The sequence below is a fragment of the Ceratotherium simum genome, chromosome 40 (assembly GCF_057802395.1).
Source record: "Ceratotherium simum simum isolate JZ-2026a chromosome 40, ASM5780239v1, whole genome shotgun sequence".
NCBI classification, from domain to species: domain Eukaryota; kingdom Metazoa; phylum Chordata; class Mammalia; order Perissodactyla; family Rhinocerotidae; genus Ceratotherium; species Ceratotherium simum.
In genome coordinates this window covers 9280566-9402347 of record NC_141939.1, presented here as the reverse complement: position 1 = coordinate 9402347, position 121782 = coordinate 9280566, and the positions used below count along the sequence as shown (strand labels likewise).

General features: G+C 40.3%; 1 protein-coding gene across 1 annotated transcript; it reads right to left on the bottom strand.

Annotated features, from left to right (window-relative positions):
• Positions 1 to 8260: 8260 nt before the first annotated feature.
• SLC9A2 (solute carrier family 9 member A2) lies at positions 8261 to 114794 on the bottom strand. The gene is made up of 12 exons (XM_004435871.2): positions 114509 to 114794; positions 75238 to 75701; positions 68730 to 68980; positions 49705 to 49922; positions 49017 to 49219; positions 38840 to 38929; positions 37842 to 37912; positions 31904 to 32065; positions 14125 to 14221; positions 11862 to 11993; positions 10540 to 10630; positions 8261 to 8935 (listed from the first exon to the last, which is right to left on the bottom strand). Exons 1-12 carry the CDS (start codon positions 114792 to 114794, stop codon positions 8565 to 8567), a joined length of 2436 nt encoding a protein of 811 aa, XP_004435928.2. The 3' UTR covers positions 8261 to 8564.
• Between the last annotated feature and the right edge of the window lie 6988 nt (positions 114795 to 121782).

The window sequence follows — 121782 nt, the reverse complement described above, 5'->3', positions numbered from 1 at the left end:
CTTAATAGTAAAAACAACAAGCCTTTGGCTTGTAAAACTATGCTAATACCAAATACAGACATAATCTGAAATTTATTCTCCACTGATGGCAAACAAATAGTTTCAAGATAACATCTCATCACAGTAGGATCTATTTCTAATCAGGTGCACAAATACTAACTTATTTTAAAAACCTTTTACTTTAGATCTCTTGTTTTATCCAAACAGTTCATCTAAACTGACCATTTTACAGATAGCTGACTATGAAAACAATAAAAACAAAATTTCTACTGTTTTCCTGATTCAGTACATTGTAAGAAATAGTGCTGATTCGTATTCTGCAAATGGATACTCTCAAACAGCTGTGGTCTTCCTGGAGGGAAAAGATAATTACAAACATTGAGGCTAGAGTGCTAATGACTAACTTATACGGCATGAAAGTAGTCTGTAAGGATCTTGTTAGAATAAAGAATCGTATTTTGATCATTCTTGATTTAAGCTGTACTACATCTCGAAAAATACAAATCCTTTTTCCAAAGCATACACTGTAAAGGGAAAACAGTAGTTAAAATACCTATTCATAGTGGCAATTCGCAACGTGGGACAGGAGATGACCTTTCTTCAGGCTTATCAAAGAATCTGTATTCCATTTTGAATAGCTGGGTCTCAGGACTGAGAATTATTCTTGTTTGTGGTAGCTTACCTACCTAAACCTAGCCTGAGTTTGCTTAATGAAGTTGAAACCATGTGAAATATCCCAAATGAACCTAATATAATAGCTGTGTTCTGCTGCTGACTGTGCGGCCTGGCCCTGTGGGTCTGTGTGCACACAGGTGGATGCGTACTCTGTGCGTGCCTTAGCCTGTTTTCTATGGGGTGAAGCACAGGCCTGGGCATCACGACGTCCTACTTCTGACATGCCAAGTGGTGATGTCCCTGTCAAGGACAAGCATTTTCTTCTGGTCACCTTCAAAGCACAGTCACTGTGCCATCTCTTTGGAATGAACAACACACTAAAATATGCCAAGTTGCAACAGCCATTCAAAATAACTTTCTAGCTAAAGGTAATGACTTAAACTAGATGCCCAACTTACTGTTGGCAATTTTCTGAGGTAATTACGGTAGCAAACATAGCAAACAGTTTTGATTGGGTGCCAAAAACTGTTGGTGGAAACCTAAAATTTGGCGGGTTGATACATAGCTCTGCATAATCTTTAAAAGTCATTTGGTAAGACAATGGCTGGCATTAACATAACTTTTTTGTTTGGATTGGCTTGAAAAGGCAGCATTTAATATTTCAGAGCATATGTTATTTCTGAGCCCTTTATAAGAGCCTATTTACATATAGAAAATTAATGGACCAATTACAATCTTTATTTCTCTAATCAGGCCTCTAACACAGTAACAGTGTTAGCCTAGTTTGAGCTATTAAATGTATTTGAAACTAATAGAATTGAAATTTTTAAAACTCTTAAATTCTTACCTTCCACGAATTTCAGCTATCATGATCTCATGAGAATGGTTTTGATATATAAATATAAAAATTGGAATTTCTCACAATGATGTCCTAAGGAGTTTCATGTGTTGTATTAATTTCCTCCATAATTGTTTAATCAAATATTTCCATGTGATTTTTTTTTAATTTTTTTTATTTATTTACTTTTCCCCCCAAAGCCCCAGTAGATAGTTGTACGTCATAGCTGCACATCCTTCTAGTTGCTGTATGTGGGACACGACCTCAGCATGGCCGGAGAAGTGGTGCGTTGATGCACGCCCGGGATCCGAACCTGGGCCGCCAGCAGCGGAGCGCGTGCACTTAACCGCTAAGCCACGGGGCCGGCCCATCCATGTGATTTAATATTTAAACTTTTGTACAACATTTCACTGAAACCAGAAAAAATTCTCCCTTGTCAGTGTACATATATAAGATTTCTGTTTGGCAAGCAGAGTTACCATAACTGGATGCAGAGAGCCCCATTTAAATTATTAGAAATTTAGTTACCACTTGTACTTATGACTCAACAGGACCCAATGAAATAAAAAGGAGAAAAATATTTGACTATTTAACTCAAAATATTCTGTTGTAGTGAAAATCAAAAAAATCACCACCAGTATGTCTGTCATTCTGTCTACTGGGCATCTCATGGAGGAACATTTCTATACCCTACAAGGATAACAGATCCCCATAAAACTTCTGTAACATACAGAAATGTCCAGAAGTTGGTTCTGAACCATTCAAAATCATATGCTATGTATACTGAAAATTTGATAATCTATTTAGATTAGGTATGTTAACTCTACACACAAAAACTCATTCCCTGACGATACAGGTAAGAGAACTGAGCCGCAATTTATCGAATATTCTTAGAGGTAATAACATTTTATTTGAAAAAATTAGAAAACAAAAGGGATTGAAAAACTATGTGCAAGCACAACATTAAAGAAGTTTTTCAAAAACTGCGTGGGTGTTTCATCTTCACATCTCTCTGGTGCCTCACCCCATCTGAGGGTGTCAGACACATGAGGAGTGAATGACATTGGAAAGAAGTCTAAAGGGAAGTGTTATTTCTCTTGGACAAAGAGCTATGGTCACTGCCAGGCAGCAGTTACCCAAACAGGGCTCTTGCTTGCCTTACAAGCAGGTTGAAGAAAGTGCCCGGGTTAAATGTGGAATATAAAGTACCCACAAGCTACATGTTTTGCTCTAAAAGTGAAAAAAAACTCCAGATCATCAGCCAGTTCCGAGTCATGAGCCTTTCTCGTTCAGGTTGATGAAGAGAATCAACAGACAGTACTCAGGTCTCAACAGATAATGCTAGCAGCTACTTCAACTGGACAAAGAAATCTCTTGGATCACTCTTTTAAAAATAAAGTTTTTTCTCCAAGATCAGGAACAAGACAAGTGTATCTACTCTCATCACTCCTAATCAACATAGGACTAAAGTTCTAGCTAGAGCAATCAGGCAAGAAAAAGAAATAAAAGGTATCCGAGTTGGAAAGGAACCAGTAAAATCATCTCTATCTGCAGATGACATGATTTTATATATAGACAATCCTAAAGACTCAACCAAAAAACTGTTAGATCTAATCAATGAATTCAGTCAAGTTGCAGGATACAAAATTAACATACAAAACTCAGTAGCATTTCTACATCATAACGACAAAATTTCTGAAAAAGAAAGAGATTCCATTTACAATAGCATCAAAAACAATGAAATGTTTAGAAATAAATTTAACTAAGGAGGTGAAAGATCTCTACGCTGAAAACTACAAGACATTGATGAAAGAAACAGAAGATGACACAATAAATGGAAAGGTATCCTGTGTTCATGGATTGTAAGAATTAATATTGTTAAAATGTCAATACTACCAAAAGCCATCTATAGATTCAATGCAATCCCTACCAAAACTCCAATGGCATTTTTTTACAGAAGTAAAAACAACCCTAAAATTTATATAGAACCATAAAAAAACCCCAAATAGCCTAAGAAATCCTGAGAAAGTAAAACAAAGCAGAAAGTATCACACTTCCTGATTTTAAGCTATACTATAAAGCTACAGTCATCAAAACAGTATGGTACTGGTATAAAAGCAGGCAAGTATACCAATAAAACAGCATTGAAAGCCCAGAGATAAATTCATGCATATATGGTCCACTAATATTTGACAAGGAAGCCAAGAATACACAATGGAGAAAAGATAGTCTCTTCAATAAATGGTGCTGGGATACTTGGATATTCACATGTAAAAGAATGACACTGGACCTATCCATATCTCACACCATTCACAAAAATTAACTTGAAATGGATTAAAAACTTAAACGTAACACCTGAAACCATTAAACTCCTAGAAGAAAACATAGGAACAAATCTCCTTGATATGAATCTTCATAATGATTTTTTGGATATGACACCTAAAGTACAAGCAACAAAATAAAAAATAAACAAGTTGGACTACATCAAACTAAAAAGCTCCTACACAGCAAAAGAAACCATCAATAAAGTGAAAAGACAACCTACAGAATGGGAAAAAATATTTGTAAAGCATATATCTCATAAGGGGTTAATATCCAAAACATATAAAGAACTCATACAACTCAATAGCAAAAATATATATATATATAACCCAATTAAAAAATGGGCAAAGGTCTTGATTAGCCATTTCTCCAAAGAAGATATACGAAAGGCCAACAGGTACATGAAAAGACACTCACCATCACTAGTCATTAGGGAAATGCAAATTAAAACCACAATGAGATATCACTTCACACCTATTAGGATGGCCATCATCAAAAAGACAAGAGATCACAAACGCCAGAGTGGATGTGGAGAAAAGGGAACCCTTGTGCACTCTTGGTGGGATTGTAAATTGGTAGAGCCATTCTGGAAAACAGTATGGAGAATCCTCAAAAAATGAAAAATAGAAGTACTTTATGATCCAGCAATCTTGCTTCTGGGAATATATCCAAAGGTAATGAAAACACTAACTCAAAAAGATATCTGCATCCACATGTTCATAGCAGCATTACATACAACAGCCAAGACATGGAAACCACCAAAGTGTCCACTGATGGATGAATGGACAAAAAAGTTGTAGTATATATAAATATATATACATATAGTGGGTATACACACACACAATGGAATACTATTCAGCCATAAAAAATGAGGAAATCCTACCATTTGCGACAACATGGACAGACTTTGAGGGCATTATGCTAAGCAAAATGTCAGACAGACAAAGACAAATACTGTATGATCTCACTTATATGTGGAATCTAAAACAAAAACAAAAACAAAATAAATGAGCTCATAAATAGAGAACAGATTGGTGGTTGCCAGAAGTTCCAGGAGTTGGGGGGAAAGAGAATTGGAGGAAGGTGGTCAAAAGACACAAACTTCCAGGGGCCAGCCCGGTGGCGCAAGCGGTTAGGTGCGCACGTTCCGCTGCGGCGGCCCGGGGTTCGCCGGTTCGGATCCCGGGTGCGCACCAACGCACCGCTTGTTAAGCCATGCTGTGGTGGCATCCCATATAGAGTGGAGGAAGATGGGCATGGATGTTAGCCCAGGGCCAGTCTTCCTCAGCAAAAAAGGGGAGGATTGGCATTGGATGTTAGCTCAGGGCTGGTCCTCCTCAGAAAAAAAAAAAAAAAAAAAAAAAGACACAAACTTCCAGTTATACAATAAATAAGTACTAGGGCTGTAATGTACAACATGATGACTGTAGCTAATCCTGCTGCACGATATACAGGAAAGTTGTTAAGAGAGTAAATCCTAAGTGTTCTCATCACAAGGAGAGTTTTTTTCCTTCATCTTTCTTCTCTTCTTACTGTATCTATACGAGAAGATGGGTGTTAGCTGAACCTATCATGGTAATCATTTCACAATATATGTAAATCATGCTGTACGCTTTAAATTTATACAATGATGCATGTCAATTATTTCCCAATAAAACTGGAAAAAAAGAATAAAGTCAAGCGTGAACTTTGAACCTACAAAATATTACAGTTCTCATAATTGTTTATGAAATGCCAGTTTTAACATAAACATGATTTGGGCAGTGCAACAAATGCAAATCATGCGGAGACATGTAACAAATAACTGTGCTTCTCTATGCTTTTTATATAAATAAATGTTACCCACCCCCCAGGGTAAAACAGTATACCCCCACTACAAAGGTTAGCAAAAGCAAAAGGAAATTACATCCCAGATATTTCTGGGGCATATGCACGAAACACGTTTTTAAAAAGTATCAGACTTTGGGGCCAATTTCCAGTCGTTTGCTGACTGACGTAAATGTTCCCAACAGTCAGCCCTCAGCTTTATTAAATATAAAGAAATAAGCCCTGACTTTGCACTTATAGGTAGTTCAAATCAAATTTGTTACAACAAACACCAAAGACCCATCAAAATTCTACAGTCACATTGGAACTTTCATTGGATCAAGTGTTGTTTGAACGAAGGGAGTCATTTACAAAGGGTTAGGGATATTTCTGTACCACAGAAATTTAGATTGTTATGATAGTAAAGGGTTTCAACTACACACTGTCTCCTCCTATAGTGTCTAGAATTTGATAATTTCATAAAAAAGAAGGAAGTCTAGAGAAAAAGCTAAATGAAGTCAAATTTATTTTTCACTGCTTTTGTCATTCAACAAAGAAAAAATTTAAACTGATAATAAAGATAAAATGACAGAAGTGCTCCTTTTTAGAAATTATACAATGTCATCCAAATTCTTTACCTAACTTTTAATTAGTGAAAGCTGAATTTGGTCTACCCGCTTACCAAGAAGAAGTGTTATAAATTTTTTCATAGTTTCTCCCTCAGTTCCAGAAAGTTAGGCTCATATTAATATAGGACAACAGGAAAAATTAGAAAATTTATTTATTTATTTTCTGGTGAGGAAGATTAGCCCTGAGCTAACATCCGATGCCAATCCTCCTCTTTTTGCTGAAGAAGACTGGCCCTGAGCTAGCATCCATGCCCCTCTTCCTCTACTTTATATGTAGGACGCCTGCCACAGCACAGCTTGATAAGTGGTGCATCAGTCCGCACCCGGGATCCAAACCTGCGAACCCTGGGCCACCAAAGCAGAGTGCGCGAGCTTAACCACTATGCCACCAGGCCGGCACCAGAAAATTTATTTTTAAGGTTATTTTCCATTTCAACCTTCCTTTTCAGATTTTGTAAACTTTAACTTCTGAAAATTTACTTTTGGCATTCTCAGAAATATACATCACATCTCTTGATGAATCATATTCCTACAACAAAATTCTAAATTAAAAGTCAGTTTTAGATTCTTTTCAATAGATTAAATATATATTTTTATATAAAATTAAGATTTTTGGCACAGAGTCTAAGCTTGTAGTTTTCAGATTGTGTCTACACTGCTTTCCACTGATCAACTTGGGCGAGTTTGGGAAAGAAATTGTGTGCTTTACGAACTTGTACCTTGTGTGTTTATCCACCCCTCTGTCCCACGCCCAAAAATCTAGCAGTATTCCATGATTTTAGAACTTGAGAAAAAAGGGTAGAAGATTTACTTCTCTGCATTGGTGGGGTAGAAGAAGGGGCTAGAGAGCCACTGACGAGGATCTCTAAGTCCTGTATCTTTTTATTTAATTTATTCACGTTTTTCCACCAATAATACTGTGGTCACTTGTGTCCTTTGCTGCATCTCCAGTATGAATCCAAGGGACTACATGAGTGGCTTCATTTCATATCTAAACTCAGAAATTTAGAATCTTGTTCCAGTCAAGTTTTAAAGAAGGGTTTTTCAGAAAAAATGACAGGCCAATGAAATCTATAGTTTAAGAGACAGAGATTCAAATATTAACGTTTATAATGATTATGTTCCATTTCTTGTTTTTCTGCTGTACTTTTAAAAAGTGCTCAGATGAGTAGAATCCTTTTGTGTAGGAAGAATCTGAGTTACTACTTTATTGAGGGGGGCGAGGTAAAAAATTACAGACTAGTGCAAAAAAATTAACCTCCCACATTTTCCAAAGTGCTTCCTGAATAAAATCCAAAATCTGAATCACCATCTGAATAAAATCACAATCTGAAATCTCACCAATTTGTTAAACATTGGAATACTGCTTACATAAACTTTCATCCTTGTCTTCTTAGAGCCTCTGACCTGGATTCAAAGTTCTAGAATGTTCTACAGAAAAATTCTAAAGCAGGTGGTCATAGATGAGCATGAAAGGGAATCTCCTGCAGCCTCCTCCCAGTATTGCACAACACAAGACCTGCCAACAAGCTGTAAGCAGGCGCCGCCCTTCCTCCCCACACACCACACCAAGCCCACATGGGTGGAACGTCACCAAAGCTGCCACCAAGTCTGTTATACATGGCAAGCTGGTTTCACCCACACTGCCTTTCTATTTGCCCCATTTAAACATGAAGGGGAGATGGAATCTATACATCACCCCCAAACACAGGGCAGAATGAGGATTAAATGACAAAGCATCTTGACTCCGCCTTTTTCATAGGAATCTGCACTCTGGGAGCCAGGCCAGCTCATCTCCTCCACGTTCTGATTGTGTCCCCAGTCTGAGTCGTCGGGTGTCTGCTCCGTGCTGTGCTCTTCGTCTACCAACCGGTCATCAGCTCAGGGAGGGAAACTCCTGAGCCGATGGCCCGCCATCCTCCATGAGCTGCCCTTTACGCCTTGGAAAGATGTTCTGAGCATTTTTAGTGCCCTTCACTTCAAGACTCATTTATAGTTTTTATATTACATATACATATTTTTTTCCATAAATAAAATTTGAAACATCTAAGTATATATTAAAATTTTCACCAAGAAGGGTGTGTTCAAAATTGCAAGTTCTGTCATTCAAGTTCAAGAAAGGCACACATTTTTTTTCTTTAGGCTTGCAAAGAATGCAATTGCTAGCAAGAAGTCATACAAGACGTTTTATGGGATTTTTTGTCCCTTGAATTTTCCTCTTCTTGGAACAAGCATTCGTCCCATTAATCAGTGGCATGACTCTACTACCCAAAGAGGGATGCACAGAGGGTTTTAAATGGATTCCGTCGCCGCGCGGGGTCGGTCCCCGTGCGCGTCTGCTTGGGCCGTTTCCATCAAGGCTTGTCGCCCCCGAACCGGGCTTTCCGGTTTCCCGGTTCCGACGCCCTGCGGACCAGCCTGGGTGGCGGCTTGGGACGGACGCCCGCAGTCGCTGTGTCCTGCGCCCCCGGGCCACCCTCGCCCTTGGAGAGCAGCGGCTGGCGCAGCACGGCGGGGGTCTGGGTGCCCCCGTCTTGGCGGCGGGGCGCCAGGGGCGCGCAGGGCTGCCCCCGGCCGGCGTCCTCGTCCACCTCGTTCTTCCACTCCATTTTGTAGGACGGCGGGGCTTTCTTGGAGAACTGTTCTGGCAAGAAGCGCCTCGCTCGGGGCTGCAGATTGAGGACGGTGGTCCCCGCGTCTGTGTCGGAGTCGCTGCTGTCGCCACCTGCCACAGAGCAGAAGGAGGACGAGATGGGCAAGCATTTTAGGGAGAAGGTTTTCCAAGCGACTCAGCAACACGTTAGTGGGTCCTGCAGCCGCTCTGCCCTCGGGATCCAGGGGTTGGGCCGGGAGGTCAGAGGGCTCACTCCTGCTCTAGCTGAGAGACCTGGGCATGTGCATAATCTCCGGGAGCATTCATGTCCACAGAGTGTATTCATGCTAATTTTGGGGGGTTTTTTGGTGAGGAAGATTCGCCCTGAGCTAACATCCATACCAATCTTCCTCTATTTTGTAGTGGGATGCCTCCACAGCATGGCTGATGAGTGGAGTAGGTCCGAGCCCGGGATCCGAACCCATGAACCCCTGGCCACCGAAGCAGAGCTGGTAGAACTTTAACCACCGACCATGGGGCCAGTGGTATTCATCCTAATTTTGAAGAGCTTACTATGTGCCAGGCACTGTCCTAAGCGCTTTAAATGCATTAACCTATTCAGTCCTCACAATCACTCATTTTACTGAGTGAGAAAGATGAAGTAACTGAGGGTCAAAATACATTGGAGAGTGGTGGCCCTGGACATCAAACAGACCATCTGGCAGCAGCAGCTATGTTCTCACCTGCCCCACAGGGAGGATGCTAGGAGGGCTAGCTCAGGGGCACACAGTAAGCAGACCAATAATTAGCTGCTATTATGAAGATTCTTGTCTTGATCTAGAATCTCATATACAGCCTTGTTTATTGCTTTTATATTTTCATAAAAGGGTAAAAACACCAATGTGCACTTTCCAAAAATGGAAGGAGGCATGATGAGAACTAGCTGATTGTCAAAATTCAGGTACTGGAGTACTGTGGGTAGGACAGCTGATGGGATGCTCGCCCAGGAGCTGAGATTCTTGGGAACTGAGAGCATTTTCGAAGGAGGAATGGGGGTAACATGGCCGCCTGTTGGAAATAGCGCTCCCTTTCCCTCCCTTCTCATTTCTCACGTCGCCCTCCATTACCACCAGCCATATCAGACTTTTCTCTTCTTGGTTAATTAAATAAACAAGTAAAAAAAAAGAGGAGGGGTTATTATTATTACATCCCACATTTTAATAACATGATATCCTAACACATTTCCTCTGGGGTTCACAGAAAATGGCTTGGAGCCTACATAAAAATACCATCAAATAAAGAGATATTATTCCTCGTGTCAAAGCTTGAATAATTACAGACAGAAGTAAAATATATGGTCGCCTTTATGAAAATATATTAGGAGTATTGTAAACATTTAAATTAGAAATATTGTAAGAATCACTGAATTAAATTTAAACCGTTGAAGATTTAAAACTTTCTATTTACCTGTTCACTAACCACATGGTGACAATATTTGCTTTTGCTATTTCAAATAGAATCATTATGGAAAATAACGGATTAAATTATTTATAATGTGCACAGAACTCCACTCAAAAATGGTGCAATGCTAATAAAAGGTCACCATATTATTATTTCAGATTTGGAAACTACTGAACTCATTGTCTTTAATGAAGAAGAAGAATGGGGAAATTTTTTTTATTTTATAAACCTTAGTAATAAGTTTAAAGTCTTTCTGCTCCAACTGTATTCATTACCTGCATTAGAAATATTCTTTTTCTTTTGTAGTTTTTCTGGAAGCTTTGTATTTTTTGGTAAGGATAAATATCGGGAGGTCGAAGTGGAAGCCTGTAAAAGAAATACAAAACCTTATTTAGACTATACGAATGTCATTTATTGTTTAATTTTATTGTTAATTTATTATTTAAAATTTTATGGCAAATCGTATTGTTAAAAATTAAAATTTTAGTTCTCAGTTCCAAAATTATTTTGTGAGGGGCTGTAGGGATGAGGAACAAAGTTGCGAGCAATAGCTATTTTATTTAAAATAACTAAATCTCTTCTAAAATATAATGACATCAGTCCTAAGGAAAATGGAAATAAAATGGGACCATTAGAAACAAGATGCGAAAACCACTAGGTTTTCTTCAAGAAAAGCTAAGGAAACACCTGTTTATAAGAGTATTACTAAAAAGACTCAGAGCCTGTATGTATGGGGAAGAAGATATATGAAAAATGTAGCATATTTAAGTTTTGTTTACTTTAATAAGTCTTGAAAATGATAAAACAAAAGGTATTACTATAGCTAACTTGCTGACATTTCTAACACCACAGTCTCTAGAAATTGACTTTTAATGGATGCTGCCACATTTTACACACACAAAAGACAACCTTGTTCATACATAACTATTTTGATCTCTGATGACCCAATACAGAATATTATTAAAAACGAGATGCAATGCCTGCCATGTTACAGCAATCAATCATGAAATCATTTTGAAATGGCTTTCCTTATCTATTGACAATACCCTGGACCGTGTGAAATGCTGAGCGAACTGTACTGGGAATACGACTCCGCAGCCACTGCGGCCCTCCAGCAGTTCTAGCACACGCACGCGGGCTTGCCCACCCTTGGGCTGTACCTCTCCCCGGGAAGCGCAAATGTTACTTCACAAATGAAGCTTGGCCCAGCCATTCTGTTTAAACTTGTGGCTTAACTGACCCTTCCCTGTGCCCAGGCTCCTTCCTTAGCTCTTGTTTATTGTATCCATAGCACTTGTTGCCTTCTAACAAATTTACTTATCCTGTCTATTGCTGATTACCTTCTCCTCACTAGAATATGAATTCTACAAGGGAAGGGATCTTTGTCAGTTTTGTTCACGAATGTATTCCAAGTCTCCTAGACCAGGGCCTGGAACACAGGTGTTCGAGAAACATCTGAAAAGCCTTTATAATAAACTGCATCCCAGAGTTCCTGTGAATCAACCCTCAGCCACCATTCTGTCAGCAGATCCTCTGCAACAGCTGCTGGCTCTGCTCTTGGAAGCTTCTCCATCCCAGAGGCACAAACTCCAGTTACCCTGTGCTCCCGTTTCAAGCTGCTGTCTTTCCTGATGCTCTCTCGCAAACTGTGCCTTCGGCGGATCAGAATCTCCTTGGCTTGTCTCTCACTCGTGTCTGCCGTCAGATTGTGTCTGTTGTATGACAGAGTCTGAAATGAAAACACAGCGACATTTTACGAAAAACTGATCACTGCTCCAGAAATTCCAAAATATACTATATTTCTTTGGATTTGCACCTCAGCTAGCCACTTAACGACTGATGCATAGAGCAAAGAAAAGTATGCAAGTTCACATTCTTTCAAATTTTGAAAGAATTTATCTTCTAATAAAAGTCAGTGAATAAGTTTTTTTTTCCATTGAAAAGTGTCATCTTTACAAATGAGAAAAATGGTTGAATTCATCAAGTACCTCTGTCTACCCTGAAGTACTTTATATGTATTTACCCATCATTAGCAGCTGGGGAAAAATAATGCAAGTCATCTTCGTACGTTCTCTGTTCAACAGTAATCACTGGTATAAAAACAAACCACTTTGAACCACTTGGTGGTGCCATGTCCCTTTGATTAACGTAAGAACATTTCTTCTTTTCAACTGGGTTGTCAAATTGAGAAAGCTGCTGCCACCACCGCAATTATCATGCCCTAATATTTGAAGCAGTAAAATTTATAAACTAAGGCTATAGATGGCATACATTTTTAGTTTTATAAGCTATATAGAAATCTATTTCCTAAAATAAATTATAATTAGTAACTAAGTTCACTATCTGATAGAATTAATGTCTACTTCTTAGAAATATCCAAGCGTCCAGAACTATCTTAGGCCTGGTAGAGATATACAAAAGTAATATAGAACAATACTCAATTCCTACCTTGAAAAATTTACTATCTTAGTTGGGCATCTAAAGCTAACAAAATAATACAGACACATGAAACTGAGTGCTAAAATTATGTGGTAGGGTGCGAGCTCTAAGTGCTATCTCATTTAAAGACAAGGCTGGGAATAATATGGAGGGTGTTGGGGAAACCTTAAAAATTGGAGAATACGGATCAGCTGACAGGAAGCAGTGGGACATTCCAAGCAGAGACAGAAGAGAGCAACAAGGAATGAAGACAGAACCCTCCACTGCTGGTTAGGGTGTGTGGGGGAGGGAGATGTGGAAATAAGGTCCGATAAAGTGGAACCTGGAAATTGAGATCTGAAGTTCTGAGGGAATAGTTTAGCCTGAAAGCCACGACTGTTGTTTTGTTTCAGTTTAAATAGGAGAATGCTGTTCTTCAAAGGTGCTTTAGGAAAAGGGGGGAGCAACGGTAACGTAGGATGGAATGGGCACAGCCTTCAGGGAGACCAGCTAAGAAGCTACAGAAACGACCCCAACACGTGTGAGGAGGACTCCTGACAAGTGGCGTGGCCTGTGCCCACTTCACCTCGCTGTGCCTCAGTTTCTTTTTTTTAAAGATTTTTTTTTTTTTATTTTTTATTTTTTCCCCCCAAAGCCCCAGTAGATAGTTGTATGTCATAGCTGCACATCCTTCTAGTTGCTGTATGTGGGACTCGGCCTCAGGATGGACGGAGAAGTGGTGTCTCCGTGCGCGCCCGGGATCCGAACCCGGGCCACCAGCATCGGAGCGCGCGCACTTAACCCCCAAGCCACGGGGCCGGCCCTGTGCCTCAGTTTCTTCATCTCTAAAATGGAGACAACAGTAATACTTACCACTTGTTAAGGATTACATGAGTTAATACACCCAATGTGCTGAAATGGGGCTTGGCAAAAAACAAAAAATAAAAAAAAACCACCCTCTAGGAGTTAAGCTATATTACTAGCAAATTATTAGAATGAGGTGTTAACAATGGAAATGCCGTGAAAGAAGTGACTCAGAAGATACATTAAAGGAAGAAACTACAGCGTTTTACGAATAACAAAGAAGCTTAAATACATTTTAAAAAGTCTTCTAAGCTATAAAGCTATTTCATTAAAAACATTTTTAAAAAGCAATCAATTACTTTCTTCACCATTAGTTAACACACATTTTTTTTAGTATGTGTAGTAGTGGAACTCCCAGGGAACTCCAGGCTTTAGCCCAGTGTCTGCGAGGAGACAGGGACCCTGACAAGACAGGACGCTGTGAAGTGGGGTCTGAGAGAGGAGAAGACGCTGGTGTGGGACCCGCAGAGGTTGGCATAATGGGTGGGCAATAGCCAGTATAAGTGGATAGCATAAAATCAGAAGACATATTTTTAGCCAAAGGCAAGTAAATATTTTGCTAAATAAATTATTCTCACTCGTTGACGGATTTGATAAAGATTTCTTGATAATATTTCTCGAATTTCATCCATTTCACCAGGTGTGAGCTTCCTTATTGTTTCTTCACGACAGTCACTGTGCAAGTTCAGAAAAAGAATATTTTACTATTCCACAAATATTGGAATCATTGGTTTTCTTTCTTAGAGATATAATATTATTTAAGAAGAAGAATCAGTTTAAAGAATAACACTTAGGAATTATTCATTATTTTAAAATAATTCAAAATTCTAAAACTTTTATTTCAGTGTCAAAATCATTCATGATAGGTTTAATCATGCACAAGTTTTCACAGTGTTTATGCAATTATTTTTTTAAAGAAGAAAACTATAGTGGCTCATAATGCTATCACTTTATCATTTCCAATATTCCATAAATAAAGTAATATGGGATTATTTTTTCCAACAGAAACTTAATTAGCTATATTTTGCTATTATGGCCTGGTCTTTTAAATATTTCATTAGAAATATTTGCAAAGACACCTTTTGTAGTATGTACAGTTGTCCCTCTGTATTCGCGGGGTATTGGTTCCAGGAACCCCGTGGATACCAAAATCCATGGATGCTCAGGTTCCTTCCAAAAAATGGCATAATATTTGCATATAACCTTCCCACATGCTACTGTATGCTTTAAATCATCTCTGGATTACTTATAATACCTAATATAATATAAATGGTGTGTAAATAGTTGTTATACTGTATTGTTTAGGGAATAATGACAAGAAAACAAAGGCTGGAAAGGCCATCGTAGGCCTTTCCATCGGAGGTTGGTTAAATCCGCAGATGTGGAGCCCACGGATACAGAGGGCCAACTGTATGTATGCACAGTTGGTTCTCATTATTCAGGGATTCTGTATTTGCAAATTCACCTACTTTCTAAAATTTATTTATAAACACATTATCAATACTCATGGCACTCCCCTGTCATTCACGGACATGTGAAAAGTGTAGAAAAATTGGAGTTGCACAACATGCAGGTTCCCAAATGAGGCTGAACATGGCAATGCTCTGCCTTCTTATTTTAGCTCTCCTACCGTAAAAACATGTGCTTTTCACATGTCTATTTAGCGAAATGTTTTTCACATTTTTGTGCTTTTTGTGGGTGATTTTGCTATTTTAAATGGTCCTCAAGCCTTTTTTTTAAAAACTTTCAACAATTTATTTAAACTAAGAAAAACCCTAACAAACAGCAGCAGTTCACTTATTTCTTCCAGTTCCTACCCCCCACCAATCTGGCAACCAGCAATCTGTTCTCTGTATCTATGAGCATGTGCTTTTGATTTTGGGCTGCCTTTATTTTTTATTTTTTATTTTTTTACATTCCACATATAAGAGAGAACACATGGTATTTGTCTTCCTCTGTCTGACCTATTTCACTTAGCATAATGCCCTCGAAGTCTATCCACGTTGTCGCAAATGGCAAGATTTCATTCTTTTTTACAGCTGAATAATATTCCATTGTATACACATACCATGTACATATCTATTTATCCATCAATGGACACTTAGGTTGTTTCCATGTCTTGGCTATTGTAAAGAATGCTGCAGTGAACACGGGGGAACATATATCTTTTCAAGTTAGTATTTTCATTTTCTTCTGATAAATACCCAGAAGTGGAATTGCTAAATCATATGGTAGTTCTACTTTTCATTTTTCGAGGAACTCCCATACTGTTTTCCATAGTGGATGCACCAATTTACATTCCCACCAGCGGTGCACAAGGGTTCCCTCTTCTCCACATCCTCGCCAACACCTATTATGTCTCCTGTTTTTGATAAAAGCCATTCTAACATGTATGAGGTGACATCTCACTGTGGTTTTGATTTGCATTTCCATGATGATTAATGATGTCGAGCATCTTTTCATGTGCCTGTTGCCCACCTGTATGTCTTCTTTGGAAAAACGTCTATTCAGATCTTCTGCTCATTGTTTAATTGGATTTTTTGTTTCTTTGCTATTGAGTTGTATGAGTGCTGTACGTATTTTTGATATTAGCCCCTTATCAGATAAATGATTTGCAAATATTTTACCCCATTCTGTATGCTGCCTTTTCATTTCTTTAATGGTTTTCTTTGCTGTGCAGAAGCTTCTTAGTTTGATGTAGGCCCACTTGTTTATTTCCGCTTTTGTGGCTTTTGCTTTTGGCGTCAGATTCAAAAAACAGTCACCAAGACCTAAGTCAAAGAGCTTACTGCCTATGTTTTCTTCTAGGAGTTTTATGGATTCAGGTCTTAAGTTCATTTTTAATTCATTTCCAGTTAATTTTTGTGTATGGTGTAAGACAGTGGTCAAATTTTATTCTTTTGCATGTGGCTGTCCAGTTTCCCAATGCCATTTATTGAAGAGACTGTCCTTTCCCCATTCTATATTCTTGGCTCCTTTGTTGTAAATTAATTGACCATATATGTGCAGGCTTACTTCCGAGTTCTCTATTCTTTTCCATTGACCTATGTGTCTGTTTTTATGCCAATACCATACTGATTTAATTACTATAGCTTTGTAATATAGTTTGAAATCAGGGAGTGTCATGCCTCCAGCTTTTTTCTTTCTCAAGACTGCTTTGGCTGTGTGCGTTTCTTTTTTTTTTTTTTTTTTTTTGTGGTTCCATACAAATTTTAGGATTATTTGTTCTATTTCTTTGAAAAATGCCATTGGAATTTTGATGGGGATTGCACTGAATCTGCAGATTGATTTGGGTAGAATGGACATTATAACAATATTGATTCTTCCAATCCATGAGCACAGAATATCTTTCCATTTATTTGCATCTTCTTCAATTTCTTTCATTAATGTCTTGTACTTTTCAATATACAGGTCTTTAATCTCCTTGATTTAACTTATTCCTAGGTATTTTATTCTTTTTAACGCAACTGTAAATGGGATTATTTTCTTTATTTCTCTTTCTGTTATTAGTGTATAGAAATGCAACAGATTGATTTTGTTATCATGCAACTTTACTGAATTTGCTTCTTAGTTCTAACAGTTTTTTGATGGATTTTTTGTGGTTTTCTCTACATAACATCATGTCATCAACAAATAGTGACAGTTTTAACTCTTCCTTTCCAATTTGAATGCCGTTTATTTCTTTTTCTTGACTATTTGCTCTGGCTAGAACTTCCAATACTATGTTTAATAAAAGCGGCAAGAGTAGGCCTCTTTGCCTTTTTCCTGATCTTAAAGGAAAGGCTTTCTGCTTTTCACCATTGAGTATGATATTAGCTGTGGGCTTGTCATATATGGCCTTTATTATGTTGAAGTACATTCCCTCTATTTCCATTTTTTGAGAGTTTTTATCATAAATGGATGTTGAATTTTGTCAAATGCTTTTTCTGCATCTATTGAGATGATCATATGATTTTTATCCTTCATTTGTTAATGTGGTGCATCACCTTGACTGATTTGCAGATGTTAAACCATCCTTGCATCCCTGGAATAAATTCTACTTGATTATGATGTATGACCCTTTTAATACATTGTTGAATTCAGTTTGCTAATATTTTCTTGAGGGATTTTGCATCTATATTTATCAAGGATATTGGCAGGTACAGGCATACCTCAGAGATATTGCAGGTTCAGTTCCAGACCACTGCAATAAAACCAATATCGCAATAAAGTGAGTCACAAAAATTTTTTGGTTTCCCAGTGCATATAAAAGTTATGTTTACACTATACCGTAGTCTAAGTGTGCAATAGCATTATGTCTAAAAAATACCTTAATTAAAAAATACTTTATTGCTAAAAAATGCTAACCATCATCTGAGCCTTCAGCAAGTCATAATCCTTTTGCTGGTAGGGGATCTTATAAAAATACAATATTTGCAAAAGAAAAGTATAATAAAACGAGGTATGCCTGTAATTTTCTTTTTTTGTGGTGTCCTTGTCTGGTTTTGGTATTGGAATAATGCTGGCTTCATAAAATGAGTTTGGAAGAGTTCCCTCCTCTTCTATTTTTTGAAAGAGTTTGAGAAGGACTGGTGTTAATTCTTCTTTGAGTGTGTAGTAGAATTCACCAATGAGATATCTGGTCCTGGACTTTTGTTTTTCGGGAGGTTTTTGATTACTGATGCAATCTCCTTACTAGTAATCGGGCTGTTAAGATTTTCTATTTCATCATGATCCAGTCTTAGCAGGTTGTATGTTTCTAGGAATTTATCCATTTCTTCTAGGTTGTCCAACTTGTTGGCGTATTATCATTCATAGCAGTCTCTTATAATCCTTTGTATTTCTGTGGTATCAGTTGTAAATCTCCTCTTTCATTTCTGATTTTACTTATTTGGGTCCTCTATTTTTTTTTTCTGGTGAGTCTAGCTAAAGGTTTGTCAATTTTGTTTATCCTTTCAAAGAACCAGCTCTTAGTTTCATTGACCTTTTCTATTGTCTTTTCAGGCTCTATTTCATTTACTTCTGCTCTAATCTTTGTTATTACCTTCCTTCTGCTAACTTCAGGATTCACTTGTTCTTCTTTTTCTAGTTCTCGGAGGTGTAAAGTTAGGTTGTTTATTTAAGACTTTTCTTGTTTCTTGAGTTAAGCATTTATCGCTATGAACTTCCCTCTTAGAACCACTTTTGCTGCATCCCACAAATTTTGGTATGTTATATTTCCATTTTTGTTTGTCTCAAAGTATTTTTTGATTTCTTCTTTAACCCATTGGTCGTTCAGTAGCATGTTGTTTAATCTCCACATATTTGTGAATTTTTCAGTTTTCTTCATGTAATTAATTTCTAGTTTCATACCACTGTGGTTGGAAAAGATGCTTGATATTTCAATCCTCTTAAATTTATTAAGACTTGTTTTGTGGCCTAATATGTGATCTATCCTAGGAAAATGTTCCATGTACACTTGAGAACAATGTGTATTCTGCTGTTTTGGATGGAATGTTCTGTATATATCTGTTAAGTCCATCTGGTCCAACATGTCATTTAAGGCCGATATTTCCTTATTTTTCTGTCTGGATGATCTATCCATTGATGTAAGTGGGCTATTAAAATCCCCTATCATCATTGTATTGCTGTCTATTTCTCCCTTTAGATCTTTAGGCTCCAAGCATAGTTCTAAAATGCTATCTAGTGTTCCTAAGTGCAAGAAGGCTGTGATGCGCCCTCTGGAGAAAATCTGTGTTAGGTAAGCTCTGTTCAAGCATGAGTTATGGTTTTGTTGGCCATGAGTTCAATGTTAACCAATCAACAGTATATATTAAATACAGTGTCTTTAAACAGAAACATATATACAACAAGATTATGTATTAATCAGCTAATGAAAACATGACCAGAGTCTCACAGGATTTCCTGTATTTCCCCTAGGAGCAATGAGTCAATAGTCACAAACAAATGTTTATGGCAACTTTAGAGAATATAACTACTGCCAAAAAACAATGAGAATCAACTGTATTTATATAGTTTTACTCTAACTCCTTCAAAAAGGCTTTTAGGGGGCCTACAAAAATATATAGCACAATAAAATAAATAGATAAGAAGATAAATTAGGAAAATAAATTAAAGCTAGGAATGTGAACATACATAAAGACAGGTCTTAGAGAAGATGGGTCATGGACACACAAATTAAAGAGCATAGTTCTCTTACATTTTTTTAAATGCAAGCTTGCTGTTACTGTAAACCAACTATAATAGTAATTACTTGGGTACAAAAACCTATGCACAGCAGGTAATGAAGACAGACAAAGGAATAGACACAGAAATTTAAGGCTTCAGCAGGACAGACTTCTCTAGATTTAGATGATTCATTTTTGCCTCAACCTCAATTGCTCAGGTTATTTTTAAAGAAGCATCTTTTTAGTTTGAGGCATTGTTGTTGAGACAGCTGTCCTGCCTTCTAGTTATGTTTTTTGATCAGCAAAGTTAATTCACTGAATTTTAGAGGTGGAAGGAACAAACAAGGTTAGTAAGTAACAATGTTTTTGGTATCTGATTTTCTTGTACAATATTCCCACCAGCTTTTTGCCAACATGTTTGCATAACACCAGTGATAAGTGCCCAAGTACTTCCCTTGTTTATACTTAACTCGTTTTTTTTTTATTAGAATATAATACAAAGAAAGAAAAAGTACATGAATCTTACATGTACGGCTCAATGAATTACACAAAGTGAATGTACTTATACAATCATTGCTCAACTCAAAAACAGAACATTAACTAGAACCCTAGAAACCACTTTATGGCTCCTCAACCAATCAATACTTCCTTCCCTCTTTCCCAAAGATAACCACTATCCTAACTTCTAATTTCATAGATTAGTTGGGCTTGAATTTGAATTCTATATAAATGGAGTCTTTCAAATACAAGATGTGGTCTTTTAAATTTAGCTTCTTTTGCTTAACATTATGTTGGAGATTCATCTGTGTTATTGCACATAGCTGTAGCTTATTTATTTTAATCATTGTATAATATTCCATTACACGAATATACGAAATTTATCCATTTTACTACTGATGGGCATTTGGCTTATTTTCAACCTTTGGATATTACAAACAATGCTTCTATGAATATTCTCATATATATATTTTGGAACTTGTATGATTATTTACCATTTGGATACCCTATTTTGTAAAATGCCTGAACAAGTGTCTCGTCCATTTTTCTTTAGGATTGTGTTTTTTTTTAGATCTTTGACAGTTTTATGTGAGGCAAGTATCTTCTCTTGCTTTATGGTTTGCCTTTTCATTCCTTTAATGAAATCGTCCCCGATCACAACATTAAGAAGACATTCTCCTATATAATCTTCACTATTGTTTCACCTCTCACATTCAGATCTACAATACCCCTTGACTTGATACAGTGTGAAATGGTGTTCAATTTCATTTTATTTCCTAATTACCAAATTGACCCGTAGCCATTTTTTTTAAAGGCGATCTTTTCTCCACTGCTTTGTGCTGTAACATTTGTCATTAATTAAGTGTCCATATACAGGTGGGTCGATTCCAAATTCCTATTTTGATCTGATTTATTTTCCCTTGCCGAATATCACAGTGTCTCAATCATGGTAGCTTTGTGGTAAGTCTTGTTACCTAATACCATAAATTCTCCAAATTTGTTCTTCAAAATTGTCTTGATTAATTTTGGGCCTTCACATTTCCATACAAATTTTAGGACCACATTGTCTAATCACACACGCACGCACTCTGGGATTCTGAATGGAACTGCTTTGAATCCACAGATCAACTTGAAGAGAATTGAAAATTTTCTAATATTGAAGCTTTCTCTTCTTTTATTAACATGATCTTTATCTGTTTTGGACTTTCTATGAGAGGTTTCACACATTTTCTCTAAATGTCATGTTGATGTTTGATGCTGATATATATGATGTTTCAGAATGTTATTCTAAATTATGCCTTTTTTAAAATGGCATCTTTTGTTTGTTGATACATATAAAACTACCACTGATTTTCTTTCATGCCATGTATTCAGAAACCAGGAAAGAGTAAAAACTAATAGTCAAAAGGATGCTCATTGATCTTGGGCAAAGAATAGATGAATACAGTGAGAACTTCAACAAAGAATTGGAAAATGTAAAAAAGCACAAATCAGAACTGAAGAATACAATACTGGAAATGAAAAATTCACTAGAGGGAATCAACAGGAGAGTAGATGATACAGAAGAACAGATCAGCGAGCTGGATGAAAGACTAGAGGACATCACCCAGGCTGAGCAGAAAAAAGAAAAAGGACAGTCGAAGGGACCTCTGGGACAACATCAGCCTCACTAACATTTGTATTATAAGTGTCCCAGAAGGAGAACAGCGAGACAAAGCGGCAGAGAATCTATTCAAAGAAATAATAGCCGAAAACTTTCCTAACCTAAGGAAGGAAACAGACATCCAGGTGCAGGAAGCACAGAGAGCAAAAAACAAGATGAACCCAAAGAGGCCCACACCAAGACACATCATAATTAAAATGTCCAGAATTAAAGATAAAGAGAGAATCCTAAAAACTGCAAGAGAAAGACAAGTTACATACAAAGGAAACCCCATAAGGCTATCAGCTGACTTCTCAGCAGAAACTTTACATGCTAGAAGGGAGTAGCATGATATATTTAAAGTGCTGAAAGGAAAAAACCTACAGCCAAGAATATTCTACCCGGAAAGGGTATCATTCAGAATGGAAGGAGAGATAAAGAGTTTCCCAGACAAGCAAAAATTAAGGGAGTTTATCACTAAGAAACCAGCCTTATAAGAAATGCTAAAGGGACTTATTTAAGTGGAAAAGGAAAGACCACAAATAGGAATACAAAAATTATCAAAAATACAATAATAAAATCACTGGTAAAGGCAAATATACAGTAAATGTAGCAGATCAACCACCTACGAAGCTAATATGAAGGTCGAAAGACGAAAGTACTAAAATTATCTATTTCAAAGATAAGAGGTTAACGGATACACACACACACACACAAAAGGCTAAATATGATATTAAAAACATAAAATGTTGGAGGATAGGAGTAAAAGAGTATAGCTTTTAGCAAGAGGTCAAAATTAAGAGACCATCAACTTAATATAGATTGCTATTTACATAGGTTATTATATATGAACCTCATGGTAACCACAAAACAGACACCTATAATAAATACACAAAAAATTAAGAGAAAGGAACCAAAACATACTAAAGAAAGCCATCACACTACAAGGGAAGAGAGCAAGAGAAGAAGAAAGGAACAGAGAAGAACTACTATAACACTCAGAAAAAAAAGTAACAAATTGGCAATAAGTACATACTTATCAATAGCTACTTTAAATGTCAATGGATTAAATGCTCCAATCAAAAGACACAGGGTGCCTGATTTGAGGAAAAAAACAAGACTCATATATACGCCACATAAGACACACACTTCAGACCTAAAGACACTCACAAACTGAAAGTGAAGGGATGGAAAAAGATACTCCATGCAAATGGAAATGAAAAGAAAGCTGGGGTAGCAATACTTATATCAGACAAAATAGATTTTAAAACAAAAACTGTAATGAGACAAAGAAGGACTCTACATAATGATAAAGGGAACAATCCAACAAGAGGATGTAACACTTGTAAATATCTATGCACCAAATATAGGAGCACCTAAATATATAAAGCAATTATCAACAGACGTAAAAGAAGAAATATACAGTAACACAATAATAGTAGGGGACTTTAACACTCCACTTACATCGATGAATAGGTGATCCAAACAGAAGATCAATAAGGAAACTGTGGCCTTATGGATACATTAGACCAGATGGATTTAATAGATATATACAGAACTTTCCAACCAAAAATCAGAGAATACACATTCTTTTCAAAGGCACATGGAACATTCTCCAGGACAGATCACATACTAGGCCACAAAACATGTCTCAATAAATTTAAGAATATTGAAATAACACCAAACATCTTTTCTGACCACAACGATATGAAACTAGAAATGAACCACATGAAGAAAACTGGAAAAACTACAAATACGTGGAGATTAAACAAAATACAACTGAACAACTACTGGGTCAATGAAGAAATCAAAGGAGAAATCAAAAAATACCTGGAGACAAATGAAAATGAAAATACAACATACCAACATTTATGGGATACAGTAAAAGTGGTTCTAAGAGGGAAGTTTCTAGAAATACAGACCTACCTCAACAAACAAGAAAAATCTCAAATAAACAGTCTAACAGTGCACCTAAAGGAACTGGAAAAAGAAGAACAAACAAAGCCCAAAATCAGTAGGAGGGAAATAATAAAAATCAGAGCAGAAATAAATGAAAGAGACTAAAAAAAAACAATAGAAAAAAATCAATGAAACTAAGAGCTGGTTCTTTGAAAAGATAAACAAAATTGGCAAACCCTTAGTTAGACTCACCAAGACAAAAAGAGAGAAGGCTCAAATAAACAAAATCAGAAACAAAAGAGGAGAAATTATAATGGACAGCTCAGAAATACAAAAGATTATAAGAGGCTACTACAAAAAGCTATACGCCAACCAATTGGGTAATCTAGAAGAAATGGATAAATTCTTAGAATCATACAATCTTCCAAAACTGAATCAAGAAGAAACAGAGAATTTGAATAGACCAATTACCAGTAAGGAGATTGAAACAGTAATCAAAAACCTCCCCAAAAATACAAGTCCAGGATCAGACGGCTTCCCTGCTGAATTTCACCAAACATTCAAAAAGGACTTAACACTATCCTTCTCAAACTCTTCCAAAAAATTGAGGAGGAGGGGAAGCTTCCTAACTCATTCTACAAAGCCAACATTACCCTGATACCAAAACCAGACAAGGACAACACAAAAAAAGAAAATTACAGGCCAACATCACTGATGAACATCAATGCAAAAATCCTCAACAAAATACTAGCAAATCAAATACAACAATACATTAAAAAGATCATACACCATGATCAAGTGAGATTTATTCCAGGGATGCAGGGATGGTTCAACAGCCACAAGTCAAACAATGTGATACACTACATTAACAAAATGAAAAATAAAAATCATATGATCATCTTAATAGATGCAGAGAAAGCATTTGACTAGATACAGCAACCATTTATGATAAAAACTCTGAATAAGATGGGTAGAGGAGGAGAGTACCTCAACATAATAAATGCCATATATGACAAACCCACAGCTAATATCATCCCCAATGGTGAAAAACTGAAAGCTATCCCTCTAAGAACAGGAACCGGACAAGGATGCCCACTGTCACCACTCCTATTTAACATAGTATTGGAAGACCTAGCCCGAGAAATCAGGCAAGAAAAAGAAATAAAAGAGATCCAAATCAGAGAGGAAGAAGTGAAACTGTCACTATTTGCAGCTGACACGATTTTATATATAGAAAACCCAGAGAATGCACCAATTTTTAGAAATAATAAATGAATATGGTAAAGTTGCAGGATACAAAATCAATATACAAAAACCCATTTCATTTCTATACACTAACAATGAAGTAGCAGAAAGAGAAATTAAGAATACAATCCCATTTACAATTGCAACAAAAAGAATAAAATACCTAGGAATAAATTTAACCAAAGAGGTGAAAGATCTGTACACTGAAAACTATAAACATTGTTGAAAGAAATTGAAGAAGACACAAAGAAATGGAAAGATACTCCATGCTCTTGGATTGGAAGAATTAACACAGTTAAAATGTCCATAGTTCGTAAAGCAATCTACAGATTCAACGCAATCCCTATAAAAGTTCCTATGACATTTTTCACAGAAACAGAACAAAGAATCGTAAAATATATATGGAACAACAAAAGACCCCAAAAGGCCAAAGGAATCCTGAGAAAAAAGAACAAAGTTGGAGGTATCACACTCCCTGATTTCAAAACATACTACAAAGCTATAGTATAATCAAAACAGCATGGTACTGGCACAAAAACAGACACACAGACCAATGGAACAGAATCAAGAGCCCCGAAATAAACCCACACATCTAGTCAGCTAATTTTTGGCATTGGATTCAAGAACATACAATGAAGAAAGGAAAATCTCTTCAATAAATGGTGCTGGGAAAACTGGACAGCCACTTGCAAAAGAATAAGAATAGTAAGTAGACCATTATCTACACAATACATAAAAATTAACTCAAAATGGATTAAAGACTTGAATGTAAGACCTGAAACCATAAAACTCTAAAAGAAAACATATGCAGTATGCTGTTTGACATTGGTCTTAGCAGCATATTTTCAAATACCATGTCTGACCAGGCAAAGGAAACAATAGAAAAAATAAACAAATGGGACTACATCAAACTAAAAACCTTCTGCACAGCAAAGAAAACCATCAACAAAATGAAAACACAACCTAACAATTGGGAGAAGATATTTGCAAACCATATATCTGATAAGGGGTTAATATCCAAAATATATAAAGAACTCATGCAATTAAACAACAAAAAAACAAAAAACCCAGTTAACAAATGGGCAAAAGACCTAAACAGACATTTCACCAAAGAAGATATACAGATGGCCAACAGGCACAAGAAAAGACATTCAACATCACTAATTATTAGGGAAATGCAAATCAAAACTACAATGAGATATCACCTCATGCCCATCAGAATGGCTATAATCAACAAGACAAGAAATAACAAGTGTTGGAGAGGATGTAGAGAAAAGTGAACTCTCATACGCTGCTGGTGGGAATTCAAACTGGTGCAGTCTCTATGGAAAACAGTATGGAGATTCCTCAAAAAATTAAGAATAGAACTACCATACAATGTAGCTATTCCACTGCTGAGTATTTATCCAAAGAACATGAAAACATGAATGCATAAAGATACATGCACCCCTAGGTTCGCTGCGGCATTATTCACAATAGCCAAGGCTTGTAAACAAATGATGTGCCTATCAAGGGATGAATGGATAAAGATGTGGTATATATACAAATGGAATACTATTCAGCTATAAAAAATGATGAAATCACGCCATTTGTGATTACATGGATGGATCTTGAGGGTATTACACTAAGTGAAATAAGTCAGTTGGAGAAAGTGAAATACTGTATGATCTTACTCATAAATAGACGACAACCAGCAACAACGTACAAAGACATAGATACAGAGATTAGATTGGTGGTTACTCCAGAGTGGAAGTGGGGAGGACGGAGGGTGAAAGGGGTGACTGGGCACATGTGTGTGGTGACGGATGGTAATTAGTCTTTGGGTGGTGAATAGGAGGAGGTCTACACAGAAATTGAAATATAATGATGTACACCTGAAATTTATGTAATGTTATAAACCAATATTACCTCAATAATAACAAAAAAGAAACCTAGATAAATTGACTTATTGTGTCTAGTTATTTATTTGTAGGTTCTTTGGATTTTCTGTAAAAACAATCAAGCTGTGTGTGAATAATGACAGCTTTACTTCTTTTCCTGCCCTTAATCTTTTTTATTTATTTTTCTGGCCTAGAATTGGTAAAATATTAATAGAAATAGTAATAATAGGAATCCTTGTTCCACATCTCAGGTTAAAGCTTTCAATATTTCAACATTAAAAATTGTATTTGCTACATATTTTTTTGTGTGAATAAATTTTATCAGCTTAAGGAAGGGTTTCTTCTATTAGTTTGTTTAGACATTTTTTTTAAAAAAATCAAGGATATTGAAGTTCATCAAATAATTTTTCTGCCTCTATTGCAGATAGATGATAACCTATGATTTTTCTTCTTTATTCTATTAAAGTGGTGAATACCTTTGATTTTTTACTGTTAAGCCATATTTGTATTCCTGTAATAAACCCAAAATTATTGTGATGTATATCCTTTTTAATCTGTCTCTGGATTTTGTTTGCTAATATTTTGTTTAGAATTTTTACAGAAATATTATGTCTATAATTTTTCTTTCTTATAAGTTTCTTCATCAGGTTTAGTATCAAAATTATGCTGGTTTCATAAGGCTATTCAGGAAGCTTTCCTTCTTTTCCTACTTTCTGAAAGAGTTTGTGTACGATTGGTATTATTTCTTCCTTAAATGTTTGGTAGAATTCACAAATGAAGACATATAGTCTTAGAGTTTCCTTTGTGGAAAGGTTTCAATTACAGATTTATTTACCTAACACTTAGAGGACTATTCAAGTTTCCTGTTCTATTTTAGGTTTAATTTGTCATTTCTTTTTCTAATTTCATAATATGGGTGTTTAGATTATTTGTTTTGATTCTTAATTTTCAGGTTGACTTTATTTCTAATTTTTGCATTAAAGGTTAAAAAAATTCCCTATTAACCATTGCTTTACATAAGTTTTGATATGTCATACTTTTCAAAATATTTTCTGATTTACATCATAATTTCTTATTTGATCCAATTTTTATTTAACTTATAAATATAGGGATATTCCACTTTTTATGTTGTTATATATTTTATTTTCTTTTTGATTCCCTTATGGTAAAGGAACATACTTTGTATGAAAATTTTTAAGACTTGATTGTTTATAATGTTGTCAAAATCTTTTACATGCTTAGTGAAATTTTGTCTGCTTATTTTATCAGTTACTGGGAGAAGAGTATTACAATTATCCACTCTAATGATGAGTTTGTGTATTTCTACTTGTGGTTCTGTCTAGTTTTGTGTTGTAATTTTGAGGCTATGTTATTATTTATTGGCATGCTAATTTAGACTTGTTATATCTTCTATTAGAATTGAACCTTGATCATTATGAAATATATATTTTTATCTTTAGCAGTGTTTTTGCATGTTTACATTTTATAATAAAAATATAATTACACAAATTTTCTTTTGTTTAGTGCTTTAATGGTATATCTTTTTTCCAACATTTTATTTTTAACCTTGCTATACGCTTATAGGTAAGTAGTGTCTCTTATAAGCAACATCTAGTGAGTTGTGTATTTTTATCCATTCTGATCAGCTCTCCCTTTTAGAGTAAGTTTATATTTAATGTAATTACCTTTGGGTTCAAGACTATATCATCTTACTATTTGCATTCTATTTGCATCCCATCTGTTCTATGATTATTTGTTTCTACTTTGTTGCCTTTTTAAAATTTATTTTATTTTGTTATTTCGTTTCACTGCACTGTTGGCTTGTTACATTCTTTTCCTATTTTTTAGTGGTTGCCTGGGATTACTACATTAATCACTGACTTACTAAAGTCCAAAATAAATTTTTATTTTTAGCACTTTCTGGACAACACAAGGAGCGTAGAACACAAATACACCATTCACCTTCCTCCCAATTTATAAGCTATTATTGTTGTTAATTTTAATTCTACACACACTTAAAACCCCACAGACATTATTATTATTTTATGCAATTAATACTCACATAGATTTTACAAACATTTGCCATTTCCATTGTTTTAATTCCTTCCTTCATCTCCAAGCTTCTCTATGAGATTCTTTTCCTTCTCTCTGAAACCCTTTATCATTCACTTTAGTATGATGGTTTTTATTTGTCTGAAAATATTTTTATTCTACTGCTTTTTTGAAGGATATTTTAGCAGGGTATGAAACTCTAGATTATCAGTTACTTTCTTTCAGAATTTTGAAGATACCAATGGTTTCCACGGCTTTTGCTGAATAATTTGTTGTCAGTTTTTTTCTCCTTTGAAGAAAATATGCACATTTTTTCCTCTATGTTTAAGATTTTTTCTTTGTGTTTTTGATTTTTAGCAGTTTTACTAGCATGTACCTACATTTGGTTTTCTTTTTATGTAATCTGCTTAAGCTTTGTCATAGTTCCTATCTTTCATCTGTTTGGGGAAATTCTCAGTCATTAGCTCTTATTGCTCATACTAATTTCTCTCTCATCTCCTTCTAGAACTTTTAACCACATCCCATATATTTCTTACTTTCTTTTCTATATTTTCCATTCTTTTTTTCACTGTGCTTCATTCTGTTATTCCTTCTGTCCCATCTTCCAATTAATCAATTCTCTCTTCAGCTGTGTCTAATCTGCTTTTACACCCATCAAATGAGATCCTAAATTTACTTTATTTTTAGCTCAAATATTCCACTTAAATCTTTTTTATTTATATAATCTCCATGACAATGCCAAAAGTATCAGTGCTATTTTCTTTCCTTACACATATCATTATTTTTATTTTAAAGTACCTGTCTGATAACTCAGTTATCTGAATCCTCTTGCTGCCAATTATCTGAATAAACAACTCTCTGTTTTTGTTTATACTTTAATCAATGTTTTTGGTCATATTTCCTTGTCTATTCATATTCTTGTTTATTTTGGATTGGTTGCTAGACATTATATAAGTAAAATCATGCAGGTAGTTTAAGGCTCTTTATAATCTTATTTTCCTCCAGAGAAGATTTATGTTTACTCCTCTCAAGCAGCTGGGATGGGGTAATATCACTTTCAGATAATTTAAACAATCATGGGTTGAGATAATTCTAGGCTGGATTTCTTTCCTTTGAGGATTAAGGCGTAGAATTTTGAAGTAACAACGTATAGCTGGGTACGAGAGCTCCTCCTTCTTAGTAGGTTTTTGAATTCCAATTTTATTCTTTAAGACCAATCAGTCAGTCAAAATCTCTTGTTTTAGCCCTTTAGACTCTCAGACACCTTCTCTGTAATCCAGGGAGCAAAATGGCACTAAGGGTCAGTTCCATTTTCTTGGACTTCCCACTTCTCTTGACTCTTGGCCAAGAAATTCCTCACCACATTGGCACTCCCTAACTTTCAAGCAGATTTTTAAAATATATTTTGTCCTTTTTTTCTAGTTGTTCTCAGAAGATTGTTTGGTCTGGAACACTCAGTCCATTACTGCCAGAAATACAATTCCTTATTACCTCTCTTTTTGATTCTACTTGCCTCTAAAGAAAACATTTCAGGAGAGGTGGAATGGTCAATATGGCACTCATTTATCCAACTATGCAGCTAGCCATTAATTTTTTTACCTACGTCCCTAACCCTAAACCTTTGCTTTTACTGTGCTTACTACCAGCTTCAAAATAAGCTGTAAACTAAGAGTAAAACTGAGATTTCCTTCTTCTGTGACCACAAAGACAATGGCCCTCCTTTAAGAAGTAGGATAACTGAATTAACCCTTGCTGCAGCTGCAAATAGAAGACTGCATAGGAAAGATCATAAATTGTAAAACTAGAGGGAGCCTTAACGATCAAGTCTAGCCCCATTTTCTACTTGAAAGAAATTCAATCTCACGAAAGTAGATGGACCAGCTTAAGGTCACACACCAAGTTATTTGCAGAGCTCAGACTATAAACCAGTCATTCTGCTCAGTCCACAATGTTTCCAATGCAATACAATGCCTTTACCTCTGAGCCATCCCGACGACTATTTCTTTTTATTCTGGTCTGTGTAAACTCCCATAATTTTTATAGGAGACTTAGAGTTCTAGTAAAAAATCATGGTTTATGTGGTTGAGTGTGATTTGGAGCTTCCTTTCTCACTTCAAGCCTCCCATAGACAACATTTTAATTAGGTGACATTTAGTTTAAATGAGCTTCAAGCTCATCAGTGAAAGAAGAAATCAGCGAAACCTGTAATTTCTGTCATTTTTGTGATAGAGAAAGAAAGATGCTTACATGATGAAATGACCCCATTTGTTAACTATTTACTGTTCTGCTATGGATTTGCTGTAAGATTTTGGGTAAGTCACTTCACCGTTCTGGGTCTCCATTTCCTCATTGTTAAAATTAGAGAGACAGGCAAGGTCAGTGGATCTCAATCCCAGTTGCATATTAGAAACATCTAAAGAAGTTATAAATATACCTATACTTGGGCCTTAGCACCAAAGATCCTGTTTTTCTTGGACTGGGTGGGGCCCAGGCATCTGTATTATTTAAATGTTCCCAAGGCGTTTCTGATGTGCAGCCTGGGTTGAGAACCATTGCAACAGATGATCACCAACGTTCTTTCCAAGCCTTAAACTATGATTCTGTGAATAATCTATCAGGAAATAGCTATATAGTTACATGCATATTTATAATAACAAATATAACACACCTTAAAATATTCCATTTCAAAATGCCTGCTTAAGATGCTTTAATTTACTTTAAAAAGCACTGAATTACCCAAAGCAAATATAATAAAGGCATAAGTATCCTAAACATGACAAAGTATTTTCTGACTAGTCAATTCTAAAATAGCATAATGTGATGTGACATGACATACAACATAATATACACATTTCTAGGCTTTCACCTTTTAACCAGAATCTCATTCTATTGTGAGGTCTTCAGGTATCCCTCTAGGACATAAGTCAAATTTGTTATTATTACTGGTTTCAAAAAACTATAAGGACGTAACTTTTATTTGCAAAACAGTACTTACTTTAGAGATGCGAAAGAAGGAACAGTACTTATCATCCCAGTCTCTGCCATCTCAATGGCATGTTTTATTTCAAGCTTTTTATATAAGGACACAATGCTTGACTTGGGTTGGTTTTCCCGAATCAAAAGCTTCCGCAGGTATTTGTCATCAAACTTCTTAAACCTGGAATTAAAGAAAATCAAAGCTTCAATTAATTAATACTACACTGACTAAGAAAAACTTATTTTTACCAATAAAATCATTTCCACTAGTCCCAGGGAAAAAATTTAGTAAGCAGTGTTTAGTTATGCCAATAATTTTATTTATATACATATATATATACACACACACACACACATATATATTTTTTAATATGTGCATACCTGAATATATGTGTATATAAAATAAGTGTGTGTCTATATAGGTACAATTTTGTATATAGCCATGACATACATACATCCAATATTCACTAATTATAGATTAAAATACATATATTTCTACATTTCCTATTTCTCTGCTTCCCCTTTCAGCAAAGTTACTCAGAAGTATTAATACTCCCTATCTGCAATTCCTCTCCTCTGATTCTCTCTTGAACATTCACAAACCAGGCCTTTGCCTCCAATACTCCACTGAGGCTACTCATATTGAGGTCATCAGTGACCCCCACAATACAAATCCAATGGCCAATTATTAGTCCTCACCTTTCCTGACCTCTCCTGCTTAAAGCATTGTCTTTCAGGACACCACAACCCCCTGGGTTCCCTCCTGCTTCTTTCTCAGCCTCTTTTGTTGAGTCTTTTTCTTCTTTCTGGCCTCTTAACGTAGGAGTGCCCCAGGGTTCAGTCCTTGGTCCTCTTCTCTACCTCCACTCACTCTCCTGGCGATCTTGCCAAGTCTCATGGATTTTAATGGCATCTCTAAGCCAATGACTCCCAAATTTGTATCTCCAGCTCCAAGCTCTTTCCTAAACCCCAGAAATGAATATTCAGCTTCTTACTCAATATCTCCACTTGGATATCTAATAGGCATCTCAAACTTGACATGCTCAACCTGAACTGATCTTCTCCCACAGTTTTCCCCATTTCAGTTAATTACAACTCCACCAGGTCAAAAACCCTAATTTCACCTTTGATTCTTGTCCTTCTCTCATATTACATGCTATGGCCTGAATTGTGTCCCCCTAAAAATTCATATGTTGAAGTACCTCAGAATGTGATCGTGTTTGGAGATAGGGTCTTTATTAAATTAAAATGAGGTCATTAGGCTGGGCCTGAATCCAATGTGACTGGTGTCTGTATAATAAGAGGAAATTTGGACACAGACATGTACAGAGGAAAGACACTGTGAACAGGCAGGAAGAAGAAGGCCATTGTAAGCCAAGGAGAGAGACCTGTAGCAGATCCTTCCCCCATAGCCCTCAGAAAGAACCAAATCTACTGACACTTTGATCTTGAGACTTCTAGCCCAGAACTGTAAGGAAATAAATTTCCATTGTTTAAGCCCCCCAGTCTGTGGTACTTTGTCACAGCAGCGCTAGCAGACTAATACTCCATATCTACTCCATCAGCAATTTCTGCTGGTTCCACCACCAAAATGCATAGAAAATCCAACTATTTTTCACCACTTCTACTGACATCACCCTGGTGCACCATCATCTCTCAATGGATTCTTTACAATGGGCACCTAATTGGTCTCCCTGCTTCCACCATTGCATTCCTACAGCCTATCTTCGATACAGAAGCCAGAGTGATCCTATTAAAATGTATTCAAACTATATAACTCCTCAGCATCTTACCTGAGTAAAAATACAACGACCTGGAGGCCCTACACAATTTGGAGCTGCACCTCTTGGTACTGTGCTCCTCTTATTCAGGTCCAGCCTCACTGGTGTCCTTCCTGTCTTGGAAATTTGCCACAATGCTCCACCTCTGGGCCTTTATATTTGCTAGTCCTTCTACTAGGAACACTCTTCCCCCACATACCTGCAGGGCTCATTTGCGGACCTCCTTTAAGTCTTTCCTTGAGAGTCATTTTCTCAAGAGAGCCTTTCCTATCCATCCTGTCAAAATTGCATACCACCCCCTGCAGCACTTCCTATTCTATTTCCCAGATATATTTTTCTCCATAGCAGTTTTTTTCCCTTGTAAAACCAGTGCCTAAACAGTGCCTGACACACTGTAAGCATATATGGTAGAATGGATCATTTGGTCCCAAGTCCTCCCTGTATCCACACCCTCTGCCATATTACTTGGCAATGTCCTTCCACCATGGCCTAGGTGACCTGGCTTGTCCTGTTTCCTGCCACTGGTCTCAATAATGTTACTTGCTTTGTTCAATGGGCTATTAGCAGACATGATGACGGGAGCAGAGGCTTAAAATGGGCTTGTTCATTGAAGCGTGCCTCTTGTGCTCTCACAATTACCATAAGAAAAATATGCATGGAGTGACTCATTAGTCCCAGGACAAAGGTGAATGTTACATGAAGCAGAGTTAAGTCACCCCAGTCACATCAGAGAAGGCCAGCCAAGATCAGCTGACAACTAGCCAACCCACTGACGCATGAGCAAGACCAGTCCAGATCAACCCACCCCAGCCCAGACCAGTCAACTCTCAGCCTCCTGACTCATGCAGTTTTATAATAAGTGACTGCTGTTTTGAGCAGCTAAGTATTGGGGTGGTTTGTTATGTAACATTATTGTGCCAATACATAAATGAAACAGCATGCAATAAATATTTGTTGAGAAAGGAGTAAGCGTATTACAGCGATTACCATAAACCCTGACACACCTGTGCTATGAAGAAAGTTAACCCACATTCTTGGTGCTACTCCTTTGTTCTAAATACTGGAGGGCTAGGAACAATTAAAGAGAGTCATCCTTAAAGTGCTTTGCTATACACTGGTCAGGACACTAAACACTGGGCCCACTTTTTTCTAAGTTTATTTTGAATTTCATGTTAGGCCCATTAAGCCAGGACTCCTGGCAGCAATACAACATCTTTTTAAACTTCTTTTATTATTATCATTGTTTTAGCTTTTCACTAATGATAAAAGGAAGAATAAACACTAAAGACAATGACATCTGATCTATTTAGCATAGGAATTGTGCACTCTCTTTCTTTGCTGTATTTCCACCCCTTTCATTTCTCTGCCAAGTTACACATAGGTGGTTCCTTTCTCCATCATTTTGCCAAGTTTGAGAAACTTCCCTATGCCATTACCCTCCCATTTCATTCTCAAAGGACCAAATGCCTCAAGAATTTTCTGGCAGGACCACCAAAAATTCACAGGATAAGGATTTCAGAGGAAAGGGAAAGAAACCCAACATACCTAAAACAATCATTTCTTTTTTATGTCATTTCTAGTAACATCAACAATTATGTACATACCAGAAATAGAATCTGAGCAGAACTAATTTTAAAAATGGCCTGTGTCAGCACCAAATCCCTCCATACCAGCTTCCCTGCCCTACCTGCCACATACAATGTACCTGACAATCCAGAAAATTATTTCAAATTTACCTGGAAAACACCAGGCATGGAAATATATAAGGGTTTATGAAATTATTAAATGAAGTATGTACACTGCAGAGAAAAATGGTGGATACGTAATATTACCTATCAAACATGGGCAAAGTCGGCCCTGCGACCTTTAGTATTTATAGTCCAAGTAGCCTAGCACCTGTAGATGTTTGCCTGGAACACGCTCACGTACCCCACAGATAGAGTGTCTCTGCCTGAGAGATAAGACATAGCCAGACTTTCCCTGACATTCCTTTGCCTGAATTCCAGACCAAATCCACATGATCACAGGGTGTATCTCTTCCTTCTTCTACCACTGCCCCAGGGCCTGCTGACCTGATTCCTACACCAACTCATCTCTATTTTGTTCCAGGAGGCAGACGAGTGGTATAAATCTTTAGTCCAACCCTCACTTTGGAAAAGGAACAAACCATTCTGGGTCACTACTCTCCCTGATCCCTTTAGGGAAGGCCTGACAGGATGCCAGAGAAAGGGAGGAAAGTGACTGAGTTGAAAGTAAGAAGGTTAGAGGGAAACAGGCACGCCTATGAAGACAACAGAGAACGAGAAGCAAGGAAGTCTGTAATCCTGGCCAGGCGCAGACAAGAATCCATCTTCGTCAGGAAGGTCCCAGGGATGTAAAGCCGAGTAGTGCAGAAAGTCACAAGGCAGACAGTTAGGGTCCTCTGGTCTACCTCCTGCCTCCAAAAATATGAACACTGCCCAAGATTAATGGTCATTTGTTTCATATTTTTACAATGGAGATTTTAGTTTGCTATATTTTATTACTTTGTGCCCCCGTGTGGCTAACTGGGCACTCTCTCCACACAAATAAAATATTTTTCTTTTAGTTATGAAGTAAGACTAGGTCCAAGTGGCCTTTCTATATTAGTAAACAGTGTGGTCAGGCTTGTAAATGTTGTTCTAGCACTAAAAGTCTCCAAAATTCATTTTATCACTCACCTACATCACACATACATACACACACACACACATACACACACCTGTTTGCTGTGTGACAGTTTTGTTGCCTTTATTATATCGCAAAATTGTAAGGGCCTGAGTCTCTGGCTCATCCTCCTTATGTAGTCCATGATCAGGTCAGAACACGTGAGCAGAGCAAGCACTCAAAGATGCCCTTATGTGAAATTACATAAAATGGTAGTTTGGTCAACTTCACGTAAATTAGCAGTTGGGAGGGGATCTGTTAGCAAGTTAGGAAAGAAAAGCAAGAGGACAGGAGGAATTCACCAAATCTAGCTTAGACCCTGTCCCTCTGTCTCTAGGGACCAGCTGAAATGCAGCCTCCTTCAAGTCTTTCCTAGCCAGTGATGTGCTGGTAAATGTTAACAAATTGCTTTATGGGGAAAGAAAAGGCCCTGATTTGTAGCATTTGTCAGTCCCATGGTACACTCCTGCCATGGCTCATTCAAGCTGCCACCGTGGATGGCACTGACCGTGAAGTCAGGAGGCACAGTCAGCTGCCACCAGCCAGTGTGGGCTGGCTCCTGCACCCACTGTGCCCAACCCCGCTGTCAGCATTAATCCTGACCTCTTGATCCCATAAGTCTGTTTTCAGTGTTATTAAAGCCTGCACCTAATTCTGCCTGGCTAGTCTACCTTTTCCACCTCAATGATAAGATCCTTGAAGAGCGGCACTGAATCTTATTTATCCAACACAGAGCCTTCAAAGGTAAAAAGAGAGATATAGATAGACACATTTCTATAAATGCACATAATCTTTCAGAGAAGTGTAGCTTTAAAACATTTGTTATTTCTGTTAGTCTTTTAACATCCTCAGGTGCTCTGAAGCTCTGTATTTGACAAAGCCCCTCAACACGTGTGGTGGAACAAATAGTAATGAAAACCCCAGTTTTCAAGCAAATAGACTGCATTCCTTAGCCTCCCCTGCAGTGAGAAATGCCCATGTGACTGAGGCCTGGCCACAGAAAGCCAGGCCATGCGATATAACCAGAAGAGTTGTGTGGAAGCTTCTCATAACTTTGGTTAGGAGGAAGCTAGTACATATTTTGTGTCTCTTCATTATCTTTTTTCCTAGATTGCAGCCTGGAATGTGCACCTGATGGCTAACGCTGGAGCAGCCATTTTGGTCCAAGAGGAAACTCTGGAAATGGAAATTCTTGGTGGAATCAACCAGACAGAAGGGTCCTGGGACCACGAGGAGTCTGTGGAGCATAGTTCATGGATTAAACCCACATTGCCTACCTCTGGCTATTTACAAAAGAGAGAAATATGTTTCCATCTTGTTAAAGTTACTATCGTTCCAGGTCTCTGTTACAGCTGAAATTTATCTTGAAGAACATACTATGGCATAACATAGGAAAGATTTGCAACTCTGAAAAATAACACAAGTCAATAAGTCCTGCTTCCAGAGTGATCCAGAGCCACTTCCTAATATAATGGCATAAGGCTTTCTTACTTGTCTCTCCAAAAGTTGTGACCCCAATGTCCACAAACATCTTCAATCCCAGTCTTCACATGATCAAAAAACTAAAACAGAAAAAGCAGGCTAATTGATTAATTTTTACCTGAAATCAGTAATTTCCACTCTATTTATATCACGCCTAAACTTCAAAGAGCTAGCCCTCGTGGTCTAGTGGTTAAGATTCAGTGCTCTCACCACTGTGGCCTGGGTTCGTTTCCCCATCAGGGAACCACACCAGCCATCTGTCAGTTGTCACACTGTGGCAGCTGCGTGTGGCTGTGATGCTGCAAGCTATGTCACTGGATTTCAAATACCAACAGAGTCACCCATGGTGGACAGGTTTCAGTGGAGCTTCCAGGCTAAGACAGCTTAGGAAGAAGGACCTGGCCACCCACTTCTGAAAACTTGGCCATGAAAACCCTGTGAACAGCGGTGGAGCACTGTCTGATATAGCGCCAGAAGGTGAGAGGATGGCACAAAAAAGGCTGAGCAGGGCTCCACTCTGCTGTACACAGGGTCGCTAGTGACTTGGTACTAACAACAAAAAGGCTTCACAGACCCTGATAGTTTTTGCTTTTTGGTTTTTTGTTTGTTTGTTTTCACTGAGAGCAAGAAAATAATTCACCTTCAAACAAATTGATGTGTGTCATATTGATATTATGCAATTCTTAGATTATTTTTCTCATCATAACAGTTTGCTCGTAATTTTGGAAAATACGAAATATGGTAATAATTGTCAAGTAGAAACATTTTCAGATTGAAAGAAGTTATAAGAGGGGATTCCTTGTCCCTCTACCCCTGCAGGAGTTCAGCAGGCTAACTCGGAGAAGCCATCGTGGGGCTATCTTCATCCCACACCCCCAGCTCACGCCTTTCTCAGCCTCCCTCTCTTTACCCTCTGCCATTTCCCCCTGCTTGGTGCCAAGCTGTCTGACTTATTCGAACAACTTTTTCTTTGATCATTTAAATTGTTGGACTACACCAACACCTACCCGACAATGGATTTCTTCACTGACAACTTGCTGTTTCCTGCTGGACCTCTTAACGTCAAGAAACTCCACCAGTGGTCGGATAGTTATCCCCTGCAGAGGGAAAAAAGTGAATTTTCTTATAAAACAAAATCAAAAATTCAAGAATAACTTTTATTCTCCTAAGCTTTGATAACCGAAAGATATCTTGTTCCCAGGATTTAATATAGTATGTCTAACATTTTGTTCATTTTTCCTTCCCCTTTAATAGCTGGCCTATTTCCAGAGGGTCACGTCCTAACACCTGCTGTTAGAAACAAATCATGGTCAACGTGCAAGAAAGTGAAAAGGAACTCTGAAAAACAGAAAAAGAAGAAATTCTAAAAAATAATAATTCTCTGATTCCAAGTCAGAGGAATCACCTACTTGTTGTATTATCCATAGGAAACTTTTTAATGATTCTTTCATTCATTAATTCATTGTAACAATTTTAATTAGCTTCTGGGGCAGACAAGTCAGCAGCTTGGGCAACAGGGACAGAAAGATGCAGAGCTAAGGACCCCGGCTCTGGGACTTGGCAGTCTGTGGAGGGAAGGATTTACCAAAAACAGTTACAAGTAGGTAAAGGAGGAATGAGAGAGAGACACAAGGAGTGGCTCAAGAAAGGCTTGGTAGAGAGGGAACACCAGGTCGGAGGCTTAAAAGATGCTGGAAGCATATCCTAGCAGACACCAAACACGGGCAAAGGATGAGAAAGGGCACAGAGTGGGTTTGAGCGTGTTCACCGTGAACTTGGGAAATGGAGACAACCATGAGCTTTTCAGGAAGCTAGGAAGAGAAAAACATTTCCTTAATATGATTAAAAAAAAAAATCTACCATAAATCTATAGTGAACATCTGACTTAAAAATAAAAGCTTAAAAGCATTTCCACTAGAACGAGGAACAACACCAGGATACTCCCCATCTGCTGTCTGACACAGCCCTGCATGTCCCAGTCAATTAAATAGGAAAAGACAAAGGTAGAAGCACAGATAGTGAAAACGAAATGACAAGATTTTTGTGGCTCATGGATGACCTATTTTTTTGTCCTAAAAAATCTACAATTCTTTTTCATTTAAAAATAACAAGGAAGTTTAGTAGAGTGATGACAAAATCAACATACACAAATCCATCCTATGTTCTAATTAAAAAAACAAAATCAACACCTACACAATAGCAATGAAAACTATATAGAGAATATATATGTAATACTAATATATACTAGCATATAATATATATATATTAGTATACTCTATAGATACTAAATATCTATATATACTTATATACTCTCTCTACATATGTTTGTAATATATAATCCTATCATGAAATGCACAAAACCTTTACAAAGAGAACTATAAAACTTAAAAGATATTAAAGAGATTTGAGATTTAAAAAGACACATAGAGTTCCTAAATGGGATTACTTAACAATATTATGAGGAAAATTTTATCTCCATGTATATGCAATGTAATTCCAATAATATGTTCCAAAGGGTTTTTAACAGAACTTGAGAGGTTAGATCTAAATTAGTCTGGAAGCGTAAATGTAACCAGAAAAATTTAGAAAGAAAAGACTGATGGGGAACTTACAGATGTCAAAACAAACTATCAGCTAATGTATTTTAAATTATATGATACTGGCACTAAAATGGGCGAGGTGAGGAGGGGGTGAACGTGGTCAAGGAAGATTCCCAAGTTTTTCCTTGGTTGGTAGATGGCTGCCACTACTTAGCATGAAGAACCCATGTATCAGAGGGGTTATTGGATTTGTGGGGGTGGGGGAGTGGATATGTTCAGAGATGTTCCCTGCTATGAATTTGATTTCTGTCTCACTTCTCTGCATGTCTTGAAGTTTCTATGAATGCTTCTGATAATATAAAGCAACTGTAACACACACACATACATAAATATTTTAAAGGATGTCATTCATTTTGTTCCATCAATCCAGCTTTGGGCATTTTTCAGCTTAACTTTAACTTTCTGAAGTACGAACTGATTTCACCAAATCTGGGGTAAGACATACCTTGTGTTCTATTTGCATTTCAGTATGCCCCTTTGAAATAACATAGGAGGTAATAACAGTTTTCCAGCCAACACATACTCTGTAATTTTTCACTTACGTAAGTGAAAACAGGTGTAAACATGTGGTTTACAGAGATGGGTGATTTCATTGAGTTCCAGATTTCATGAAGCCATTAGTTTAATAATAGCTCCAGGAAAAAAATCAACAAAATCATTAATATTTTTAATACTATACAATGTGTTCTAAGGACACTAACTGTTGTTTCACATGCCTTTTTTCTATCAGTATTCATTTAGTAAGTAATAATGAGAGCCTGGTATTTGTAAATATAGGACATAAAAATAAGGAAAGAACACAGGGCCTTCCCCAATCCCTATGTTGATCCTTCCACTAGACGGATAATGTGGAAGTGAACGCACTGTCACAAATAAAACTGATCCACTACAGGAAGCCAGTGTGGCCTGGTGCCCAATCAATGCAAGTTTGTAAAAGTACAACATATTTTAGTTTATAATTAACAGAACGTATTGATCATATGCAACAGAGCATTGACACTGTCTTTTAAAAATATGTATTTGTTTAAACAGCTCCTTTAACAGTCACCCCTTCCTCTGAAGCACTTGCAGTTGTCACGTCATGCTTAATAGGGCCTATCTGATAGGTTCTGCCTTCCTTCCCCTTCCTCCCTCTCCCCTTCCTTCCTCCATCCATCTATTCTGGGGGTAGAGTGCATGGCATCTGTGTACGTCATATCCAGTTCCCCAAGCTGGATGTTACATTCTAGGAGCTTGGATGTCTGGCTGTGAGAGAGAAAAAAACACCTTAGAGAAGCCACCTTATTTTACCACGTTGGAAAATTCCTACTTTAGGTCACCTGGTGAGCAACTTGATAAGGCTTAGAAAATAGCTTGTTACCATCCATGTAGGTTAAAAAAATAAAGAAACCCCTTAGTTTTCCATCAAACCACTGAAAAACGTATTTGCAAAGCATAAGTTAAATTTTCACCCATCCGTTCAGATTTGGCACAATAAACACAACACCTCCGAGCCAGGCCTGAGGGACTAAATTTTGCAAAAAAAAAAAAAGGAGGTGGGAGGAACTATCTTATATTTCTTTGCTGATTTAGCAGGCAATTTCCAGGTAAACTTGAAGAAAGTATTGCATTAAAAAATATCACTATCATTGCTATGCTATCCTCTATAAGTCTTTCTCATATTTCAAACCCGGTCACAGAGATCACGAACCCAGCCGTACACATGGTATTTGTTTGAGTGTGGGAGAGTGGGATGAGAATAATAAAAGTGTTCACGGGGGTGCTTGGGCCCCTCACGCCGCAGTCTCAGCGCCCTCTGTTTATCCTTCTTTCAGGACTTATCGTACTGCCCAGGCATCAGTTGTCATGTCTGTCTCTTCCCCTAAACCACGACTTTCCCTTCACTGTGTCATCAGTGTTTCTCTCTGCTGTACCAGCAGTGTTCAGACACGCTGCTGTGGTTCCCATCTGTGAAAAACAGAAACAAAAGCCCTTTTTTGGCACACATTCCCTCTGGCTGCCACCTCTTTCCTCTATCAGATCTCAACAGGGTTGCCTGGATCTCCTGTCTCCAATTTCTCTCTTATCCTTCGCCCGGGAATCCAAGCAATGGGGGTTTCGTCCTCACCATCCGCCCCAAGTGCTCTGGTGACACGGCCACTCATCATCAAGTGCTGCATCCAACAGTCCCTACTCTGTCCCCAGCTGACCTGACTTTGCAGATGCACCTGTCACAGTTCCTAGAACCCTGTCCTTCCTGAACACTTGCTTCATTTGACTTCTGAATAAGCCCCTCCTGACTTTTCCCCCACTTTACTAGTCACCTTTTTCAGTCTCCTAGGCTGGTTCCTCAACATTTTCTTGACTTCTAAATGTTAGCATGCCTTCTTTTCTATGTTCTTTCTGTACTCACTCCTTGAATAGTTTCTTCCAGAATCATGCTTTAAAAACCATCTATAGGGGCCAGCCGGTGGCACGGGGGTTAAGTTCGCATGCTCCACTTTGGCAGCCCAGGGTTCGCAGGTTCAGATCCCAGGCACAGACCTACATATGGCTCATCAAGCTGTGGCAGCATCCCATATACAAAATAGAGGAAGATTGGCAACAGATGTTAGCTCAGGGCCGATCTTCCTAACCGGAAAAAAAAAAAAAACTATATACTGTTATTAGTGCCGTCAAGTGGATTCTAACTCCTGGAGAGCCTGCATACAGCAGGGTCTTTTTGCACCATCCTCTCACCTTCCAGCCCTATATCAACAAGTTCCGCTGCTATCCACACAAAGTTTTCATGGCCAATTTTTTCGGAAGTGGGTGGCCAGGTCCTTCTTCCTAGTCTGTCTTAGTCTGGAAGCTCTGCTGAAACCTGTCCACCATGGGTGACCCCGCTGGCATTTGAAATCCTGATGGCACAGCTATCAGCATCACAGCAACACACAGCCACCACAGTGTGACAACTGACAGATGGGTGGTGTGGTTTCCTGACCAGGAAACGAACCTGGGCTGCAGCAGTGAGAGCGCTGAATCTTAACCACTAGACCACCAGGGCTGGCTTTTATATACTGATGAGTCTTAAATTTCTATTTCCCACTCTGGCTTCTCCCATAAATTCTAGACCCATGTATACAATTGCCTATTCAACACCTTCATTCGGATGTCCAATAGGCTAATGCTCATGTCCAAAACCAAACACCTAATTTCCCATCCTTTAAACCCAATACTCCGTTGGTATTAAATTAAATATCACCTTCTTGGGCCTGCCCGGAGGTGTAGTGGTTAAATTCGTGCGTTCTGCTTTGGCGGCCCAGGGTTCGCCAGTTCGGATCCTGGGCGCGGACCTACTCATGGCTCATCAAGCCATGCTGAGGCAGCGTCCCACATAGAAGAGCTAGAAGGGCCTATAACTAGGATATACAACTATGTACTGGGGATTTGGGCAGAAAAAAGAAAAAGAGGAGATTGGTAGCAGATGTTAGCTCAGGGCCAATCTTCCTCAAAAAAAAAAAATCACATTCTTTCACCTACTTGCTCAGTCAAAAACCCTTGGGACTAGCTTTTACTGTTCTTTCTCTCACATCCTAAATTATTCGCCTACACTTTTCCTTCTTAAAAACATCCTTGCTCATTTTATTGTAGGAACAGAATAAATTTTTCTAAATTGCATCTAATTCTACTTAGTAATGGTACATGTTAATTAAAAATAGAGATGTGTCATTATTACGTTATACATGCATATATATGTATATATACGTGTGTGTATATATATATATGTGACCATTTATTGAAGGCCCTCACAATGTCTATAAAATAGTCGGCAACATCATTTCAGTATGAGAGGCTAAGTCAGAAGAGGTGAATTTGATTGTTGGGAAAGGCCACCCCACCACGGGTCCTGAGTGTTCCCACACATTCTTGCAAGATGTGCCAATAACACAAGGCCCTGACTGCTTTTTACCCAGGCTGTTTCTCAAGGTTGTGTTTGCAGTGAGGAACCTTGAAAGAGGAGGTAATGTCACCCTCCAGACAAAGGGTGATGGATCCTCAAGCTCTGGGTCTGTCTCCTATAACGCAGCCCACTGCATGTGCACACATCCATCATGGGCCCAGTATGCCACGCCCATGGGACTAACACAAAACCACCATGAAGCACTATCTACTGCTTTTGCCATGAGTAATAAAGTCCTATGTCTCCGACCCAGGAGTCATGTGTCTTCTCCCAGCATCCATGAAAGTTTAACAGGCTAACTTGTTAACTTGCAAGTAGAGAAAATCCAAGACAGGTCACAGTCCTGGACGGTGAGTTACAGCAGACACAACACCAATGTGCCAGGGAGGCTAAGAGAGACTGCTGTCTCTTGAATTCCAGTCAGCCTTGCTACGTGAAGGACTTCTAGATGACCACTGAGTGGAATTCCAGAATTCCGAGGATCTGCTTTATGTGTATAGGGATAAATTAAATAACAACTAATGTATTCTAATCATTTTTCCTTTCAAAGAAAAGAAAAGTACATTGAGAGGCATTAGTTTTTCTTTCTTCTGGTACCATTTTACTTAATGTTATCATTAAAACACAGCAAATCATCAGGTTAAAACCTTGCATCAGGTTCTGTGTTTACATACATATTTCCTCCCTACTGCCTGGGAGGGAGGGACCGTTATCCAGATCTTACAGCTAAGTAAGTATCTCCTTCCAGGTTTCCTTCCCTGAGTTTTTAAATTATTGACGTATTCTGGAAAAAAGATCCTTTCTGAAGGGAGTGTGTGTGTTATCCACATGTGTGTGCATGTGTGTGTTCACAGTCTCTTAACAGCCAGTGGTGGGGAGGAGAATGGGAGGGAGAGAAATGGTCAGCGTCAAGGACCCAAGCAACATCCCTTAGTCTACGCTCTGTGCGCAGACAATAGCGAAGAGGAGAGGGCAGCAGGCGTGCAACTATGGCGATTCCTCTTCCCCACACATCACAGTGAGCTCTGCCAGGTTATCCTTAAACCTAATCAGAGGAGAAGACCATCCATGAGGTTTGCTTGCAGACTCCAAATATTGAGCCCCAAAAATCTCCATCACCAAAGAGTTAACTTGATACATTTACAAAACCAAATATAGACAATCCATCCTAAACTATTTTGCTTGTTGCCTCTGCTGTTTTTAATTTGTCACATTAAAAACTTTGTTAATCAGTGTTAAATATTGATATACATGGTGTCCATTCAAAGTGGGTGTGTAGGCTTTGAATGTGGGGAATCAAAAACTCACTTATATATTTGGGTTGAGCTATGATTCCAAAAATCCAAAATACTATGAGTGTAATGATATTATATAATCACCTATACACACACATTCAATGAACAATAGTATACATTTTTGTCATACTTTCTTTTTTCCTATGCTATGTTTGTTCTGATTGTAGAAATGTAATTTTATGTCTGTTGAATCTAAGAACTAAAAAATCTGAGCTTATATTTTGTACGCCCTCTCTTGAATTACATCTTTCTAGTAAGTCATTTTCATTGTACTTTACCAATGCACATGTACATGATGTTGGGGGGGCTCTGGTTTTGCACTGTAGATATTTGAGAAGCACTTGTGTAGACAGTAATGGCTAATACATTCATCTCCAAACGACCTAGTTCCCTGTTGCACTAGACTGACATGGTTCTATTTTCGTATGTGATACTCACATATGACACCTGAAGTTCTGAGAGCGCGCAGAGGAGTCCAGAGCATTGACTAAGCCTCAGTAAGGCTTGCTGTGGGTGGTAAGGACAGGGCAGCTGGCCTAGGAAGAGATGGTGAGTCACTCACCCCTGCCTGACTTTTCTCCTGGAGCACAGTGCCCCAGGATGCTCCTGAGAGATTAAAACGCTCAAGGCAAAATTGATTCACTCCACAATCCTGCTTCAGGCAAAGTGTGATAGTAGCAAACTGGATGTTTGTTACAAGGATCCTACAAACACCACAGAAGAAAGACGAAGCCAAGAACACTTGCTTCTCCTCACACCCAGGTGTCTCCCTGAGTATAACAAAGGGACTCAAAACAACATGGGATGGTTGAACCGAAACTAGTATATACAACCATAACTGAAACTGTTAAAACCATGACCTGGTAAATAAGGATTTTTGTTAAGTGAGGTCACTAGAGCTCAGTAGTTCTGAGCCTGCCTGTGGAGTCAGAGTCCCTGGCTCAACCTCAGCTTCCATCTGTTACCAACACGTGTCCTCGGTCAGTCTGCTTTCTCTCTTTGGGCCTCAGTTTCCTTAGCTGGGGGTAACACTGGTCTCTTTCCCAAAGGTTGGTTTTGAGGATGACAGGAGATTATGCATATAGGAAAGCCCTTGTCCGAGTGCCTGACACCAGGAAGCCACCACGGATGGGTACCGGCATTATAAAGGTGCTGATGACAAAGACGAGGACGCAAAGTGGTCATTTCTTAACTTAGAGAGGGTCTCCAAAGCATCCTTCTCCAGGATTGCTTGGACAAGACAACCCATTGTCCCCAGTGTTGGGGGTACGCATGAGTGAAGGATGAACTGCTTTTTGGAGAACCAACTAGAAAGAAGGAGAAGTACAGTGAGCTACAATAGAGTACTTACTATGCACCGGGCACTCCACTAGGCACTTAGAGCTAAGACCACACTGGTTTTGACTTCCTGCTCCACGTTTACTGGCTGTGTAAACTTGGGAAAAGCATTTAACCTCGGTTTTAGTGCCTCAGTTTCCTCATCTATAAAATGGGAACAACAGCAGTGACTTCTCCTAGAGTTTCAAGCCAGGGAATAGTTATCAGGATTAAATGAGTTAATGTGAAAGGTGCTGACACCCGGGTCAGGCACCAAGCAAGTGTTCTGGAACTAATTGTTAAACAAGAATTAAAAAAAGACAAAAACATCTCCTGCTTTTCCTCCTTTGTCACTCATCACTCCTGCTCAGCCTCCTTGGCTGCTCTCCTCTCCTCCCCAATGTCTGAAGGTTGGGCAGCTCCAAAGCCCACTTCCTGGTCCTCTTTTTTGGTTCCCTTGATGTACATTTCACTCCCTTGGTGATCACTTCCAGTTTCATGGCTTCAAATACCAGCTAACTGCTGAGGACTGAGCTCCTTCCTGAACTCCAGAATCACAGGACCCTGCCTACTCATCACCTCCACCTGGAGGTCTACAGCCACCCCCTAACCCAGCGTGCTCAAAACTGAGCCACCGATCTCCTGCTCCCATCTCCTCCACCCACAGCCTCCCCCTTCCCACCTGAGGGCATCCTTCCAGCTGCTCAGACCAAAAACCCTGGAGCCCTCCATGAGTCCTCCTTCCCTCACACCCCACGTCCAGGCCATCAGGGAATCCAGCAGCTTCCCCCTCGAAGCTCTCACCCTCCTCACCAACTGTATTGCCACCACCTGGTATCGCCTGATGACTGCACCAGCCCCCACACTGCTTTCCCACTTCTCCCCTTTCTTCCTAACAGACTCATCTCGCAGGGCCCAGGGTGATCCTTTTACAAAGTAAGATAAAACACATCACACTTCTGCACAAATCCTTCTGATGGCTTCCACCTCACTTGGAGAAGAGCCAAAGTCCTGACATGACCCTGCATGGCCTACATGATCCAGGACTCCAGAATCTCCCTCACCTCACTCACCCCACTTCCCCTCCAGCCACACCAGCCAGGAACACCCTGCCTTCACACCTCCGCCCTTTACTCCCATTTGCCTGGAATGGTCTTCAGCTTAGCTAATTCCTTCACCTCCCACAAGCCTTTGCTCGAACGTCATTTTTTTTCATTGTTGCTTTCCATGACGATTCTATTTAGAATTGTAAGGCCCTCTCCACTCCTCCATCCTCACGATGCCGGACGCCCTGTCCTTACTGTATAGCATCCTTCACCCCGAACATACGCTGCAATTTACTTACTTATTATGTTTTCTGTCTGGTGTCTGCCATCCCCCCGGGGATGTAAGCTTTGCAAGCACAGGGACATTTCTGTGTTTGGTTCACTCATGGATCCTCAGCTCCTGGAGCACTGCCTGGCGCACAGTAGGAGCCCAGTGCGTATTTACGAAATGAATATCTACAAGATATAATCTCCTAGGGGCTGGCTTATTAACTTAAAGAGATGGATTAACTTGAAAAGTCAGGATCCTGACACAAGCGCATGTTCTTCCCACCACTCTCTCTGCCTCCCAATATTAAACCTGGATTCACTCATCCCACCCTTCCAAGGGACACACTGCCAAGCACCCACTCACGTCAAATAGCTGTTGGAAGGTCATCGCACAACTAGCATTTTGCGAGCATAGTTACTAGGTCAGAGAGTAGGACAAATGACAGGGATTAGCAAGCGCAGTTCATAAGTTTCTGGTGGTAAGCTTAGATCACTTAGCTGAGTTTCCTTAAACAACAATCCTCTGTGTAGACCGAAGAACCAAATTGGACCCTCTTAGGCCCCCGAACAATCCAGTGACATGAGGAAATATCGTTTTCCCTAAAACATAACTACCAAAGCTTCAACATACCTTTGCGACATTGCATTCTGTAAAAGGACTCCATTGTGATAAAAAGAGCTTGTTTGCTCCTGGGAAAGAGAGATACTTTGCTGGGAGAAAGACCTCTACTCACCAGGATGAAGACAGTAAAGAAGATGACTACAATTGCAGCGGTAATGAACAGCTTTTTACGAGGAAACACAGCAGCAGGAAGGAGAAACACCAGCGCAAAGCAGATGGCACCCCGGAGCCCTCCATAGGCAATGATGAACTGATCCTTGAAGGTCAAGGGAATCGTCCGGAACCAGTTAATGACCTGAGTCAGGACAAAGACACCTGAGAAGAAAAACAAAACCAAAGAAAACAGACTGTGTGAGGCCAGAACAGGAAAATACGGAGACTCGTTTTCTGTTCCTCTGTGACAGGGCAAAGTATTTAAGAATAGGCCTCACGATCTTTTCCCTTTTCCTCTGCCTTACTAGTACTATCAGGCTCTTGCACCTTTGTTGTTCCAGGATAATGGGTGAAATTCTGGAATCAGAGAAGCCAAGAGAGGTTAATTTGACTTATAGCAAAGGCATGAATATATTCAGGGAAGGAAAGAATATACCAGGAAGGGGGGAGAGGAGGAGGAGGGGGAGAGAAGGAGAAAAAGGAGACAGAGAAGGAAAAAGACAAAGAAAACGAGGAGGAAGAGAAAGAAGGAGATGAGGAAGACACAAGATGAAGTAGCAGCAGCAAAGGGGACGGACAAGAAGAAGAAAGTCCCATCTTTCAGCGAGTGGTGCTGAATGCTCATTTGGGAAACAAGAGCTCATTACCCAGTGCTCGCCAGATCAGACAGAAGGCCAATGTGAAGCAGACGAAGGCCCAGTTCCACTCGTGGTTCTTCCCAACGGTGGACACGCCCATGAAGATGAAGATCAGGGTCTCGCTGACACTGCTCAGCATCTTCATGAAATACTTGATGGTCGTGTAGGATTTTTGAGATACATTTTCTTCCACATACTTATTCATAGTCATTGCACACGCAGTGATTCTGCAAGAAGAAAGGCAGCTTCTACTTAAACATGACAATGATCCTAATCAGAATATAAGAGTCAGCACTTAAGAGCTAAATTATAGCTCTACTCTCTGCCCATGACTACAACGTTATTGACTGATTTTTATAAGCGAATGAGATTTGCATCCTTGGAAACCTTACTATCTCCGGAGTTCTTCGTCAATACCCATGGCTCCAACTACTCGGCTCCACCCAGCTTTCTCGTACCCACAGCTCTCCTTAACCCAGAGCCACATTCTCAAAGGTCTATGGACATTGGTACCATCAGCTCTGCTGTCAGCATCACAAAGAAAACAAGTCCATAATAATTTCAAAACCCACTGTCTTCCTATGAAAACATGTTCATCTTCTCTATCCCTCTATTGCATAAAATCCTAAACTTCAAACTACGGTGGCATTCGACTCCTCTCTCCCGCCACATCTCCTCAGTGACACCCCATCACCATCTAATTGGTCACCAATTGTTTTTGATCCCTCACCTTGAATATCTTGGACCCACTCACTCTTTTTTATCCCAATGCCTTAGTTCCAGGTCTCATTTCTATTTATCTACTGTATCCACTTCTGGGAAATTCAAAATGTATTGATAGGCTCTGAGAACCCCTAAAGGAAAAAAACTCTCTCGCTCATTTTCCCCAGCATTTCCAACACCCCGGGACCCCAGAGCTCTTTATGTCCCTTCCCATATATCTATTTTAAGACAGCACTTGTGCACACTCTTGTGAAGGAAGGGCTCCAGGATCAAGTCCATACTCCTAAATTGGACACCTGAAGCTCTTCACACTCTTCCCTCAGCGGACAATCCAGCTTCCCATCCTACCCTCTCTTCACCCAGCATACACCATATGCCTCTACTGTCTGTAATTTCCCAAACACGCCCTGCTCTTTGCTGTCTTCCAGCCTCACTGTACACATACGCTCTTCTCTGCCTGGAATTCTACCCCTGACCAATTCAAATGCCACCCACAGAGGGAAATTTAGTACGAACTGCCTGACAGCTCATACTAGGTTCCACTAAAAGAGACATAGTTACTATAAAGTACCAAAAGGACTTCATCAGATGACACTGTAGAATGCAACGGAAAGACAGAATGCGAGAGAACCTCATGCCCTCCACTGAGTGACAACCATGCCATAAACCAACTGCTGCTCATCACCCATGACCTCTTCCACATGCTCGTCACTCTCAAACTACAGTGACTCTACACGCACTCCTCCTGCTCCCTCCAACCACTGCACATGGTCTTCCTTACCCTGAGATTCCTGACGTTTTATGAAAACCCCCTACTGTGAGCACAAGGATAGGTAGAAGAATGCAGCCTACAGGCTCCCTGAGTTAAGATCTAAACAGGCAAACATGAACACATTTCACTGTAAGGAACAGACTTGTTCCTTACACAGAAACATGTATATTTATTTTTGTGCCCCCTATTAAAACAAAACAAAAATCCCACCAAGCCAAGGACCATGCATTTAGCCACGATGTCACTGTCCCCAGAATGGGCGGGTTTTTCTTTCAGATTTATATGAGTGAGGAATGCATAATTCACGTGGTTCCCAAAACAAAGAGTGCCTTATTAAATGGGCTAACAAAATTTAGTAGCCACAAACACACAGCAAAGCCTTTGAATAGCTGAGGGCGTAGGTAACAATGGCCAACGTTTACAGCACCTCTACTCTGTGCACGTACTGTGCAAACGCTTTGCCTAGATTACATCAGTTCAGTCTCATAACAAGCTTCTGAGGCAACTTCCATTATCATTCCATTTTACAGATAAGAGAACAAAGGTAGACAGAGATCCACTTACTCAAGATTACACTGCTAATAAATGATGGTGCCAGGATTTTAACCCAGGCAATCTGGGTGCTAACTCAAAGCTAGCACTGTTAAGGACTTAACTGTTGCCCTTCCTAAACTCTCAGTGAACCCAATTATCTCTGATAGGAGAGAGGTCTTAACCCCTTGCCAAGCCCTTTCTCAGGCACAAGGCTGTTTGCATCAGTTTCCTATGGCTGCTGTAAGAAATGAGCAAAAACTTAGTGGCTTACATCAACACAAATTTATCATGTACTTCCAGAGATCAGAAATCCAAAATCACTTTCACTGTCTTCTTGATTTGGGGCTAAAATAAAGGTGTCAATAAGGCTGTACTCCTGGAGGCTCTAGGGGAGAATCTGTTCCTTGCCTTTTCTAGTTTCTGGAGGCTGCTTACATTCCTTGGCTCATGGTCGCATCATGCCAACCTCCGCCTCCCTGGTCACATCTCCTTCTCTGACTCTGATCCTCCTGCCTCGCTCTCCTAAGGATCCCTATGATTTCATCAAGCCCAGCTGGATAGCACTGTTACCTCCCCATCTCAAGACCCTAATTTAATCACATCATCAAAGTCCCTTTTACCACGTAAGGTAACACATTTGCAGGTTCTGGGGATTAGGATCTTTGGGGGCCGTTATTCAGCTAACCACACTGGTGCTGCCATTCACCTCCCTTGTGTGGTGGCCACAACCAAGTGCATGTCCCAAGATGAGCATGGCCAGAGCTGCTCACATGTGCTTGGTGACAGAAGCTAGTGGGAGCTCTGTTACAATGACCTGACATAAAACACTGGCATCTCCACCAGCAAGCACTAGAGACAGGGAAGAACAGAGTGGAGAGTGGCATCTCTGAGCGAGCCTACACAGGACATCTTGCCAGCACCCACCTGGAATAGAAACCACTTGTTAACTACATGTCTGAACATCTTCATGCTTCATATTTTGGTTTAATTTTTCTTTAACCAGACTTTAAAAAGTAAGATTTGCCCAATACAAAGTAATGAGGGCACAAGCCAGAAACTGATTAAGGATCTGAACCATATGTTTTATAAAGAAAAGACATATACACAGCAACACAAACTAATTAGCCTTTCCTAAATGTTGCCAAGTTGAAAGCTTGTAACAAAAACAATTTATAATAGCCATATTACTTTTTGAAATTCTCTAATCCTATGCAAAAGATGCTTCAAAATGTTTTTATTATAAAGCATTTAAGCTTTGACACAAATGTGGAGAAGAGTAAACACCACAGTACCCACTACCCAGCTTTCTCCAATCATTTTTATTTTTTAAAATAAAACATCAGGTATAGAGTTGAAATCCGTACATTTCTCATACAAATCTATTTCCTTCTTTCCCTCTTAGCTTTGGATTGTTTTATCATTCAAAGAAGTGATTTTTAAAAGGCTGGAGAATGTCATTTTCGTGAATGTGCTAAACATTTCCCTCTGAGATCACATTAGCATCAGCACCTGGTGAAACGCAAACCATATGGGCCAAAAGTCCTCAGTTCATCACATGAGCTATTGAACAAAATTTTCTATTCAGAAATGACTGAAAAATATAACTTTGGTGTAGGAATAAAAACTAAATGAATTTTACATGAATGTCCACAGGATCAATTTCCCATTGCTTTGTATCCGTAACATGACACCAGGAGCGATTCTCACCTCTGCCAGACACCTCACTGTAACGTAACACTGTTTCCTACCAGCATCCGTGAGAGCCTTGAGGGAAGAGCGCCCTTGGTGGGGCCTAGAGGCCCAGCGCCTGGTGGTGCCCTGTTCAGGAAGTGTGGGCACGTCCATGACACTGATGCACCCTACGGGCTGGGGACAAGTGTTCCAAACGTCCCATTCTGGTATGTCACTACAGCTTAATGCACATGGCCTCTCAGGCAAAGGCCAGGAGGTGTTTTCATTGCAAAGCGGTTTTTTGCTGGAGTGTAATCTGACCTGAAGTCAAACCACCTCACTTCAATAACATCACAAGTACACAAAACTACAAAAGAACTGGTCTCCCTAATTAGGGAGGTACACATAAATAGAGTCTCCCAGGAATCGGGAAGAATAAAACCTTCTCTGTTCCCTTCGTAGATCATCATCTACAGCTGGTAGTCTTAACTAGCAACGAAAGTTTGAGTCTCCTTCATTTTTCTAAAAGAAGCACAAGAAACTCACAGAGCTGGGGAATGGTGCAGGCTGGTGCTTGCCTGGCCTCAGCCTTACTGGGTTTGGAGTATGTGGCCAGGAATGTCCTGGGGTACAAGGTCACATCACAGCATATCACAGTGGCACTGCACGTTACAGAGAGGTGAGCCTTCTTCCTCCATCATCATGTGAACACACACGGATTTCATGCCTGAAGTCCACAGCCTCTCATCCTCATTCTGAACATCGGTGTGATAATAGCCAACCAAAACAATAACCTAAATAGACTCGTTACATTTTAGAAAATTCTAGTTGAATTTCTTAACTCTCAAGTTCCCTCCAACATAAAACTATAGGCCTTTAGAGTTCCCAATATGACCTTACTTTCATTAGCTCGGGTCATTGAATTATCTTTTTTCTCCCTTTCCATGCCTGTCTTTCTTTCCTAATCTTCATATTCAGTTAATATGATTGGGAACAATTTAATAGCAACCAACATTTTCCTAGCATCTACTCGGGATCAAGTTCCAGGCTAAGGTCTTGGAAGGTGGAAGCAAATAAGATGCAGTTTCTACTTTCAAGAGTTCACAGTCTAAAAGGAGAAAAAGTCATGAAGAGATAATTGTAACACAACTCGGCAAGTGCTAAAAATGGGAGGGGAACGATGTTTCAGGAGTGAAGGAAAGGAAATCGCTACTTCTGCCACAAAAGAGAGGCCAACTGAGCAAAGTCTTTATGGATAAGTGAAGAGCTCACCATGCAGGAAGAAGAAGAGGAAAGTAAGTCAAGGAAAAGAGGCCATGTGCAAAGGCATGAAAGAAATAAACAGGTTGGTACATTCAGGGAACTGCGGAATGATTCTGTTAGCTGGAGAGGAGGGGGTGATAATGTTGAGATGAGGATAAAAGAAGTTAGGGGCCAGATAATGACAAACAACACTTTATATTTTATGCTTAGGAGTTTAAACTTTATTCTATAGGCTGGAGGGAAAAATGAGAGATTATATCTGATCATATAATTAAGTCTATTTCCCCAACCCAACTGGAAGCTTCATGAGGAAAAAAAAAATGTGTCATCAATGCTTGCATAGAGTTTGGCACATCAGCAATGTGTTTTGAATCAATGACTATGTGGGTGAATTGTTAACAGGAATGGTGGTGTGGTATGGACAGATCTGTGTTTTAGAAAGAGAACGCTGAAGTTACATGTGGGGGATAGATGTGGAGGGACACGAACCTAGAGGTTGGAGTCAGTTTGTTTCCTGCAATGGTTTGTCATTTTGTTTTCAAAACCTGTTGCATCCCTTGACCCATGTAACATTCCAAAACATGCCCATGTCTCGACAGGTGTTAGTTTCCATTCCATGGGACCACATAGCGATAACATATGTATAGAATTCACTGGTGCATTCTGCCTTGTTATTATGTTGCCTCACATTATATTTTAACATAAATGTATAGTGATTATCACCAATTTAGAGATGGAGAAGCTAAAACACTATAATTAGTGGTTTTCACATTAACCAGCAATTCAAGTTTTCTCCTCCATTATATCATCCTAAATACAGCACGGAAAAAATTCAGGCCAGCTAATACTATCTCAACAGAATCTTCGAGGGGAAAAACAGACTTGCTATTTAGATGAGCTGTCATTTTACTATTTTCCCAATAGAAAATTCCAACAAATACTTTTTTCTAGAGTACTCTATGGCTAAGTTCTGGCAGTCAATGAAGCCCGCCTTCTAAAGAGGTTCATTTCCTTTCCACCAGAATGTATGCTGTGAGAGAGCAGGGGCTAGCATTCACCCACACTTAGCATGGCTCCCTGCACGCAGGGGTACCGAGCACGTGTTGAACTAATGCTGGCTGCGTCTAGATTAATGAAGACCCAGAGCCCTTCATCCAGATGATCGTGATCTCTAGAACCAAAGGGACCAGGCATCAGTGCAGAAGGCGGGTGGTGAAGGCGGATTTCTGGTGGTGAAGATAAAATATATATATCCCGTCTGTGTTTCCATACATATGGTGAAGCCATGCCTCTGTTAATTCAGTTTGTAAATATAAGTGCTTTTATATTTTTAAAGAGTGGTCAATTCTCTAATTTCTATTGCCACGTTAGGAGATTCTTTCTATAATCTGAACTGCTTAGAATTAACCTGATAGAAAGAATGTTGGAAAATTCTTTCACTTTCATTCCATATCTGCGTGTGATCTTAAAAAGTATGGATTCAACAGCCCAAATAATAGTTGTACATTCTCAATAAAGACTTTGCCAAATATGAAAGCATAATCCACTAATCAGTGCCAAGCATTAGCAATGATGAAGAACAATTAAAAAGCTTTCCCTGTGTTGATTAAAGCCAGCTCTCGTGGTGACTCAGGGTACACTGTATGTTCTCAGAATAAAGTACTCACTCATGTGAGGTAAATTAATTATTCCAGGGCAGGAATTTGCCCTATAATGGATTGCCTCCTCCCAGAAACCTGACAACCAAAAGAGTAAGTCTGACATATGAGAAAATGGAAACAAAATTGTTTTTCAAGGGGGATCCAAGCATAAAAACTGCACAACCTTTCTTAAAATATCAAAAATGAAATAAAGTAAATTCAAACTATTATAAATGCTTGATTATTCACGTGGGTCTTGCCCATTCATGGATTTTCCACATCTTTTGATTTTTTCTCCTTAGATGCTTTCAATTCAATTCAGCTAATGTTTATAGATCACTTACTGGCACCTAAAGCAGTTTTGTGGAGAGACCCCATAAAGGATCACAACTCATTGTCAAAAGCGTAATGAAATGCAAGGCATCAAGGGACCCACGGAGTCCACTGACTCTAGTTGGGGAGTGCTGACAAAGACCTGAGAGGCAGAAAGACTGGACCGAGATCTTGATGATAGAATTCAAGTTTTCCAGCTGGAGAACTCCTGTGCGTTGGGGGTGGGCTGCAGGCAGGACCTGGCTATGAGAAACAGCCAGGAGACAACCAATGAACACGCAGAGTATTTTCAGGACTCAACACGAGCACTGGGAATATCAGCAAGAGTCGCTGCATTCTGGAAGCTCTTACTGTTCCTAGCACGAATATCAGAGCAGTATTTCTAAGAGCATGGTTTGTGAACCACACAGTTATGAGAAATCCTTGGAAAAACACAAATGCCTGGGCCCCATCTCAGATCTGCGGAATCAGAATCTCTGGCTGGGGCCTGGGATTCTCCATATGTGACAACCTTTCCAGGTGATTCCTAAATACATCAAAGTTTGAGGAAAGCAAGTAGGAGTATAGGCAGAAGGTTCAGAGGAGGAAGAATGAATGAGAAAAAGAGCTGAAACGTGAATCATTTTATTTAAAATTTTACTGGAGGGTGAAAATAAGGGTAACATGAGACTTGAGGATTACTGTGGATTTCACTACACTTTGCCACATATGTGCCCTCCCTTCTCTCAATCTTCATCACTTGGATGGGCATAGTCTCCCATCTCCTCTCGCCTGGACTCACACATTTGTTTTTCCTGCCTGAGTCTCCACTGAGGCCCCTTCACCCTGCTGCCAGCAGCATTTTCCTTTCCTCCCACCCAGACAGCAATCCCTCAGCGCTGGGGCGTCCACTGAGCCCAAGGCCAGAACCCCCAGCTTTTACCCCACAGAACTGTTAAAATATTATCAGTTTTATGTGTGATGGTGTAAAAAGGTTTTAGAAGTACTCTAATCATGTATTCACTGTAAAACAGAAATAAACTGTGCCACTTCTCTGCTTCAAGTGTCCAAAGGCTCCTGACTTGCCTAGAAAGCAAAACAGGTCAAGACCAGCCAGCTATCTTTCTCACCACCTTGGAGCTCAACTCCTTGGACGGAGCAGAGCGTTTCACCTTGGAGCTACACTTCTCTCTCTACCCAGAATGCCCTTCTCTTCATCAGTGAGGCTTCAACTCAAGCATCACCAGTCCCACCACCATATACTTGAGTATAAAGGACTGAGTTTTCCTTGGTAACTTGCAGTCAACACAGACGGGGAGGGCAGTCTCACTCCAAGTGAGTTCACTGCCTTCTTCTGGTAACAGACCCTGCTTCTCACACCCCAGGGCTGGTCACATGACACAGTCTGATCCAATCACAGTTCTCCAAACCCCTGGACCAATCACAGTCCTTCCTTTGACGTTTCTTCTAACAGGAGCTGGCAAAGTAGATGTCTCTTTATAACAACAAGGTTACAGAGATATAAAGCCCATTTTGACTGTGACCTTTGTCTGATGTTTTAGAGATGGGTGGCTTAAGAGAAGGAAGTCATCACATGGAAGCAGACAAAGTTGAGAGAGCAAGATGATCCTGGTGACATGGGAGCCCCTGGTCTCATCACCCAAGGCCAAACATACAAGAATTTATATGAGCCAATAAATTCCCCTTTATGGTGTAATCTGGTTTGATGTGGGTTTCCCTTACTAACACAGAGCCTCCCTCTACTGTTTGAGCTGGGCTCCTGGTTTACAGGGACCCCAGGTGACTCAAGTTATCTCAAATAGCCGGGGATTAACTGTGAGAACACCTGGGAAAACAGAATCTTGGCCAGTTGGCCAGGTCCCCTGGGAACACTGAAAAAGTCAGACCTCATGTTTGACTGAGGTAAGGGAAAAGTGGCAGCATAAACAGAGAGTACACTAGGAGACACACTACAGAACCAAGAGGAGCCACTCACAGCCTCTCCTTGCCAAGGAAACGAATAGTAGAAGTCTCTGGGTTCACACCAGGCTAGCTTCCTCACCTCCAGAGAGATCTGCTGAGAAGTACACTAAGGTTTGCTAAATCAAGGTGAAGAAGTAACAGGTTTTCCTTAGGGCTCCTATTCCCTCGGGTTCCAGCAAGAGCAAACCTTGACCCCTGTAACTGAGTTCCCTGGTCTAATGCCCTCATGAAAGGAATGGAAAATTGATTTTAGCCATGTGTCCAAAGGTGTCATACTCAGAAGTACTAGCTGGGTGGTAACTGTACACTTCATTTCAGTTTCAGTTTTCTGAAAAGACTTTCATTAAAACAGAAAAAGTAATTATTTCTCAGCAATTATACACTGTTGACATTTCTGATTTATAACCTTGTTTTACATTTGGGCCTACATATTACTAGAAAATAATTTGAGCCTTACTATTGCAATTCACTCATACCTGAGAGTCTGAGAGAGGAAAATGGCACTTAACATAGTAAGCTCTGGACCAGGAGTCATCTAGTGATGATTTGATCACCAAATCAAGTCACTTTCTACAATATACTTGAAACATAGGCCAGCAATGATATAATCATTTTATATAAACACAAAGAATTGTCAAGAAACAGTCAAAAGAGCCAAGTGATGGCAGAACCAATATTATCCAGTTACGTGAAAATCTCCATTCTTCAAACAGATCTCAGGGAATCAGTTCTTAATCCAGTAGCAAACTGTTCAAGTTTCATCTAATTTAAATTTAGCAGGCAAATGCAAAATATTTTCTTCTCTAGGAATTCCCAACCCACTCCTAAAATCTACTCTATTATGTATACCCACTGAGAAGAGCTGTACCATGATGAGTCCTCAAGAACAAGAAAACAATATCGATATTCTGTCTTACAGCTAAATGTCATTCTGAGAATGTAATGAATTGATTTTCATAAGCTGGTCAAATACAGCATTTATTAGATTTATTATACACTGTATCAATGCTTCCTAGAAAATTAACTTTGCAGTTTGTGTTTCACTTAAACTAAAAGGATTATTCCTTTAATACAAGCTGATAAACCCAAGAAGAGACTCAGAAACATGTTAGGAGATAGGGACAGACTGAGTAGCTTTAAAAATCTATCTCTGATAATCTTCAATAATGGAATATTTAATTTTACTTAGTTTTTTGTTTGGTTTGGTTTGGTATTTTGCCTCCAGCAAAAATCAAGCATCTTTTGAGACTATCTAGAATAAAGCTGCCTGGAAATGACAAACCAAAGAAGCTACCACAAACCTTTGGTGAGGAAGGCCCCAGATTATATCATTTTGTTCATTTGCTCTTAAAAAAGAAATCTACAAAATGCATTTCACAATATGAAACGCTCTTATGGTGGCATTTATGATGACAGCTATTTTAAACTTTTATACCATGTTTTTAAGAACTACTACAAAATATCTCATATGCTGTTTCCCGCATTCATAACATACCTTAAAATACCTAATTACAAACTGTGCAACTGAATCATATACTACTCATGTAATTGAGAATTCACGGGCTGTATAAATTAAATTTCCCATTCAAAGCATAATATATAGACTCTATCAGTTTTCTTCAGTTAGTCTGCAGAGTAAATACAGACAAAAACAGAGGTTAAAATAATGTTTCTAATGTTGTTTTTCTTTAAGAAGATGAAACCTGAAACTATATTGGTTTGAAAATTGAATATTACAATTTTAATTTGTGAAAAATATAAAATACTCAAGCCCAGGGCATCTGTTTTAAGGAACTTGCTCATTATTGTAGGACACCTTTTCCTCAGGGAGAATGCCACCCTTCAGCCAGGTTTTGAAGATGTTCATATCAAAACTCCTCAATGTGGATCTTGCGGTAACATTTTTCCTTTCCTCACAGTGGCTTTAACTTGACTTCTTAATAATCACAGGCCACCTCAGAAGAACCCTCCACCCTGCCTTTAGTTATTCCTCTCTTGCTTTCTGACCTTCCCTACTCTCAGAGAAATGCTCTTTATAAGCAGCATGATTACCATCGATGGAGGGAGTGCATTTGTTCTATTTTTCCCATCTTTTCATGCCGTAATTTTTTTCTTTTACTTTATCAAAGGGAAGAAAACATATTTCAACAAATCTTCAAATATCCAAATAGCAAAACTAACGGTGAGCACTACAGAACAATGCTGTCTAACAGAAATATAATACAAGCCATATATGTAATTTTAAATTTTCTATTAGTCATGATTACAATATAAAAAGAAACTGGTGAAGTTAATTTTCATAATATGTTCATTTAACCCAACATATCTAATATACTGTCATCTCAACATGCAATCAATGCAAAAATTATTAATGAGATATTCGACAGTCTTTTCCTACTAAATCTTAAAAATCTGGCGTATATTTTAAACTTAGAGCACATCCAATTTAGAGCAGCCACATTTTACGTGCTTAAAGCCACATGAGGCTGATGGCCACCATACTGGACAGCACCCAGGAGAAAAGTGACAGCCCACTGGTTTTGCTCCTCCTTCAAAAAGCCAAGCACATACTGGAGTTCATCAGTTGAACCTATTTAATTAAACAGCTTAAACCATAAAAATAAACCCAAATAATTTCATGAATCATTTATACTACTCTGGACAAATACTGTATGATGTCACTTATATGTGGAATCTAAAAAAACCAAAAGTCATAGAAACAGAGGGTAGATTAGTGGTTACCAGGGGCAAGGGAGGTGTGGGGGTGGAGGGAGGCGAGGGAAATAGGTGAGGATGGTCAAACTTCCAATTATAAGATCAATAAGCCCCGAGGATGTCATGTCCAGCGTGGTGACTCTAGTTAATAATACTGTATTATATACCTGAAAGTTGCTAAAAGAGTAGATCTTAAAAGTTCTCACCATAAAAAAAAAGGCAACTGTGAGGTGATGTGTTAACTACCCTGATTGTGGTGATCATTTTCCAACATATACCTACATCAAATCATCCCACTGTATACCTTAAACCTACACAATGTTATATGTCAATTATATCTCAATAAAGCTGGGGGAAAAAAAGGTTTATAATTTCAAATTCCCTCCTGCCTTTCCTAGTTTTACCCTATAGTTTAGGCAAAGTTATACAAAACAAAATACAAGGTATGTGAGTGTTAATAAAAAAATAATAATAAGCTTTTTGTTTCGTTTTTACTTTTTCCTGAATGTGTCCAGAAAATTAAGGGAGATATGATTTGTTTTTCTATTATTTAACTAATTTCCTGCCTCATTTTACTACCTCCCCCTCCACTCCCATCCCCCGCTCCATTTGGCATTTGTGTTTGGGGTGGTCATGCAAGATTTTAAAGAGGTCAGCTTGGGCCAGTGAGAGCAATCAGTGAAGGCATAATAATCAAAAATAAAGCTTCTATTTGCCAAGGCAATATAAGGCATAACGAGCCAGTGAAAAGAGCAGGGGCACAGAACCAGAGATCTAAGGCTATAGGCTCGCTCCCCTCTCTCCTTCCCTCCGAACTCTCTACTCTCCCTGTTCTTCTCCATACTTCAAAGGGCTGATACGAGGGTCAAGTGGCACCACGCGTTTGAACGTGTGTTATAAACATGACGCTCTATCTCCGAGGGTAGAGCATGGCATGGCATGGATTAACACTGCAGAACCACAAACCTATGTTCTGATTCTTCACTCCTCATTTCCACTCCACCTCCAGCCCCACCCCATCCTCCCTCCTTCCTCCAATAAAGGAGCTCCCGTTACAAATGCCAGGTGCTGCCCTTGGGAAAACAGATGCCCTTACCTGGAGTAATTTGCTCACTGAGGATTTTAGACCTGGAGGCTCTTCCTGAAGGTATGGTCACTATTACCCCAAGCATCAAAGTCGCAATAATTTTCTCTTCAGAAGGTTAGGACTGGGGATGTACTGTCGGAGGTAGGCATGGTAAATTTAACTGAAGCACTGATTCTTGTTAATTACGGTGTAAAGATTTGTATCCTGGCCTCTGCTTATTCAGTTGAGAGATGCTCTGTGTAAATTTGAGGTATAGCTTAAAGCCCTAGGACAAGAATTAAAAGGTTTTTTTGGCTCATTCACAATCACTTGTGTGTTAGTGTTAATATTTGTCATAAATCTGCCCATTTGTACATGTTAAATAGATGGCAGATCATACGAAATAACTAAGATACACTCTATTGTAGTGGATGAGTCTGAAATTAGTGTTCAAGAAGTGTGGTGCCCAACATTAGCAACACCCCATTCTTACTGTGCAGCCGACCTCAGGCGCACCTAAGTATTCCCTGTGACTGCCCTTGGGGGCACTGTTGATGGCAGTGAGGCATTCTGGAAACTCCAAGGGAAGCCTGTATTAGAAGCCAGAGCTGGTACCTGTCCTAGAAACTGTTATAAGCTTTGTTGGTTACATTTTGGATCTTTGTAATAATTGATACTTTGTATAACAGAGTGCCTCTCTGGTCATTTTGGTCTATGTTGTTAGAAATAAGAGTATACCTTGCTTATTTAGAATAAGTTTCTGGGGGCCAGCCCGGTGGCATAGCAGTTAAGTTCGCGCGTTCTGCTTTGGCAGTCCGGGGTTCGCTGGCTCAGATCCTGGGCATGGACCTACTCACAACTCATCAAGCCATGCTGAGGTGGCATCCCACATAGAAGAGCTACAACTCTACAGCCATGATATACAACTATGTACTGGGGCTTTGGTGAGAAAAAAGAAAAAGAGGAAGACTGGCAACAGATGTTAGCGCAGGGCCAATCTTCCTCAAAAAAAAGAACAAAACCATGCCTCATTCCACTTGGTCAAGGAGATACTAGGCAGAATAATTAAAAAAAAAATAGAATAAGTTTCTGTCCATCTCTACACGAAAAAATGTGAGACTGTTACAAGCTCTAAAGTGCTATGGAGAAACATTGCTTAGGGAGGAGGAAGGCGGAAGTACATGTATGTTGGTGTGTAAGCATGACAGCCTCAGAGCACCAGGACTTGGGCCTGTTCTTAGAGCATCCTCTAGGCATTCTCCACCTGTCCTACTTCAAGAGTTCCAGCTGGTCTGCCTCCAGGCCCATTGCTACTTTGAAGTGCTGGCTGCAGGATTAAGCCAATTCTTATGCAGCTGACTCAGTCCTTAATGGCCATTTCTTCTACAAAAATTTGTGTGTGTAGGGGAGGGTGTGGGTGTTGGGGGGGGGGTGAATTTGAAGTTTAAAGTTCAAACTAGAAATAAGCTGAAGTGATCTCTGTTTGCTCCCTGTCTAAACAGGCTTTAAGACCAATTGGATCTACATGGCAGCCAGGCCAGAGAATGTGTGAGAACTGACAACTTGTGTGCAGACAAGCGTTTATCCAGGTCGTTTATCCAGATTGTTTTGTTAAAGCTTTCCTACATTAAGAAAAACATTAGGAAAAATTAGTAAAAAAACCTGTCTTACACTCAAAATAAACAAACACAGTGCTTTGTGTAATGTGTTATGGATGCCCTGCAATGTCACGTGTTCATTTTTTTCAATCTTTTGAAAAGACTAGTAAACGTGAACTAGCCATTCTGGCACACAGGGCTGTGACTTCACACGACTGCATCTTGAAAAGATGGTCTTCTAAATGCTACAAACGGTGGGCACACCAAGAGGAACCAGGACAGAAGCTACAACATGACAAAGGCATGCTTTCCTATTTTCCTCAAAGTTCTAAGTAGATGACAATTACCAACTCATACAAAGAAACACAGGAGAAGGAGAACACAATCTTCACATCTTCGGCAGTGACTGCGTCAGTGCAGCGAGCGCGCCCTGCCCCTGGTCTTCGTTCCTGAGCCTATCATTCTCGAAATTCCTGTTCAAGTCTCCTTTTTAAAATTTCATTGAAATGTGCTTGGTTTTATTTTTAAAGTGGATATTGGGACTTATCCTGGACTGGCCTGACAACTGGAGACACAGGGTCCAGGTCCAACTTTCCACAGAGTCGCCCTATAGCCATGTTGTTTGCCCACCTGGGCCTCAATTTACTCATTCATAAGATGAGACTAATAATGACCCTTCCCTACTTTCTTTGCAATAATGCTGCTAGAATAATTGAAACAGCAACTAGAAAAATGTTAAGTACCTTGAGGGAAGAAAGACTAGGAATTATTAATCCATGAAAACAAAACTGAGAACTACTGGGTGCCTACTCTCCTGTCTAAAGGAAGAGTCAGCCAGTTTTTGAAATTCCTGAAGCACATCAGAGAGCAATCAGCATCTCCTCAGCAGGCTGCAAGCTGCTGTGGAGACCGAGACCCCCTTTTCAGGACAGTGTGCTTTCAACGTCCCATTGACCGGAGCACAGGGGACTGTGTGGGACATAAGGTGAGGTCCAGGAGGTGCCTGATGTCCACAGGGGGAAACAGAGCCCCACCTCGGTTCCTTTCTGGGTGGATCTGATGTTAGGAATCACCTTAGGCATGTACTAGTGTCCTTGGGGAAAGGATGGGGACAATGGGGGGACAATTATGCATCTCTGAGCATTTTTCTGAACATGAAGTCCTAAACACTTGAGCCAAGACATGAATTCCTAAAATCATTGGCTATTAGCTGCCTGTATGTCCCCTAATACAGTGCTGTGATACTCAAACGTGTCCACTGCTATTGAGATGTCAACTTTCTATTTAGGCGACCATAAACACTCTCCCTTAACTTTAGCTCTAGTGCTGGGAAATGCACTCTGAAACACACACGCATGCACACACACACACTGTCCCTACTACAACAATTTATTCCAGGATAGAAATGAGAAGAATAGTAGAAAACAGGGAATTTCATCTCTCTTATTGTTGGAAGCTAAGACCCTCCTGAACACACAGGAAGACATGAGTGTAAATAATTCCTTAACATTAAATCAGTATTGAAGTATTAAGAGAGACCACAAAAGAGAAACCAAATCTAAGAATGCCCAGGAGTCAGCTCTGCGAGTAGCTTCTAAGACAGAGGAGGAGGAGACAGATATAATTCCACCTCGTATGATTTAAGTTACTTGTCAGTGAGAATCGTAACAATTCATAACAAATTCATAACAAAAAATAAACAGCAGCAACAGTAGGCTTTGTGAATGTCCAAGGTACATTGCTTCCAACATCTCTCCAAAGCAATCAAGATGCTGAAATGCTGCCCAGTGCTTTCCTACCTAAAAGACTGATGGCAGTTTGAACGCAAACCCAGGTCTTCTGATATATAGAAGGATGTTTCTTTTTTTTTTTTTTTATAATTTTATTTTTCCCCCAAAGCCCCAGTAGATAGTTGTACGTCATAGCTGCACATCCTTCTAGTTGCTGTATGTGGGACGCCGCCTCAGCATGGCCGGAGAAGCGGTGCGTCGGTGCGCGCCCGGGATCCGAACCTGGGCCGCCAGCAGCAGAGCGCGTGCACTTAACCGCTAAGCCACGTGGCCGGCCCAGGATGTTTCTTTTTAATCAGACTTCTGTATGAACTACCTGCTCATTAAGTGATCTCATTCTAGGACAGACTGCCCAAGAGTCCACCCCAGACAAAGTGGAAGCACAGGGTTACAGGATCTGAAAGGCAATCAGAAGAGGAAGGGGGAAGGAGAGATGGACGGAAGAAGGTAGGGGGGAGAGAGGGAGGACAGCAGGCAAACCTCAGGTGGACCAAGCGTCACACCTCTCCACGGCTGTACAAATTCCGAGAGAGGTGCTTCACCCTTCCTCTCAGCGCACGAGATGCCTCACCTCTCTGCCTATTTCCCTTTCTAGGTGGCTGTCCATCTCTCCTAAGCAAACACGGCAAACTACCGAGCATGCTCAGCACATCACACGCCTTCACTCCCATTAACCTTAAAATTTGTTTTCAAATGGCAAAAGAAAGTGAAATTAGCATGAAGTATGACAGGAATTTCTAAACTCAGTACAATTTAAATGCAAAAAAAAAAATCACTAGTTCTATAAAAGAGGTACACATGGATGCGCAATTTTAATTGCATCATTCATTACACTCGATCACCGGACCAACATCCCAAGGTAAGTGCAGTAATTATAAGGTGGAAATGCACACAACACACTCTCAAAGCGGGGCACGCACATCTACGAGGTGCACCACAGAGAAGCATCACATGTGGTTGGGTTTTGAACAGCCTACTAATTACCCCACGTTAGAAAATGGTGTGTCTTCTGAGAACAAACACACTCCAACATCAACCCGTCCCTTCGATTGCTATCATAGGACAATGGGTGTGCATGGTAATTCTAGATCCAAAAATGTTTAAATCTCCTGTAATGGCTTATTTCATGGTTAATTTATTATTTTAGTACACTACACGCAATGATAATATTAGTTTAAATGTAATAAAGGACTTTGCTATACAATTAGTTGTAAAATAAATGTTCAATTTGAAGTCGGAAATAAAGGTGATGTTTTCATCTACCAACAAACCACAGCAGAGGATTACCTGCGCCATGTACCAGGAATATGTGGCCCTATTTATCCCTGATTTTCTAATTCCCAGACCAAGCAAACCCATGATCTTCTCCTCACAGGAGGTTGGGGACTTGATGCAGACTCTGGGCCTCATGGACATTTCTTAGCAGAGATGCACCAGGGCTCCAACCCCACCCAACACTTCAACTATCCCCCCGTACTCTGGATCTTCCCACCCCAATTCCTGCCCCGGAGCATCAGGCAAATTGAGGAACGTATTTAGATAACCGTGGGGGTGTTCTAGAACTTTTACACATGCACACAGTCAAAATATAGTCACAGTTCTTACACAGACTGTTGCTACAACGCTGCTGGGAAAGTAGACACAGAGTCCCACTCCGTATCTTTTCAGAAACCTTATGAGTAGCTGATGGTACACTTCCAACGACACTGGTCACAGAACAGCGAGGAAACTGGAAGTCACACAAATGATATGAATAGCAACCAGGAAGATGCAGAACATTTCATTACTGGGTCAAACTGGATTAATATGTTGCTTTATTTAGGTTCTCTGTGAAACAGAAAACCACACGGCCTTTTAACTCATGCCTTTCATTACAATGGGCTCCACTCTCCTGTGGAGAGGAGCTTGACTTCCTCCACCACGAAGCTAATCTGTGTCGGACACAAAAGTGGTGATATGGGGTGGAAACAAAACAGTTTGATTTAGGTAATCAAAGCATCACCTAAACTGGGTCGCAAGAGAAAACTTCAAGAAGAACTAGACCCATGTTTACAACACCAAAACTCTTCATAAGTATAGCAGGCCCTGGCATAGAGTGTAACATACATTAAGCTATAAATAAATATTTGTCAAAATAAAAACTTCTAAAGGCAGTCCATCACTAAGTATTGCTCACTGACCTTATGCAAGGTGTGACCATAATATAATAGGCTTGTTTTGAGAAGCTACAAAACCTTAACACCCAACAAGTAGCCTCCTTCAGGGTGACCCTCCAAGGGCTAAAATGGGATCCGGACTTCACCGCTCCTCAGCCCAGTTGTAGCACTTTTTGAGAACATCCTTCTGAATCAGTGAATGATTCACCAAATGTATCTTTAATAAATAAATAATTTCTTGCTTTAGATATTTCTTGCTTCATTATCATCCCTCTTCATTTAAAGAGCTAAACTAAAATTTTATGATTGTATGCCTTATTCATTGAATTTTGCTTTGAATGACTTAAAGCTATTATTTCAAATCAAACCTCTCAGACAAAGTGAAGGTTTTCTACTACTCCTAACATTATTCAAAGGACTATACACGAGCAATTACAGAACCCCAGGGGCAGTTTGGGTGACACACCTTGTGGAATAAATTTACAGCCTCCCACACAGACAACACTGAATGGGCATCAAACTCAAATTCTTGGTGCCCAACAGTTTACTGTCATACTTCATATGAGACCCAAGAGATAACTTTTGAGTAGTGTTCCATTTTAGCACCGATCACTTTAGTATAAATTTGGCTGATACTTATTTTCATTTCTTTGAAACAAAGAGTAAAGAAAACTTACTTTTAGTTTTTTTAAGAATTTAAGAAAATCTACTCTTTTATACAACTTACTCAACTTTAACATCTTAGCTCAGAATACATGAATTCAAGGAAATGTCATCATGAAGTACTTTTAACAAAGAATTCAATACTTACGCCATGATACCTGAGAGGTGAAACATTTCGGCTGTTATATAGGACAAATAACTGTACAGGAAGACAAACAGTGGCTCGATCACTCGGATGTTATGTGTGAAACGAGTAGTAAACGCCGCTATAAATCCCAGGAAGATGCCAATCAACACCCCACCAATTCCCACAACAAAGAAGTTGGCAATTCCAGCAAATACATCAATGGTCTCGATGGTTTTCATCTGGCAAAAAGACTTGAACAAGTTGTACAGGACCTGTGGGGGAGAGGGAGCACACTGTCAAGACCCTTTCCAACTTCCCCATTATCATTGTGGCCACAGAAATAGCCACCTGGCCTTCTTGTAAGGACACTTCTTCTGTGTACTAACGTGATGATCAACGGCAATAATGCACATTTATTTATCTCATATATCAACACTGTCTTTAATAGCTTTAAACAAAAAGCTTGGATCAAAGTGTCTTGTCAGTAAAACTACTTCTAAAAGTGAGGGAGAGGAGACTTCAAAATTATCATACAATTTACTCCTAAAACATTATTTTTCAATACCATCTAAAAGATTATCTTAAAAGATTTGGTTGCCATCACCATGCCCTGCTTGTATTACCGATGCTTGGGAAGTAGTGTGTCACAGAGAAAGCTGGTCAACGTTGCTGTGAATTTCATTACCTTTCAAGGCACTACTATGGGGTCATGCTCTGGAAGGGACCCGCCCATCAATACAGGTACCCCACCTGAAGATATCCTCCTCCCAGGTCACTGAGATCCTCACTCCTAACCCCTCTCCTCACCCAGCCCATATATATACGTGTCTGGTATAACTGAGACTTGAAGGAATCTTCTTAAAGCAAAGAGGCAGCAACCTATGTTGTGTGTGTGTGTGTGTGTGTGTGTGTGTGTGTGCTGTAACTTCATATTTTGTCTCTCTAAAGTAATGAGCCTACACTGTTGCTTGGTTTCTGAAAAATCTGCACAGGCTTTACATAGTCCTAGTTTAACTAAGCCTTCAAAAATGCTAGGCACTCCACATGTGCTGGGCGACATGCTTTCAGACTTGTTTCCAAGGGTCACTGTGTCAACCGAGACGGGAAGTGATGGCTGACGCCCTACCACTTTTTTCACAAAACCAGCAAGTAAAACACAAGTCAAGCAGGTGCCTGCTTCTTTTCATCGTGACATTTACAGCTGGAATCTCCAGGAAAGCCAGCCAATAGGACGGTGGGGATGAAGGTGTTTTAGAGTACAGGCCGTGCTACACCTTTATTTGCGTTCTGAGAAACTCAGAATTGAATTCATTTGTCCGTGGTCACACAAAAGATCAGAGGTGATATCAGAAGCCAGTCTCCTCCTGACCTTCTGGGTAAGTTTTTCAAGGTTCATCCATGGGAGAATGAGTCAGATTCTTCCTCCTGACCAGAGCGTGTCCTGCCAGAAAGCCATCCACTCACTTCTCTATCACTCCTTCAGAGCCCACCACATCACAGGTTTTCTGTCATTTTTTCCTCTTTTCTACTGGATCATAAACTCCTTATGGTCAAGGATCATACCTTATCATGATTGCCTTCTTCCCTGTTGCCTAGGAGAGACAATAAATGTCTGTGGTTTTGAAAAAAGCAGTGGATTATTACTTAGAAATGAGGGAGCTTTTCCCCCCCCCTCATTGTTGGTGTAACACTCAAGAGCATTTGGTATTGTACCACCAAGAAGGGACTTGAGTAAGAGGGAAAAACAAGCAACTCACTCCCCTGAGGACTTAAATATCTTGACGGTATCATCATTTGCCAGAAAAGAAACTGGCTTCAAGTAGCAGCCACTTCCTACTTTCAACCAGGGGCTTGCTGCACACATAGGATGTCATCAGCATCGACATGCCACAATGGCTTCCTGAGAGGGGATCAGAGATGTGCTATATATACCCCTTGCCTCCAAACAGCCAAGGCCAAAAGGTCACAGTCACTTGCTTCCTGAGGGGAGAGACAGATTTCCCAGCCAGCCGTCTCTGCATAGACAGCCTCCCCCAGGCCACGTGGGCACTACAGTTCTGTTCCCAGACTCCATGGCCTCTGCCATCCCTGCCTCCAGCTTGCACCAGCAAATCTCATCTCTCCCTTGCTCTAATGCCCCCGCCAGCCACCACGACACTTACTTCCCTCAAATACTGTAATTCCACGTTTCACTCTCAAGTTTAACATCTTTGACTGCCTGACTTTGGGGAGGCTCAATACGCCTGGAATACTTTTTTTTTTTTACTGTTCTCCAACATCCTTCAGTCCAAGAGAGGGTCTCATCCTATTTATTCATCTCTGCCCCTGATTTCCTTTCTGTGGTTTCTCCTGGCAGAAACCCAGCCCCAAAACCTCAGGAAATTTAATTCTGTCTTCCACGGCCCAGCTGAAGCTGCCTTTCCTCTCAGGAGCATTCCTGGACCCCTAGAGCCCTTGCAAATCGCCCTTTCCTCTACCCTCCCGCAACACAGAAGATCTCCCAGACCATTCAGCATTTGCTGACAGGCCATCCTGTATTGCTGGTGCTGCTTCTGGAGCGCCTATCTCATTTCCAGCCAAACGAGGAATTCCTTGTGACAGCACCCAAGTCTCCTTCTGCTCCCCTCTCGCTCATGTCCCCATCCCCACCCCAGCTAGCACACTGATGAGGCCTCCAAAGGAAGCTCAGCGACTCAAGCCTAAGGAACAACTGGCGTACAGTCATCATCTTTCCAGAGCCATTTTCCTGGCAACTCAATCCATCAACTCTATCCAAGGTACATTCTGTGTTTAACATCCTCTTGGGGTTTGCAGAAAGCAGAGCTGAGTCGCAGCACTTTACTCTCAGCACACCGGTCAGAAGCTCCAGTCTGACCCCTCCACTGCCTCCGATGCAGGGCAACGCTGTGAGGACGTATCTGAGATAGAGGCGTTACCTTGACAACCAGAAAGTTTTCCACAACCTCCCACCTGTTTTACAAGGAACCTGATACCTAGTGATCTGCACAAGATAAAATTCTTTGAGTTACAACTGCCCATAACCCATAGTTGATTCATTCTAGTTAAATTCTTTAATTTTACACAAGGGAATCTATACAGAAAAATGTTTTGGGGGTTATAATGTATATATGCACATGTATATGTATTATGTATGTAGGGTACAATTGTGTTTCTAGTTGGTCTGTACAAAACTGACCTCAACTTGACAACTGTATTTTTAGAAGACCGAAATTCCAGGATGCCTGATTGCTAAACTCTGTAATGGGCTAATCTGACACCTGAGCACTTTCAAATCTTTCTATTCATTATTATCATGTTTAAAACACTTATATATATTAAAATTAGAAATTATTTTAAACTTTGATTTAAAATGTGCAATAATTCAGTGAAATCATGTAACACAAGGATGCAAACAATACACTTTATCAGAATAGCTCTGTTTCAGAAAAATTGTTTTCAGGTCACTTTTTCTGACATTAAAAACAAAGAATAATGATTTTTGCCTAAGGAATTTTAAATCTATTCTGCTATTTGCAAGAGCAAAACTAGTGTTCCACCTCGTCACTGTTTACCTTCCAGCTTCCTGAACTTAAATTCCACTGCACAGCACATGATGGCCATTAGGGGACATCCCTAGCCTCTTTCCGCAGAGCCTGCCCTCCTTCACCAAGCCTAGTTATTGTGACAGATTGAGAAGACTCGTTAGGTGTTCTTAGAAAATGTATTAGAATATTCAGTGGTTGCATTAACATATTCTAGAAATGATGCTGGAAATTACCATGTGAGCGTTAAGTCATTTGATGATGGACTACTGTGGAAACAGTAGGACTTCTCAGATAACTGAGAACTTGAACAAGCTTTGCCTAATAAGGGAAATTTTGAAAAGTTTTCCTAAAATATTTATTATAAGGGAAGGCCCAAAAATCCTATAGCCCTAGACAATAGCACAAAGGGTTTGATTGTAATTTATATATGATCAATTTCTCTTTGCTTTGAGACATTTCTATGGTAGGTTTTCTCCCCTTCAACTCTTCTACCTCAATATTGAATTTACCATGATTTGGGGAAGGAGTTAAAATTGCACTGACCTACAATTTCACTCATCCTCCAGACTACATTTTTACCATTAACTGTCTCTGTTCAATCTCCACCCTTCTGATTCCAACTCCTAGTGACTCACCATTTTCATTGCATGCAGCATGGTCCATATTTTTCATACCTTTCCATATTCCATGAGCTCCTTACCCCTCTTCTAGAGATAAGACCAGATGAACGAATCAAAGAATCTTCCATAAAACATCTCGACCTCTATTCTCTGAGGGTACCTGACTAGGAGGCAAAACTATAATTTTTTACACCATTGTTCTAATTATCCTAACACCTGGTCAATTCAGTCCACTATTTGGCCAATTCAGTGAAAGAAATATCGGGTGGTTTATTTTCCGGCGTTAGGTAGGCAAAGCCCTGAGGCATCTTGTGGGTGTGGTTTTAAGGGTCCCTGGCTTTTAGCCCAGGGAGCTAACCTACCACTGAACGCTTTTTCATGTGAAACCCCTGCAGGCGTCCGGACTCATGGCTTTGGCCTTGTAACCTGGGCTCCTCCATCCACAGGGCAGCCGTGCCCTTTCTCTGTCCTTGTCCTCCTTCCTGTATGGTAATGGCAGGCTCTCAATTTGGCCCACTGCCCTCTGAGTCAGCCCTCCCTCTATCCATAAAACCACATTTGATGGCTTCGTGCCTCTTGAGAGGAAGCACAGGATGTGCCTCTGGAAGGCCTGGGGCCTTTGCACACTTTAAACTGTGGTTTAGCCAGATCCTTTCCTGAGATCTGATTCTTGACAAATTCAAAGAATGGACCACTGAGATGTTTGAATGAGCAATCTTATGAGAGAAGGAAAAGCGGTGTAAATGCATGGCATATCATTCTGAAACTGACCTGACTTTGCTACACTGCCCCAGAAAGAATGCAGCAAGGTGTCATTATTTCATTGTAAAACTTGCTTTACACTAAAGAGATCCGAGAATTCCACACTGAAATGTCCGCACTCTCCCTCAACAAGGGTAAAATGTAATATTAAACATAAGTCACAATGGAAAACTTGATGCCTCCGGACATTAGAATGAATTATAAAATGTCTCCACCGCTATGGCAGTTTCCCAGTTAAAATTTAATATTGGTGGGTTAATGACTAACCACTGTTAATGAATAATGGAATAAATGAAGTGGATTTTATTACTTGAGTGAGGTAACTTATTAGTCTTAAAATAGCTGTCTTAGCAGCTATTCTAAGAAAGGGGATTTCCTTATCAATAAATTATTTTCTACACGTAGTTTTCCAAAACTACACATGGAGTTAATGGACACCCTTAAAGATGATATTTTATTCAGTCAATGGGTCTGAATATAGGCTAACAGAATAATGTTGGTTTCTATGTTAACTTTTAAATGGATCAGCAATAACGTTTTAATGATAGGAACTAAGGCACAGGGTAATATAAATTACTAAAGTTACTTAAATACAATTTACTTAATCTTTCTCTGCCTCAATTTTCTTATCTGCAAAATAGAAAGAATAACTACTTCACAGGTTGTCATAAAGACCTGGCACAACGTAAGCATTCCCAAAAGGTTAATGGCTATCGTTATACCACCATTACTGCCACAGGATCGTGGCTAACATAAAACAGCATCACTCACGCTCACTAACTGGTTAACCAATCCAGATCACCTGAGTGTCTCTTGTGGTGGAGGACGTCTGTGTAGGCCTGTGGGTGAGGGGAGAGGCTTCCTCACCCCTTTTCTCCACACCTCGCCTGAGCTCAGAGGGCAGGGCGGAGGTAATTTCTGCCAACATTAAGATCACAACAGCCTCTGACTTTAATCACGTGTTAATTAGTGAGAATTAAAAATAATTTGCATTTTCTGAGTAAATACCCACTCATGGGGAAATGGCAAGGACCAGAAATGTGCTGGCTGAGTGCATGATGAAAAACTTGCCTAAAATCGTAAAATAATACATAAACCATCCCCAGAGAGAGAACAGCCCTTAGTAGGGATTGTCATTTCACTTGTGTTATACACGTCGTTCACAGACAGCGTTACTCTCACAAAGGATTCTGGGACCTGAGTCCTTTAAATTCTGATCAAAGACCATCACTTTCGAAAATGCCAAATGAGAAAAACTCAGAGACACAAAGGTCACAAGCACTTTCATGCTCCTCTGGCATTAGCAGGGCCTTGCAAGCAAGCACCAGCTACATAGTTTGCGCAATCCAGTGCAAAATGAAAATGAGGGGTCCACTGTATAAGAATAAATAAATAAGAAATAAGAATTTACTAAGCATTTCAAGACAGCGGCAACAGAGCATTAAACCAAGTGATGGGCCCTTCTTAGAGCAGGAAATGTGATTGCACAGGTGCACGCTCTGCATGCAGGGTCTCACCTCAGCTGTCACCGTCAGAAAGGCAATGCAGGTTGGTGGGTGGCCCCCACGTGTTGGAGCGAGGCAGCGTGCACATGTTACTCACCACTGTCACTGCATCATTCAGCAAGGACTCTCCAAAGACCAGTATGTATAGCTGCTCGTTGACGTGAATGTTCTCGAAGACGGCCAGCACAGCCACGGGATCCACAGCGGAGATTAGGCTGCCGAAGAGCAGATTCTGGAGCAAAGTGATGTCGCTCAGGCCAAAGGCTTCAATCTGGCAGATCCCAAACAAAGACACCCCAATGCCAATGGAATTCCACAGTGTCCCTACCACAGCATACCAGAAAATGGTGCCGAAGTTCTCAAAGAACGGGCGAGTGGGCATGAAGTAGCCTGCATCCAGCACGATTGGCGGGAGGAGATATAAGAAGAACACATCCGTCTTCATTGCAGGCGGGGACTTTTCATCAACTCCGAAAATAATCCCGCCCAGCAGAAGTCCAACCATTATAAGAAGGCAGCTCTCAGGCACGATGGTGGGCAATTTGTGATAGAGATGGAAGCCTGTTAAGGAACAAATAAACACACAAAATTTAAGATATGCAGGAATCACACAGAAGATAAACTGGTTCTCTCTGACAAAACCAATAGGTTCTATTTCAAAATCTCCCAGGTCAGCATAATTGACCATAGATTTACAGATTTACAGATTATGGCTTTACAGATTATGATGTAAAAGTCAGATGATCCCCCGAAAACTATTCACAAAGTACACTTAGGCGCAAGTTTAACTGTATGTCAGAAGTTGAATGCTATAGGTGTACAGTATTGACACAGTACAGTTTTTGCCTAAACTCCAATTAAGTTTTCTTAAATAAGACAATGCAACTTTATATTTGAAGCAATTTCATGATTTCTAACACATATTCAAATGTAACATCTCATTTTATCCTCATGAAAACCTTAAGCAGTAGACAAGGCTGTTATTTTCAACCTTTCCTAAAATTCAAGTGGAAACTGAGGTTCAAAGAGATACAGGGTCTTGCTGAGGTGGCCAGATCACATGCCAGTTTTCAGATTACTGCTGTCACTTCTGGTATTGAGAGGAGTCTGTAACTGATTCAATATTTTTAATTTCGGATTCTTTCATTTGGAATGCTGAATATGTTTAATTTTTCAGATGTCTGCTCCTTCAGAGATAACCAAATCAATCCATCAAAGGTACACCGGGTAGTTTCTACATATGGGATATAAACACGCCATGGTCTTCAATCTCAGAGTTTCCAGTCGAGGCAAAGGAAGAGTCAGTGTTTAGGACTGACTCCAACATAGGGCACCGCGTGACAAGCCCCAGTCAAATGCTGTAAGACTAGAGAAGGAGGAAATCTGGTGAGGACATCATGGAGGAGGCAGCATCCGACAGGGCTTCACTAAAGGACAGACAGGCATGAAACACATAGAGAAGGCATGAAGAACTCCTACGAAGTGAAGAAATGGAGGCAAATACCTATCTCCTTATTCGAGGTGCAGCCCAGTGTGGCCTTAAGGCAGAGACCATGTTAGGGGAGGCCTGTAGCAGAAAAAAAGGAGGGGAATGTGGGTCGACCAGCGCATGGGGCAATGCGGGAAGTTACTTCCCACAGGAAGGTCACTTGACAGGCCTTAGGTGAGGATGGCCTTTTACAAGGCAACAGTGAGTCACCCTGAAGGCACTTCATCCATTTTAGAATTAAAGCAGCATACGGAAATTATCTGAATTACAGGTACATAATATTAAAATGACAGAATAAGTCCTCAGAAACTTACAATTCCAGAAGTTTTAATAAGTAAATCCTTAGAAGCCTACAAACTGTACCAAAGTCACAGCATGAAATCATAGCTTGTGAACCAAAAAAATGTAAGCATAATAATTTGAAGAGATTTAAAGAACTAATTTCTAAATAATAAAGTGAACATCTTTACGTCGTATTCAAACAATCCCTCAAGCTTTGGTTATTTTATTATTCATATTATAGCAGGCTCCAATAATTGTTGGAGAATGAACGTATTCAACTGGTTCGGCCTCTCTTTACCCATGAGCTCTGGCCTGAGAACCTCTCTGGTACACAGAGAAGTTAAAAACATCCACCAAAAACTATATCTTTGTAACTTCTCCTCACACTGGCTGGCTCCTGCTTCTACATGTGACTTTCCCTGGATGTAAGGATGTGCTAATAACAGCCTCCCTGGCCCCACAGTGTCCAAGTGCAGTCAGCTCCTTGCCCGCCATCTGACGACCGCCCCCTGGCTTCGGATCCAGGTCCCTTGTCCCTGCCTGTGGCTGTGTTTAGGTTACTAACAGGCCCAGGCCCAGCATGCTTATCTGTAGAATGGGGACAAGTACACCCATCACATAAAGAACTATAACAGTAACCGAGCTGTCGGTTGCACAGCACTAACCACTGTGCCTGCGACATCATAAATGCCCCTCAATTTTTGTTTTCTCTTCCTAGTCTACATGAAGAAACAAGAGAAAAGAGTTCTGAAGAAATGCACAGAAGCAAGGGAAACTGGAAAACTGGCGAGGCCAGTTTTGGGTGGCTCCCACTTCCTCTTCTCGCCTTTTTCTTTCCTCAGGTACCCAGTGCTCTCACATGGGGCGCCATCTCTGCTTCCTAAGAATGGAGGACGGAAACCAGGCAGATGGGAGGAAGGATGAAACAGAGATGGCTTCAATGCACCACACAGGCCAACGGCTGCCCCGCTCCTGCGATGCGACTTATCCTGACCAGGAACCCAGGCGAGCAAGCAGGAACCCACCCAGGAGAAGCAAGTGAAACGCAGCAACACAAACGCAGGATGCAGTGAGACGGAACGGCCACTAGGAAAAAGGGCTGGAGGAAGCGTGGAGGAAGTGAGGAGAAAATCTGGTAGTAGCAAATATCAGAAAAGAACAGCAACAGATCAAGAACATTTGTTTAAGAAATCACGTATTTATATTTTATTTTAGTTTTTAATTATTTTACTGGGGTCATATTGGCTTATAACATTGTGTAAATTTCAGGTGTACATTATTATATTTCATTTCTGTACAGACTGTATCGTGCTCACCACCAATAGTCTAGTTCTTATATGTCACCATACATATGTGCCCCTTTACCTCTTTCGCCTTCCCCCAACCCCTTCCCCTCTGATAACCACTAATCTGTTCTCCATATCTATGTGTTTGTTTATCTGCACATATGAGTGAAATCATATGGTATTTATCTTTCTCTGACTTATTTTGCTTAGCATAATACCCTCAAGGTCCATCGGTGTTGTCGCAAAAGGCATGATTTTGTCTTTTTTATGGCTGAGTAGTATTCCATTGTATATATATATACCACATCTTCTTTATCCATTCATCCCTTGATGGGCACTTGGGTTGTTTCCACATCTTGGCTATTGTGGATAAGGCTATGATGAACACAGGGATGCAGAAATCTATTTGAATTGTTGATTTCATTAAGGAGACAAGAAATAACAAATGCAAATGTGGAGAAAAGGGAACCCTCGTACATTGCTGATGGGAATGCAAACTGGCGCAGTCACTGTGGAAAGAGTATTTATATTTTGAAAAGGCTGCTCTCCTTTCTTTTATGAATGCTTAGGCCATTCAGAATTGGTCTGAGTGACTCTTGCTTGAAACTGGACAGCAATTACCGAATCTGCCCAGTTCTTCCACAGGCGAGAAGGGATTACTGCAGGGTGGCCACAAGAGATCTCAGTCCACTGTTTCTTGGTGAACATAAGGAGAGACACTGAGTTTTATAACACACCCTCTGCTGGCATAAAAAGTTTTGTGTGTAGGTGTCTACGCTTTTACGAATGACAGGAGCCACACTTATCAGCGAAATAGTCAAAACAAAACAAAAAATGGCTTCTTAAAATCCATTGTTCACAGAATAAAACAAATAAATCAACATTTACAAGTGTGTGCCTTTATGGCTCTCCCCTACCTCCCCCAAGTATTTCTTGAAGGGGAAATGAACTTGAATAAACAGATTTTGCCTTCCCAGGGTCATCATCCCACCTAACATTATCAAGAAATATATCAGTTATCAGGAAACAAGTCAAATGAACTTTTTGATGATTTTTACAAGGCTGAACGTGAGCTACTGCGGGTACGACCTACTGTGTAGTCCAGGGGTCTGCCAACTTTTCTCCGGAAAGGCGCAGAGAGTAAATATTCTCAGCTTGCCATACTTGACTCTGCCGTTGCAGTACAACAGGAGACAGAGATAATAACTAAATGCAAGAGGGGGGCTGTGTTCTAATAAAACTATTTACGGACATGGAAACTAAAATACAATTTTATATGTCACAAAATATCATTTTTCTTTTGATTTTGTTTAACCATTTAAAAATGTAAAAGCCATTCTCGACCCACAAGCCATACAAAACCGGGCTAAGGGCCATATCTGGCCCCCTGGCTGTGGTTTACTTACCCCTGGCTTAGTTTGTTCTTCGCATTTCCTGCTAACTTCCATTTATAGTGCTTGGGGCATTGTACTGTGCCATTCACTTTTTATTACTACCATATAAAAGTCTGTGAGAATGGATGCTTTAAAATTTATTTTATTTTAATTGCAATAGAAATTCACTTAGTGGGAAGGGGAGTAGAGGTCTCTTTTACAAAATACACAGTTAAGACATTCCTCTTCTGGAGTGAATCTATTTTAATTTCTCTCTGCCTACACTGTTGAAATTAACTGAGCTTAAAATCTGAAGATCTATGCATAACTAAGTGCAATGCAATTAATTCACTATATTTTCTCATTATGCTTAAAATAAGCTATTCGTTAAATTCTGGGAAGAGAGCAAAACGAGAAACAACACAGGAAGCTTCCAGATAAGCAGGTTCAACAAAAGAGCAACAATGTGAAAATCTGAATCAGAGAAAACCACCACCATCACCACCAACAAAAACCATATAAAATAAGTCTCAACAAAAAAAAAAAAAAACAGTTCTAATTAACAAGTTGTGAGGACAAGGGACCCCAGTGGAGGCAAGTATGGACAAACCCCTCGGGAGAGAGGCCACTAACTCTAGGTGAAGATAAACACAAACTTTCTAATTAATACTCCATATTTTAAGAGAGCTTAAAGAAAAAATAATGACATTTATTATATCCACAAATATTTGCTAAGCCCGTGTTAAGTAGGCGACAAGTACCCTCGGGAACAAAGTTAGCACAGGCAGCCTTCGAGACTGCCTGACCCAGAACTAGCTTCTGGGCTGGTCATTCGCAAAGCAACTCTAGGAAACGCTGGATTTACAGTAAAGAATGGTCTAAAATAAATCATGCCTATTTGGGAAAAAAGGTAAATATTTATGAAATACATTAAATTTGTTTTTACGTATTAAGAGAAATAACAAGTTCATTCAAGCCTAAAAATGCTGATTTTATGTATCCCAATTCACATAGCAACAAAATACACATTTTTTTAAAATAGAATGTCAATAAGCAATAGAGAGAACCAGAGAGAAAAATAGTAAGAAATACCATTTTTATCAGATACATCAAGAAGCTGTGTCACTGCACAACAACTCTAGTGGACAAAGACTCAGTAATAAAACTTAATTCTAAACATAAGTAGAATCAAATTGAGAAAATAAATAATAAAAATAAATCATAAAAAATAAGCAAATACATAAATTGAACAGAATTCAACAAATAAAGCAGAATTAACTGATCGATGTCAATAACTTATTAACACGTGAATATAGATTTCTGACAACATTTAGTCACATACTGGGACTGAAAGGTAATTTGACATTCACCCCACCAAAAAAATAGTCAACTATGAATATAGAGGTTTTAAAAATGTTTCACTTATACAGTTTGCAAAGGACTTAACAAAATAATTTTAAAAAATGAAAATATAAAGCAAACATTAAAAATTTGCTGGGATTATCCCAAAGCAGAATTTACATGGTATTTACTATTTCCAAATGACTTGACCACTTGCAAAGCAAAAGAAAAACATAATGAGTGCAGTCCGTCCATGAAGAATTTTGGAAAGCAACAGAGTTATATCCTTAATTGGATACTTGTTGAGTACCTTCCCTGTACAAGGCTCTGAGGGAGTTGGTGTTGGATCACACGAGACAGAGGAATCAAAGATGAATTCAAGGTTTTTGGCTCAAACAACTGGGTGTAGAGTTGGGTTATTGACTGAGATGGAGAACAATAGGGAAAGAGAATATTTCAAAGGAAATAATTAAGATTGTAAATGCCAATCAGAATCTCCTTGAAAAGTATCATGGAGGTTAACAAATTGATAGCAAGATTTAGCTAGAAGAAATGGCAGACAGTTTCTATAGAACTAATACTATAGAAGAGCTATCTCTTCTTAAAGGGTCTATGATGTCAGACTTGCCTTACACCACTGCCAAAAATATTGCCATATGTTTTAATTAAGCCCATAATGGATCACAGGATGAAACAGTAAACTCAGATAATGGCATACAGTGGTACAACAACGTCATGTAAAGCAAGAAGGTATACCACCATGGGGAAAGAAGGCATGATTTAATCAGTGGTATTGGAGGAGGTAAAGAGAAATCACACACACACACACATTTATTTTTTACTTCTACAATGGTGAAAAATTCTATAAAGGTCAAAGAGTTTAACATTAAAAAAAAATCTATTAAAATACAAGGAAATCCTATGCTGTAATCATCTCACTTACAAAGTAATATAATCAGTGACTAAAAAGTAAAGTATATTAAAGTAGAAGATAGGTATGCCTGAATTCACCTTTTCAAAGTTTGTGGGGGGAAAAAAAAGGTAAGAAAATGAAGATAAGTAAAAAGAACTGACTTCTGCTTCTGGGAAGGTGGAGTATGTATTTTTCTCTATTCCTCCACTAAGAAGACTGAAAGGTGGAGAGAAGGAGGAAGACCAGCTAGGGACCCCAGATCTGAAGAACAACAGGACAGTGAGTTCCCTGGGTTTTCCCTTTGCCTCTAATATCCCAGACTTGGAGCCAAGGAAGTCAGCAACCTGGAAACACCAATGGGCATGGATAACAAAACCCCACCGAAAGCCTGCTCTCTTTAGACAAAGGACCAGGAAAAAGGCAGCCTAGCAAGACAGAAAACTTCTAGATAATAACTGCTCCACTCCCGAAAAACACCACAGAAGAAACTGTGGCCCCAGCCTCAGCAAAGTCTGAGGGGGGAGTCTAGATTCCACCCTTGCTAGACTGTAAGAACACCCCAGCCTCCCTATCAGGGTGGTGTCAGAAAAGAAAAAAGTAGGATGCTGGGACTTGCTTCATGACTGGGTGGTAATGAACACCCCTCTCCCTCCTGGTGCCAGTGCAGACTATGTAGGGAACCCGGACTTTCACCACCCCATAATAATGAGGCACCCCACGCCCGCCTCACTGGGATGAGTCAGAGGAGGCCTACTGGAGAGTCAGGACTTTCACTTCTTCCCAACAGTAATGAAGCCACTCTTCCCCTGTGGTGTCAGGGGAGCAGCAAGGAGGTATCAGTGGAGACCTAGTAAGGATCCAGAACTCCTACCCCATGCAGTAATAATGAGGAGCATCCCCCTCAGGTGGTCAATGGAAGCAAAGTGGGAAATCTGAAAATCTACCCCCAATGGCGGTAATGATATGGCACCTCCCTCCACCCCACTGCCAGAGTTGTGTCATAAGAAGACATCTAAAACAGAAGGTATAAATAAGATCTAGAGTCTCATAACACAATACCTAAAATGCCCATGTTTCAAAAGAAAATCATTCATCCCCAAGAAGATCTCAAATTGAATGAAAAGACACAATCAATAGATTCCACTATCACGATACAGAGATGTTAGATTTATCTGGCAAAAATGTTAATACTGCCATCATAAAAATGTTTCACAAGCAATTACAAACAAACATATTTGAAACAAATGAGGAAAAAAACAGAAAGTCTCAGCAAAAAAATAAAAAACCTGTACAAAGAAATAAAAGATATAAATAAGAACTCTATGGAAATTTTAGAACTGAAAAATACAATAACTGAAATAAAAATTTCAATTATATAGGCTCAACAGAAGAATGGAGTAGACAGGAAAGAATTAGCAAACTGGAACATCAAATGATAGAAATTACCCAATCTGAACAACAGAGAGAAAACTGACTTAGAGCCTAAGGGACCTATGGAGCTATAACAAAATATCTAAAATTCATGTCATCAGAGTGACAAAGAAAAAAGAAAGATGGTGAGGTTGGAAAAGTACTCAAAGAAATAATGGATAAAACTTCCCAAATTTGGCAAAAGACATAAACCTACAGAATCAAGAAGATAAGTGAGGCTCAAACAGAATAAACCCAAAGAAATTCACATCAAGACACCTCATAGTCAAACTTCTGAAAATACAGAAAAAGAAAAAATCTTGATAGCAGACAAAGAGAAAGGACATTTTATCTACAGGAGGGGAAATAGAATGTTAGCAGATTTATCATCAGAAATTATGGGGGCTATAAGGAAGTAGCACTATCTTGTTCACGTGCAGAAAAAAGGACCTGCCAGCCCGGAATTCTATATCCAGTGAAAACGTCCGTCAGTGATGCAGGGGAAATCAAGACATTCTCAGTTGAAGGAAAACTAAGAACATTTGTTGCCAGCAGACCCCCCCTAAAATAAGGGCTAATGGAAATTCTCAAAACGGAAAGCAATAGAGTCCTGGAACAGCAGAAAATAAGAAGGAAAGCTGAAAGGGTAAAAATATGAGCAAATTCAATACATTTTCCTTCTCTTGAATTGTCTAAATTAAGTTTGACTGCTGAAGCGGAAATTATAACACCGTTTGAAATGGTTCTCAATGTATATAAATGTTTAAGACAATTATATGTGACAGAGGATAAAAAGATGTAAAAGGAGGTAAGGTTTCTATACTTTCCTCACACTGATAAATGACTACACCAGTAGATTGCTCTTAGTTATGTATATATAACGTAATATCTAGAGGAACCACTGAAGAAGCTATACAAAGAGATACTCTCAAAAACACTATAGATAAATGAAAACGGAGTTCTAAAAAGTGTTCAAGTAACCCACAGGAAGGCAGGAAAAGAAAACAGAGAAATAAAAACAGTGAACAAAGAATACAAAAAATAAAGTGGCAGATTTAAACCCAACATGTCAATGGTTACATAAAATGTATATAGTCTAAAGGCATTAATTAAAAGACAGCTGTTAGTAGAATGGATTAAAAAAAAATAAGACCCAACTATATGCTGTCTACAAAAATCTCACTTCAAATACAATGATATAGGCAGGTTGAAAATAAAAGAACAGAAAAAGTTACATCATTAAAACATTAATGAAAAGAAAGCAGAAGTCACTATATTAACATCCAATAAAGTAAGCTTCAGAACAAAGAAAATGACCAGAGAGAGGAAGAGACATTACAGGATGATAAATGGGCCAGTCCACCAAGAAGACACAGCAAGCCTAAATGTGTATGCACCAAAGAAAATATATGAAACAAAAACTGATAGAATTAAAAGGAGAAATAGACAAATACACAATTATAGTTAAAGACTTCAGCATCCCTCTCTCAATAATTGATAGAATAACTATACCATCAACCAAAAGGATCTAATTCTACAGATTACACATTCTTTTTAAGAATTCACAGAACATATACCAAGAGAACATATCCTGGGCCATAAAAACAAACCTCAACAAACTTAAAAGAACTGAAATCAAACAGAGTATATTCTCTAATCACAACGGAGTCAAACTAGAAATCAATAACATACAGAAAACAGAAGAATCTCTAAATTTGGAGACTCAGCAACACACTTCTAAATAATCTATGGGTCTTCACACCCATTAGGATGGCTGTAATCAAAAAGACAGATAATAACAAATGTTCGTGATGACGTGGAGAAATCAGAACCCTCATACACTGCTGGTGGGAATATAAACTGTACAGCCACTTTGGGAAACAGGCTGCGAGTTCCTCAAAAAGTTAAACATAGACTTATCATTTGGCCTACAAATTTCATTCTTAGGTATACACTCAAAATAAAGGAAAATCTGTCTACACAAAAACTTGTACACAAATGTTCAAAGCAGCATTATTCATAATAGCCAAAAGGTTGAAAACAACCGCAATGCCCATCAAATGATGAATGGATAAACAAAATGTGGCAAAACCTTACAATGGAATATTATTTGGCCACAAAAAGGAATGACACACTGATACGTGCTACAACATGGATGAACCTCATAAACATTGTGCTAAGTGAAAGAAGCCAGTCACAAAAAACACCACATACGTATTATATGATTCCATTTATGCGAAATGTCCCGAATAGGCAAATCTACAAAGACAGAAAGTAGATTAGGGATTTCCTAAGGCTGGGCCGGGATGAGGGAATCACATAGTCATGACTAAAGTATATAGGATTTCTTTTGAGGGTGATGAAAACATTCTAAATTTTATTGTAGTGATGGTTGCACAACTGTGAATATACTAAAGACCATAAAATTGCATTCTATAAATGGGTGAAATACATACTATGTAAATTATAACTTAATAATGCTATTATAAAAAAATAATCCATGGGTCAAAAAGGAAGTCTCAAGGGAAATCAAAAAGTACATTGAGCTGAATAAAAATGAAAATATATCAAAACGTGAGATAAGTAGTGCTGAGAGAGAAATGTATAGCACTAGATGCATTCATTAGAGAAGAAAAGTCTCAAATCAATAATCTAACCTCCCACTTCAAGAACCTAGATAAAGAAGAGCAAAATAAACCCAAATGAAGCAGAAGGAAGGAAATTATAAAGATAACAGGAGAAATCAGTGAAATTGAAACCAGAAAAATAGAAGAAAATTCAATGATATAAAAAGCTGGATCTTTGAGAAGACCAATAAAATTGACAAACCTCCAGCAAGACTGTCAAAAAAAAAAAAGACACAAATTATCAATATTGGGAATTAGACAGGAGTATCATTCAGACCCTGCTGACATCAAGAGGATGATAAGGGAATTCTAGGAACTACTCCACATACACACTTGATAGCTTCGATGAAATGGACCAATTCCTCTAAAAACACAAATGGCCACAACTCACCCCATATGAAGGAGATAGTTTGAATAGCCCTGTAACTAGCAAAAAAAATTGAATATGTAACTTAAAACTCCTAAACAAAGAAATCTCTAGGCCCAAACGTTTTCACTAGTGAATTCTACAAAACAACATCAATTCTATACAATCTCTTCCAAAAGACAGAAGAGGAGGGAAGATCCAATTCAAGCTTTTATGAAGCTACTATTACCCTGATATCAAAACCAATAACAGTACAAAAGAGAAAGCAACAGACCAATATCCTTTATGAGTATTGTGATACTGTGTTTTATAATAAGAAATACGTATTTGGTCTTCGACCCTGTTCCTGGCACAGAGTTGCTAAAACCCTTGACATTTCCTAAGTGATGAGTGCAAAAAAAGGTATCTTTTCTTATGTTAATGAGGTTACTTTTGGAGTGTCCCTAGGTCACCTAAGGATGCGGGCTGGTTGCCAGAAGAACCAGCCATGTGATTAGAGAAGTGTAACTTTCAATCCCACCCCATCTGACCTTCAGGAAAGAAAGAGGGGCTGGAGGTTGAATCACTCGCCAATGGCCAATGATTTAATCAATTGTGCCTACATAACAAAGCCTCCATAAAAACCCAAAAGGACTTGGTTTGCAGAGCTTCCAGGTTGGTGAACACGTGGAGATTAGAGTACAGTGGCACACCTGGAGAGGGCATGGGAGCTCTGCGCCCTTTCCCTACACCTTGCCCTATGTCTCTCTTCCATCTGACTGTTCCTGAGTTACATCCTTTTATAATAAACAGGTACTATAGTAAGTAAAATGTTGCTCTGAGGTCTCTGAACCACTCTTGTAAATTAATCAAACCCAAGGAGGGGGTCATTGGCTCCAATCTATAGCCAGTTGGTCAGAAACACAGGTAACAACCTGGACTTGCGACTGGCATCTGCACTAGAAGGCAGTCTCATGGGATCTGATGCTATCTCTAGGGAGAGAGTGTCAGAATTGAGTTGAATTATAGGACACCCAGCTGGCGTCCAAGAATTGCTTAGTGGTATGTGGGATAAACCCACACATTGGAATTGGGTGCAGAATTAGAGTGCAGATGCAAAAATCCTTATCAAAATATTAGCAAAGAATTCAGCAATAAAAAAAAAGAATTATACACCATGACCAAGTGATGTATATTCCAGGGATACAAGGTTGGTTCAATATTCAAAAACTAATCAATGTAATCCATCATATCAACAGACTAAAGCAGAAAAATTATATGATTATGCCAATCGATGCAGAAAAAGCATTGGCAAAAGTTCAACATCCATTCATGATAAAAACCCTCTGGGGGCTGGCCTGGTGGCGTAGTGGTTCAGTTCGCGTGCTCTGCGTCGGCAGCCTGGCGCTTGCAGGTTCGGATCCCAGGCACGGACCTACACACTGCTCATCAAGCCACGCTGTGGCAGCGTCCTGCATACAAAAAAATAGAGGAAGACTGGCAAAGATGTTAGCTCAGGGACAATCTTTCTCAAGACAAAAAAAAAAAGAGAAAGATTGGCAACAGATGTTAGCTCAGGGCCAATCTTGCTCACCAAAAAAAAAAAAAAAAAAAAAAAATCCCTCTGCAAACTAGGAATAGAAAGGAACTTCCTGAACTTGATAAAGATCATCCACAAAAACCTGAACGATTCCAAATGCTAAGTTTTAACTACTAGGTGCAAAAGTGCCTAGACGGCACAAAGGTGGCCTGCTCACTTTTAAAACCCCAAATTGGTGCTCAAGACATGGATGCTGAAAAAAATTATTAAATAGCCTATAAATCATTAGGTGAACATTGTGTATATTATGGGAAAATCACTGCAAAGAAAATATGCATCCTTCCTAGAAACTGATAAACAACATATGTGATTAATTCTTCTTTCATTCATTGACTCACAAGCATTTCCAAGCACTCACCATCTGAAGTGTGCAAGTCACTAGAGACACAGCAATAACCAAGACAGACATGGCTCTGTCCTCCTGAAGTTTACTGCCTACAGGGACAAAGGATGCCAAAAGAAGTCACTACAAAAGTCTTGCTGGTTATGGAGAGGGAAAAGTCACAATGGAACCACATTGCAGGGTCCTTATCCCTGTCTGCCCCATGGAGGAGGGGCTCCTGAATGAAACGATGTTTCACCTGAGAAGTGAAGAGAAGTGGTATTGTCAAAGCCAAGAGGGGTGGGAAGGTCTTCTCAGCAGAGGGAACAGCACATACAAACGCACCAGAGCCAGCACAGGTGTGGCGCATCGGAGGTGCTGCAAGAAATCCAAGACAGAGGGCGAGAGTGATGGGTCCCGGGCCTTGTCATCCAGTCTGGATTTATCCCAACGTAGTGGGAAGTAATAACACCCAGCGTGGGCAAGGATATGAGAAAACAGATACGTTTTCCACTTAAGACATTCGCACAGTGTTTTGAGTGGACAGTGAGTGGCCCACGTGGCTCTCTGCCCTCAGTAACACTGTGCCAATGTCTTTAGCAGAGTGCTTACGGCCCTGGAGTCCACAGATCCCCTGAGGGTCTGTTTCACCTGCTACAACACATGTTCACAGGGCTGTGGCAAGTTTTACTCACTTTTGCACTCCCATTGTCTCATATAGTGTGTAGTAGGTAGACAAAAAACGGCAATAAAGAGAAAAGCTCTTTAACCTTTCCTTTGATCTGGCTATACTCCACGCCTATGGAGAGAGACACAGTGAAAACGCATTAGATGGGCGCATTATCACGGGGGGGGGGGGGCCAAGAGCTGAAAACTAAAGATCTATGCCGTGCCTTTTATCACAGTCCTCACATTCCTACTTCCAATGTTTCTGTTTTCTTTAATTTTATTCTTTTATTTTACAATGGAATACACAGCCAACTGACTTGTATCTAATTGTGGTAAAGGTTTATGCTTTTATCACTGCTGGTAATTTCCACCTTTGCTCAGTTTCGTTAAGGTTGTAAAGGTATACTGTTCCTCCTGAAAATCTCCACTTTCACCAAACACAGAACAAATACTGTATGATTCCACTTATATGAAGTACCTCAAGTAGTCAAATTCATAGAGACAGAAGGTAGGATAGAGGTTAGCAGGGGCTGGGGGAAGGGGGAGTTATTGTTTAATGGGAAGAGTTTCTGTCTGGGAAGATGAAAAAGTTCTAGAAATGTATAGTGGTGATGGTTGCACAATACTGTGAATGCACTTAATGTCACTGAATTATACACTTAATGCCACTGAATTATACACTTAAAATATACATAACATAAAATTTACCATTTTAACCATTTTATCACGATGGAAAAAAATCTTCACTTTCATTTTTCACTTTCGTACTTATTCTTACAAATTAATTATGGCAAAGCAAAATGAAATATTGACATAACTGCATAAATACTGCTAAACAAACAAGCATGAAAAGATGATGTTGCTAAAACTGATCTCTACCGATAGGCACTGTCCCCATGTATACATCCCAAAATACTGACTGATCAGCTGGTCCACAGCCTCCCAACTGGGGCTTTAAAAGACCTCTCTCAGAGTGGTCATATAAAATGTGCGAAGCATGGGCTGTTCAAAAATAAAAAGCAAAAAATCAGAATTTTCTGCAATTTGAAGAGTTAAACAACTGATTTTTACAAAAATGCTCACAGCAAAATGTCAAAGAAGAGGGAAATGGTTGAGCAAATTATAGCATATTAACATGACACAACATCTACCACAGCATGTGTGTCTATTATATCAAGACTTCTAAGTGTTTATTCAAAATAATGCTCAAGGGAACAAGAACAGTTATGATATTGTCTTCATTATATTTAAAGCTTAAATTCACTGATTTTATTCAGATATATTTTTTAAGAAAAATGCCTCTTATATGGGACCTGAGAATCTACTGAGACTCTAAGACCAGATGTTCTTATTTAAATTGACAAAACAGAGACGTTTTAGTGAGGGTCAGTGACACTTCACAGGATATCAACCACTGTCAGGATGACATTTGGTTTACTGCTAGAGTTTACCTTTCATAGGCGATGGAGTTGCTGAATGACTTAACTAAACGTCAGAGGCAGCGTGGGAAGGAGCTGCCGGCCTCCTGCCTCTCCCAGCACTGCTTCCCACGCCTGCACTCCTTACTCAAGGTGTAAAACATGAACACTTAGATATTCCAGAACGGCCTTCCCACTTTTCTCAATGGTAAGAGTATGTCACCATTTTTGTTTCTTTCTTTCTCTTTTTGTAACATGATCACATTCTAAGAATGGTATTCATTTTGATTATTATTAACTTGACAAATTCCAGCTGACCCTGAGTGCATAAGTATCCCAATGCATAGACCCAGTTCCCTTAAATAGAACCAGGTATAAATACTGGAAGAAAAATTTCATGTAACATGAAAAAGTCCAGACCAGAGGTTGCCAAGTGGCAGGCCACTGGCCATCATGGCCTGTAGGCCTATCTTGTTTTGTTTATCTGGTGTTTTTGAATATTGAGCTAATCTTTAGAAACTAAGAGTTTTCACATTCTTCTGTCTGGCATATCTTGAAAAATCAGCAGACTGGGCCCTCTGTGCCCCACCCATGTCAATTTGCACAAGGTGGCAATCAGCTGGGCAGGCGCTTCCTCCAGACAGAGCAGGTGTTGGTTCTCCAGCTTGCCTGCCAGCTTCCCCCACCCCTGCCACCCCCTCCACCCATCTCACACACGGGCCACACACACGCACTACGAGGCCCACACTGTCTGCTACCTGTCTAGATCTCTAGTCCAAAAGCCGAACTTTAAGTACTACTAAGACTGCAGTGGAGACTGGGGAGGGGGAACCTTCCATTCTATTTCTCTTCACTGTTCTTTTTAGACTCCTGACTTCAAATCTGAACTGCAGCAATGAGAACACAACTTAGGCACTGAGATTCCATGAATTATAGGACTGGCTTCCCACCTCTTAAGCAAATGAGTGAGGGCTCAGCTCCTCAGAGACCAGGGGTGCCTCCCTGTCTCTGCTGGGCCCCACAGCTGGTTTCTGTCAATGGTGCCAGTTCTCTGACAGGTCCTGGGCAGCACACAGAGTTGGGGAGTTCACTTCTGCAGGCTGAGAGAATTGATGTGGTACCCTGTCGGCCTGGGAGCTTCCTCTCCACTGGAGACAGCTGATCCTAATCTGATCCCTGAGCCAGGGCTGGGCACAGGATTTGACTCATGCCCTTGCCTCATTACTCCCTGCATTAAAACACTTTCTTTAATCTCAGACACATCATTTCCATCCCTGGGCCATCAGCAAGATAAGATCAATTCTCAGTATTATATTTTCCTCTCCACAAGAAGTTGGGCCCAATGAAGTAGCCTATATCTAATGAGCCGGAAAAGTATTTTTGCTGAGGAGACTTGCAATCATCCATAACTAGAAATTTCATATTAGTTCTTAACCAGCATCCTTGTAATTACTCATGACAGACTTAAAGTTGCAAGTGTGTGTAGCAGTGTGCATAACACATGCAGACCAGTACACACGCAGACACACACACAGAGTCATCCATAAACCCTCCTGGTTCATGGTGCTTCATGAAAGACACTGAATCCAACGCTGACTGAGAGTTTCCAGTCACACAAAAAAACACATCTCCTGGTGTCAAAGGCAGAGGCAGCTGGAGAAGCTGCTCTCAGGAATCTGATATGAAGAAAAAAAAAAAAAGACCATATCTGGATTTCAAGGAAAGTTACAAATTGAAAAAACAGCAAGGTATCCCTTCCAATGATAGAGAACTCTTTGGTCCCACACATGGAGGTGTTTTGTATGAACTACACTCTGAGCAGGAATAGGTTGGCCTGGGAAGATGCTCCTGGCACCAAATCCCTAGGCTCACAGGGACCCGGAGGGTGAACAAACAGGCCCAGAGTCTCCTCAGGCTTCTACTGCCCAAATCAACTTTGGGCAGGCCAGTCACCAGTAAGTTCTCCCGGCTGAGCCACAGCAGCGAGCACACGAAGCACAATGCAAGATGAACAACTCCATTGATGCAGCTCCTCACCTTGTGTCTTATAGCATCTCTATAGCCCTCCAATATCTCTATAGAATCTATTCCCATGAAGTGACAATCACAGGCCCCGGCTGCTAGATGCCTACTTCTGTAGTACAAAACTCACTATGTTTCGAGGAATTTTCAGAGATTGACATGCAAAAGACTGGCTAATTAGCATCTATGTAAAGTGTCCATATCATAATTATTATGCATAATGATCTTATAAAAAACAAATCAATTTCTTCCTTTCCAAGATAAGTTTGAGGAAAGCCAGTGAAGAAATAGTAAATAAATAAACACTGTAGTTTCTGTAAATTATATTTTTCACTTTTTATTTAGAGTTATTCATGGTTTGGAATTTCATATTAGATCATTTACCACTAACCGGCTTTCAAAAAACCAAAACAATTATGTACTTTACTGTCTTGTCTACTTCCCGCTGAAGTGGACTATCTTAGATTACTCTGTTAATGGGTCACATTCTCCTTTTTAAAGCTACAGGTGGCATAGGCCCTGGGGACGGATTCCAAAGATGTTCAGTTCTTGCTATCAGCACGCTCAGATTCTATGGCAGCCAAGAGAAGAACAATGCGAGGTTTGTGTCATGTGAATTTTGCAAGATGCTCCGTGAGCACAGTGCAACCAAGATGGAATACACATACTGCACCGTGCAAACAGCCCAGAAGTTACAACTGGCTCATAACTGCACCCTCACTGCCCACCGAGGCAGCAACTCTGTCCCCGGAAATAATAATGACACTGGATAGTTTTCTAAGTATTTCTGCATGTATTACATCCGGGTTGATGTAATACACAATACACAATACATTGAAATATGTGCCTCCCCATGTCCAGTAAAGTAATCCACAGATGCCAGGGGAATTTCTAACACAGCCAGGTGGGAAACAAGATCCGCGCTGTTAAAATGCTGAGCATGGTCCTTGGACACGCCAAGTATTCTTATTTAGAAAAGTCTTCGACTCATGTTTCATGGAAACAGCAGAAAGTCGTCACAGAACTCATTCTGAATCCGTCAGGACTGCAGGCTGAGATTTTACAGTGATGAAGCCAATTCAACAGCCCTCATGATTCTAAACATCTTTAACTCGATTGAGTTTCATCTCCGTGTGGCTCTCGGCCTCCACCTTTTTCTTTTTCTTCTTGCTCCAGTTCAGTAACAGAAAGGTTTTGACGAAAAAAGGATTAGATTTGAAGAGATCGTTCTGAGGGTAAGAACTTTGCAGATTAGGCATTATTTAGGGGGAATGACAGATCCAGGGAGTGGTAGGTTCTGGTGACTATTTCAGAATAGACTCTTTGCATAGTCAAGCTGAGGAGGGAAGGTGGGGAGCACTTGGCTGGGGGAGCGGTGATAAGGACTCTGGTATACTGTAACCTAGATTCAAAACTTTCCATGCAGACCAACTGTTGAAAACCATTTTTACTCTATTGCCCAGGGCGAGATGTTAAATTCTGGGATTTGTCTTTCAACCCATGTGTTAGTAAATGATTTATGCCAATTTCGGTTTTGTTGTTTGCCCACTGCTATCATTAGGCTGCACAAGGTGATCCAGGAAGCCGACCCCACCCACCCCACCACCTTGTGTCAGAGCTTTATTTTCTGTTTGGTTTTTATTCCTTTAAGAGCCTGCCTTCTAAACAAATTCACCACTTGCTTAAAATAAATAGAACAAAGTATAATAAAGGAACCCACAACTGCCAGTAATTGCTACCTAATTTCATTTTTCAATTAAGTGGTTGCTAACACTCAACTACAGCCGCCAGCTGTGTACATGGAGGGGAACGACTTGTACGCTGGTGGCTTGGGCTAACCTAAGAAACTACCCTATGTGGTAAATTACACTATTTTCTAAACTTCCTAGAATCATAACATTTTCATTCACTTTGCCTCCTTTCTGGCTTCTACTTACCAACTTGGTGGTCTTTGCACCCACACGTGTCCTCCCTTCTGCCTATGCTGCAAAGACCAAAGGGACTCAAGGGGTATCAGGATGGACCTGAATCTTAAGGATTCTTATGTAGATGCTATGGTTCCACCTTCATTGTACTTATTATGTTTCATTAAAATAACAGTGAAACCTACCAATACATTTAGTGGAAAAATGGAGGACTCGAGTCCTGCCAATTATACACATTTGTTCAGAGATCTATGAACACTAACAACTCCCCTGGTTTCAGTGGCCTCAAAACACAAAATTTCAACACCAAGACCAAATGAAAAGACAAAAAAAAAAAAATCACTGCAGAGGGAGTAAAGTCATTAAATACATAAATTAGCTATCCTGTCAACCAAATCCCTTTGGCAAAACCATTAGCACTCAAGAGCCGAGCTTAGAACGTGAGTCCATGAATAAATGTCAACAGTAAAACAAAACAAAACGAAGACTCCTATGAGAATCAAAATAGATTACAGATGTGAAACAACTGAAAATATCACACAGTATGGAGCAGGTAGACGTCATTAGTGTTGACTGCGCATTATCAGCTCCACAGAGGCAGACCTCACCAAGACACAAGGCCCCGCCCCCAGCGCCTGTACGTGAGGAGGGAGGGACGGGACGGTGAGCACACAGCCAACAGAGCAATAAATAAATGATCACATGTCAGACAGGGATAAAAGCACTGAAGACAGTAAGCCTGGGCAACAGGGCACAGAGAGACCAGGGCAGGACCTGTCTGCCGCAGGCATATGGATTTTCTAATTCCCTGAAAAATGTGAGCTCCTCAAGCTAGAGGCAGCTTCTCCACATCCTTCCAGACAACTCACAAGAGAATACACAAAGAAAGATGCCATTCTCCCAAGAGGACCAACCGACACGCACAGTGAGTGTATCCTTATCAACCCTGAGCACCAGAAATTTCAACCAGATAGAAAAGGAGAGGCCACCATTTCGCATTATTGTTTGTCCTCACCGTTTTAGCGTTTAGGTAGAGAAAATACACCCAGCCAATGTGTGATTCTGCCTTAGAACACTGGCGATGAAGAGAGCTGGTTAACAGCTTTAAAACAGCAATAATTACTTTTGGCAGCACTTTGCTATAAAATTCTTCCCTACCTAGATTCCTAACCAAACTCCATTTGTACAAAAAGTATAAGGGGACTTGGAAAGCAACTGCTGAAAACCACATTTCCCCTGCCTGTGCATGAGATGACATGTCTGGGGACCCTGATGACATGAGCAGGGACCCAGCAGCTCAGGGGGTGACAGCAGGAGGGTCCTGAGGAGAGGCTGCTCCTGTAAGAGGTCTCACCTGACCGTGAGCCCTGCGTGCCGAGACTTCTCTTCTGCCCTCTATCTATTCGGTCTGGCTACTTACCCTTCAGTTTCCAATCAGGAACCTGGGATAAAACAAACAGTATGCACTACCTTTCTTTTCCATTGCAGACTAACTTAAAAAAGCAGAAAGATGATTTTTGAAATTCACGCAACACTGGAAACCCAAATATGTATGATTTACAGAGAAACCTACGCATAACAATAACAGCAGGAGACAGGAACATCCAGACAATCTAACAGCTCGCTATGGAACAACTGAACACAACAGACTTTCACAGTATAATGCTGTTACGCTTTGGGGAAGGGAGCAAGACATCTGTTCTCATCCAAGGTCTAACCAACTTTCCAAGGTCCATAAGAGCGCAAGTTCTCTAAGTGCATTAACTCCATCCTCAAAACAACCTAATGAGGAAGCTACTATTATTATCCCATTTAAAAGATGAAATAACTGAGGTTAGAGAAGTTTATTAACTCACCCAACATCCACAGCTAGTAAGTGGCAAAGCTGGGATTTTGGACCACAGAACCTAAGTCAGCGCTCAAGTATACATAATAATAGCACATGCATTATAAGTACAGTGACTAATAAATTATCATCCAAACTAGGATATTTGAGAGTGAAAGGGCACACTATTAATATGTTGGTAGGCCAAAAATGCAAACCATGGATGTACGGTTACCTTAATTACCACATGATTAAATTGAGATGAAACAAAAAGTGCCTCTAAATATCATTTAGTTATTCATTTACTCAATAATTATTTCTTATGTGCCAGGACACAGAGTATCTATGTGTTCTAGACAGTGAGACAAACAGATAGAGTCCCTTCCCTTACAGAGCTTACGCCCTAATGAATGTCATTTATGTGTGTACATGTGCATGTGTGCGTGTGCAATTTAATGTGTGTATGGATGTGCGACAGTGAAAGAGATTAAACATCTTTCCTTCTGTAAATCTGTTGGGGTTGGACTTTGGCCTATTAAAATTTACATGGTAGCCCAAGTTACATGTCTTGAATCTTTAACCTAGGAATCCTTAACATGTCAAATATATATATTTCAAAAGCATTAGAATTCTACATTCTCTAAGTTATGGATGGTGGAAAAGACTAGACCAAGATTCAGAATCCTAGACTCAAGTCCTAGCTCTGCTACCACTTAGGTGTTATCCCACCTTGCCTTTTCATTAGCTCTTTCTGCCCTACCCAGTTTCCAGAGTTGTTGTGAGGTCATACTAATCTTAACTTGGGAGTCACAATTTGTTTTCATACGTTATTTCAGTTGGTCCACACAGTGACCCTGTGAGGTAGGCAGGGTGCTATTATCATTATTATCTGATTTTACAATGAAAATCTGAGAGTCAAAATGAGGTAATAAAGATCAAGCATGAAACTCAAGCGCAGGCCTCCGGCTCCAGGTTAAGAGTGGGTGCCCCAGGCACATCCAGGTGCTCTGGAGACCACACACAGACGTCTAGAACTTAACACTCTTCGTGAGAGGTAGGCTGGTAGGGCGAGACACAGTGGAGTGAGGAAGGACACGAGCCGAAGATCCCGTCTCGAACGCTCACAGCTGTGATACTGTGGACAAGTTTCCTAAGCTCTCTAGACCTGTTTCCCCATCGATTTTTTAAAATGGGATAATCATGGCGCCTACCTCCCAGAGTTACTGTGAGGATTAAATAAGACAATGGGTGTAAAGCACTTGGCCCAAATACCCGGCATGGGATAATGCTCCATCATTATTAGCTATTATTATTTTATGAAAGAAACCGTAATAGAGGGATTACCCAGTCTCACCCATCTCCACCCTCCAAGGCCACAACACAAGATTCCCTCGGGTGCTTGACACTGCTCTGGTTTCCCAGCCTGCAGATCCCTAGGAAACAGCCCAGGAGTAGGCAGGAGCAGGAGTGCCAGTGGCGGAGTCACAGAAATACGGCAACAGGACTGTTTTGCTGCCCTGTGGCTCCATGAGGAACCTTCTATGGATAACAAAACCTCTAAACTTTTTTAGAGTGCTTTCATGTGTGGGGTGGGCATGTGCAACCCGATTTGTTTTCAGTTGAAATTTCTAAATATAATTGTGAATTTGATTCTTCTTTTCTGTCTTTCTCACGTGAGTTTTTGTATGCCAACTCTAATAACGTGAAATTCACATTTAAAATATGATTCTGTCGCAGCCACATGGAGAGCTTTCAGGGGAGTTCTCGTGCCCTCCCCTGGAATTACTGAAGACAGGGAGGAATACACACATCTTCAAACAAGGGATGAACTTTAAAAAGCAAGATTAGAAAAGCCTTGGCCAGTGGTGTGCAGGATTGTTGCAGGAAGTGCATCAATTATGATTCATTACACTTAAAAGATGTAATTGCAAGAGACTAACTCATAATTGTGCATGTCTCATTTACAATGACAATAAGCCCATGTCTACACATCACTTTAATATAATAAACACATGCTTCTCTTGGCTTAAGTTTCTTTTGCTATAAAAGTAAAATCTTTGTTATAAATGATTTCCTCCCCTACAGAGTATCTCATATTATCCCTATGGAAATATCAAACAGATGGAGCTGATATATATCCCTGCTTCTACGAATTAAATATGAGAACCAAGCAAATGAAGACTTGTCAGGGTCATAAGACAAAGTCAATGGTAGAACTAGAATTGCAAGAGGGTCTTTATGCTTCTAATCTGGGGATAGCTTTTCCAAAACTTAGGTCCAACATTCTTTAACTGCTGAGCTACTTGTCTTCTATCCAAGTATGAAAACACAGAAGATCAAACAAAGGCAGAATAGTCACACCTCCACATCCTGCAGATAGAAAAACTAGCAAAGTACATACTATTTTCGCCTTACATTAAAGAGACTCCATTATGATATTCTATGAATATCACAGAACATATCCATGGACTTTAAGCATTTCATAGAAAGCACTTCTTTAAAAAGATGGCCACTGAGCCATCCAACAACGTGGACATAGGGCGGAGTCAAGATGGCGGCGTAGGCAGACTCTGAACTCACCTCCTCCCGTGGACACAGCCAATATACAACTACTCGTGGAAAAATTACCCCTGAGACAGAACTGAAAACTGGATGAGAGGAACTCCTGCAACAATGGACAATCCTAACTGGGGTAGAAGAGGCAGAGACTCCCTTCTGGAGAGGAAACGCCGCCTTCACAAGCCGCCAGCGTCACGGCCTCCGGGAGCAGCTCACAGGTACGCAGCCTCCCTGGAGGCGCGGGGCCCTGAGCCGGGGAGCGCCCCCGCTGTGGGCATTTTGTGGACCCAGCACAATCGACACCAGTGGCATAATATCTGACTGTGCCTGCTACTAAAGCATTGGGGAGCACCCCCAGAAAACCAGGTTTACAAAGAAACTAAAACTGGCTCTTAAAGGGCCCACGCACAAACTCACCCGTTCCAGAAAGCATCCTAAAATCACCAGAAAGAAAGGTGCACAGTGCTTCGGTGACAAGAGACTCACCTAATAGGCCCTGAGTGCATCACGGTGAGGGGTGAGACCTCTCCAGGGACTGGGACATTGGCGGCGGCCATTGTTGTGGCCTGGTGTGAGCGTGCTGACACAGACGCCATTGGAGTTCTCCCTGAGGCCTGCTAGCCCAGGGTCTGCTCCACCCGCTAGAGCACCAATTTAATCCAGCTCAGCCAGGGCAGGCAGCCCACCCTAGAGACTGGCCCCACCCAACAACAAGCCCTCAGGCAACTTGTGGGCCTGCATAGATTGGTGACTGGATTCTCTGCAACCTGGCAACTGAGCCGACTTGAGCGGGGCAGGGTGTGCACAAGGAGCTGGTGGAGAGTGTGGGGCGGTGGCGGAGTGTGTGGGGCTCCCGCCGTGGAGAGACTGGGTCCACTTGGGGAGGTCGGGGTGCTCACACGGGGCAGGACTGTGTTGACTGTGTGTGTGGACCTGTGGGCACCAGGGCTTGTCAGCTGCAGAAGACTTGTGCTTCTCAAAGACCCACATAGGAGGTTTGCCCCACCTTCCAAAGCCTGAAACAATTGGGTGCTCCTGTGCCTGAGGCCAGCCCCACCCAGCTGCAATCCTCAGAGAGCTGACAAGAGACCTAATAGGCTAGAGGTTTACAGCAATTCTAAGGCCCTGAGCCTAACAACCTGCCACTCTGGGGGCCTACTCAGTTAAAAGAAATACTGCAACACAAATGTGGTATTAGAACTTACAGCCAACTGTGCTGGGGCTCCCCACACCTGATAAAGAGACTGAAGGGCCCACAACAACTACAAGCAGCTGAGCATTACAACAGCTGGCCAGGAGCATAACTCAGCCTCCCTGGGCGCCTATAGGGAGAGCTAATAGGCCACAATAGAAGGACACACGTAGCCCACATAGGGGTCACCCCCGGAACATTGAGAACTGAGGGAAGCACACTGGAAGCCTCCTAAGGTATCACTTACATAAGGTCACCTATCCAAGAGCAGGAGACGTAGCTGATCTACCTAATATGTAGACACAAGCACAGGGAAAGAGGCAAAATGAGGAGGCAAAAGAATACATTCCAAGTAAGGGAACAGGACAAAACCCCAGAAAAGGAACTAAGTGAAACAGAAATGAGCAACCTACCCGACAGAGAGTTCAAACTAAGAGTGTTAAGGATGCTCACTGATCTGGGGAGAAGAATAGATGAACTCAGTGAGAATGTCAACAAAGAAATGGAAGATATAAAAAGAACCAATCAGAAATGACGAATACAATACTGGAAATGAAAAATTCATTAGAGGGACTCAAAAGCAGAGTAGAGGATACAGAAGAACGGATCTGTGAGCTGGAAGAAAGACTAGAAGAAATTACCCAAGGTGAACAGGTAAAAGAGAAAAGAATTAAAAAGAGTGAGGACAGTCTAAGGGACCTCTGGGACAACATCAAGCGCACTAACATCCGTGTTATAGGTGTCCCGGAAGGAGAAGAGCGAGACAAGGGGGCAGAGAATCTATTTCAAGAAATAATAGATGAAAACTTCCCTAACTTAAGGAAGGAAACAGACATCCAGGTACAGGAGGCACAGAGAGCCCCAAACAAGATAAACCCAAAGAGGCCTACACCAAGACACATCATAATCAAAATGTCCAGAATTAAAGATAAAGAGAGAATCCTAAGCCGCAAGAGAATGTCAAGTTACATACAAAGGAAACCCCATAAGGCTATCAGCTGACTTCTCAGCAGAAACCTTACAGGCTAGAAGAGAATGGCATGATATATTTAAAGTGCTAAAAGGAAAAAACTTACAGCCAAGAATACTCTACCCAGCAAGGTTATCGTTCAAAATGGAAGGAGAGATCAAAATTTTCCCAGATAAGCAAAAATTAAAGGAGTTTGTCACCAAGAAACCAGTGCTACAAGAAATGTTAAAGGGACTGATTTAAGGGGAAAAGAGAAGACCACAAATAGGAAAAATTATCTATTTCCACGATTAGAACGTAATGGATACAAATGCACAAAAAAGAGGTTAGATATGATATCAAAAACATAAAAGGAGGGAGGAGGGTAGTTAAAGAGTACAGCTTTCAGACAGAGGTCAAACTAAAGTGACCATCAATTCTGTATAGAAGAAGTAAGGAACAGAGAAGAACTACTAAAACACTGAGGGAAAAAAAAAAAATAAAGTTAAAAAATGGCAGTAAGTACATACTTATCAATAGCTACTTTAAACGTCAATGGACTAAATGCTCCAATTAAAAGGCATAGGGTGGCTGACTGGATAAAAAAACAAGACCCATATATATGCTGCATACAAGAGACACACTTCAGACCTAAAGACACTCACAAACTGAAAGTGAAGGGATGGAAAAAGATACTCCACGCAAATGGCAATGAAAAGAAAGCTGGGGTAGCAGTACTCATATCAGACAAAATAGACTTTAAAACAAAAACTGTAAAAAGAGACAAAGAAGGGCATTACATAATGATCAAGGGAACAATCCAACAAGAGGATATAACACTTGTAAATATCTACGCACCCAATGTAGGTGCACCTAAATATATAAAGCAATTATTAACAGACATAAAAACAGAAATAGACAGTAACACAATAATAGTAGGGGACTTTAACACTCCACTTACACCAACGGATAGATCATCCAAACAGAAGATCAATAAGGAAACATTGGCCTTAAGCGACACACTAGAACAGATGGACCTAGTAGATATATACAGAGCATTCCATCCAAAAACCGAAGAATACACGTTCTTTTCAAATGCACATGGAACATTCTCCAGGATTGATCACATATTAGGCCACAAAACAAGTCTCCATAAATTTAAGAAGATTGAAATAATACCAAGCATCTTTTCTGACCACAACGGTATGAAACTAGAAATCAACTATAGGAAGAAAATCAGAAAAGCCACAAATACATGGAGATTAAACAAAATGCTACTGAACAACGACTGGGTTAACGAAGAAATCAAAGAAGAAATCAAAAAATACCTGGACACAAATGAAAATGAAAATACGACATGCCAGAATTTATGGGATACAGCAAAAGCGGTTCTAAGAGGGAAGTTTATAGCAATACAGGTCTATCTCAACAAACAAGAAAAATCTCAAATAAACAATCTAACAATGCACCTAAAGGAACTGGAAAAAGAAGAACAAACAAAGCCCAAAATCAGTAGAAGAAGGGAAATAATAAAAATCAGAGCAGAAATAAATGAAATGGAGACCAAAAAAACAATAGAAAAAATTAATAAAACCAAGAGCTGGTTCTTTGAAAAGATCAACAAAATAGACAAACCTTTAGCTAGACTCACCAAGAAAAAAAGAGAGAAGGCACAAATAAGTAAAATCAGAAATGAAAGAGGAGAGGTTACAACAGACACCTCAGAAATACAAAAGATTATAAGAGAATACTATGAAAAGCTATATGCCAACCAATTCGACAATCTGGAAGAAATGGATAAATTCTTAGAATCATACAACCTTCCAAAACTGGATCAAGAAGAAGTAGAGAATTTGAACAGACCAATCACCAGTAAGGAGATCGAAACAGTAATCAAAAACCTCCCCAAAAATAAAAGTCCAGGACCAGATGGCTTCCCTGGTGAATTCTACCAAACATTCAAAGAAGACTTAATACCTATCCTTCTCAAACTCTTCCAAAAATTGAGGAGGGGGAAGCTCCTAACTCATTCTCTGAAGCTGACATTACCCTGATACCAAAACCAGACAAGGACAACACAAAAAAAGAAAATTACAGGCCAATATCACTGATGAACATCAATGCGAAAATCCTCAACAAAATACTAGCAAATCGCATACAACAATACGTTAAAAAGATTATACACCATGATCAAGTGGGATTTATTCCAGGTATGCAGGGATGGTTTAACATTCGCAAATCAATCAACGTAATACACCACATTAATAAAATGAAGAACAAAAATCACATGATCATCTCAATAGATGCAGAGAAAGCATTTGACAAGATCCAGCATCCATTTATGATAAAAACTCTGAATAAAATGGGTATAGAAGGAAAGTACCTCAACATAATAAAGACCATATATGAGAAACCCACAGCTAATATTATCCTCAATGGTGAAAAACTGAAAGCTATCCCTCTAAGAACAGGAACCAGACAAGGATGCCCACTGTCACCACTCCTATTTAACATAGTATTGGAAGTCCTAGCCAGAGCAATCAGGCAAGAGAAAGAAATAAAAGGGATCCAAATTGGAAAGGAAGAAGCGAAACTGTCACTATTTGCAGATGACATGATTTTATATATAGAAAACCCTAAAGAATCCACCAGAAAACTTTTAGAAGTAATAAACGAATATGGTAAAGTTGCAGGATACAAAATCAACATACAAAAATCAGTTGCATTTCTGTACACTAACAACGAAGTAGCAGAAAGAGAAAATAAGAATACCATCCCATTTACAATTGCAACAAAAAGAATTAAATACCTAGGAATAAACTTAACCAAAGAGGTGAAAGATCTGTACACCGAAAACTATAAAACATTGCTGAAAGAAATTGCAGAAGACACAAAGAAATGGAAAGATATTCCATGCTCTTGGATTGGAAGAATTAACATAGTTAAGATGTCCATACTTCCTAAAGCCATCTATAGATTCAATGCAATCCCTATCAAAGTTCCAACAACATTTTTCACAGAAATAGAACAAAGAATTCTAAAATTTATATGGAACAACAAAAGACCCCAAATAGCTAAAGGAATCCTGAGAAAAAAGAACAAAGCTGGAGGTATCACACTCACTGACTTCAAAATATACTACAAAGCTATAGTAACCAAAACAGCATGGTACTGGCACAAAAACAGACACACAGATCAGTGGAATAGAATCGAAAGCCCAGAAATAAACCCACACATCTATGGACAGCTAATCTTTGACAAAGGAGCCAAGAACATACAATGGGGAAAAGAAAGTCTCTTCAACAAATGGTGTTGGGAAAACTGGATAGCCATATGCAAAAAAATGAAAGTAGATCCTTACCTTACACCATACACAAAAATTAACTCCAAATGGATTAAAGACTTGAATGTAAGACCTGAAACTGTGAAAGTTCTAGAAGAAAACATAGGCAGTACGGTCTTCGACATCGGTCTTAGCAACATCTTTTCAAACACCACATCTGACCGGGCAAGAGAAACAATAGAAAAAATAAACAAATGGGACTACATCAAACTAAAAAGCTTCTGCACAGCAAAGGAAACCATCAACAAAACGAAAAGACAACCTAACAATTGGGAGAAGATATTTGCAAACCATACATCTGATAAGGGCTTAATCTCCAAAATATATAAAGAACTCATGCATCTCAACAACAAAATCTACCAACCCAATTAAAAAATGGGCAAAAGACCTGAACAGACATTTCTCCAAAGAAGATATACAGATGGCCAACAGACACATGAAAAGATGTTCAAAATCACTAATTATCAGGGAAATGCAAATCAAAACTACAATGAGATATCACCTTACACCCGTCAGAATGGCTATAATTAACAAGACAGGAAACAACATGTGTTGGAGAGGATGTGGAGAGAAGGGAACTCTCATACACTGCTGGTGGGAGTGCAAACTGGTGCAGCCACTATGGAAAACAGTATGGAGATTCCTCAAAAAATCAAGGATAGAACTACCATATGATCCGGCTATTCCACTGTTGGGTATTTATCCAAAGAACTTGAAAACACCAATTTGCAAAGGTACATGCACCCCTGTGTTCATTGCAGCGTTATTCACAATAGCCAAGACTTGGAAGCAACCTAAGTGCCCATCAAGGGACGAATGGATAAAGAAGCTGTGGTATATATACACAATGGAATACTACTCAGCCATAAGAAACGACGAAATCCAGCCATTTGTGACAACATGGATGGACATTGAGGGTATAATGCAAAGTGAAATAAGTCAGAGGGAGAAGGTCTAATACCGAATGATTTCCTTCATTAAGTAGTAGATAGTGACAACAATGGACGGATACATAGGGACAGAGATTGGATTGGTGGTTGCCGGGGGGGGGGGGGGAGGAGGGTGAAAGGGATAATTCGGTGCATGTGTGTGGTGATGGGTTGTAATTAGTATTTTGGTGGTGAACATGATGTGGTCCATGCAGAAATAGAAGTACAATGATGTACACCTGAAATTTTTACAATGTTATAAACCAATGTTACTGCAATAAACAAAAAATTAAAAAAAAAAAAAAAGAAAACAACGTGGACATAGATAGAGCCTCCTGTCACTACAACACATAATATTAATATCTAGCCATGTTCAAAATACAGGAAAAGGTCTAGGAGGCCAGAAATAAGGAGAGAAATCAAGGCACAAGACGTCAGTAGGATTTCAAGCCACAGTGAACCAGGGGGATACCAGACAAGATACCTGCCTCATGTGCTAGAACCTGGCATTTCAACACTTACATAAGGACAAGAAATCTGACTTCAGACCAGTAAGGGAAGGACTCATGCATAAATTCCTGAGTCTCAAAGAGCCATTCTGTCATAAATAAATAAAAAGTAAAAGGTATATATATTCAGAGAAGAATGGGAGGAAACATATCAACTCTTTATGGCCTTGGGCAGAGGGAAAATTCCCCTGTGAAGTATTAAATTCCAGCTCTACACCGCACACAGATATAAGGTCTATTTACAGTACTTGAATCATATGGGAAAACCAAGCTAAGAATCAACTAAAACCAAGCTAATACTAAAAACCAATCACTGAAACCCTGGGTCTCAGCAAGAACACTCAAAACTATTTTGTAAGAACCTTGCACAACTTAAAGAAAACAGACCACTACCAAGTAAACATCCCTTGCTGAAGCCAAGCTTACAATAAAAAGTATAATCTACATAAGGAAATAAATATCCAAAAGGGAAAGTCAGTAAATGTGGTAAACATAAGAATTAGCAACTATCAACTAAAAATAACAGAACAATCTGAAAAAAGGGTACAAAATGAATCTAGTTTAAATAAATAAAAGAAGGAAAGGAGGAATAAAAACTATAATTAAATACTTGAAGAGTATGAAACAAATGTGAATAGATGAAAAAGAACTAAAATGAATATATAATTAAATGAATATATAATTACAATAAAAAATCCAATGAGGGGCCGGCCTCATGGCTTAGCGGTTAAGTGCGCGCCCTCCGCTGCTGGCGGCCCGGGTTCGGATCCCGGGCGCACACCGACGCACCACTTCTCTGGCCATGCTGAGGCCGCGTCCCACATACAGCAACTAGAAGGCTGTGCAGCTATGACATACAACTATATAGTGGGGCTTTGGGGGAAAAAAATAAATTAAAAAAAAAATCCAATGAGTAGGTTAATCACAGATTAGCAACACACTGAGAGTAATATGGTAGGCTGGAAGAAAAATCTGATAAAATCACCAAGATATAGAAGGAAAAGGAAAACAGATTAAAAACATGAAACAGCAGTTAATAAACATGAAAGTATAACAAGTTCCAAGAAAGAAAAATAAAATAAATCCATACACATTGAGGAAAGAACAGAATATCAGAAATAACCAAATAAAAAACTTAAATACAAGCAGAGAGAAAAGTCAAATTAATGTCAAAAGACAATGAAAGTAACAACATAATTCTCCTTAGCAACAAAAGAAGATGGGGCCAACCTGGTGGCATAGTGATTAAGTTCACGTGTTCCACTTTGGTGGGCTGGGGTTCACCGGTTCAGATCCTGGGCAGGGACCTATTCATTGCTTATCAAGCCATGCTGAGGCGGCGACCCACGCAGCAGAACTAGAAGGACCTACAAGCAGGATCTACAACTACACACTGGGGTTTTGGGGAGAAAAAAGAAAAAAGAGGAAGATTGGCAACAGATGTTAGCTCAGGTCCAATCTTCCTCAAAAAAAAAAAGAGGACAGAAAGTAATGAAATGATATTGTCCAAATTATGAGTGATAACTCCAATCCTTATACTCTGTTATATAATCATTCAAGAGCATGATCAAAATAAAGACATTTTCAGACAAAGACCAAGAAAATTTATCATTCAAAGGCCCTCCCTGAAGTATCTACTAAAGAATATATTTCAGGAAAAGGAAAGCAATCTGAAAGAAAAGGAGAGACAGAAGAAGTAACAATGAAAAAAAATTGGTAAGCACATTTGCAAATCTATATAAATATTGCTTATAGAAATTAAAAACTAATTCGGGGCCAGCCTGGTGGCATAGTGGTTAAGTTTGCATGCTCTGCTTTGGCAGCCCGGAGTTCGCAGGTTCAGATCCCAGGCACGGACCCATGCACCGCTTATCAAGCCATGCTGTGGCAGGCGTCCCACATATAAAGTAGAGGAAGATGGGCATGAATGTTAGCCCAGGGCCAATTTTCCTCAGCAAAAACAGGAGGATTGGCAACAGATGTTAACTCAAGGCTAATCCTTCTCACAAAAAAAAAAAAAAATTAAAAACTAATTTGGAGGAAATTAAATATAAACTAGGTCTAAATTGCAAGACAAAAAATTAGAATTCTGAAACAGGCAGATAGCAGTTAAAATTTTTAAAGTTTACGTGTTATTCAGGAATAAAATAATAAAAATCGCAAATACTATGTTTACTATGTTCCAGGAAATTAATATTTTACATATATTAACTAATTTCACAGTAACCTACGACATTGGTACTTTTATTATCCCTATTTTACCAACAGGGAAAACGATCCCAGAGAGTTAAAATTACACACCAAAAATTATACAACTACAAAATATGTAGGAAAATGTACCTGGGATGTGAGCCAAAGCAGTCTGGCCTGGCTCCTGTTAAATTAAGTAATCATATTAAAACTGAAGAGTAACCACAAAAGGAATAGAAACAGAATGTATAATAATGTATAAAAAACAAATGAAGAAAACAACTGACTAAACCAAAATATGGCAAGAAAAGAAAACTAAAGACACCAAGTAAAAGCACAGTAAACAGAGAACAAAGTAAATCTAAATACACCATTACTCACAATAAATGTAATTACACTTCTTTTTAAACTACAGATATTTGAAAATTTAAAGATACAAAATCCAGCTATATGTGACTTAATGAGATACATCTAAAGGAAAATTATCCAGTTTATTTTATAGTAATGGTATGAGAAAAGATATATCTGGAAAACATATATGTGGAAAAACATAGATACAGAAAAAAATACATGTGCAAAAGCCAGTTTTATTTTAAAAAGCAATAGCAATAAACAAAAAAATAGACTTTGAGCCACAAGAAAATTATTGAAAATAGATAAGTTAATAACTTAATAATTAAAGGAAGAATTCACTTAGATGATATAACAATATTGAACTAGTATGTACCTAATAACATAGCATCAAAATATATAAAGCAAAAATTGACAAAATTACAACAGTAATTAACATCACAATCTTAGAGGCTGATTTTAATGTACCCAGAACTTAAGAGATAAAGTAGCCAAAAAAACCGGTAATTCAATTAAAGATCTGACCACTGTAATTAGAAATTTGAGCTAGTCTGTGTGTGTATGTGTGTGTCTGTATATGTGAACATGTGCCTACATAAAATCCTGCACCCTATAAATAGAGAATACACAATCTTTTTCAAGCAAGCATGGAAAATGTAGTTAAAAACTGGCCACATATTAAGCCACAGAGGACATCTCAATCAATATCAACAATCAATATCAAAAATCAATATCAGGCCTATCTAACCAAAATGTAATAAAATATGAATAAAATAAAAAATAACACATCTCTATAGGTTTACTGACTAAAAACTACAATTCTAAATAATTACTGGGCTAGAATACAAAAATCAAAGGGAACTTAAAAATACTGTGAACTGAACAACAGTGAAAACTCCACATATCGAAACTATGCAATGCAACTAAAATAGGACAGAAAAATATATTTCTGGCCTTAAATACATACATTGTCATTCCTCTAAGATATACCCATTTGGATCACAGGAATTCATCTTTAAGAAGAGTTTCATTTGATATTCCTATTTCAGCTCATGAGGCATATCTTTGACTTCATAAAGACCAAACTGGATTTTATAGTCTTTAAGTTGGTGGTTGAGCTCCCTTGATGAGAGACATCAAGAAGTCATCTTTCCAGTTTTATCACCGATATGTTGTGTTAAATTCTTCTTTCAGAATACAGATGGTTTGTTAGTTAATAGCAAAAATGATTTCATGCAATCTATCAGGAAAGTATAATTTCATTTGCATCATCTCCCTGCATTCTTTGGTCTTTGCCATTCTCTTTATGTGTATTATTATAATTTGCAATAAAGGTGAATTTACACAAACCTCGAGTATCGTGAATATGTTTTATTTGTAACATAGTCTTAAGTGTCTGTTTATCATAGCTTTGAATTTAATGAGAACAAGTAAAGAGCCATATTTTGGAGAAACTGATGAAGGGAAAATGGCTTATTAGGAGTGATAATAACTAAACTATTGAAATAGTTTTGTCCATTTTAATAAGACTAATGTCATTTTGGCATAAGGGCATGCCAACTTTGGAGCTCAGGATTTCATAAAAATATTTACCACTGAAATAACTGACAATAATATTATGTTTTCAACTATAAGCGTTTTTTCAGGGATTCAGTACCCTTGCAAGGTGGGAATCAACATATTAGAAAAACAAGTAAATTCAATAATTAATGCGCTAAGCTTTCAATTCAAGAATTAAAAAAAAATAACAAAATACACCCAAATAAAGTAGGATTGAGTAAATAATAAAGAGTAGAAATTGATAAATTAGAAGCCAATCAAATTCCAATTGTTTGAAAAAGTATAAAATAGATAAATTTCTGAGAATTTTGATCAAGGTAAAGAAAGGCAAAAATAACAATATTAGGGATAAAAAAGTAGAACATAAATACAGATAAAGTGGATATTTCTAAAATCATAAAAAATAACTTTCTCCCCATAAATTTAAAAACTCAAATGAAATGACTTTCCAGAAAAATGAAAACACAAATACCAAAATTGACCTGAGAAGACACAGATATGCCAAATGGAATGATAAACTTTAAAGCAACTGAATCATTGGTGAAAATCTATCCATATACAAACCACCAAATTCATTTGGTTTTACAGGTGAGTTTTTACAACCCCACAAGGAACAAACAAGTTTATACAAAAGGTTCTTTGATTACTTCCTGGGGATTCAAGATATGTGAAAGAATTCTGTAAAAAATAAAGCATCCTATTAATGCTAATTGTTATTGTCATGGGTAAAGTTGATACAGAGAGTAACATTTTTTGGTGAAAAATTACCTGCTATTATTTTTAAAGGTGCAAAAATATTTCTGTGGTACAGTGATAAAATTCTAGAAGGGACCCGAAATGGTCTTTAGAAAGAATATGAGAAAGCTGTTAAGTCATGCTTCAGACAGAAAACAGAAAATGCATGGTTAGCCCAATGGGAAGAGATGGAGGCTTTGAGACAGAAAGGAATCAGAACTCTTGTAACTTTATTAGGAACAAACACATGCCATCAAGAAGACCCAGCTTTAGCAGTGGGTTCATAGTGTGATGCAGTTCAAATCACAGGCGAAGACCATGAGCCTCATCCACTGACCAACTAGCTGGTGAATATGCTTCAGGAAAACCAAACACGACAAAGAAACAGATCAAGGACAAGGCTAGGTTTTGCCAGAGATCAAGAGACTGCTAATTCAGGCAGACACTAACCAAAGAAACTCTCTGGTTTCATATTTCAAATTCAAGACAGCCGGGAGCCCAGAGGAGAAGGCTTCATGGACAAAACTGCTTTCTGTCTTGCCCTTAAAATAATAATACAAGTTATTTAATTTCAAGACAACAGCATGGAGAGAAGTGGAATATTCTGCGTTCTAACCCCAAGTTTAAGGGCAAAGGAAATGAAAAGGGCAGGGTGAGTGCCGACACCTGGAAGGAGAGGCAAATGGGCCAGCTCCACACGACTACAAGGTAAGCAGAAGGGCGTCTGGGGAACCACTCAGGACAAAGAAGAGAGCTGTGTTACTCTAACCACCAGGAGACCCAGTGCTCTGTCTCCGAACCTTGAACAGAAGCAGAACGCGTGCCCAAATTCATCCAGTTTAGGGCAAATCCTACTGACCCACTTCATGGGCAAGGAAATTAGAGGGGACAACCTTAGAACACTCCAGCAAATTTTTCTCTTCTTAATTCTTTGGCTACCTATTATTCCAGGCTGTAGAACTCCATCCCTGCGTACAGGATTTCCCAAGCAAAGTGTGCATTTATAACTGCTAAAAAAAATCAAATTACTCGAAAGATAAAGAAGTAAAATGAAGAAACAACAAGAGCTCACATGTGTGGGGATCTCGGTGAAAAACCAAGTGGGAGATGTTTCTTGCCTAAACTTCTCAGAGGCGTTCTGAATTGGCTACGTTCTTTTAGTTATTTAACCTACTTGACATACACATACACAACATCATCACTGTCATCATCGTCATTTTAGAAAACTTTATAACTACAGAACTTTCTTTTTGACCAAATAATTAGGAAGTTGATTTTCCTTGATAATCAGGTAAAACAATGAAAAGTTAAGATGAATCATTCAACACTCAGCCAAAAATGCATTTTCTCACATCCGATTATAATATTTCTAGGATTACATTGTGCTGCAATCTGGAAAACTATTCTGAATTCACCCATCAGGCATGATTTAAAGCTCCTACAAATGTTATTAGGAGCCTCCACTTGGGGCAATCTGCTATCCTTGTTAAAGTAATCACAGGCAATGTTTCTCCACATTCTGTGGGGCAGGTAAGTTCAGGTACACTAGGTACAGGGGATAAAAGTGTCCCAAATCGAAACCATGGCATTTTGCATGAGTTAACACTCCTGCTACCTCATAGCCTCACGTCCCCTTGCACAGCTCAATTTAGCATCCTACCTAAATATGAGCAAATTAAGCCATACAAGTCATCCCAAAATAATAGTTTTTCCAGTGCAAAAATTAAAATAGAATTTGATTGACTAGACGACTGTTTAATAGGCTATAAGTGTCCCACAGGCCCAAGACAGTCTTCCTGAAAGTCAAATAGAAAGTTTAGGGCCTTGGAGCCAGGGGCGGGGAGGATCTCTGAGCATTTCCAGGGTCCTCTAGGAACAGAGCAACAGCAGGAGGACAGGGCTGGGCTATATACAGGAAGAATCTAGAAGACCCCAAGTACCAGCTTTGGGTCTCTAAAACTACAGTTTCTGTTCTCAGAACTATCCCCTTCACCCCACCCATGGCAGTCTCCACTCAGAGCCCTCTCTGCTCAGCCTTCTGGCCAGTAGATGTGAATGTCTGTCTGCGTTTCCATCTCTTCCTTCCACCCTAGATGCAGGAAGGAAAGAGTAGCCAAAGAAGTTCAGAATTTGGGGGAGGCAGACAGACCAGAAGAACAGCAAGTGCCAGTGAATATAAATACATCCTGATAAGAGAACTGCCAGTGGGCAGATCAGTAACACCCAGCACTGTTCTAAGAATGCTATACACATCTAGTCTCATTTATTCCTCACAACAAAACAAGCCTCCAGGAGCAACACAAAGATGCGACATGAGACAGACCCGGCTGGAATTCTGGCTCACCACCCACTGGCAAGTTAACCTCTCCATTTCTCAGTTCCCTCACATACAAAACGGGTTAATCATATCTACCCAGGATGGTTGTGAAAATTAGAGATAATGAACTTAAGTGCCCACCAGCGGCTGTTATTAGTGTAATTAATCAGATTAAAACAATCAGTAGTGAAGAACAGAAGAGAGAGTTGTAATTGAATAGAAAAGGCAACAGAGAAGCAGTAATGGAAACAGGGCACAAACGCACCCACCCAGTGATGGACACTTGGGGCTCGGAGAAAGAAAGGGAGTGAACAGAGCCTGCATTTGACTCCCCACTTTGTGCGTCCGTGGGCAACTCATGTGAACTTTCTGAGTTTCAGTTTCCACCTCTACCAAGTGGGAGTGCCCACACGGAGGGTTGTCGTGAGGACCCTACGAGGAGATGGCACTTGAGTTTATTATTACAGGCAACGAGTCTACGCAAATGTGCATATCTGCTTGATAGAAGGGGAAGTCCATTTCCCTTTATTCTGTTTCTCAGGTGGAATTAAAACACTCAACTAGTAGAACCATGTCAAAGCCAGGCAATTACAGACTGCAAAGTCATTAAATAGCATGTGCCTCCTTTGGTCACCATTAACAGAATCTAATTAATTCAATCTGACATCGAAGGTTCACTTCAGGCTAACCCCCCACAACTTCCACCCTCCTTGTAACCATCCCTTGTGCTTTGTGCTTCCCTCCCAGTTTACACTTTTGTTTCTTCCTCTCTGGAACGTTATTCCCTTTCATCTCCAACTGACCATATCCTGGTCATCCTTGAAAACCCAGCTGAAATGCTTCCTTTGCATGAGGAAGCGATTCCTGCCTCCTTACACTACTATAGCATCTTTTCCAAGCACTTTCCTGTATCACAGTCTCTGGTGTGTATGCCATCTCTCCCACCAAGCAACGACCTCACCGACAATAGGTCATGTGTCTTTTCATCCTTTATGGAGACCTGCCTCACCTTACAACAGAGGACCTTTCACCGGGCAAATGCATAAAACATAAGTGATAATACACAAATTCTTTTGAGCTAATACCTTTTCTGAATCATTACAACAGTAGTTGACATATTTTAAGATAAAAAATTATTTAAAATATAAAGTGAAAATAATGTAAAGCGCCATGATCATAACGAAAGTTTTTTTTTGGGGGGGGGATGAAGATGAGAAAATACATTCTGAGGCTTCTGCTTTCCAAATGAGAGGTACAGATAGACTGAAAGTGGATTAATTATTTTTAAAGATGCATCTCGCTGCACTGGCCTCAGTCACCTAAGAAAACGCTTCCTGGAGAGTGACAGCCTCAGCCCAAAGGAGGGAGGAGGCAGGGCGTAACTGTCGCAGCTGCAGGCACTCAGGTGTCCCTGGTCCTCCTCCATGCACCTCATTAGTCAGGTGCGCGCCAGGGTCTGTGTCACTGCCAAGGAGCATCTCTCCCCTCCAGCATCCAGGGCTTCAACCGTTTTAGCCTAGGTGCTCGCCTGCGCCTCTGGCCGAGTAGGCGACACCAATAAACCTCAGCCCACTCGCCTCCTCCCTCAGCAAACAGGTCTCGACTGTGGCAGAGGGCTGTCACACCTGGCATTTGAGGCAGAAATAAGCAGTAAAGCGCTAAGTTCGTATGGGCTTATATCTTGGGGCAATTTCAAGGCCAACGTCCACTTCAGAACGAAAGCCTAAAGCCGCTCCTCCCGGGGTCCCTTTCGAGCAGAAGCAGCTGCTCTAGCTGCTGCTCGTGTCCTGGTCCGCGACCCAGAGGTCCCTTCGCCGCCCTGGGCACCCTCCGGGGCTTGCCCTCCCGATCGCCCCTGCCCCACCCCGCGGGTCCAGCTCGCTCACCAATCTTGGCCAGAGAGGCCAACAGGATCCACAGGGTGATCTCGAAGGGGATCTGCACGTGGGGGTAATCCAGGGTGAACACTGGCAATCGACTCTCCTCGAGCGGCGTCGTGCCGGGAGCGACCACGCTAGCGGGGCTGGGCGGGCTGGAGCTGGTGCCCATGGCTCGCGGCGCGTCCAGCAGGGTCTCAGCCAGGGCGCCCGCCGGCCCCGCCACCTGCAGGAGCAGCAGCAGCAGCGGCGGCGCCGGCGCCCGCAGGCTCCGCCCGGTGCCTGCCGGCTCCATGGGGTCGGCTCCCGGCGCGGACGACGAGCCCGGCGCTCGGCCCTCCGCGGCTCAGCGCATCGCTGCGGGGCAGCGAGAGCCGCCTCCCGCCGCCGCCGCGGAGCCGGGGCTCTGCAGCCCACGGGCTCGGGCCCCGCTGCGAGCGGGCACGCTGCCCGGCCGGGCGCGCACGGCGACCCGAGGCCACAGCGCGGACCCTCGGCCGTCCTCAGCCGCCCTCCGCCGCCGGCCGCCGGCCCATGCCCGGTGCGCGGCGCGCCGGCCGCACTGCAGGCCCTGCCCCGGGCGGCCCGCGGGGGCGGGGCGGGCGGGCGCGGCGCCCGGGCGGGGGCGGGAGGACGCGGGCACCGGGCCGGAGCGCCGCGCACCTGCCCGAGCCCGCGGGCGACGCGGGGCCGCGCGCCCCTCTCGCCAACTGCGCGCCCCGCCACCCGCCACCCAGCGAGTTGTGGGGGGGATCGCCGCGCCGGGCGCAAGGTGGCCCGAGCTGTCCCCGCCCCGGAGGCAGCGTCGGGCGTCCCTCCAGTGAAGGGGCCGGCGCGCCCCACGCGTCGCGCCCCGTCCCCCGCAGTCTCCTGCCAGGGGACACCCCGGTCCGCCGGGCGCGCGGGGAGGCGCCGCAGGCTCGGGGCCGGGGAGCAGCGGGGCCCGCGGGTGGGGGAGCCTCCGGCCCAGCCGGGACACGCTGCGGAGCCCTGTGGATGGTACGGAAAGCTTAGGACAGCCTCATTTTGTTCCCCCTCGGAGAGTTATCAAATCGCGTCCAGGGCGTTCTCCCCGCGCGCTGGAACTCCCTGTGCAGAACTCAGTGTTCCCACGCGCCCACGGGATCCTTTTCTTCTCCACCTTCTACCGGTTCCCCTCCTTGTCCTCACTGTCGCTTCCACTTTTCTCCTCTCTGCCCCCGGGCACGAAAGAGAAAAACATCGTTCTCTGTTTTCAGGCTTAGAGGTGTACATGTCCGAGAGCAACAGAAATATAATTATTTCGTGGAAAACCAGTGATTTGCCTAGCTCGGATTGACTTGCTCCGCTAATTACAGGACGGGTTGTGGTTAGCAGAGGGAAGGAGAGAAGCGCGATCCCCCTCTGGAGCCAGAAGAGCTTTATCTCCCAGCGCCAAGCGTGCTCCTCACTCGGAGCGCAGCCTTCCTGCCAGGGCGTCTTCCTTCCCCGCTGCAGTCTTGTCCCAGCATCTTTATCACCAGAAACTGAAACGAACATGATAGCAGCCCGGTTGTCACTCAATTAACTCAAACAGTTTTCCTTTCGATATTACGAAATAAAATCCTTGTCTTGAATTTTTTATGTATCAAAACATGGCTCCTACTATTCAACACCTGGCAGTTCAACATTCAAAGCAGGGTGGTTGTTGTTTTTTTCCAAAGTTCTGACATGGGGAATCCATGAGACGTCAGCAGAGGGTACCAGAAAAAAAATCCTACACCTGAACAGAAACGTGAGGAACAGTCATCTTTGGACCTGGAAAGTAATGCAGGGACAAGTCCAGGAAAAATGGGAGGAGTCCAGAAAGTGACACAGGGCCCTTCGTTTAATATTTTATAAAAGCACAACCGTTTCAAAAGTGCAACAGAATTGAATGTAAGCGTGTTCTATCTTCTTAGAAAGAATCATTGAGCCATCCAAAAAACCCACCTCCCCTTCTCTGTTCCCTGGAAATTTTCATTAAAGGTATGTGCTTAACATTCCCTTGTGAGAAAGGAGCAGCAAATAACAACTGCTTTTTTTTTTTTTTTTGGTGAGGAAGATTGGCCCTGAGCTAACATCTGTGCCCATCTTCCTCTGTTTTGTACGTGGGATGCCGCCACAGCATGACTTGGTGAGTGGTGATAGGTCGGTGGCTTGGATCTGAACATGCAAAACCCAGGTCTCAGAAGCAGAGCTGGGAACTTAACCACTGTGCCACACACCGGGTTTGCTTTTTTTTTGACGTGCATATATCTGCATGGGAAGCTCTGTGCAAGGCACTTTACTTGTATTTTTTGTTAATCAAAGAGATAGACATTCTTGTACCCATTTTATAAGTGAAGAATTATAGACAGAGAAATGCTTAAAAACAAACAAGCAAACAGACTTCCTCAAGTTTACAAATCAAAGAAGAGTCTAGAAGGAATTCAAGCCCGGGTCTGTCCCTGCTAACACTGGTTCCATCCCACCCTCCACCCCACTAGTTGCCAAAAAACCGCAGGTTGTTTTCTGAGGTGCTTTTAAATGGAATAGTGGAGAATATTTTAGAGATTGTCCACAAAGCCATAGCAAATAAAGTTTTATTTACAGTAAGCAAATCAGGCCAGTTCTACAAGTTTAGTGAAATAACAGTAGGACAAGGGCACGCTCAGACAGTAATTTCTAGCAGTTAGATAAGTCACATAAGGCTTTTGAGAACGATGGTGCATCGTAAACAAGGAGATGAATGACAGATCTGTGTTTCTGGGCCCTTTCTGCCCCTAGTAGCTGTAGACAATACATACAGGATCTAGTGTCACTTTAACTTTATAAATCTATGCTGTTGTAGTTAGAGGCTATCAACTTTTTCTTACATATGGAAAAACGCTTTTTATTTATTCTTATAAATGGAAGATGAAGGACTTAGTTTAAAAAACCCTCTTTTCATCTTTTCCCCTAAAGCAAATAAGAAAGAGTTCAATTACACCCCCATGCTGACACCGACTTGGCTGAGCCATTTCTTCAGAGGGCCCTATGATTAGGAGCTCAGCCCTTGAAAGTGGTGATACCATCCATTGCTGTACCTGTGGAATGACTGAAGGCGAGATCATGTCTCTAAGTTAAAATTCTTTAGTGGCTTCTCAGTGCCTTTTGGAAAGACTAAAATCCTACAATGACTTACCAGATTTGACCTTTGTCTTTCCCTCCCGCTACCTCACTCACCCTCCCCACCCGCACCCCACCCCTCCACCCCCGGCCCCTGCTCCTCAGTGCTCTATTTATGCAGACCAATGTTCCAAGCTCCCCTGCACCTCAGCGCCTTTGCACACTCTGTTCCCAGTGCAGGGGTACCTTTTCTCCTCTCTGCCCTTCACCTTGTAAACTCCTCCTAGGGTCTCAGTCAAAGGTAAGCAATTCAACGAAGTGTTACCTGCTGTCTGCCTTTCTGGACTAACTGGGGTCCCCTTTTATGCCCTTTGATGTCTCCGCACACCTTTTCTTCATAGCACTTCATCATTTTGCTTTTCTCTGGCTATAGTGAAAGGTCTGTGAAGGTAAGGACGATCTGTTTGATTCATTCTTTTATCTCTAACTCCTAGCACGGTGCCTTGAGCCCCGTGAGTACCCACTAAGTACGTGTTGGCTGAACAAACCTGTGATTTGACCAGGAATTGACAGCTCTCCTACCTTAGGGATAGGGGCTGCGGGCCATTCTCATGGTCGCATTGGTTGCGGGATGGATATGAATAGTTCCACATGAAATGCTTCCCTCCGACGATTCCTGATTCATATTTTGACATCTCACATCTCCTTTTTTCCTTTCTACCCAAATGATGTGAAAACCCAATCACATGACAGGATTTCTAAGTATTTTCATGCATAATAATTATCTGATTTGAATAGCATAGAAGGGTTTACCAGGAACTCATGAAGCCTCTCAGAGAAACTGGTGAATCTTTTTTCTACCCTTTGATATAAAGTGGTCTATTAGAACTTCTCTGTGTGTAATGGAATCCTCTAACAGGAATAACTCTCCTGGATCATCCAGTCATCAAGCAGAACAGTATCTCTGGCATCACTAAAAATCACAAAGGAGTTTGGAATTTAGCTTAAGAGGAAGTATACCTTAAAAAATAAAAATATGAACTCTGCAGAGGAGATCAGGATCATCGCCCAGTGCAAGGCTGGTCTTAAAGCCCCGTCCTGCCCTGGAAGGCTTTGGAGGACCCGGGATTTAACTTTGTGTGTCTTGCCACACAGAGCTTGGAGCTTGGTGACGTTGTTGATTGTTGAAGCCCCAGGAAATTCCGTGTGAGGAAGCAGGCGGGGATCTCCACACGCTAGCAAACAACTCCCGAAGGTTTAGTGTGTAATCCCTAGTTTTCAAATGCAGCCTGGAGGCTGACGGAGAGGACATGATTGGTACGTAAGTGGCAGTGGCTCCCCTGCACCACAGGGCGGCGCCAGCACTCTGCACGGGGCAGCAGCTCCCTTAATGTCCAGTCCACTGTGTGTGTGCTTGATCAGTAGACAGGGAGCAGGAAACGGCTCCATCGTTAGCTACTAGGATAATGGTCACAAGAGTACCTAGTAATAGAAAATAGAACTGATATTTCACAATATTCATATTTTAACTCCCCCTTCTTTGAAATCTGTATTGTACAACCACTAACGCTTAGTTTTGCGTAGTAATGATATTTCAATTCAAAATCTTGGCCTGTAAAAATTCAGCACTTGGGGCCAGCCCCGTGCCTTGGCGGTTAAGTGCGCGCTGTGCTACTGGCGGCCCCGGGGTTCGGATCCCGGCTGGCACTGACGCACCGCTTCTCCGGCCATGCTGAGGCTGCGTCCCACATACAGCAACTAGAAGGATGTGCAACTATAACATACAACTATCTACTGGGGCTTTGGGGGGAAAAAAAGGAGGAGGACTGGCAATAGATGTTAGCTCAGAGCCGGTCTTCCTCAGCAAAAAGAGGAGGATTAGCATGGATGTTAGCTCAGGGCTGATCTTCCTCACACACACAAAAAAAATTCAGCACTTGTAGTATTGTTGACTTGATGATTTTATTATTATATTTGAAAGTCTTAAAGTCTAAACTAGCTTCATCTTTTTTAAAGACTTAGTCCTCAGCAAAAATCTGGCGTTGTCTTCTTAGAGAGCATTCCTTTCAGTGAGCAGGCAGGGGTGTGAATGTCTTACTGATGTGCATGGAATTAAATGCTTTTCTCTCTTTCTTTTTAGCCAGACATGTTTGTTTCATGTCAGCAGAGAAATGTTTTACTATATGAAAAGCTGCTTTCTGCAAATTCAAGGTTATAATGAGTGGTACTTTTAATGTTGAAATCTCCTAGTATGTTTAAAATAAGATGCTGTCTTCAGATATCCAACCACTGAGGTTTTCAGATCCTCAGTTTTCCTCCATAAAAATAAGAGAGTTGGAATAAGAAACTTTATATTTCTTTCTAAAAGGCTTTCCAGATCTAGATGTGAATCCAACCCATCTGTGTAACAGGGACACGCCTCCATCCTGTCTCACCCTCCTCAGCACTGTGAGGTCAGTGTGGAGGGACCCTCTGTCCTTTAAACGTGGCCACGTTGTCTCTGGGTCTGATGTGCAGTGCAGTCAGAAAGCAGAAAGACGACCCATAAGAACTTCTGAATGGTATCTCCTTATGACAGGTAAGGCACACGCACTCATCAATTCTGCAGATATTCATAGAGTCTCTACAGTTGCTAGGCACCTGCAACTGAAAGTCTCTGTGTACCTTTGGGGACCCGATAGATAAGAGTACTTCAAGGGATTGTAGAGGAAGAATAATTTTCCCTCTACCATTCTGAATTTCTAGCTGAACTGTTGTTAGTGCTGTCAAGTCTGTTCCGACTCCTAGGACAGCAGAACAGAAACCCTGACTGGTGTTTCTGCACCGTCCTCTCACGTTCTGGCACTGTATCAGACAATGCTCTGCTGCTATTCACAGGGCTTTCATTGCAAATCTTTTCCAAAGTCCTTCTTCCTGGTCTGTTGTAGTTTGGAAGCTCTGCTGAAACCTGTCCACCAGGGGTGACCCTGCTGGTATTTGAAATCCCGGTGGCATAGCTTTCAGCATCACAGCTACACACAGCCACCACAGTGTGACAACTGACAAACGAGTGGTGTGGTTCCCTGACCCGGAAATGAACCCAGGCCGCAGTGGTGAGAGTGCCGATTCTTAACCACTAGACCACCAGGGCTGGCCTTTTAGCTGAGACTCCTGTGGTGTCTCACCACAGGAGAGGTTAACAGGAGAAAAACAAACAGAAGTTTATTAACATGTGTACCTCATATATACATTGGAAATATCCAGGTAAAAATGAGTCTCTCTCTGGGGTGGGTTAAAATTCCGGATGAAATACTATCTTTGTAAGGAAGGGGCAAGGGGATGTAGCCTCTTAGGTGAGAGTAAATGATTTTTAGGAAAGATGACTGGGCCCTGAGAAGAGTAGATGGGAGATATGACAGTTCATGACACGGTTTGTCTGGTGCCAACTTCTGGTCTCCTCTTCTGTGACGAGTCAATCTTTCCCGGTTGATGACACTTCTGGGGAGAAGATTTATGACAGTTGAGTTCCTTTTGGAGGATCTGTCCTTAGAAATATAAAGGGAGTTCAGAGACAGCCTCTCTCTGCATTTCAAGTGCCTACAGCTCAAAATAATCAATACACCAAAGTGGCATATTTGGGGTGGTATATTCTGCTACCCTTCAGGATTATGGCAAAGATGTTTCTAGAAACAGTTTAAAACGAGGAGTACCTTTGCAAATGCATATTTTGTTTAGTATCCTAGAACTTAATCAACTGCTACCATAGTGGAAATAGACAGAACTCTGACCAAATGTAAACCTGGAAATAAAGGAAGCAGAGTTTAAAACACCAGTGTTCATGCAAGCATCTTTATCCACTTCCTACTGCTCTTTGTTCTTGAGTAATTCCTTAAAACTTTTGAGTGTCATTTATCTGTCCAAAGGTGACCCTACAAAGCCTGCTTGTGCAGATCTCATTTAAGAAGAGTTCACTCTGAGATCTCATGAGCTGCTTCAGGGTGAACTCTGACCCAGACTGTTCACAGGGGACTGTTTCTTTGCTCTAGGAGTAAAATCTAGCATATATGCCTCTGAATCTCCATGCTTCTACAGTCCCTGAGCTCCTACAATTCTTTTTATCAGCCTTAAAACTTGGAAACATCTTAAAGAGACAACATTAGTTTAAACTACTATATGCTAAGCATACATTTCTGCAGGAGTTGCAGAGACAGACCATA

What these genes read in the sequence shown, in the direction of transcription:
- SLC9A2 (XM_004435871.2), bottom strand. Translation starts at nt 114,794, where the DNA reads ATGGAGCCGGCAGGCACCGGGCGGAGCCTGCGGGCGCCGGCGCCGCCG. An exon ending in GGCCTCTCTGGCCAAGATTG is followed by an intron (nt 75,702 to 114,508) that starts GTGAGCGAGCTG and finishes GTTCCTTAACAG; the next exon opens with GCTTCCATCTCTATCACAAA. An exon ending in TGAATGATGCAGTGACAGTG is followed by an intron (nt 68,981 to 75,237) that starts GTGAGTAACATG and finishes TCTCCCCCACAG; the next exon opens with GTCCTGTACAACTTGTTCAA.